At 43.0% G+C, this 137,749-nt stretch overlaps 5 protein-coding genes across 5 annotated transcripts; 3 read left to right on the forward strand and 2 right to left on the reverse strand.

Moving 5' to 3' along the window:
• Nucleotides 1–22,498: 22,498 nt before the first annotated feature.
• On the reverse strand, nt 22,499–91,338 carry LOC306752994 (cilia- and flagella-associated protein 47-like; the record flags this gene model as incomplete). Its single annotated transcript, XM_079236826.1, is given in 67 exon segments — nt 22,499–22,660; nt 22,844–23,009; nt 23,890–24,051; nt 28,861–29,023; nt 30,080–30,264; nt 31,021–31,156; nt 33,418–33,501; nt 33,598–33,754; nt 35,205–35,309; nt 35,741–35,852; nt 36,267–36,374; nt 36,726–36,901; nt 38,137–38,234; nt 38,403–38,456; nt 39,122–39,233; nt 39,591–39,764; nt 52,846–52,989; nt 54,594–54,659; nt 54,782–54,909; nt 55,659–55,800; nt 55,895–56,121; nt 57,374–57,475; nt 60,195–60,335; nt 60,460–60,521; nt 63,188–63,274; nt 63,517–63,605; nt 63,830–63,980; nt 65,105–65,217; nt 65,687–65,821; nt 69,823–69,939; nt 70,356–70,453; nt 70,897–71,083; nt 71,443–71,538; nt 71,746–71,830; nt 72,626–72,763; nt 73,663–73,734; nt 73,844–74,053; nt 74,151–74,313; nt 75,419–75,519; nt 75,771–75,889; nt 76,495–76,612; nt 77,175–77,406; nt 78,600–78,813; nt 78,937–79,022; nt 79,221–79,419; nt 80,098–80,175; nt 80,287–80,475; nt 82,583–82,660; nt 83,021–83,152; nt 83,272–83,394; nt 84,269–84,399; nt 84,477–84,721; nt 84,814–85,030; nt 85,241–85,328; nt 85,432–85,642; nt 85,754–85,906; nt 86,096–86,324; nt 86,809–87,016; nt 87,102–87,331; nt 87,536–87,642; nt 87,872–88,041; nt 88,174–88,314; nt 88,786–88,870; nt 89,025–89,163; nt 90,177–90,292; nt 90,437–90,594; nt 91,195–91,338. Coding segments are annotated over 67 exon segments (9,348 nt in total).
• An 836-nt stretch (nt 91,339–92,174) lies between these two features.
• On the reverse strand, nt 92,175–96,368 carry nufip1 (nuclear FMR1 interacting protein 1; the record flags this gene model as incomplete). Its single annotated transcript, XM_079236827.1, has 10 exons — nt 92,175–92,630; nt 92,744–92,994; nt 93,901–94,035; nt 94,211–94,383; nt 94,516–94,608; nt 94,730–94,806; nt 94,888–94,950; nt 95,042–95,146; nt 95,242–95,315; nt 96,137–96,368. The coding sequence occupies 10 exons, from the start codon at nt 96,366–96,368 to the stop codon at nt 92,178–92,180; spliced, it is 1,656 nt and encodes a 551-aa protein (XP_079092953.1). The 3' UTR covers nt 92,175–92,177.
• A 692-nt stretch (nt 96,369–97,060) lies between these two features.
• nop58 (NOP58 ribonucleoprotein homolog (yeast)) lies at nt 97,061–101,673 on the forward strand. Its single transcript, XM_079236583.1, has 15 exons — nt 97,061–97,193; nt 97,697–97,773; nt 97,875–97,927; nt 98,389–98,513; nt 98,594–98,730; nt 98,923–98,987; nt 99,140–99,274; nt 99,544–99,689; nt 99,886–100,012; nt 100,196–100,359; nt 100,456–100,590; nt 100,889–100,950; nt 101,038–101,183; nt 101,276–101,379; nt 101,469–101,673. The coding sequence occupies exons 1-15, from the start codon at nt 97,149–97,151 to the stop codon at nt 101,517–101,519; spliced, it is 1,572 nt and encodes a 523-aa protein (XP_079092709.1). The 5' UTR covers nt 97,061–97,148; the 3' UTR covers nt 101,520–101,673.
• A 6,284-nt stretch (nt 101,674–107,957) lies between these two features.
• wdr12 (WD repeat domain 12) lies at nt 107,958–114,024 on the forward strand. Its single transcript, XM_079236560.1, has 13 exons — nt 107,958–108,015; nt 108,386–108,480; nt 108,815–108,909; nt 109,049–109,155; nt 110,709–110,824; nt 110,920–111,074; nt 111,162–111,207; nt 111,300–111,385; nt 111,504–111,644; nt 111,748–111,853; nt 111,954–112,086; nt 113,579–113,651; nt 113,753–114,024. Exons 1-13 carry the CDS (start codon nt 107,975–107,977, stop codon nt 113,828–113,830), a joined length of 1,272 nt encoding a protein of 423 aa, XP_079092686.1. The 5' UTR covers nt 107,958–107,974; the 3' UTR covers nt 113,831–114,024.
• A 1,963-nt stretch (nt 114,025–115,987) lies between these two features.
• ical1 (islet cell autoantigen 1-like) lies at nt 115,988–125,755 on the forward strand (the record flags this gene model as incomplete). The annotated part of the gene is made up of 13 exons (XM_079236828.1): nt 115,988–115,995; nt 116,080–116,254; nt 119,589–119,661; nt 120,773–120,896; nt 121,009–121,207; nt 121,303–121,428; nt 121,508–121,606; nt 121,685–121,770; nt 122,274–122,326; nt 124,273–124,455; nt 125,008–125,304; nt 125,388–125,483; nt 125,640–125,755. The coding sequence occupies 13 exons, from the start codon at nt 115,988–115,990 to the stop codon at nt 125,753–125,755; spliced, it is 1,635 nt and encodes a 544-aa protein (XP_079092954.1).
• Nucleotides 125,756–137,749: the final 11,994 nt, after the last annotated feature.

Below are 137,749 nucleotides of genomic sequence, written 5' to 3' on the forward strand. Positions count from 1 at the left end.
AAACTGACCAACCTGCAAGCAAACTCGAACTTTATGTCAGTTCAATCAGCTATATTTTAAATCTCATCTCCCTACGCTAACACCTATTCTACAAGCAGTGTACGTCTACGACAGTGTTATTCAACCTTTTTTGAGCCGTGGCACATTTTTTACATTAAAAAAATCCTGCAGCACACCAATAACCAAAAAAGTTACAAAATATCACATTTTGTCTCTTAATTTGTTGATACTTACCTGCTTGGATGAACACAGAGCTGATATCCTGGCAGGAACTGAAGGAAGGCACACACACGAAGCTCTTCTTCAACTGAGTCTCTCTCTGTTTTTAGTTTTTATAGCAGCATGCTTGAAAAGCTCATCTCACACAGATATGTTTGCTAGAATGGGGAACTCCTTGGCAACAGTCAACCAAAAACTGTCCAAAGGTGGATCGGCAAAATTTAGCTTTAAACCACGGACTTGTCTCAGTTCAGTTATAGTTCCTCCTGCTCGTGCAAAGTCACGTTTCCCAAAGCTGTTGCCGAGCTACATGGGTCCCTAACCCAGTCAAGGCATTCACTGGAGGTTGAGGGGAAATAAAATGACAACTTCTCCTCAAGAGTTATTAAGTGTCTACCTATCATCTCACACAGTGCAGCAGTGTTGACATCTCCTTGCCATTTCTGGGTGAGGGGGAACATGTCAAGATTGGCACTTTAAACATGTTGCTGTCAGAAGTTCACTTTCAAACGAAATCCATTTATTTTGTCTGTGCTTGTGCAGGATTTCATTTCGGCCTTGCATTTGTGTGTTCAGTTCATTCAGGTGCTGAAATATATCCGCCATGTATGCCAGCCTTGCACACCACTCATCACTTGTGAGCAGCTTTGCATCATCGCACCTCAGCAGTCAAAAACTCTAGTAGTTCCTCCCACAGCTCAGACACATGGGCCGGCACTTTGCCGTGAGACAACCATCGGACGCAGTAGGGCTTTATGCTCCGCTCCCATTTCCTCACATAAAGATGCAAATATGCGGCTTTTCACAGGTCTTGTCTTTACAAAGTTAACCATGCGCACGACATCAGTCAACACAGGAGCTAGGTCTGCTGGTAAACTCTTGCCGACGAGCGTAATGTAAAGTATTCTTAGAACCTTGGGTGCTCATGGCAGAGAAAAATACAGAAATCAAAGAGTTATAATAAACGCTTTTATTAAAGTTAAAATGGTGATACAGTGTACATATACTCAGCTGAGGGTCTCTGAGCTTCCGCTCCACAGACCGTTACTGTCTCGCTTCAGCTCAAAGACCTTGAACAGGAATCTAGAATCTGGTTTTAACATCCCAGCATTTTGGGCTCATTCGCCTCATTGGTTCAAATCTACGGCATGCGATTGGCTAAAAGTCCCACAGGGATGGAGTCTCTCTTTGGCGCAGGCTTTGAAAATGGCTCCATAACATTCATGTTTTCCGGTACCTGAAGTCCTCACTCCGCCCTCCTGTGTTTACTAACACAATATTTTACCTGGGGGAATTGTTATTCAGTTCTATCTGTTACAGCTGATGAAAATCTTCTTACAGTTTACAGTCATCCTTCCACAGAAACTCTTCACCTCTGCTGGCTGAAATGCAAATTGAATCACCCTCCTGTTCCTTATCTCGTGTCATAAACCACAGGACGAACCACAGGTCCATTCTCTTTGTTCCTTAAGACCAAATGCTCCTTTGTAAAAAAAACAACCACGGTCTGTGTGTAAATTACCTTTGCACTCTCCAGTACAGAGTCCATGTGACCCTCAGCAATACTATGTCATTTATCTTGTTTCAAATCTATTCTAAAATCCTTTCACATCTGAATCATTATACAGTAATAAAAACATAGCGACCCTCATATGCATACAATTACACACCCTTCATAATAATATCCTTCTTATGCATTGTAATGTACACAATAAACAATTTATTTTTACACTGTGCAAGTCTGAATTTGACAAACTAAGTTATTAAAACTCTTCAGTAACAACAACATATGGGTGTCTCTCTTTCACTCTGCTAACAAAGCCTTTGATGCGCTTAACCATGGCTGCTGCTCCATCAGTGCAAGTTACCCGTTTCTCAGTTTGTGTGTGCAGGCGAACAAAATAGTCCCTGTTCTTGTTGTTCAGTAACGGATGTTTCATCTCGAGATGACGCTTCAAGTTAATTTTAATCAAAAGTGCAGCACTTCCATCTCTAACATTTCCAGGTTCTATGATAGTAAATTGAATATCTCTCCAGTGGCCGATAGAGGTCGTGGTGGATGGACGGGTTAAACAAACACAGGACTTTGACTTAGCAGACTGCTGTTCCTGCTGTTAATGTTTGTAACGTACATAACGTACGTAATGTAACTTTACAAACTTTCTTATTTTAAATGTATTCTTTGGAGCATTGTCGGCAAGCCAAATCTTGCAAATTACTCTATATACTTGAGTTCAGAAAGAAAAAAAATTCAAGATTTTTAATTCATTATGAGATTAAACATTAAGGAGTTGCAGTTGAGAGTGAGAAGCAAAGAACAGAAGAAGGAGGTAGATGAAGGAATATTATTGTTTCTTCTGCATACTAATGACAGGGGGGGCAGCAGAGGTGAGCAGGTTTAGGGAGGAAGAGAACGTCCATATGTTTATCAAACCAGAGAGAGAGAGAGAGAGAGAAAAAGAGAGAGAGAGAAAAAGAGAGAGAGAGAGAGATGGCAGGAATAGATGGCCTTGTTTACTCTCCATCAGGACAACAATGAGCGATGATGAAGAGGAGACGGAAGGAGGCGGGGGAGGAATACAGGGGAGCAGAGGGGAAGGGCAACAGATAGAGGTGAGAGAGGTGAAGACAGAGGGTCTTAATGAATAGACTTACTGTTCATCAGTTATTCAGTTTAATAAGAAACAAACCTTGAGACGCACTGCCTCTCACACAAAAACACCATCTTCATTCCCCTAAACACTTGTTTTGATCCAATAAATGTAAGTTAAATTGGTGCTGAATAATGAAGGAATATGCTGATTTTGTTGCTCGACCAGTAATGATATATATTTTGTTGATCGTGTTACAGCAATGTTTCTTGACATCAGATTAGAGTGAAATTGAATCCAAAGCAAGAATCAGTTAAAAAGCTAAGCATGTGAGGGGATTCTGTTACTTTGTCAGTAAAGTAAAAGCTACCAAGGACATTTTTGATGTCCTTTATTGATCTTCAGTGGAAGAATAACGAAGGTGCTCGACAAACTGCATCTATGTGTCACGGCCAGGCCGTGCCCCCTGCCTACACTGTGTGTGGGAGGGGCGTGGTCTTCTGATTACGAACTCACCTCACCTGCTCAAGCAACCAAGCTGCCTTCAATCCATCAATCACCCTGCAGTATAACTACGCCGGTTCTTCATCCACTCATCGCCAGATCGTTGTCCGACTAACCTGGTAGAGACTGCGCCTGGCTGAGATTCAAAGTGATTGTGTTTGCCTCGCCTCTGACCCTGTCTTTTTGTTCACACTCTCCTGTCCTCCCGGTTCACCGCCTGCTGTTCCCCGTTTGGATTCACCCCACCTGGATTTTCCCGTCACGCCCTTGACTGCCCCTCCATACCTATTCCCCTGACAATAAACACATTCTCCCTTCCACTCTCTGGTCCGCGTTTGGGTCCTCCATCATACACCGCAACACTATGTTCCTTAAGAGCTGACGGATGCAGTCTGTGCTCAGCGGGGACGTACATGCAGCGTGGGCTTCTGAGGATTGGAGCTGGATGAAAAACTCCAGGGACAGTCAGAGATGTTCGCTGGCGTTCTCACTCTGATCCTCACCTTAAATGTGTCCTCAAGATACAGAAAAGCTTTAGGCTTTTAAGGCTTTTTTTAGGCTATAGGCTAACTTCCAATTGTGCATTCGTCTCTATTCTATGTGTAACGGACCCCCGTATATGAAATGGCATGAAACTTACTGCTGGTGAAATGAGTCCTTTATTTTCTTCCTTTGGCTCAAAATACATCCATTAAACTTGTAAACTATCACCACCGTAAGCGCTTTAGCCTTATACGGGTCTATTAAACTATTACACTTTTTAAATGTATAACTGCGCATCGTCTGTAACAAGATCCGTAGCCCTACTGTCAAGCTCACATTCAAACATAAAACAAATCTGCAATTCTTTTTAACTTTTCAAAATAAAAGTCTGATTTATCTATTAGAGAGAAAGTAGCATAAAGCCTCTATAAATTCTTCAAATAATACAATATCATCTAGGCAAACGTCAAGAACCAATAAGGCAAAACAAAACAGGCAACATAAGAGTTGCAAGGAAAAGATAGACTCGATTTTTCAGACCAAAAATAATGGATTATCAGTTAATATTGTAGAACACAACAATGTTAAAAATAGTCATAGCTACTGCAAGAGCTTTAAAACCTCAGTACCCTTCTGGCCAGGTTTGGATCAGGAGCCTAACTGCTATCCGATCAATAAAGCAGGACATTTTAGCTGTAAAATCTCAACATCTCACTCAGTGTGGGCTTGGCTGTAAGATCAGAGAGCAAAGGTACAGCTTTACATAAAATTCAAAAGCATGTGATAAATGTGTTTTTCGTTATGAAATAAATGTTCAAATTTTGAACACCAAACAGCAGCGTGCCTCGACATTCAAATAAAGTTATGTTCAGTGTGAGCCATCGCTGTTTCAAATGGTTTGATATATTATTAAATCTCCCAAGTATTTTTTATTATCCTTTGGGGAAATTCTTCTCTGCTTTTGACCCATCCTTGGTTGGGGGGCAGCGGTCTGCCCTGTGGGGCACCCAGGGAGCAGCTAGGGGTTGGGTGTCTTGCGCAGGGACACTTTGACATGTGAACTATAGGGGTGGGGGGACTGGGGATTGAACCAGCTACCTTGAGATTGAGGGACAACCACTCATCCCCCTGAGCTACAGCAGAATCAAGTGAAACTTGAATTTCTCTTGATAGTGGTTAGTCTGGTGCTGGTGAAGCACTTCACTTGTCTGTCGTCTTCAGGAAAGTCTGTGAACACACAAGGGTAGAAGAGGCAGAAGGTCTGTTAACAAAGAGGCCCCGGGGGGCGGAAAACTACAAATTTTAAAACTGAAAATAATCTGGATGTTTGGAGTTAGAAAGAAGCGAGACTTCTGTGACCTGCTACCCATCTCTCAAGGCTTTTTTATCTGCTACTAGCATCCCTGTCGCTGGCGGTCCAGTAGCATTGTGGGTAGGCAACCAGGTCTAAGGAAACGGAATGCTTGGCGTAAAATATATATATGTATATGAGTTTACATTTTAAAAAACTGTATTTTTAAATGAAACATCAAAAAGTTGTCAGTCCATTACCTATTTAACTATTTTCCGATACCACCTATCATTCTGTACACCTCCAATTTCATTTGACGGGTGCACCGTGAAATCAAGGCAAGATGGGAAAAAAGGCCAATTATTGTCTGCCTTCTTTATTAAAACCACATTTGTTTGTTTGGCTGCACTGTAACTGACAAAGCAGTGTTTTCCGCCCCGAGAATTATGGGGCCTGTAGTGTTAAACCGCTTTATTAAAAAAAATCCTCACCTGTCAATGAAGTGAATGTGATCTCCACATGGGAGATCATTCCAGTGGAAGAGGCCGCCGTTGGCGACGCCGCGACAGGGACTGGTGTTTTGCCAAAAGGACTTTGTCTCCCAGTAGCTGTAGTCCACAGAAGCCCCGGACATCCAGAACCATGTGCCAGCCATCAGTTGGCTAAAGAGGATGCCTTGATATTTGAACGTTTTAAGAGCTATTCAACTGTGGTTTTGGAAAATTAAAACAAATTTTGTTCATCCGTCCCAAACTAAATGATTTGATTGCACTTTTTTCGTTATCAAAGGGCAGTGTCCCAGTGTGGATGCGTATCAGTGTGTGATTACAGAGGCAAGGATCAGCTCGGTAAATCATCCCTTGATCAATAAAGGTGGGAAAAAACCACACCACACCATTAACTGTGCGGCCCAGCCCAGTGCCGTCAAATACATCTTCAGGGCTCTCAAGTGTCACGCATTGAGCGTGACTGTCACGCATTTCGGTCTTAAGTCACGCCCTCCGCCACACATCGTATTTCTCACGGTGAAAAAAAACTCTAGGCTATTTAATGTGCCGCAGCGCACAAACATGACCTGGTCGTGCTGCCCTCACCATGGAGGAACCAAGCACGTCTCCCCCGAATCCACTGGAGTTCTGCCGCGGTGCCACTCATCAGCCAATCAAAAAAAAGAAATGGGCTACACGAATAGCCAATCAGAAAAACGTAACTGTTGTATCGGGGTGAAATGTAATCCAGCAACCAATGAAAATAAAGCTAATAATAATATGGGGGGGGGAGGGGAGCTGGTCTGTGGGCATACGGCATGGGCGGAGGCGCGGCCGGGGGGGGAGGGGAGGAGGATATGTCACTCTTACCTGTCTTAAAAACTTGAGAGCCCTGCATCTTACAATGATTTTAGAGGAACGCAGTGGTGGACACCTCCATGATCTAGTTAAAAAGGGAACAGACAGAGGTGCTGTTGTTGGTGCAGCTGTCGCAAAGGCAACCGGATCGCTTTCCGTTTTTCTCAGAGCCGAGCAACTACCAGCAACACCGATTTTCACAGTTACTTTGGTTGTTCCACCGTCTGCCACTTCCACTATTCCACTTAGCTGCAAGGGCTCATAGAGCCCTGCTGGCAAGCACACTTTATGTTCTCCTGCGGGAATAATCATAATAATCATAGTCCCACAAAAACTTTGGCGAGTATCTCCTCCCGCAGCATTGCTAGCAAATGCGTCAAAATACATGAGAACTTGTGGCCCCGATCGGGAATCGTGTGCGATGACTTTTCTAAGAGATTTGATCAACGGTTTCCCGAAAAGCGCGAAAAACGGCGAGAAATTGTCCCATTCACTTGAATGGGGTTTCGGCATGAAGAGAGGAAAAAACACTCTTCTTTGTGCCCATAGTGACCCGCCATAATTTAACGTATTGAAATGATTTGAAGTTTAAAACGCTAAAACGTTGACAAATGCCCAATTAGGCCTTTTTTGACGTATTTTGTCTTTAGTTCCACAATTTCCACTCTTATATACACCATTGCTGGATAAAAACGTAGGAAATATTGGGCTTGTGGTACACATGCATCGTGGAATCCAACAAACATATATGTTTTTGTCAGCAACGTCACAATTTTCTCTCATGCCACAAACGTGAGCACTTTATAAACTGAAGTTACGCTCTCATTTCTAAATCCTTACAAATATTTAAGTAGACGGAAACGTTCTCAGAAGTCTTGTGCTTCTCGTGATTACGTTATTTTCATGATGGGATCCACGGTAGTCTGTTAAAAACAATAGTTTGAAAGGTTGTTTTTTCATTAAATCCACCCCTCAGTGACACAGTAACACAGGTGTTTCAAGTTAGCCAATCAGGGCTGTCACCACGACAACCGGTGACGCAGACACACACGCACGTAGGCACACAGGAGGAGCAAACTGACAGTTGGTCCCTCAATAACACATCTTACTACTGGTAATGTCAGCATATATATGTATATAATGTACCTCAATAACACATCTTACTAGTGGTAATGTCGAGGTTTATATTTATATTGCGACGTCTTACGGCAGTAGTAGCCACATCATCGAAATTTCTTGCGAAATTTTCTAGTTACTCCATATTGTGCAATCAACATTTGCTAAAAAACAACAAAACTGACAGAAAATAGTTGACCAAAATCTGATGGCGCTACTAAACCAAGAGAGGAGGACCCAAGAGAGTGCCGTGTCATACTCATATATGGTGCAGTGTGGACACTTAACACGTTAGATATCAATCAATTTTGAATCAACACACAACAGCACTCTGTGCAGTAGCGGAGGCGGGGCTACCGCATGCATTATTTCAATCTGGTAATAGAGAAAAACTCAAAATTTTGGCCAGATTTTGAGTTTGTATGTCATCATTCTGACAAGAAAAATGATGTGATGTGAATTGAATTGAATTGTAACATCAACTGAGTTGTAAAGGAGATTTTTTGACTTTTGTAAAGTATAAAAGAACAAACAAAAAAAATCCACATCCACCATGGACTACTGTACCTGCGCAGTCCCAACCAAACGTGTTTGGTGAGGGGGAAGGAGGTGGCTCTCAGCATCTCTTCCACCTCCCTCTGCTCCTCCTCACTGCGTATGCTGAGCAGGTCCCAGTAGAAGTCCCTGCAATAGAGCAGGGCCCAGCTTCTTTTCCACCACGACTACGCTCCAGCCCATCACCACGACGGAGGGCGTACCGGTGGTGATGGGCGTAACGGTAGTGATGGGCGTATCGGTGGTGATGGGCGTACCGGTGGTGATGGGCGTACCGGTGGTGATGGGCGTACCGGTAGTGATGGGCGTACCGGTGGTGATGGGCGTACTGGGCGGTGGTGATGGAATTGCCACTTCTGTAAAATGGAAGCGAGAGCACATCTGGTTTGGAGATGCTGCGGTGCAGACAGACAGGATATTTTGTTGTAATTAAGTACCAGACATTTTTTTAATCTGTTTTATCTGTGCAAGATTAAAACAATTCTGTATTAGGGTTTAAAATCACTCTGCTCTCTTGAGAAATCGAAAAATAAATTTTTGAATAAAACATCATGCTTTGATGGACTTACCTCCGTACACCTCCAACTCACAGAATGTCAATATACCACTCCCAAGATACACATTGACAAACTGGCCATTCATCCCTCCACAGTCGAAGGTGCGGGTCACACTGATGGACGTGATAACAGCACAGCTGAAAAAATTGACAAGAGACAGAAATTAAATGATAATTCTGGTTTATAGCAATGCGTTTGGTACATAAAGTGCAAAACGTTTTGATGTGGCAGTCAGACGATTGTTTGTAGAACAAACCAAAAGATTGTTCAGCCCACTTTTCAGAGGTCAAATTGAAAAGGGAGTACATTTTGATCCCCTCTGGCAAGCTCAGTGATGCATCTTCGCCACAGACTGACGCTCAAACCGCACCAATCAAACTCACTTAACAGGATCTCTAATGATTGATTAAGTGGTGGAAAAGAAATTAAATACATAAATAAATAAATGAATAAAAACAACACTGTTTTCTTCCTGTTGACTCCTCTTTGAGCCCACTTGAATACAAATTATGTCAATAAAATATTCACCACAGACTCCTCCTCCCGAAATGCAATCTATTGTGTACAGGGGCACGATTTGTCTGTTTTTACGGGACGACATTACGTCAAAAACAAAAGTTAAGTTAAAGCAACAAAAATACTTAGTTAGGTTTCAGAAAAACATCATGGTTGGCATTATTAGATTGGCTTCTGTCGGTGTACAGAAACCCACTCACTGTGTTAACCACACTCTCAACCTTGTTCTTGCATATGGCATTAACATAGAACATTTAATAGTCTTTCCACAGAACCCGCTTTTATCAGACCATTGCCTTATAACTTTTGAGTTCATACTACTGGAGTGTACGCAGTTTCTACACCAGACAGTGATGTAGCTCAATTTAAAGAAGCGCTTCTATCTGCATTTAATTAAATATCATGTCTCAATACAACAGAGGACTCAATACAACTATGCTAACTTTAGTCCATCCCAGATTAATCATCTTGTCGATAGTGCTACAGGCTCACTGAGAATGACACTAGACTCTATAGACCTGACCTGGGCATCTTACGGCCCACAGGCTCTCCCAGTCTGGCCCGCGTGAGGTGAATCAAAAATGAAAAATAAATAAATAAGATGCACGCCATAAATGCAATACAACGGCACTGCTTTTACTTTGAAGGCGATTCATGTATGTGCACTCTTACGCAGCCTTCGCAGTGTTGCGAACTTGATGAAGCACGTATTGTTATGTAGTTTCTGTGCTCAGCAGCAATGTGCTGTAACTCCGTTACGTTATTCATTCTGGCCACATGACATCTATTGCTTCTGTCCATCCGGGGAGAGGGATCCTCCTCTGTTGCTCTCCCTCAGGTTTCTTCCCCTTTTTCCCTGTGAAAGGGTTTTTACTATCTTTATTGGGGGAGTTTTTCCTGATCCGATGTGAGGTCCGGGGACAGGGATGTCATGTGTACAGATTGTAAAGCCCTCCGAGGCAAACTTGTATTTGTGATGTTGGGCTATATAAAATAAACTGAATTGAATTGAATTGAAGTCAGTATCACTTCTGGATTTTTATTCTTCTCTCAAAGAGGAGAACTTTTCTCACATGAGGAGGCCTGCTCAGAAGATGTTAGTTCTCTTTGGATCTACCTACACATTCTCAGTGATGAAGTTCAACAGATCCAGATCCTCTCTCACTGATACCTGTCAGCTGTCCTTCACATCTCCACCTCATTCAACCAGACTTCGTGCACTTGTTCAAGCCCAACACAGACTGGACTTTTCTCACTGAGTAAGAAAAGCTGAACTGAACTGGAAAACATCAAAATCACTTATTGCTTTTGTATAAAGTTAATCAATTGCTGGTCTTTAACATACATATGTAAGGTACGGTTTAAAGGTATCTTAAAAAAACAAACATTCACAACATTAATATTGAGTTAATTGAATTAAGTTCAGCCTATTGGTTCGGCCCTCATGTGTCAATTTCTCATGTGGCCCCTTGAATTTATTGCCCACCCCTGCTATAGCCCCTCTAAAAAAGAAGGTAATAAAACAAAGGAAGTTCGCTCCATGGTATAACCCTCAGACCCACAAATTAAAGTAAACATCACAGAAGCTCACATCAGGGTCCCAGAGTCTGGAGGAAGAGAGGAGAGACAAACAATCCATGTTGCTGTAAAGTTTCCACAGTCAGTGATGGTTTGGGGTGCCATGTCATCTGCTGGTGTTGGTCCACTGTGTTTTCTGAGGTCCAAGGTCAACGCAGCCGTATACCAGGAAGTTTTAGAGCACTTCATGCTTCCTGCTGCTGACCAACTTTATGGAGATGCAGATTTCATTTTCCAACAGGACTTGGCACCTGCACACAGTGCCAAAAGCAACCAGTAGCTGGTTGCTTTTGGCCCAACCTGGTTGCTTTGCCAGACCCAACAATACAGAAGAGCTAAAGGCCACTATAAGAGCAACCTGGGCTCTCATAACACCTGACCAGTGCCACAGACTGATCAACTCCATGCCACGCCGCATTGCTGCAGTAATTCAGGCAAAAGGAGCCCCAACTAAGTATTGAGTGCTGTACATGCTCATACGTTTCATGTTCATACTTTTCAGTTAGCCAAGATTTCTAAAAATCCTTTCTTTGTATTGGTCTTAAGTAATATTCTAATTTTCTGAGATACTGAATTTGGGATTTTCCTTAGTTGTCAGTTATAATCATCAAAAGTAAAAGAAATAAACATTTGAAATATATCAGTCTGTGTGTAATGAATGAATATAATAGACAAGTTTCACTTTTTGAATGGAATTAGTGAAATAAATCAACTTTTTGATGATATTCTAATTTTATGACCAGCACCTGTATGTACTATGACAAATACTTGAATCTAATCTAATCAAATGTCGTATGTGTACAGATTGTAAAGCCCTCTAAAGGCACATTTGTGATTTTGGGCTATACAAAATAAATGTAATTGAATTCAGTGTAATTATCTACCACGAATAAGGCCCATGATAGACTTTCCATAGGCATTGTTTTCGTGCTGAGCAACGCGAAAAAATCCCAGACAATTTGTGTCCATGTACACAAACCCAATAAGATTGCGTTTTGTGACTATTTCACGAAGGTGAGGAGTGTTTGGCCGGCTGCTGTCCTCTCGAGACTTGGGGGAAATAAAAAGTGTCACATATACTTCTAAAAGTAGCTGATGTCGCTTAGCATCTATCACAATCTTATCTTCTATAATGCCATGAAAAATAGTTGAACTCCTTGGACTGAGGAAGCTATATAAAATATTAACTGAAATTAAGATTATAAATGTATTATTTTCTGCAATATTATTTTCTAAATGCATGCACATAACAACATAACAATTCCAGGATTACCGTGGGTTGTTGTTGCCGTTGTTCTCGGGGGAATTCCCAATGAGGATCACGGCATTATTGATCCTCTAGGGTTCTTCAAACCTGTTGGTGATCGCAACAGATGTGATATTGTACGTGGCCGCAGGATTAGCCTCCACCACTTCTCCTTGTGTCTGGCCTGTATCGGTGCAATATCCATCGTCGTAGTATTGCTCTCTATCCCCACCGATTGCGTTCGAAGCAGCAGTAAGGAAATCAGCAGTTGATGATTGAGATGCCGTTCCATTGGGCGCCACATTCGTCGAAGAGGTAACTTGGTTATGACAAAAAATAAAGTCAAACTTGATTAGTCTAACCTTCAATCTCCAACTTTTGTTATTTTCATTTGATCTTACATTTCATTACAACTCCTTCAATGCAAATGTGATTTGCTCCCATACTTTGGATCCGGTTTCAACTACCTAATCGAAATAGTCCCCTAAAAGCATTAGCAACAAATAGATGTTAGCCCTTCCTTCTGGAATTACACCATGAAGGACTACTTTTGGACCTTTTATAATATCATCATGGATGCTTTCTTTAGGGTATCAAACACAAACCCGACACCACAGATGGTTTGTGACACAGAACCATCTCAGAAGCTGTTTGGAAAAGGGCAGGCACTTTCAAAAAGATACTTGGCAGGTGATTGAATGAACCATCTGTCAATCAAACTCCTGCCAAAGAGAGTCGGGAGAAGATTGAAAAGATCTGTTTTATGGAGAAAAGTCTTCAGTTCTTCGTTCTTTGCTCTTCTTTCACTGAAGAAATATTCTTCAGTTTCATCTGTGCTAACCTGTTCAGGAGCCGCCTTTGTTGTTTTGAACCAACAGTCGCCGATCCGTGTGACGTCTTTTGGTAAAGGCATGATCAGCCCTACTCTGCTTCAGGTTGGCTTATTCTGATCATTTTACCCTTATGCTTACCAATCTCACTCAAACCTAAATCTAACCAATCCAGTCAACAAAGACCAAGAGTACTAGACAATCAGAGGCAGAGTATTGCGGGTCGTGACTTCGCCATTCTAGGAAAACTAATTTGGCCGCCCGTTGCTGCTAGTAGCTCCTCCCGGCTGATTGGCCTAAATGACCAAATGTATTATTTGATGAGACAGATTTTTGGTTCTCGCATGATCTCATGATATTGTAAGAATCCAGCAAGGTAAATCAAACACGTCCTTCCAGAAATGTCTTATCTTTGGACACGGCCAACTAGAAGTGGGTAATTTGTCCACATTTTCTGCAGAACTTATCCGAGATGGTCGGTCCCCACTTTGCTGTTATCCGTGGAGTCTGGAAGTATATTGTTATTAGTTTCCATTTGAATTCCCTATGAGTTTTTTAACTGTTATTAGTGAGGTAGTTAGTTTGGGTCAGATATATAATTGTAATAATAACCTTATTTACTCTTCTAGCCCTTTAACTGTCGCCAGACTCTTCTCTATGGTCACTCTCGCAAAAAGTGCATTAATTAATTTAAAAACAATTTTGTCCTTCTAGCAACAATATCACGGTTACTCAGGATAATCCAAATGTACCAAAGCAGGCAAAATATGGTGAGATATGCAGTTCCAACAAAACCCCAACAAAGAGAGCGATTGCGACTGCATAATTACACATCATTGCAATTTTATAGTCAAGTTTTGTGGGAAATGTTTTTAAAAGCTTTTAAAACACTAAAGCAACGATACATTTATAACTTAAATTAATTATCTGGATCTTACCTGTGAAGCCAGTGAGGAGCCACAACTGGAAGAAAACACCTTTAAAATGAAAATGATTACTCAAACAGAAACATTTAAACAGTGTTTTCACGTTATCCTACTATACTTTTTTTTTTAATACCTTATTGAAAACATCTGTGGGCGCACTGACAATACTTTAGTTGACTATATGTCTTTTCCAATAAATAAAACATATATGTAAAGCAATATATATAATTGACTATATAGTCAACTATATATATTGTTTTCCTCTTTTTTTAATTTAGTTCATTCAAGGTTTTAGATTTGGCTCAGGTCCAAAACCGCTGCCATGGTGCCGTGGACAGAAACTATGCAGATTCCTGTAGAGTTCGGTGTGATCCTTTCGGCCCGGTCACAACTCTAATAAATTAGGAGCTTTTGATGCACTCTTCAAGGACAGACAGAAGCACAGCACAGATGGAAAATGCAAAGATGAGTTACATTACAAACTCTCACATATGTATTCTGTAATGACATGATAAGAGGACGGATTGACCCGCCTTTCATGGGAATAAACAATGGCAATGTCAGCTGAACGAGAGTAACTTTATAACAATATCAGCTCTTGCCCACACAGTAGTTTCCTTAATTATACATTTTCTTATAAGTAATAGTATTGCTTTTCTATACTAATATAAAGTACACTTCTGAGACAGACTGTAGATTATTTAAAGAATTGCTGAAACACACTCAAACAATATCAAACTGTAACTCAAGTAAATTATAATTGCATGAATAAAACAGAATAAAGGGTGACATTATAAGGACAGATGCTTTCTGCCTCAAATCAAAACCCTGAGTATTAGCAGACACCAAATCTGACCCAACGCCAGGTTCTATAATAGGCCCATTACCTTTCAATGTCTAAAATCGATGACAAACCTTTAGCTTGATATGAAGTTCATTTACAAATGTTTGCAGACTAAGTGACTGATGATGTGCGTTAATGGTATGAGGAAACGGTTAGTGGCTGTGTTGGAACAACGGGTACACGGTCATCACACATAATACAGATGTTGTTAAAATGTCAATGCTGATTATTGTGAATTCACACATGAATAAAAACAGAATGCTTAACATTTTTAGGAAAACTGTTGGATAAACAGCTTGAATACTAAACAAATTAAACTATTCACACAGGTAATTGCAACAAGTAAATAACAGGACTATAGATATAGCTTTAAAACAATTCAAAGATAAAACTCACAGTAAACATCTTTGCAGGTCATCTTCCATATCTTTCCAACACCAGAAACCTCAATTGTAATCTTTCCCAGGTCTTGCCATTTAGTGGCACATGTGGCAGGTGAAGTAGGTAAATGATGTAGATCACCTGCTAAGGCAAATGGAATGAGCTCATTTACTAGTCAAAAAGGTCCCAGACATAAAGGCATCATTGTCTCTCTAGAGGACTGAAGGTCAAATAGACTATAAAGTAGTGGAGTCGAAGTATAAAGTAAAGGATACACCCAAGTACCTTAATATTGCACTTAATTACAGTACTTGAGTAAACGTACATAGTAGCATTCTTACTGACCTGTTTGTGTTTATTAAAGTTCCACTCTATGTTCCTTTTAATTACATATGCTTTGCAATTAGATGAGAGAGCAGCACTCTGTTGTTTTTAAGCTGGTGAGCATCAGTAATGAATCCAGAGACTCGTCGAAAGAGAAATGGCTCTCTGAGGCTCCTTAACAGAAGGAATCGCTGAAAGTATTCACCACTTAGTTAAGTTATGATGGAGGAGTGCACAGTATACGAGTCTGGACACAGAACGGGCAACACTTTATTTGCCCCAGACTTGCAGAAAAAACATTGTTGTAACAGCAAAACTATCTTCAGAATTCAGAGCATATCTATAACATCCATCGAGCTCGCAAAATGGTGACGGCTGAGCCGGCAGCTAACGGTGCTTGATCTGGTTTGACTTGTCTTCATGTGTAAGATGTCCAAATGTAGAAAAGATATGACACGACCATAAAGATACGACGCACAAGGCAACCTTTGTGAAGAATAGATTTATTAAAATAATATTCAGTAAAGTCTGGTCCAGTGATAAAATGAAAAAAAAATGACAAATTGAGCGCTGTTTAAAAGTCTTCTTTTAACATAATATTCAAGAAAAGGGCAAAGTAACAGGTAACATTTTAAAGGGACTCAAAACAGTAAATCAGCAGTTATAAGCATGTAGTTCATTCTTATTTAATCAAATGAAAATGTTTCCCTTAATTGAGTGTTATTAAATGTGTTCATTTGGACCAAAAGATTTCTTTATGAGGAACTTCTAAATATCTTTTTTTGTGGAAAATTCGCTCTGAGCTTATTTTTCAGTCACTACTTATTCGCAAAAAACAGCACAAAGAGTCTGTTTTTAAAGTTTATTGTCTTGTCATTTTTAGGTGGGCTCCCAGAGACCAGGGGGTCCTCAGCAGCGGCTTACATTGCTTAATGGTAAGGGCCGTCTCTGTTTCTGCCTCCGCAGCCCACGAAGTAATAAACCAGAAATGTTCTATTTGCATATTCCCCTGCTGTGTGAATGTATACTTCCTTAATATGTGTACTGCAGGACGCAAACAGTGTTGAACTATTGCTTACTAAAAGACTTTGTAAATAACTCATAATGTTTGGTGTGTGTCTTTACACAAAAGGAAATTACTTTGCCTCCCTCATGACTGAGTACTGTTCCTCACTCCCCCGTGAGGATGAGATAATTAAAATCACGTCTCGAATCAAGACAAAATCCTTTGCAAAGTTTTTCATTTTCCGTCTGCTGTTTGTGTGATGGGTTATTATTATGTATGCCATGGTTCATTAGCATATTTCATATTATATATTCTGCTGACGAGCCATTTCAGCTCTCTGTCTGTCTCCATCGTTGTCGACGACGACGCTCGCTGAGAATCCGTACCGGTGAACGGCAAGCCGGTGTGTTCACCGGCGCGCGCTCTCGCGAAGAAGTTATCCTCAGCTGGCAATAAGCAGACACCCATCAGTCAGTGTGAGGGCTTCAAAGAGCGCAATGACACGTTCAAATGAAAGCAAACATCTGTCAAGTCATCAGAGCTGCTTTCCAAATGTGTCACACTCGACCAAACCAAACAAACACGGGCAAGTGCTGCTTTGTCAAACACTTGGATGCAGGATGAAAACTCTTCCGACTGTCAGCAGCATGAAATATGTACCAATGTCTCTCAAACACACACACACACACACACACACACACACACACACACACACACACACACACACACACACACACACACACACACACACACACAGGCCTGATGATTCTTTTCTGTGTCAGAGCAGAGTTTTCAGGCTGTAAAAAAAACAGGGGGAGAAGATGAAAGCGGGGTTGAGCAGCTTGTTCTTTCTCCCCGTCTCTTCTGTCATGTTCACCAGAGGGAGTTTTGATAGGTGTGCACACACGCACAAACGCATGCACCCCCGCTCAGAGGCATCGACACACACATTCGCAGCAATAATTAGATTTCACTTCAAAGAGCCACGCGGTTGTTTTCGGTGATTGGCTACTCAAACTAGCAAGGTGAGGGACTGTGGGCGCTCCAGACCTTCATCTGTTGTTCTAATACTGCGGGTTGGGCTGTGTGTGTGTGTGTGTGTGTGTGTGTGTGTGTGTGTGTGTGTGTGTGTGTGTGTGTGTGTGTGTGCACGTTTGTATGTAGATATTTGACGAACAATAAAGTGCCAAGTAATTTACTCCTCGGGCAGAGATATATATGTCGCGTTGACATCAAATGAAATGTGCAAGTGAAAACAGGAAGTGGGAGGACATCCGAGTCAGGACTGATGGTGTGGCTCTCTTTGCTTTAGTGATGCTGATATTTAACTGATTTATTTATCACAACAAATGCTGCAAGTGTTACGTCACTTACAAAGTTATTTTAACCCAAACAACAATCTTTTCCCGAACCTAACTGAGTAGTTTTGTTGCCAACCTAACTCAGTATTTCACGATATTTATCCTTACCCTAATTTAGAAATGTTGTTATCTTAACCTAACTAACTAACTATTTCAAGATATTTATCTAAACCTAACCTAAGTAGTTCAGTGGCCTAAACCTAACTGAGTTGTTTCCTGTGAAGACGTAAGTTTATTTTTAAAAGACCTATGCATGTAATGAGCGGATATTGAAACTTTAGTTATCATTTTCCCTGTAAAATATCATACGAACTGTTGAATGAAGATACTTTGTGTAAGTGTAAAATGCTTTATCGTGGCCAGTGTCAGAAAAGACTTAATATTGTGCCGATTGTATATTTAGAAAAAACTAATAGCAATAAAGCAAAGTTATAATATTTACAAACACACACACACACGCACGCACGCACGCACACACACACGCACACACGCACACATCTCCCTTCTACTGGCAGGCGTTCAAATCATTTGTGTGCATTTCAGGGAGAAACAGCCCCTGCTTAATTACTGCCATGCTAATTGAATCTCAGTGTGAGTGATGTATGGGGATAGGACTCTGTGACAGAATGAAAATGAAATAGTATTAAGCAGCCAAGTAGATAATCCATTTAGGAATGTCTGGGAAACGAGAAGGATTAGTTAATGCAGCGCCATATGGCTCACTTGTCACAAGACATCAAAGTTGTTTGAAATCTAAAATGTCTCTTTACCAGAATTCTTAAAGAGACAGTAAAATATTAAATCATAAATACATATATTTCTCATCTGTAGAATTATTTAACAATCTAGAGTTGCAGAGTGTTGGAGATGTCGGTCGTAGAGGTGCCTGCATTGTGCCGGGACTAAACGGTACTCGGCTTGTCAAAGCGCCAATAAAAACGCATTTGGAAACTCAACAGCAATGTATCTTTCCATAAATCATCCTCAAGACAATCCACAAAATAGTGAGCAGTTTCATGAAACATCTCTACGGCTGATTTCTCCAAAACATTGGCAACTCAACTAAAACTATTTGGATTGATGAAAAGGCACTATGTTGTTTTGATTGGGGGGTGAACCGTCCCTTTAAGTCTAACGGCACACCAGAACATATTGTCACGATTATTCATTGTTTTCTGGGACAAAATATTTTGCATTGCACTTTCTATGCACGCCACTGCTTCTGCTAACGTAGAAATATTTGCATCAAAATAAGACTTTCAAGTAAAGTTAATTTTCGTTTTACCTGTCTGATCTCTGTTGTGATGGGCAAACAGGTAACATACACCAGAGGATCTCAAATTTGTTTCGGGGACAGGGGACGTCCTCATATATGTCCTTTGGAACAATTTGACCCGGCATGTTAAAAACTATACACGACAAATGCATTTAAAAGATATTAGACTTGCATTAATCGGCATCGGCTTTAAATTAATAAGGCCGACACAAAATATGTGGACCATTTTATGCATTTTCAGATTATATCAACTATCGTTGCCGCTCTAATGAGTAATTGGCTGCAGGGTGCCATCTAGATGCTGCTTGGGTACTGCCAAATAGGTACAAAAATGGTGAAACAACATATAGGGGAAATTTACAAAGCAAATGATTTGTATATTTAAAAGTGATCAAGAAAACGTCACATTAGAAAGGCATGATTAAAATGACCAGTTACGTTCATGCCACCACGACAACCCGGACAAATTAGCCAATGAAACGAAAGTCTGCGTGTTGAGACCGACTGTGGCCCTTCAGCTTCCTAGAAGGAAGTGAAGTCAGACGCCGACTGTCTGGCACACGGGTTAGCGGACACGTTTGCTGAGTTTGGCATGTCGCCACTTGTCCGGCTTCAGTGTGATCTCTTTGTTACTGAATGCAACAAAGCAGAATCCTCCGCCAATTACCGTTGACTTGGCTCATCTGTTGCCGGGGGCAACGCAGCCCGCAGAGGAAGACGAGGGGAGGGAGCTTGTTTCCGCATGTAACCTCTGGACAGGAATCCACAAACAGCCTCTCTCCCACAGGCGATATGCAAAACACATGCGGGGAGTGCCAACGTAACACCAGCCTGTTACTGTCCACTTTATCTGCTCTCATCGCTCCTTCCATCATCTCTCACTCCAACCATGTCCTCGGCCTTCCCTCCCTTGTATCTTTCATTCCTTTCTCTCTCTCTTCGTCTTCTATCTTTTGCCTCCTTCCTTCTTTTCTTTCATCGTGTCTCCCTCTCTCAGAGAATTCCGCCCCCTCTCTCTCTCCCCCTCCATTCTCGCCCCAGCAGGCTGCAGATGGTGCTTAATGGACACATAACTGAGCATAACTGCCTCGTGAATAATTCCACAGGTGCAAGGTGAGCCATAGGACAAAGAGTAAGCACACACACGCAAACTACAGGAAGTAACCCCACAACATATCAACCAAACTTTAAGGGTTCTTTGTGCAAACGAATCCCCGTCACGATTAATCCTTGCTTCATAAACAAATCCTTTAAAAAGGGTATTCATTTAATTGTAATACATTTAATTGAACAATTAAACAAGTTACTAAAATGAAATATAACATGTATGGTCTTAAAACCTTTAGAAGTATAGTTAACGTGGCTTTTTAGATACTGATCATCAGAAAATGATCCTTTATGTCACAGTGAAAAAGATCCCTACAAAGTCATCTAAATGAATGTTGATGGCAAAACCGTATATCAAATGTTGAAACAAAGGTTATTAGAAATAAAGCTGGAAAATTCATCAAATCAGATTCTTTGAACACCGTGTGGAGAGCGACGCATCAGCTTTCTGTATTTGCAACAGGAACACTTTGGGAATGAACACAAAGTTACGGCAGCAGTCATGGAGGAAGCCCTCGGCTGGCTGGAAGCGATGCCCGAGGATGATCTCTTCAAGCCGATGCCCTCTTTTTTCCTGAGTGTTGTCATGCGATGGAGGACAAACAGGACATGAGAGAACTGAATATGAGAATATGATTCTGAAGCTTCCATACAAGCTGAGAGAAAGATCTCTGAGCGACTGGAAAGACTCAATCGCAGGGCACAGTCCGTTTATGCTTTCATCCATCGAGCGTCAAGTAACAGAACAGTAAGAAAAAATGTGTGAACAGAATGAAATCACTTGAATCATTTGAAGCCAAAAGTGAACCCCCTACATTTGAACAACCAAGAAGGTTTAACCATGTTCGAAGAAGAAGAGGAACTTTCTGAAGGAGGAAACAGAATCTGTTTTGGCTGCCTTCATGTTGGGCTCATGAGCCAAGCAGTTCCTGGTCATTTCACTACTTTTCAAGAGCTAAACGGTTCCTTCTGCCTATTGCTGTCTGCGTTGCTGTAGCGATCCAAAGACCTGTGATGTGTGAAGAAGCGGCCTGACCGTGTGAACCGCAGGTTTTGTCTCACTTCGATGACATTCAGTGCTGCGATGTGCAAAGCGAAGCCTAACTTTACTTTAACGTTATCAGACAAAGATAAATGCTTTCCCCTTGTCTTAAATGGATACTAGAGTGACAGTCTTTCCTTATTTTATGAATGAAGCGGTACAACAGATGAAGCACTAAAAGCCCCACCCTGAAAGTTATTGTACTTTTAGAGTACTCCCGATCAAGGCCCCTTTAAAGGCATAAAAATGTCCCAGATTGAATTTAAAACCGTTGAAACGCAATTCCTCAAAAGCTTCCTAGACCCAGGAGAAAGGTTCTGCGGTCGAAAAGGAGCTTATGAGACTTATGTGACACCAGGTGCACTGCAGCAGTAATGTTTAAGTATGAATGCAAATAAGTATTTTACATTTCATATTGGTGATCAATTTCGATCAGTTTCTTTTTAACCTTTTTCTGCTATTCAATGTCAGAGCCACATTAAAATCTACTTTGATTTCCAGAACAACAAAACATGGAATCCTCCAAAGAGGGTGGATGCTCTTTTTATGGACACGGTATATATAATATAAATATTGAGGAAATTGAACTGAAATCTGAAATACCCACTGAGATTAAAAAAGGCTGAATATGCAGCTACACATATTTATAAAGAGAGCCTAAAAGCTATAGAGGATGCTTTGCATGGAAACAGGCCCACACACTGGACAACGTCTCAAGGCTCATGTGGTTTGATTTATTAAATGAAAGATAGGGAGATTGTCAGTTGCAGCGTATTTCAAGGTTGTCCTGGTTAATGTCAAATAATGTGGGGCGGCGATGTCTGTCTAAGAGAGGATCTTAGGGGAAGAGACGAATAAAACTACGATGACACCATGAGCAATTTAAAGAATTTATTTATTTCGTCATGCATCTGCTACCTGCTGAATGTGTCCAACTTCTGACACATTGGTTCTTTTTCATGAAGTGCACCGATGAGGTGAACGGCCATTACCCCTTGTTTTACTTATTCAATAAAGGATTTTTTTGCCATCTGTAGTGTAAATGTCAACTACAGTGCATGCAATGTAATGCGTTACAGCATGTATGATGATGACTTTGGAGAGCATTCTTAAAACAAAGCATTGCTTCAAGGTGAATTACAATAAGAGATACGTTAACAGCGATGAACACCGATTTCAAAGGAAGTCAAAAGGACTAATCATTCATTTAAAGAGAAAATCCTTCACTCCACAAGGTAGACAAAAAACTAACACGACTAATGAGCCCATCACCACCATGAGGCAATGTGCCTGTCCGAATAACAGTTAATTTCGGAAACAGAAAGGTAATAAAAGCAAAAAAAATGTCAAAAAGGAAATTAGACCAAAAAAAACGAGTGTATGAGAGTGAGGATGTCCCCTATCTGCGGACCTTGAGCGGGGACGAGTTAGCCAGGGCGGGGAGCTGGAGGTTGCGAGCCACAAAGTTCCGCGGGCGTTCATCGGCGGATGTCGTGCAGGTGGGTGGGGTCTCAAGAGGGGTTTTCCCTCTCACCTCGTAGGTCCATTGCATGTCTGCTGCCTGCAATAAGTGAGCTGTCAATCAAGAAAGCCTGGAAAAATGTTGAGCGCTTCCCTCATCTGGGAGAGGAAATCCTATTCTCACTTTCTGGCTTAGAGTGAACACTTTTAATATTATTTTTATGGAAACTACAGATAGACAGAAAAGTCAATGAGATTATGAGACTATAAATCATTGAAATACCTGGATGGTTAGTCTTGCTCTGCGCTCGCTGTGTGCGGTGGGTGTGAAGGACACAGTGATGAGGGCTCCGGTAGAACCGGCAGGAGGTAACATCCCCGAGGCTGGAGTCACCGTGAAATCCCCGCTGCTGCCTAGCAGGAAGGCTGCTGTGAATGGCTCGGCCCTCCTGGAATGGGAACATAAAACTACTTTTCACCACAAGTACCTACTTTCCCAGGGGACAAAGGATCCTTAACTATTTACAACCCTCCAGCGGGATTGAAAAGCATGCAATATTTAAACAATGGCCAAAACTACACCGTTTCTCATAGCCAGAAGCTGTAAAAAAAAGTCCAATTTTTCGTGAACACACCAGAAAAAGCAACCAAAACAAAGCTTAAAATTGTGATATTTCATCGAAAACCTTTTATTTGACATCCAAATATAACGTTTACTCTAAACAGATCCTGCAAACATTAAATTCTGCGCTCCTAAGTGCAACTAGAAAGCCATGATTGCCTGAGACCAACAGTCACATGACAAAAAATCGATGAAACTGATTCGACTGAGCTGCAGAACATTGAGGAGAGGACAGGAGACACTTGGGAAAATGTTGGATACAGTGATTCCATTCTTTTCATGGTATGGTAACTAAGTTACACTGCACAAAATAAATGTTTTAGTTTTCGCTACATCTAGCCTTGACTGTGTTGTTTCCATCGAGGTGAGGACGTATATTGCAGTGGAAATCAAGGCCACAGAGAGTCAAATGTGACACGAGCAAAAAAACAGCCTGACACTTAAGGGGTTCAGAGAGTTAAAGGATCTTGGATACTTCACATTTTGACCAGAGGAAGGAGGTGCTACATTTAGTTCCTAGTCCAAACAACTTTTAGTTCCTAGTTTAGACCCTTTGGTTCAAAAGGTTTGACCAAAAAGGCTTCAGTATCCACACATATTATTAGAGAGGTAGCCAATTATAGTTTGTAAACAGTTAAAAGGACAATATAAGCATACAAATAACATTATAAAAATAAGAAACATAAATCAGAAATGAGTAAACACACCTGGTGGTGCTGGTCAGACGGAAGCCAACAGCTGAAGTCTTGCCCAACTCAGTGGCTTCAGTGAGGATGACATCATCCGTTTGAGGCTTTGTGGAGATGAGAGTGATGGGAAACTCCCAGAGCCCCCCAGACACACACCGCACAGCTAGGACCGCTGAGCACCTGGATAGACACACACACACACACACACACACACACACACACACACACACACATTTTGAATAACTCACTCACGTACACGCCCTTTTGCACATGTTTACATACTATTTTAAATATTACCCCTAAATTAGACTGCATTTTGATATGTTTTACTACATCATCATCTAAACTAGAATGACTATGTTTGGTTTCATTTTATCCATGTCTGTCCCAAATGTCAGCACCTCATAATTTTGTCCTCTAAGACATTTGTGTGAAGTTGTCATAATATGCATTTCAATTCTTCAGACACACACGGCAATGCACAGTCACAGTGAGCTTTGACCTCCAAAATATATTGGTTCAACCATGGCGCAGAGGCACAACATAAACATACTACTCTCAACCGAGAGAAGCAACACTCATGAGCTACTTCCATTTCCAGCGCCGCAGCTAACGAGTGAGCCATCTCGCATCTTTCAAACAGTCAGAACCAGTTAATTTTACTGATCACCTTCATCCAGAGAAGAGGAACTAATCAGTAAAATGATTCGCATTCGGCTTTAACTGGAACACACATCTCAATACAGTTTGCCCTGCATGGCACACAGTTGGTCTGCTTTCCACTCATCGGTTCACCTCAAATCATTCCTCCACTTTAATTCATCTCTGATAGTAACCTGAGCATTCCCATGTCTCTAAAGAAACACGATTTACTAAAAAACGGTCTTTAATATTCCTGCTTCCAGCGCCTGCTACTTGGTCTCATCGTTTCGCCGCCCATGGCGGAGAAATAACATGAAGATAATGGAAGAGCTCATTAGCGACAGCCACCGCCCCCCCGTAATTTCCTCATGGAGAACTCATTAGCTCTCACAGATATTGATTCTACCGGGGCACGCCTCATTAATGGACTCCGCCGATGAAGACGAGAGCTGATAAATGAATGCACTCTTCGCTCAGCAGGGTGTCACTTGCAAGGTAGAGGACAACAGAAATAAATACACGGTGACTGAACAGTGAGATCATGCTGCATAATTCCATCACATACAAGTTAGAACAGAGATTAGTAACTCCAGTGTTTATTTCAAGCAAGAGAGGTGGATGGAATAATGGATGGAAACAATGCAGGATTTTAAAAACTTTAAGGAAGGGAATAGATTTAACACTTTTGTTGGACCTCAAAGATACCATGGGTCACACTGAACGTAAACACAGAAAACCTCCACATGGCACCTTTAAGCTGCATTGGAACCGTGCCAACAGAAGTTGCAATAGCAAGAGAGCAACACACCAGTATTAATTTTCGTGTATCGATACAATATCGCCACGCAAAATATCGCGATACTATGCTGTATTGATTTTTTCCCCCACCCCTTGTAAATACCAACAAAAGATAGGATTAATGGAATGCCGCACTGACTCAGCAGATAAACATGAGGACAAGTGGGTGCGCTCTCTCACCCACTCGGTGTTACACAAATAAACTTGTCTTGCCATTCATGGTTTATCTTTCAACTGTAAAATACACATCTTGATCTAATTTCTTAAATAACCTACGATCAGAGGTGTCACAAGTATTCACATTTATTACTCAAGTAGAAGTATAGATACTAGGGTTTAAAAATACTTCTTTAAAAGTTGAAGTATCAACTCAAGCTTTTTACTGAAGTAAAAGTGTAAAAGTACTGGTTTAAAAACTACTTAGAATGTTTTTTTTTTCCATTAAGGACAAACTCTTAAGCTGCGTCTCAGGGGCCTATAGCGCACTACCCCACCTCCCCCCAAAAAATCATTTTTATAAAGGCCATAATGACTATAATGTTTTAAAATGTTATGTTGAAAAATGTGGGATGCACTAGGCTACCCGTTTCAGCTGCATATATGGCCATTTAAAATGATCACATTTTATTACAATGCAAATACATTAAAGTACCATATGTGTACTACTGAGCATTAACATGTGTTTCATGGAGCGGAAGTATTGTAATAGTGCAAAATAGGCGGCGACTCTGACACAAACACTTAAAGCTGTGGTTCTCAAACTTTTTCTGTAAATAACATAATTGTGTGACTCATCTGTGCTTTTATAAATAACAGAATAAAGACAATTGCAATCAGTTTCAAGTAAATCAGATTGCCCCATCAGACAATGTTTTGTGTAAGTTCTATCTGTGCAAAAAATAACTCATATTTAGTTACTACTAAATAGCTCATTGTGGAAAACAATAAGTTTTTAATTTTTTTTGCCAAACAAAACAGAATGAGTGCAGATATGTGAGCCATCACGTTGTATCAGTATTAGTGGCTGCAGTGACCTGCTTTTCTCGACACATATGTTATAAACGGGGTTGTAGATTTGATACGGCCTCTCTCAATTCATGCTCAATATTGAGCTTAGATCTGTTTTCTTATTTTGAGAAACGCAACAGCAAGAAAAGACGAGCTCACAGAGCTCACGGCGTCGCGTCAAATCGCGCATGCGCAAGCGTAACCTGTTAACGGCGTACCGTAACCATTTACCCGAAAGTACAGGCATTTGTCCATGTATTTATTAATGACTTAGTTTTATATCCGTGTACTTTGTACTTTTACAATATGTGAAGCCAGCAGCTCATTGTTGGTAGAAGACACGAGCACTTTGGCTCGTTTCACCTGGAGCAGGAGAGCTGCTCCGGGTTCAGAGAGCTGCTCCGGTGCGAGAAGAACTCCGCTGATCCTCACATGAGAGCTGCTGTTGCATCTTCACCCTGGGAGCGTTTAAAACGCAGATATAGCGGTCTACTTTTCACACGACATATTTTTCGACGCTCTATGTCCGCTGGTGTGTGCTCAGCGCTCACCTGTGTGCGCGCGCACGTATCTGTGGGCAACGGGGCGGAGAGGTTTTTGTGTGTGTGTGTTTTTGAACGATGACAACCCGGAGTGAAAACAAACCAAAATGAAATAGTAACGAGACTATTTTTAAAATGTAGGGAGTAGAAAGTACAGATATTTGCGTGAAAATGTAAGGAGTAGAAGTAAAAAGTTGTTTGAAAAATAAATACTCCAGTAAAGTATAGATACCCAAAATTTCTACTTAAGTAAGGTAACGAAGTATTTGTACTTCGTTACTTGACACCTCTGCCTACGATCTATGGCCGCCCACAGTTAAGTGCAACAGTTCGCTGAATAGGACATTTTTAGGCGACCAAAAGGTTACAATGAACTTACATGACCTGAAAACACACTGTGAAAAAAGTGTTCGAAGACAGAAACACTGACAACTCCCAGACCAGACATCCCCGTGGTAACAACATGTCAATCAAAATGTAGCCCCGCCCTAAAGCATACGACCATAATTTACTAAATGAACATCATGCTGTATTGAAGACTTGAAACTAGAGATTGAGACATAAACTCATGTTTACAATGTGAGAAGTAGGTCATTTTCTCAGAGACTTCTTTTTGTCTGTTGGTAACAAAGCAATGAAGAGAGACAGGAAGAAATGAGTGTTTGTATATTATTGGGTTTTCATTTCCAAAACAATGTGGCTGAGAGCAAATTCATTCAAAGGGAAACTGATTTTCTACCGGCAGCACGTGAAGATGAAATGAGCACTTTTTGTCGGCGGGCGAGCGGAGGAGCTCCAGGCGCCGTTTCATCTGCTGTGACACGGAGCCGATTGAAAATCGCTGAAGTTTCCCTTTCATCTCCCCCTCGTCCTCCTCCAGATCTGACAACAGGTAAGGGAGCTCCGGAGAGCGCTGAACTCTAAGGTGACAGATTTGATCTAAATCATACTTGTAAGTGTGCACCTATTCAGTTTCACTGGGAAACTCATCACAGCTAAAGCTAAAGACGCTCTAACTTCCGTTTCTTTGAGTCAAAAGAAAACCCAAATGATTTCTTAAAAAGCCATGTGTGGTTTGATTAGAAACGCTGCTGTTCAAAATCTAAAAAAGTATCAAATGTGCTTTTAGGTCACATTAAAGTTAACGAATTGTGTTTTCCACCAAACATGGCAAGTACCGTTTTAGCAGAGGCAGCTGGCCTACAGCTGTGCTCGACCTATGAGAGAGTACAGCGACCGTTAGCTACACACTTTAGGATTCAGCACATGTTGGAATAAATAAATGCAAATGCCACGCCCAACAGAGAGAAAGAGAGAAGGAGATGGGCGAACAAGTGAGGTAGAGGAAGAGGAGACTGTACTTTAGGGGGAGAAAGACAAATGAATGCAGTGTTTACTCGCAACGCTGCACAGAAAGAGAGACCCCAGTCATGTGTGTGTGTGCTTTCCTTTCTGTTGTGTATCTGTGTGTGTGCGAGCACTCTGTCTACTTGTTTTGTTTTTCAGACTTATTATTAGCATCCTTTTGTTTATCCTTTCTCATAAAGTAGATGTGCATATTTGTTTCTCTGAGTGTGTACAACGTTGTGTTATTCCTCTTGTGTGTGTGTGTGCTTCATAACTTTCAAGGTGTTTGTGTGCCTCTGTCGGAGTCTGCATAACACTCTCACAGTGTGCGAGTGTGTGTTGAGTTCTCCCTGGTAATGAGTGTTTGTGCATTTCTCTCTGGACTTCAGGTGTGTGTCTGAGATTTGTGTCTCTCAAAACATGCCCTGTTTTTTTCCAAGTGCATTTGTGTGTACAAGGATTTCTCTTGAGTGTGTGAGGTGTTCGTTTGCTTCAGCCGGTGGAGTGGTTTAACAAGGACAAACAGAAAAGCAACTGAACCTCTCCGTCAAAAAACAGTCCTACTCGTGCATTCCATTTCGCTGCATACTTGCCAACTGGTGTCACGTTTCCTTTGAACAAGTTTGTGTGTGTGTGTGCAGGATCACTGTACCTGCATGGCCTGAGAGGGGCGTAGACCAGATGAAGGGTGAGCGTTACGATGCCGGTCTCCGGGTCCCTGCTCACAGCCTTGGCCGAAGCGGACAGGCGGTCCTCCACCTCTGTGAGCTCTATATCGCTGTCTGAACGGACCGCGCACAGGAAGTCTGAGGATACTGAGGATTGTTTTTTTTTTAGTCTTAAAATAGGAAACTCCAATGTGCTGTTACTGATCCAAAATGTCAGATTGGAATGTGACATGACAGTGACTTGAATAAATTCAGTTGTTTAAAGGAGATTTTCACAGCAATATGAAATAGATACCAGAGATAGAGTTATGACCTGTTTAACTTCCTTCCACTAGCTCTAAGAAGTAATATATAATGTATACTACTAAGGCCCAATTTTTTTTAAATCAAAGCAAATATTGAGAAAAAAAATACAATTATGTATTTCCTTGTGTGTGCACATAACCACTATAAGAGTACAATACAAATGTAAAAGGCTGACATTTCGATCTTTTTACAATCTAAGACAGTTAAAGATATTTTTAGTTTGCAGCCTTGCTGTCAATTAAAGTTCTTTGAAAGAAAAGCGGAATCAGCAGGTCAGGAAAAAAAAATCGTTAATCGGAATCGACCACGGTAATTGCCATCGGCGCATCATTACTGCAGAAGCATGAAATTTAGCTGAACAACGCACTTTAACTCGATAAACACAATACAAGTCTAGCTGGTCAACACAAACTCGCTTCAACGCCATGCAGTCTGTTGGATAAAAAAAACCTGCAATTCAGTGTTTTCTCACACACCCGATTGCTGCCTGCTGTCTCGACGTTTTACTATTTAAAAACATGTACTTTGTTTCCGATTTCGATTAGCAACGTGATTAACAATCAATCGCCTGCTGAGCTGAATCAGACAGATCCTGACGCACCTCATCTTGTTATCAATGTAGCTACTGAATGACAATTAAAACAACCTCCTTCATCATTAAACGAGGACACGTGATGCACATTTAAATTTTGGGGAGAAGGGAGCACTGGTATTAGATCGGTACTGGGTATCGCCAGACGCCTGAGTTGTCGTATCAGAGCTACAACTACACTTTCTACCCCTGTAATTCCCAACTACTAAACTACAACGTTTAATTAAAGGTTTTAATCCGCATGAATTTGTTCTGATATTGCAAGACCACTTGGGAGTAAAAAAAAATCACAAACTGGCACAGACCTTCCTGTCCTGTCCAGTCTTTGTTCCCCGACACGCCCCCAGTGAGCAGGACATCCACCTTCCTTTCCAGCTGGCAGCCCGCTTCACAAAGGACGGCGCCAAGTGGAGGGTTCTCAACAGGCGACTCCATGGGAATCCCACGAATGGGGTAAATCCAACAGATGGTCGACAGTTCCTGCTCTGACCTGAAATATTAGTTATTCTACACAGTATTTACACAGTATTTGGGATCAGCGATGACCATCACGGGATTCGAAAACATGCCAGGCATCGAACCACAAAACGCGGAAACATCTCAAAGCTACCTCAAATGCTGTGGGCACTGCTTATATTACAAAAAACGCTTTAAGCTATTTTTGTGCTACTTTTGGTCAACATGCGTCGGCATGATGTCCAAGTGGTCGTTACAAATTTGGTGCCATTTGGCCAAAAGATGGCGCTGTAGCAGCAAAGCAAAGTCTCTGTGTTTGCGTGCTTTATAACCGTACTGAAAACTTTCTGTGAGAAGTAAAATTATTGACAGCTGTGAGTACTAGCAATAGCCATTTTCGTGGTTTGCGTTCAAAATTGTGATTTTGGGAGAGTTGTTTTGGAGGGAGGCCTGAAGGATCTGGGCTGTCAGTGTCACCGACTGGGCGAATTTCTTGGAAATGGAGGGATGGAACATTTTACTGCTCCCACTGTGCTGGTATTCCCTTACAGTACAAATGCCATGAATGGAAGAGAAAATCTTTCATGAGCTCAAACACTGCACTGGGCACTTTCAACTGCTCCCTGTTTTGTTGTAAGGCTGATTTAACACTTCTTCATTTTGTTTACTTTTTGTTGACAGGCTGTGCAGAAATGCCTGGGTGTAGGAACAGCAGATGCTAATGAGCTTTACTGAGACCCGGCATGGACTCAAGACAGAGCTTCTCATATAGACAATGAGACAGACACACCTGAAGGTGCTGCTGTTGTTGCCTGCGCTGCTGCTGGGCTTCATAGTGATGCAGAGCCAGGCCTGTTGGAGCTCCATAGACTTGGGCGCAAACACCACAGGCACATCAAAACTGGCCCCTTCGCAGATCTGTATACCTGCAGCCAAGATGGAGGACAGACATCGACACTTTTTCAAAGTTTTTGCAGCTGGCATACAAAGCTCCAGACTTTCAACTGTCTTTGTTATAGTCATCTATAGTGGTTACCTGCACACACAAAAAAGGCACACAATTGTTTTACTTGGTATTAGTAGATTCAATTATGAATTATGCTAATGATTAGATTAGTGCTAGAAAATGTAACAGCTCATAATTCCCTCTTTGTATTTATGTGTAAACATCTTCTTCAAACAACTCTATTCAAGTTTCTTGCCAAAAACGACATTTTACAAGATCACATTTGAACACATCATGCACATCCCGCGGACTACGGTCCGCTACACCACCAACTACATATGTTGACATCTGCGAAACCAGTGAGGCTGATTTCAAACTATGAAAAACTAACTTTTTCCTGAAACGTCGTCTAAGGTGGATTTATTTCCGAGCTGATAAAAACTAGTGACTATGAAGTCAGTTAGTGAAGCCTTAGATAAAATAACATTTAGTACAGGTTCTTTTGAATTTGAAGACACACTGAACACTAGCCAAAAATATTTCTGTTTTACAAACACAGCCAAATCATAACTTTTAGAGGTTTGACATGGAAATATCCAAAACAGCTGCCTGTGAGAATGAGCCAAAACCATAAAAAGTTGGAGCCAGAAAACAAAGCTGAAAGATAAAAGCTGAAGGGAACTTCTGGATAAATTGACTTGCATTTATACAGTATACTGCATGCATTTATATATTGCATGCATTTATAGCAGCGCTGTACATAACATCCACATTAAAACACTGATGGCAGAGGCTGCCATGCAAGGTGCCACAAGCCCATCGGGATCTAAACTAATTTACATTCATGCACACTCACACACCAATGGCACAACCTTCAGGATTAATTAGGGGTTCAGTATCTTGCCTGAGGGCACTTCAACATGTGGACTAGAGGAGCGAGGGATCGAATCGCTGATCTTCCGACTTGAGGGCGACCGTTCTACCTACGAACTTTACATTACACGTAGCCATTAATCTATCGTCTAGAATAAAATATTTATGAGAGAAGCTTTGAAGGTCCTTTTGATTGGAATTCAGAGCATATCTATTGCCTCCACATGGCTTTCAACATGGAGATGGCTGAGCACCTCTTCTGAGCGAGGATCTCTCCGTATGTGACGCTGCGGTCAAGGTGCTTGCCATCACCATCTCCGCTGCTTCATGCTGATGAGCCATGGCACTGAGCGGTCCAAATAGCCCATTGGGAGATATAGGATTATTTAGCGGCTCCCATCGCATCTGAGGGGAAAGCTGCAGAGCCAGATGTTATGCTGCGTCATCGGCACACAAGAGAAGTGAGCGGTCAGTGAGGTGAGCACACACCTGGTCCGGGGAGATGCGGGTGTGAGTTAGCGCCGGTCGAGGAAAGTGGCCTATGCGAGCGGGATGGTTACCGGGCTTTGTGTCAATGATAAGAACCCGCTTTCTGTGTCCCTGTGGACTCTAGTAAAGAGCCAGTAGCAAGATAGCAGCACTTTTTACCAGGGGCTGCCCCTGTGAAGGGCCGGAGCTGTGGGAAGCAAGACAATAGCCCTTTTTATGATCTCCGTCCAGTGCTCCCAACGGGCAGGCAGGAGAGCCAGGAAGAGAAACCACTATTGAGGGAGCCGAGCCAGCAAATTTGGAGTTTGTCACAGCGATCCTTATCCGGGATGTCTGGGAAGTCAAAGTTGGAGATGACCAGCTCATCCGTTGGCAGGGTGACCTGCAGTTTGATTACGGCATGTTTCATCACGATACGTATTTAGCTAACGTGATAGCAAGCTGACCTAGCTTTCCATTAAAAAACTGGTTGGAGGGAAATTAAGACGCTGTCGACATCTTAACGCTGATTGGCCAAAACTCGACACGTCATATCAAAGATGTTTTATTGCGAAGATCGCAACATCAGCTTTTCTCCGTGTCTCACTCCAATCTCAGAAACGCTGGCCGGCCAGTTGACCCCCCAAAAAACAAAAACTCTTCGATTCACGTGGATGGCATATTTTGATTTAAAAACGGCGAATTTCGCTGAAAAGTGACAAGTTTGCAGGTATGTAAATGAATGTTCTGAATCCCGTATACAGAACCTTTAAAGTTCAGTTTTGCTTTCATTTTGCTTCAAATAAATATTTTCAAGCATAGTGTGCTTTAGTATGTGTGGAAAACAGCTTTATTGAACATTTGATCATATCGTGGTGGAAGTCCTATCAGCTAACACACCTTCAGTGTGGCTCAGAGGGATAGAGAAGATCTCCTTGCCCGTAGTGACTTGATGGGAGTTGGGGGCCCGACTCGGGTCCTCATCTGAGAAGAAATACACACAGCAACATGAACATGTCAGAGTGTGTCACATGCAAAAGTGACAGTGTCTGTTAGAGAAAGACACGGAGAGCCTGTGACCTGCAAGGGTGATATTGAGCATGGCTGGGAGCTCGCCGGTGTTTGTGAAGGGAACGGTGATGAAGGCGTTAGAGCCAATCGGGGATGAGATGCTCAGAGGCTCCTCGCTCTCTGGAATGAGGCCGCGCCCACTCAACAACACACACCAGTCCTGCAACTGAAGTAAGACAGAGACAGATTAACACATACACACTAGTGGCCAGGGGGAGAGAAATAAAGTAAATGAGAAGCATGAATGGAATATGGAGGAGGGAAGACAAAGAAAACGTGTGGTGAAAAGATAAGATAAAACCCTCAATTGTATGCCTCCGCCAACCAGCCAAGTTGCTGTTTGCAGCCATGTCTGTCAAAAATGTCATCCCTTCATCATTTTATCCTATTAGACATTTGTGTGTCATGGTCACAGTGACTTTGACCAGTGAGTTCTAATCAGGTCATTCTTGAGTCCACATGAGTCCACATGTTTGAGTCAATTTTAAGGAAATTCCCTCAAGGTGTTCCTGCAATATCGCGTTCAGGAGAATGGACAGGACGTACATGACCTTAACCTCTGACCACCAAAATCAAATTGGAACGAATTTCTTTCAGGCTTTCTGGTACAGGTATACACGTGGACAGACTAAAGAAAATACACACCCGCGGCTATTCCCTGTGCAGAGACATACAAATATAATAACATATAATATATTATAATTAATATACACCACAGTAAGTGTTAATTGTGTAATTTTAAAAGAAGAAAAAAACTGGTTCAGGTCAGACTTTAAAGGTTCCAAAATGTGATATTCAGATCATTAATGTAGCATAAAACAACTATTTGCTATGTAAAGATAGCGTGGAGTAATGTCGATCCCAGCAGAGGTCACTCTCCCTGTGTGTGTGTGTGTGTGTGTGTGTGTGTGTGTGTGTGTGTGTGTGTTTGTGTTTGTGTGTGTGTGTGTGTAATCCGAGCGTCTCTGTGTTTTGCATAGTTGACCCGTCCCCCCCTCCCCCCCCACAACAGGTAAACACTGTTAGCTCTGTCAGCACTGTGGACGTTGTTAGCACTGCTTTTTCCAGCAACGTCGCGCTGCTAGCCGCCGGCTCAGCTGTTGCCATGTTGAGAGCCTCGTGGAGGCATTCCTCAATCATTGATATGCTCTGAATTTCAGATTTAGCACCACAGTAGCCAGTATTGCCAGTCCAATGGCATTTAGTTCTCATTTATCCAAAATAGTTGTTATGGTTAAGGTCGCTGTGACTGTAGAGCCTACTCTGTCTGAGCAGAAGTTTGATGTTTCCACAGAGGGTCTATTCATTTAACCTTGTCATTGTTTATATTGTTTGCGTCACCCAGAGCTAGTGAACAGCGTCCTGTGCCTAAATTAAAATGTACAGTGGGCCAATGAAAAGCTTTATGAGGTTCTGTGAATTTTCCAAGCTTAGTGTGGATGATTTGGAGCAATGAGGCAGTAAATGAAATAGGAGCACCTGCTTAAACTAATTTCAGAGGAAAAATAAGTGAATTATCCCTGTATCTGTGTGTGTCCCTGTTTCTTGTGTGTGCAGACAGGGGACTGTGATTTATGTAATCCATTTTCTCTCTGTTTGTGTGTGTTTGTATACACCTGAGGGCACGTGAAAGTGATCTTTGCCGAGTGCCTCCCCTCTCCGACGGATGAAGGTCTAAAATGAACACCAAGCTGGGTGCAGGAGTGGGGCTCCACAATAAGCTGGAACACACACACACACACACACACACACACACACACACACACACACACACACACACGAAAAGCTTTCATGGGGACCGTAAGGAAGGATGAAAACAAGCATGTTCAAATTCTTATAAATCACACTGCTAAGCAACCCACAGCTTTCCATCCAGATGTACAGTACGTATTTTCATTCCAACTGACAACAGTGACTTTTGTTTGTTTGAAGATATATGTAAGAAGACAGCAAACTGTGTTATCAGGTGTCTTAGTATACGGTTAATTTTTTTGAGAGATGAAATCCAAAATGAATACAATCAAACGTCCATTGAACTACAAACAACATCAAAGATAACAGTAAATACATTTCCCCAGGGGCAGGAAATGAAGCTTTATGCTGAATAATGGAATGGAATACTGAACTGATAAAAGTAAATGTGCATACTAACAGTATTTCCTGATTCCATGTCCAGCGTGTAGTGTCTGAGGTTACTGTTGGCTACAATCAACTCCAGAGTCTCAGCTGTTGGGTTAACAAGGGGAATGGTCTGGCTGGTCGATCTGACACAAACACAAACGCACATACACCGCTTTGTTCAGCAAGGTCAAAGATACACAATACAATCCCACAGGTAGAATAAATTAAGAAGCTGTAGTAGAACGTTTCAAACATATAGGAACATCCAAATATCAAAGGTCTGGCAGAATGAAAGTATAATGTTGTAGTGTGAATTTCTGGCATCCTCTAAAATGTATGTGAAACAGTTATTGATCCTAATCCTCTGATGGCAATATTCAGTTAGATTGCTGCGACCTGCGAGGTGGCCACATCTTGTGGCTTAGATGTGGCCACCTCCGATTCCCCGACAGAGAGGTGACATTCCAAGTCGCGAGAGCTAATCTGCAATGCCACGTGCATGCAGATTAGCACGCTCGCCGGTAACCCTGCAATTGATATATCGTGGGTGCACCTACTTGCCCATCTGACAGCAGGCCTGTGGTAGCACAATGACAGGAGGCGGAAGAGCATAAAGCTCCAGCTGATACCAGAACTCCCCCACCAGCTCTGACTGGAACACCACACTGGCAGAAAATACACACCAAATTTATGCAAATACTATGTATGTACAACAGACTATATTGGTCAAATAGACAAATACATTGCTGGGTATACTCTATTACAAAGCTCACAATGAGGTTGGTAGAATATTGTATGTAACAATAAATGGTCATAGTTGCAAAATAGTCTCTGATTCAGGGGAAATATGTCTTTTTAGATCGATCACACAAAATACAAAATTCGTTAGAGAAACTCTTACTTAACCTCCCCCTCTAAAAGAAGCTAGGTAAGAGGTTAGGTTTTCTAAAGGAGGCTAGGAAAGAGGTTGAGTTTTCTAAAGGAGGCGAGGTAAGCTACAGTGCGTTGAGTCTTACCTGCCTGTGCTCTTCCCTACTCTGCAAGGGGAGAACGTAGCTTTGTAAGTGAGCGTCTCCCATGGGGGAATTGAAACCCTGGTGGCCCCTCTCAGCTCGTCTCCTTCCAGGTACACATCCAGCATCAGCAGCTCTCCTTGTGGGTTTTTGACAGCGATCTCTATGGCAACTGAGCTCTGGGAACACAGCATTTCAAAGATGAAACCTGTTTTTTTTTTTGTTCTGATGGTCTTTTGAACCAAGTATAGAAGGAAGATTACATGTTTTAGTAACAGTGGCCAGCAGCAGAAACCCTACTTTAGGGCCTGCATGCAAACAATTTCATAATATGTAGAAAGGTGACCTCAGTAGAGTGAGGATCTCTGCGGGGTGTGCCTGCAACAAACACTGCCGTGTTGTGTTATTAAATTAACACAACCCACAATTGGCTAACTCCGCTGTCGAGACACTGATGGTAGTAAAGGCCTCGTAAAAAAAGTGGCGATGTATGCAGGCAATTGAAAAAAGTCATACAATCTTGCCAAAAACAAAATGAAACTCACCAAACTACTTGTGTAGCGTGTGCTTGTAGCTCCGTTAGCTTTTAGCCAGGTACACCGAAACTACAAAAGTGAGGAAGCTGTTTTATATACCGTGCCTCTGGCCGCAGAGCAGCGGCTGAGGGTTGGGGATGCACTAAGCTGTGTTATCACAGGGACTGGTTGAGAGCAGTGAATGAGCAGTCAGCCGGCACTTAATGGCAGTATAAAACAGGCATTAAAGATTTTTGTTGATGTTTTTAGAAAGTGTGAGTCACCACAACCACGAGAGAACGTTGAGCAGAATGCTCCTGAATTATATTTTCTCTCTTCACTTTCTTTTAATATAACTCAAACTGTACACAGTCGATGATCCACCAGAGCCTGGTTCGGCCCGGGGCATTGGTGGAGGCATTGTGGGTGAAAATTAGGTGTGTGCATGTTCACGAGTATCCCATAGTGCAGTGATTTTCAACCACTGTACCACACCAGTGTGCCATGAGAGATTGTCGGGTGTGCCGTGGGAAAATGTCCAATTTCACTTAATTGGTCCAAAAAAATATAATTTAGTTATGATTAGTATAATTTTCCATTGTTAAGCGTCTAAGCCTGCAATATAGTGGCTGGTAGAGGGATTTCCTATAGAACAGGTCTACACCTTGTTCTGTTATTAAACAAACTAAACAGCCGTATGTTATTGAAGTTAATATTCCACATTCAGCAGCAGAAAACCCTAAAATGAGATGAACTATGGCTGCTCTTATTAACACCTTTAGTCTTAGAAAATACTCCCCTGGACGGAAAAATGTGGCTCATTTTCCAGCCGTGAAGATCATTTGCAGCAGGATTCGTGAACATGCACTTGAGAGTGCAACTGTGTTTGCAGAACTTACCTGAGCAGTGCACTGTACATCTATGACCTTGGTGGGCGCCGCTGGCTCACAAATTATCTCTAGCGAGAAATGTACCTCGTAACAGACGAGTACATGTCCTGGATGAGACACACGCGTAGGAATCCGTTATGAATGCAAAAAAACTTGTGTTCACACACCTAACATTCTAAACAAGTCTAGGTTAAAAAAAAAAAAAACTTTTAAGTTAAGTGTTTCTGAGTTCCAAATGGTTTTTGCCCAGTACATGTTACAAACAATAAGCTTACCTTTGTGCTTGTCTGCATCCTGCATGTCAACAATTTCTAGAAATGATACACATCCTGCAAGAAAAGTTTTTTATTGTTTGTTTAACATTTGTTATCGTTAATTTTTTATATAGGTTTGATACAATTAATTAATCCATCATAATGAGCATTTTGTAAACTAAAAGTTTCTATCTAACCCTGCTCAAAGGCATATATAATTTGATAAACAATGTTTATCAACATTTTAGGGCAGCTGCCTTCCATGTTACATACTAACAAACCGTACAACCACAAACATGCCACGGGAGGTGTAGGGGGGGTAGAGAGAAGAATTCACCTAGGGCTGGGCGGTATGGCCAAAAATTCATATCACAGTATTTTGTAAGATTCTGGCAGTTTCACGGTATATCACGGTATTTATTTTTCCCGAGTAAACACATTGAATCATTGACGGCGCCGGTCAACTAGACAGCGGTGCCATCAGGGAGCCGTGCATAGCCGTGTCAACAGCAGTCAGCAACATTCATTTTTCACAGCTTAATGCTGAGAGTGCAGTGGAGCTACTTCCGTGTCAGGGTTCAAACTTTATTCGTCACTGCCGAACTGCATGCTGGGTAAGGCTCGCACACCAAAAAACAGGAAGAGACAGACCGGATGTCTAAGCACCGGTATGACGGTATATGAAAAATTCATACCGTATGGAAATCTGAAACCACTATACCGCACAGCCCTAAATTCACCTCTTTGTTTTCCTCGTTTCCATGGTGACACAGCCAGGGTGTATGGAGCGCTGTGACCAGGGTTGATCTCCAGGGAGGGGGTGCCACTTACAACAGATAGGTCTGTCACCACCTGCGTGTGTGTGCATATGCATGAACACAACACAAGACAGAGAAGCACAACAGACTTTTCATCTTTCACCATTATCATGTAAAATTTGTGTGCAATACTTTGTTTTATAAAATAACAGCAAAACTAGTGGCATTCCAATTCAGCTTTACAGAGTAGCTAGAGTACAATAGTTTTAGTTGTCGATTTTGACCAATTCTAAAATATCCACTGCAGTTTCATAAGGTCCATGGTGACATCTTAAATAGCTTATTACATTTAACCAACAGCTCAAAACCCAGAGATATTGTGTTTGCATAAGAGTAAACCCTGTCAGCAAGTCACAGTATGTGTGGAAGTTATTTGCATGTTTGCATTTACCTTGAGAGTGAGTTTTTTCTGGCTGTAGTTGGGGACAGCGATCTGTGTGTGTGTTGTTTGACCTACAGAGCACTGTGAAACTACATGGTCCACTGGCAGGGGGGGCTCTCCCACTCCTTTGAGGGTAAACACGTGCTCAGTCCTGTCGCAGTCATTATGTAAGGACAGCTTGCCCTGTGGGGGTAGGGATAAAGTCCAGGCAGTCAAACTTGTGTTCAGTGGGAAGTGTGCATACATAGGAACAATGGTAAGCTGACTCTTCTCACATTGACACATGAACTCCAGACACCGGGACAAGTAACTCTAGGACAAAAATGTTTCTTAATAAAGTCTTGAATGTATTAGACAGCATTGGAGTGTCACGATGGTATTCCCTTAGATACATATACATCATGTTCTTCATTGTAAAAATTTGGGTGGCTTCAAATTCTCCTCCTCCGTCCACTACATTATGAAGAAATACACACAAATAGGGTACTATATAGGGTAATAGGGTACATATCTGTACTTGGAAAAGTTATTGCATTGGCCGGGAATCGAACCCGGGCCTCCCGCGTGGCAGGCGAGAATTCTACCACTGAACCACCAATGCATTTGTATGGGTGGAGAAAGGGGCGTGGCCTAACTAGATCACCAGAAGACCACTCCATAAAAGATGGCTGATGACACCACAGAGTCAAAGAAGGTCTTCAGGAGCTCCCTGCACTCCAAAAGGCCTCAGTCTCCTCAGCAGAAAGAAGTCCAGTCCAGTTTATTGTGCAAGTGAACACCCAGATACTTGTAAGATTTTAAAATGTCAATGTCTATACATGCTCACTGACATACTGCTCAGGACAATACATTGCATATCAGGATGTGAGTCTCCCACTGCAGCAGCACATGGTAAGAGACCTGGGTTTCAGAATCAGAACCAGAACCGTTTATTGCCACTTATGTTTTCACGTACAAAGACAGTCAGTCAGTAGGGGACCCGGGCTCTGTTAATGAGGCCGACTGCTGACGGGAAGAAACTGTGCGTGTGGCGTGAGGTCTTGGTCTTGATGGACCACAGCCTGGGAGGTCGGAGAGGAGTCAGCTACAATCTTTCTTGCCCGCTTAAGGGTCCTGAGAGTCCTGGAGGGACGGCAGATTGCAGCCAATCCCCCTCTTGGCAGAGCGAATGCTGCAGCCTGCCCTTGTCCTTAGCAGTTTATATACAAGATAAATATAATAGAACAGGGGTGTCAAACATACGGCCCGCGGACCGGATCCAGGGGGTCCAGCTCGGCCTGCCGGATAACTGCTAAAAATAAAAAAAAAATATATATATTTTTGGTCTTTGTGTTTCTAGTTCATTGTAGTGTTGAGGATTGGGTTATGTAAAGTATGAGTTCTTCTCTTTTCTTTTCTAAGTTCTTTTAATTTTCTCTTTATGCATTATAACTCAATTGCTTTGAGTGAAATACTTTTTATCACGATGCATAATAACTAAATTGTTTTGAGTGAAATAGTATTTTATCTCGCTGCATTATAACTAAATTGCTTTGAGTGAAATAGTATTTTATCACGCTGCATTATAAATTGTTTTGAGTTAAATAGTTTTTATCACGATGCATTATAACTAAATTGTTTTGAGTGAAATAGTATTTTATCACACTGCATTATAACTAAATTGTTTTGAGTTAAATAGTATTTTATCAAGCTGCACTGTAAATTGTTTTAAGTGAAATGATCTTCTATCATGATGCATTATAACTAATTGTTTTGATTGAAATTGTATTTTTTTCATGCTGCATTATGCTAATTGTTTTGAGTGAAATGCTGAGTGCTTAAAAACGTAGTACATTCCTGTTATTTTTATGACATTTTTATGACATTTATATATGGTCATAGTAGATAGTATCCTGTTGTAGACGGAAGACGGGTCTAAATATGGTCCTGTTGTTTATCAGTTGACCTTGAGTAGCTTTTGCAGCTGCAACCACAGAAACACGATATTGAGCATGTGACCAAGGTCAAAGCAGCTTGTAATAACATGCACATGTTACTCCCACTATGTTTTGACAGAGATCTTCCCACACACTTGCCTATATTTACTGTGATAACTGCACACTTATTCAGTTCCTTTTGGGCTCTGTCCCTGAGATGGAACCATTCGGTTTGAGAAATCAAATCGAGACTTTCTTACACTTGTAATTACTGGTAACTGTTTTTAAGCGCTGCGGGGAATTCCTCCCAAGATAAAAAAGAAACAGGTGATGAATTACAATGTGACTTTTGCTCTTGTAGCTTTTTAAAACATATGATACTGGTGAACTGACTCTGAATTTTCGCAACGCCACTTCGCCTATATCGCACCGCAGGTGAAAAATTCGCTCTGTGTGGTTAATTCGTTTTTTCGCAACCATCGCTGGGGAAAGGGGGCGGGGCTTATCTCTGTGTCTTGAAAACATTTACTATTTCCTTCATCCACCAGGTAAATAACCACTAGTTCTGCTTTATACTTGTTAAGGAAGTCCCACACACGTCGGAACATCAACCACCCCCATGTCTGGGTTCATAACATTATCCGTAGTCGCACACAGCTCCGACTCCTCCAGGACGAGTGTCTGAATGAAGCCGCTTCCAGCACTCCTTCAGCGGACCAGCAGTTTCATTCAGTAACCACAGGACGGCGGTGATGCCGGGCGGAGCTTCTATCTCCGTGTTTGTGGAAGCATTTACTATTTCCGCCATTCAGCATTGAAATAACCTCTAGTTCTGCTTTATACTTGTTGAGGAAGTCCCACACACGTTGGAACATCAACCGCCCCGTGTCTGGGTTCATAATATCCGTAGTCACACACAGCTCCGACTCCTCCAGGACGAGTGTCTGAATGAAGCCGCTTCCAGCGCTCCTTCAGCGGGCCAGCAAAAAAAAAAAAAAAAAAAAGCGAAAAAGCGGCGTTGCGACTCCGTTTCGCTTCTATCGCGACGCCCGGCGAAAAATTTGCTTTTTCGCAACCTAACGCGGCTGTGCATTGACTTAACATGTAATCTGGACGCGCAAATATTTCGCAACTGTTTTGGTGTGAACACGGCATAAGAGCTGTGGAGAATTTCTCCAAGACAAAAAATAACCAGTTATCGTACTGTGCGTATAATAACTCTTATTGAAATAAAATGTATACTCTCAAATATTTATTGGTTCATCATCCAAAAACCTTCACCAATAGTTTAAACATAGATAAATATTGTCGTTATGTATGTGTAATTATGCTGTGATTTTACTGGTCTGGCCCACTTGAGATCAAAATGGGCAGTATGTGGCCCCTTAACTAAAATGAGTTTGACACCCCTGTAATAGAACAATAGAAAAGTGTTTGCATTGGCCGGGAATCGAACCCGGGCCTCCCGCGTGGCAGGCGAGAATTCTACCACTGAACCACCAATGCATTTGTATTGGTGGAGAAAGGGGGCGTGGCCTAACGAAAACGCATGACTGCATATTTTCCCACACCAACAACACAGCAGCCCATATTTTGAGAAGGCAAGATCAGAGTCGTTTCATCCATCCATCCATTTTCATACGCTTATCCAGGGTCGGGTTCAGGTGGCAGCACCTGCAACATTTGGTCATTCTGGGAGATATAATCCCTCCATCTTTTTTCTTTTTTTTCTTTCCTCTTCTTTTCTTTCTTCTTGCTGCACCAGAAGACCCCTCCATAAAAGATGGCATGACTCTCACAGTGCTTCCAGCCTTTTCCAGGTGAGAAAGGCATCCTTGTAGCAGGAAGATGACGGCGTCATCCACCCCGTTGCCAGATTGGTAGGCGAACTGAAGCGGGTCCAGAGATGAGCTCACCAAGGGGCTGAGGGGGTCCACCGCGGAAGTTTACTCGCGTGAGTGAAACGAGGGTGTTCACACCAAACGCGAAAAATCGCGGCGCGAAGGGGGCGTGGCTTAGCTCTGTTGCTTGCCTCTGTGAGAGACAAGCGACGAAGCTTTCATTTCCGCTATCGACCATGGAATAAATAACCACTAGTTCTGCTTTATACTTGTTGTGGAAGTCCCAAACATGTCGGAACATGAAACGCCCTCGTGTTCGGGTTCATAACATCATCCGTAGCCGCACACAGCTTGGTGAATTTCACCGACTCCTCCAGGAACTGCGTCTCGCGTATCTCCGTAAAACGATACCGATTATGCCATCCACAATGGAAATAACCACCAGTTCTGCTTCATACTTTTTGTGTAAACTCCACATATGTCGGAACATCAAACTCCATGGTGTCTGGGTTCATAATATTATCCGTAGTCCCACAACAGCGTCTCAATGAAGCCGCTACCAGCGCTGGTTCAGGCGGAGCAGCAGCAGTTTCATTCAGAAACGGAGAGACGGCGGTGGTGACGGGCGGAGCTTCTCAGCGCTGATTCTCAACGCTGATTGGCTGCCGCAACTTTGCGTCACGCGATTTCTCCGACAGAGTTGGGAGAATTCAACTCACGCGAATTCGCGCCGCGTCCTTCGCTTTGTTCGCCCCAGGTCAAACGTTCTGTTCGCGCCGCCTCAAACGCGTCTATCTCGCTGCGGCGCGAATAAATCGGCAATTCGCGTCGCAGCGCGTCTGTGGATTGACTTTACATGGAATCTGGTCGCGCCGCAAATTCGCGCCGCGTCCGGTGTGAACACAGCATTAAGGCCACCGTCACTCACTTTTGCTAGTTGTAGGTTTCATTCTTGGGGCAACATATCACGTAACCTCTTGAGGCTGAGACGCACAGTCAGAGTATGCGGTCATTTTTCAAAGTAAAGCATCTTTCCGACCTTGATAATCAATGAAAAATATATATATATATTCTTTCTGTGCGGCACAGTATCAAGGGACCCACGGACAAGTATATGTATATAATGAAACGGGGGAAAAGTTATTGCATTGGCCGGGAATCGAACCCGGGCCTCCCGCGTGGCAGGCGAGAATTCTACCACTGAACCACCAATGCATTTGCATGGGTGGAGAAAGGGGCGTGGCCTAACGAGACCACTGGACATTTCCTCATTTCCTCTCTCCTCACATGATTTCATTGCATGACTCCAAGAATGAAACACAAAAGGGAAGGAAATGTGGATGCAAGGGATTTGTGATGTACCCACAGAGTAAAGTTCGTGCATGGAAAAAGAAGAAAGCCATGACATACTGCTGCAAGTTCAGGACAATACATTGCATATCAGGACGTGAGTCTCCCACTGCAGCAGCACATGGCAAGAGACCTGGGTTTCAGAATCAGAACCAGAACCGTTTATTGCCACGTATGTTTTCATGTACAAAGACAGTCAGTCAGTCAGACCCGGGCTCTGTTAATGAGGCCGACTGCTGACGGGAAGAAACTGTTCGTGTGGCGTGAGGTCTTGGTCCTGATGGACCACAGCCTGGGAGGTCTGAGAGGAGTCAGCTACAATCTTTCTTGCCCGCTTAAGGGTCCTGGGAGTCCTGGAGGGACGGCCGATTGCAGCCAATCCCCCTCTTGGCAGAGCGAATGCTGCAGTCTGCCCTTGTCCTTGGCAGTTTATATACAAGATAAACATAAAAGAACAGGGGTCTCAAATATACGGACCGCGGACCGGATCCAGGGGGACTAGCTCGGCCTGCCGGATAACTTAAAAATAAAAAATATATATATATTTTTGGTCTTTATGTTTCTAGTTGATTGTAGAAGGGCCTTAAAATATGGTTTATCATCCAAAAACCTTCACCAATGGTTTAAACATAGATAAATATTGTCGTTATGTATGTGTAATTATGCTGTGATTTTACTGGTCTGGCCCACTTGAGATCAAAATGGGCAGTATGTGGCCCCTTAACTAAAATGAGTTTGACACCCCTGTAATAGAACAATAGAAAAGTGTTTGCATTGGCCGGGAATCGAACCCGGGCCTCCCGCGTGGCAGGCGAGAATTCTACCACTGAACCACCAATGCATTGGTATGGGTAGAGAAAGGGGGCGTGGCCTAACGAAAGCACATGACTGCTTATTTTCCCACACCAACAACACACCAGCCCATATTGTGAGAAGGCAAGATCAGCGTTGTTTCATCCATCCATGAATTTAATTTTCATAGGCATATCCAGGGTCGGGTTGCGGTGGCAGCAACCGCAACATTTTCCAGCTTATTCTGGGGGATCCCGAGGCATTCCCAGTCCATCTGGGAGATATAATCCCTCCATCTTTTTTCATTTTTTTTTCTTTCCTCTACCAACTGATCTGGTAAGCGTATTACGTCACTTCCGGTTTCACCGTGTGTGTATGTGTTAGCCGACAACGTATTTGTCTCAGCTCCAGCTAAACCGAGCTAATTGTGTGACATTCTCTAGTACAAGCGCCTGATCACCTGCTGTACATCTTTCACATCTAAACACTCGACTCTCTTCTTCTTTTAGCGACTCAACGCTTAAATCTAACTGTCCTATTTTTCACTTTGTTTGTTCTGCTAAGCGTCCACCGTCTCCTGGATCACCGACTACCTCACAGGCAGACCACAGTTTGTCAGACTGGGCCATGTGCTGTCTGAAACGGTGGTCAGTGATACTGGAACAGTTCCCTGTGGGGCTCTATCTCCCCTCCTGTTCACCTTGTACATCACTGTCTTCCAGTACAACACAGGGTCAGGCCATCTGCACAGGTTCTCTGATGACTTTGCGGTCGGGTGGATTAGAGCTGGACGGGAGGAGGAGAACAGGGCAGTAGTGGATGACTTTGTGGAGTGGGCTGGTAAAAATCACCTGCTGCTGAACGTGGCCAAGGCCAGAGAGATGAGAAAAGTTATTGCATTGGCCGGGAATCGAACCCGGGCCTCCCGCGTGGCAGGCGAGAATTCTACCACTGAACCACCAATGCATTTGTATAAGCCAGTAAGGGGGCACGACTTAAGAAGGCGCCATGATTCACACGTAATAGCACAAAGCTTGAAACCAATCACCTGCCTAAGGCAAAAAACATAGATTCCTTTCTCCCCCCCGCGGACGCCAGCCACACACACACACACACACACACACACACACACACACACACACACACACACACACACACACACACACACACACACATCCACACATCTCAGCAGCAGCACTGTGTGTGCGGACGCCACACACACACACACATCTCAGCAGCGCACGCACGCACATCTCAGCAGCGCGCACGCACGCACGCACGCACGCACGCACACACGCACACCTCCACCCTACCCCAGCAGCAGCAGCAGCGCTGTGTGTGCGGACACCACGCGAGCAGCAGCAGAGTGGCACATTCAATATGTTCTACATGTGAAAGACGTAGGAAGGTCTTCATTCATCACTGTAATGCCGTGTTCACACCAAAACAGTTGTGAAATAATCGCGCGTCCAGATTACATGTTAAGTCAAGGCACAGCTGCGTTAGGTTGCGAAAAAGCGGATTTTTTGCCGGGCGTCGCGATAGAGGCGAAACGGCGTTGCGAATATTCGCAACTCCGCCTTTTCGCCGGCGTTCAAATATTTCAACTCCAGCGAATAATTCGCATGACGCGGAGTTGCGAAAGCCAATCAGCGTTGAGAAGCTCCGCCCGGCATCACCGCCGTTACTGAATGAAACTGCTGGCCCGCTGAAGGAGCGCTGGAAACGGCTTCACTCAGACACTCGTCCTGGAGGAGTCGGAGCTGTGTGTGACTACGGATAATGTTATGAACCCAGACACGGGGCGGTTGATGTTCCGACGTGTGTGGGACTTCCTCAACAAGTATAAAGCAGAACTAGAGGTTATTTCAATGCTGAATGGCGGAAATAGTAAATGCTTTCACAAACACGGAGATAGAAGCTCCGCCCGGCATCACCGCCGTCCTGCCGTTACTGAATGAAACTGCTGGTCCGCTGAAGGAGCGCTGGAAGCGGCTTCATTCAGACACTCGTCCTGGAGGAGTCGGAGCTGTGTGCGACTACGGATAATGTTATGAACCCAGACATGGGGGCGGTTGATGTTCCGACGTGTGTGGGACTTTCTCAACAAGTATAAAGCAGAACTAGTGGTTATTTACCTGGTGGATGAAGGAAATAGTAAATGTTTTCAAGACACAGAGATAAGCCCCGCCCCCTTTCCTCAGCGATGGTTGCGAAAAAACGGATTAACCACATAGAGCAAATTTTTCACCTGCGGCGCGATATAGGCGAAGTAGCGTAACTGTTTTGGTGTGAGCACGGCATAAGGCAGGGGTGTCCACAATTGACGTTGTGTAGTTGTGTCTCAAAGAGACGAAGCATCGCACAGAATGCTTTTCTTGTGTGCGTAAAGGGTTTGATTCCTGGCTAACCTTGAAATGCCATACTCTGAGAACAGGACAGGAGAACAGATTTTGTTCAATCACTTCGGTGCTCCGAATAGACATAAATATAAAACAATTGTGTGCGTCTGTACATTTGGGAGCGGGAGAAAAGTTATTGCATTGGCCGGGAATCGAACCCGGGCCTCCCGCGTGGCAGGCGAGAATTCTACCACTGAACCACCAATGCATTTGTATGGGGCAGTAGTAGCACAATGCTGGAAACCAATCACCAGTCTAAAGCCTAGTTTATGGTACGCCGTCGACGTGACGCCGTCGTTGAGCATTCAAAGTTCTCCGTCGAGGGACTGCGTTGCTCTGCAATTAACCGCCATGCCGTCAGGGGGGTGTGCCTGTGTGGTTTCAGGGGTTATAGCCGAATTCCGGTCACAAACAATGGCGACCAAGTTGGAGCGGCTGGAGCTCATCAATATTGAAGCGCAAATGCTTATATTGCAAATGTTGAAGCGCAGGCGACAGAAAAGATGATGAGTAAGATTGACTAGAAATGCGAAGTCTGCCAACCATAGAAGGTCACTGAGCTCATGAAGAGGTCGGTCCTTCTCTTTCAAAAACTGGTCAATTTCTGATCTCAGGGAATAAATCTGCTGCAACACGGAGACGCGACTGAGGCAGCGCACCTCCGAGTGAGGTATTCAGCTTCAACATCAGATAGGAAAGCTTGAACTTCTGTGGTGGATCTGACACAGCTTCAGACATGTCCTTCCCCGTTGTTGTGCACTTGAGATTTCTCAGATCCAGGAACTCCTCCGTAATGCAAAAGTTATCGTCAACTCCCCGCAAAATAAATAACAGCTGAGTGGCATTTGTGCTCTCATCACACGTAATGGAGTAAAAATCAAAAACACAAGCTTTATCTGACACCTGATGCTTTAAGTTAGCTGACAAGTCTTCGTGTTTCTGGACTCACGTTGTTGAATTGCAGCATCTTTTCCGGGCACATTACTCCTGTGACTTTAGTGAGGCTCTGTGTTATGAAGTCTCCGTCTGAGAAGTTTTCCCGTGTCGCGTTGTGAGCTAAGCGACCTCGTAGCTACTCGTGTGGCATTTTCTCATGTTTTGTTCAGACTGCAAAAATACGATTGTTGAGCTCGCAGGCTATTTGCTTGACTTTCTCTCCATTATACTTTTAGAACTTGCTGCGGACCACTAAAAAAAAATGGTCCGCGGGCCATAATTTGGACACCCTGTAAAGAATCAACTACAATTCTAATTTTGCCACCGCAATCAGGTGCAGTTTTGGGCACGGGCGAATATCATCTGGGCCGCGAAGCGGTTTTCCATTATCTATCATATCACTGTGTGGGAAATTGGCGCCCCCTGCAGCTGCAAGCGCACCACCGCGGAAGTTTACTCGCGCGAGTAGAAAGAGGGTGTTCACAACAAACGCGAATTCGCAGCGCGACCAAAGGGGCGTGGCTTAGCTCTGTTGCTTGCCTCTGTGAGAGACAAGCGACGAAGCTTTCATTTCCGCTATCGACCATGGAATAAATAACCACTAGTTCTGCTTTATACTTGTTGTGGAAGTCCCAAACATGTCGGAACATGAAACGCCCTCGTATTTGGGTTCATAACATCATCCGTAGCCGCACACAGCTCGGTGAATGTCACCGACTCCTCCAGGAACTGCGTCTCGCGTATCTCCGTAAAACGATACAGATTATGCCATCAACCATGGAAATAACCACAAGTTCTGCTTCATACTTTTTGTGTAAACTCCACATATGTCGGAACATCAAACTCCATAGTGTCTGGGTTCATACTATTATCCGTAGTCCCACAAAAGCGTCTCAATGAAGCCGCTGTCAGCGCTGATTCAGGCGGAGCAGCAGCAGTTTCATTCAAAAACGGGGAGACGGCGGTGGTGACGGGTAGAGCTTCTCAACGCTGATTCTCAACGCTGATTGGCTGCCGCAACTTTGCGTCACGCGATTTCTCCGCCAGAGTTGGGAGAATTCAACTCACACGAATTCGCGCCGCGTCCTTCGCTTTGTTCGCCCCAGGTCAAACGTTCTGTTCGCGCCGCCTCCAACGCGTCTATCTCGCCGCAAATTCGCGCCGCAACGCGTCTGTGGATTGACTTAACCCTTCGAGGTCTTCGAGCGCGAGCACGCGCTATACGATACTGCTGTTTTGAAAATATTCACTCAGTCACGATAATTCTGCACAGAAATATGGTTCCACGTCTCCAAGATTTAGTTAAACTTCAGCTTCCTCTGCCTTTTGTCTGCGAGATCATATGAGATTCACACAGCAAGATATAGCATTCTACACACCCAGACGTGTCATATGATGCGTACACAGCTTCACCGGGAGAAAGAGAAAAAGAGCAGGCAGGCTGAGCGAACCTATACTGGAGAACGGCGCAGCTTCAACCATAAATAGAGCCTGAAGGAGTCGATCCCTGAGATGAACAGGACAATGCCACGCAAAGGGATCCATTGGAAGATGGGTAAGTGCATTTACTGAACTTTGCAATAGCATATTTACATTAGTAATGGGACCTGTAGCCAGATAGAGCTGCTGCTAACACGAAGCTAGCGGGTCGCAAGCTAACGATCGCTAACGGGGTTATATATGTCTACAGGCTGACTATAAGACTGAACGGTGGGTGCTCAAATATTGTCACGATCCCCGTTAACTTTCTTTCAGTGAACGTAGTACGCTTAGTTGTGTTATATCTCTGTTAATCGTTACTGCCGTAGTGTTTACGTAGCTGCTGCTCACACGGAGCTACCGAGCGAGCTAACGATCGCTAATGTGGTTATATATGGCTACAGGTTGGATCAAAAAACTGAACAGTGGGTGTTCAAATATTGTCACGACCCCTGTTAACTTTCGTTCAGTGAACGTAGTACGCTTAGTAGTGTTATAGCTCTGTTAATCGTTACTGCCGTAGTGTTTACGTAGCTGCTGCTCACACGGAGCTACCGAGCGAGCTAACGATCGCTAATGTGGTTATATATGGCTACAGGTTGGATAAAAAACTGAACGATGGGTGTTCAAATATTGTCACGATCCCCGTTAACTTTCGTTCAGTGAACGTAGTACGCTTAGTAGTGTGGGATCTCTGTTATGTGTTTGTGAGACTGAAATGACCATGTTGTTAGGTTAGCTGCGCGCTAACCAGAAGTAGCGGTGCAGTAGCTAAATGGGTCTGAGACTGAACGGGGCATAATCAAATATTGTCACTATCCTGTTACTTTCTTTCAGTGAACTTATACTAACTATTAGTAATGTATTTTACAGAGAGGATTTGCAGCTGCCAGGGTCCAGAGGACAACATGCAGCATCGCTTTTTTCTCTGCCAATCATCACTGCAGGCCACAACGCCAGCCACAGCTCATCACCTCACCATATAATAATAAATTTGATTTCAGACATTTATTTACATGTTTCTACCATTTTTGTATTCATATATTTCACTGCTTTTGTGAACCTAAGACCTTTGGTAAACTAATTTCAAGCACCAAAACAGTTCGACCTCCTGAGTAAAGCTATGTTTTCACAAGAGATATGAAGACTTTCCAAAATCTAGATTACATTTTTCAGCTTTAGAGTAATATTTCTCTTTACACTTTTGCCTTATGACAATGGTGCCTCATTATATAGAGAGCTGAGATTGTTCTGCAATTTTAGATGTAAAACACATGGGTATCTATCATATGCAAGTGACTTTAAAAAGTGAATTTAAGAAATTATGTAAAATCAAGAAAATGACCCCCGACTCCAGAGGGTTAACATGTAAACTGGTCGCGCCGCAAATTCACGTTGCGTCCGGTGTGAACACGGCATAAGAAGGTGCCGTCTAAAGATCATGTGTGAGGGGGGGGCGCATCTGGCGGACCAGCCTTCACGGTGTGCGAAAAATATGACGTAATACGACCGGCATAAAGACAATTATAAAGTGCATAAAGATACAACTCTTACGCTGCAATAGTGGAGCCCTGAGCTTGTTTCTCTGCTACGAGCCGGTCCGTCTCGGGGTGACGGGAAAAAAAGACCGAGCCCCGACGTCTGTTGTTTATGTCCAGTCTACTGACTCTACTCTGTAACTTAAACCATTATGTGCACTCTGTAACTTCATTAAAGCCCGCTTCACAAAGACAGGATGTTGGAATGGAGGCAGGGTTTCAGATCTCAGTAACTCTGCCTTGATTTTAATCCAGAACACTGAGTTGTAACGGACTTTTAAGTTTCACTTTTGGGGTAACGTGTCAAGAGGTTATGTTTGAGGCTACGCACAGACTGATGTATCCGGTCTTTTTTCAAAATAAAACATTTTTCCGACTTTTTTTTTTTTTAATGAATTCTTTCTCTGCGGCCTAGTACCAAGGGACCCATGGACCGGGTTGGGGACCGCTGCTCTAATGCAATTAGTGGGCTTAAGTCAGTAGATTTCATATGATGACATTATTGATGATTTTGCATCAAGGTAGGCCAGAAAGGTTAAGTTTTAGTTTTGGTTTGTGTTTTCTGATCTTAGTGCAATAGTGTAATAATTAGATTTTCTTTAGTGTGTTTTTACATGTGTGTTTACTTATTCTATATTGTATTTGTATATTATTCTTAATATTTTATATTATTGTATCTCTGCTATTGTTCATTTTTTTCTATATCTGAGTGTATATATATTTGGCACTTTTATACAGAATTGTGTGCATTGATTCTCTTAAGTGTGTTTTTCAAATATTCTATTGAAGAATTTGTGCAATTGAGAAATGTAAGTTTATAAGTTTATAATAAAAGGGGGGTTCGGAAGGGGTCTCACCCGGGGCGTAATTACATGTAGAACCGCCACTGACCACAATGTATAATGGTCTATCAAAGTGTAAATAAAGCCAGGAAGTTAAATAGCAAGAATGTGCCAAAGAAAACAAGCAAGAGGAACACACACACAAAAGAATAAAAAAAATGTAATTACCATGACAATGCGTTGCGCAGAAGGCTGAAAGGTGAGTGGGTAGTGGGCTCTTGTCCCAGCCGGCACATCCAAAGACCCTGGGCCGGAGAATTCTTCACCATACACCTCAGCTTGTATTTTCCAGTCTTGGTGGGTCTCATTGTGCTGCGTGAGACACATAGCCATGTGCATTTGACTTCATTCACGATTATTAAACATTTGGCAATATGTTGAGAGCAATTTTATATCATCTACTTTTCTATTCAACTCTGGCTTATATCCGTTGCTTATCTCAGTGAAAAGAGCTATCATTTCCGCCATCGACCATGGAAGAAATAATCACTATTTCTGCTTTATACTTGTTGTGGAAATCCCAAAAACGTCGGACCATCAAACATAACACCATTCGTAACCGCACACAGCTCGGTGAATTTCACCAGCTCCTCCAGGAACTGCGTCTGGATAACTGCCGCTTCCAGCCCTACTTCAGGCTGAACATTAGCCAGTTTGATAACCTATTGGATCGGAGCAAGGATCTCTTGGTTGGACACCAACTACAGGCTTTCAATCTCACAGCCTGTCCATCTGTCTCCGGTGAGTGGCAGTTTCATAAAATATCAGGGTATTCTCCATTTTGGCTGATGCAACAGCGGCAGGGCGGTATTGATGGGCGGAAAATCTCAACGAAAATGTTTCACCAGCGTTGGAAAATTTGCTTTTTCGCAACCATTTGCTTCTGTGCATTGACTTTGCATGTAATCTACTTGCACGTCAAATTCACAACGCTTTTGGTGTGAACAAATGATGTGATGTGATCAAACTCCATGTTGTCTGGGTTCATAATATTATCCGTAGGTCATTCATGAAGTGGGGTTTTAGGCTTGTAGCTGGTAATCTGTCTGAGCCCTCTCCAAACAGAAGCAGAGTCACTTGCTGAGAGCTGTTGATGCAGTTTCTCAGAGTACAGTCGTTTAGCATCTCTCACCGCCTTGCTAAACCTGTATTTTGACTTTGTGTACAAATCCTTGTCCTGTGTACAAATCCATGTCCCCTCTCCGAAATGCCTGATCCTTTTGCAGCCTTAGCTTTCTGAGTTCCGCTGTGAACCAGGGTTTGTCGTTGATGTAACTCACCCTGGAGCTGGATGGAACACAGCTGTCCTCAAAGCAGCTGATGTAGGAAGTTACAGCCTCTGTGAACTCATCCAGACTGTTAGTAGCAGACCTGAAGACATCCCAGTCTACAGTCCAGGGCATTTAATTAACGGTCTATATTTATGGAGTTCATGGCTGAGGTTTCCTTTTTTTAAAGTCCCCAAGGACAATAACTAAAGAGTCCGGGTAGGTCCGCTCCACACACCGTAACTGTTCTGCGAGTGTCCACTGTGCCTCTTGCACGCTGCCCTGCTGCGGCATGTAAACACCGGCCAGGATGAATGAAGCGAACTCACGTGAATGTGGATTTTCTAACCTCAAACTTTTAATGTTTTACTGTCCGTAATGTGATATAATTTGTCAAAGATGCAGTTCAAACATGCTTTTTGGTTGCTGTCAATTGAGAATGACCACTCTTCCAAGAAAGCAGTTTATAATTTCAGAAGTATCATCTAAAATGAGTCATAATTAATTAAATGCTTCTAGGAAAGTTATTAATAAGCAGCACGCACGCACGCACACACGCACACACGCACACGCACACACGCACACACACACACACACACACACACACACACACACACACACACTAATTCATTCTCTCCTGCTCCTCACCAGTGGTATGTCTTGCGTGACTGAACGGTGAGCAGGCGAACTGAAGTCCAAGTGGACGGATTCTCCCTGCCGTCACAAAAGACATTCATAACATTAACCATAAACCACATGAACCAACAAGTAATCCAGGGTTTAATTAATGTACCTTTTACAGGTTTACTAAACTCTAATACCAGCTGGTAATCTACCTGTGAAGTGACCAGCGCTTTTAGCACATAGACTCTGGTGTCACACAAGGACCTCAGGACCACCTGACATGTGAATTCCCCCACGGCGTCTGCCTGGAACCGTACTGGGATGTCCACACAGCCACAATCTGTTGGACGGAAGAGGAGACTCAGGGACAGGAGGAAGTGGCCGATCAAAGGACGAGTGTTGACTGTTATATAAACAAATTACATGTGGAAATGCACCGATTGCAATGTTCTTGGCTGATTCCAATTTCAGATTTTCTGCTGATTCTGCAAAACATGCATTTAAGTAGCACAACTGTCAGGAGAACAGAGACAAGAACTGAGTGTTGCAGCGCTCACTGTGTGTTTTTTAGAGCGAGTGGGAGCGAGAGTGACAGTGCACTTTCCACCTTCTCTTCTCTTAAGCATGCAATGTTTCTGTAAGTTATTAATAACTTGCTCAGGGCGCTGCTTCGTCGCTTTTTGACCTGCCTGCCCGCAGGAACCCTTAATATTTGAAGTAGCCTAAGCTTACCTGAAACCCGGCCCATGCGTCATAACTCCGACTAAATGTGTGTGTGATGTTGACTGGTAAAACCATGAATTTTACCAAAGTGTAAATTTGACATGCAAATTGCCATGACCGATTAGCTGACAACCGGATCATCATTATCATCAAGATATTTACTACTTTAAGGTTTAAGTAATGTTATAAACATTTTACGATATGTTACGATAAACAGAACAACAGACTGAGTTTGCAAACAAGATTAAGTGCACAGGAGATTTTTTTAAGCTCCTATTCATCCTTTGCATCGCTCAATTATTATCAATTCCATCATCACAACTACTTCCACATCATACTACATAATTAGTTTTTATGTGTGTGTACCTGCAGGATTCCCCCATGGTATGTTGGCGTCTTCCTTTATAGGTATTGTAACATTGTTGGGTAAAGCAAAGTATTGTGGCAAAGAAACCTCCACGCTGTATTCTAATCCTTTACTGTGGTGTACATCTCTTAACAGTTGGGCCTAACAAGAGAAAAGAGGAGGGAGAGCTCGTAAAACAATAAAAAAAAAAAAGAGAAAACGTTTCACAATCCTGCCTGAGTGAGAATGTGTGTACCTGATGTTTGACGAGCTTGCGTGCAGCCGCGGCTGCCCTCACGGTGATGCTGTGCAAAGTGTGCGTCAGCATGCGCCTCCTGTGTTCATCGGCGTTCATGCTGTGCTGACCCCTGAAGGCCAAAGCTTGCTCCCAGGCCATATTGATCAGTGGCACGCGCACCATCTCTTCACACACCTGCCCCACCTTGCATTGTAGGCTTAGTACTGTCACACACACAGCTGGGTCTATTGGTGGAGAGAAACATCAGTGAAGTAAAATACCTGCAAACTCATAAGGGGTGAAAAAGGTGACAGCGGGGGGGCGTGTCTGCGTCGAGTCAGTGGCCGTCTCAACTCAAGTGCCGAACAGCGGCAAGCGAGTCGAGAAGCTGACAAGCTAAGTGGGTGGAGCCACACAGTTTTATGATCATTAAATCAGTTTTATGATCATAGTAGGGAGGAGCTGTGTTTTTTTCTTCTTTTGTCAATACCTAAGTGTACAAATAGATAGGTAGATATATAATGTCTTTTTGTAGACTTAATACTGTTCTGTGTCCTGCTTATTCGCGCAGGATCGATTTCTACCGGCGGAATGAGTCTTATCTATAAATTATTTACGTCGGTAGGTTTTAAAATTCAGATTGTGACATCATTATAAAGATAACCCACAGTATAATTATGCTTTCTCTTCATTACATGTTGGAAAAAGCGTTTCCTCTCGCCAGCTCTCTCTGATTTTAATTATTAAGTTATTGAGGGAAACAAAAGATAAAATCTTTTAAAAAAAATGAAGAAAGTTGTTTGTGCTCCTTTTGTTGTTCAGACCTACAATGAACATATTTTAATCAGATGGTGATTCAGAAAACAAATCTAATATATAACTTTAGTTTAATCTCTGATTGTCTTCATTCTGGTATGAAACTCTAGCGATCAGTCCGCTCAGCTGCAGTGTCCAATCAAATAACTGATGAACAGTGAGGGGGCGTGTCGAGCGCTAAAACACTTCCTGGAAGCTCACTCTCGTGCCTCCTCGCTCCTCAGAGCAGAATAAGAGCTTTGGGACGGCCGTCAATATGGCGACGCAGAACAACTTTCGGTTCAATCGAGGAAACGACAATTAAGAGACTTGGGTTGCACCCTCTGTTGAGCTGAGATCTGTATTTTGTTTTGAGCTACTCCGGGTGCTACTCAAAGGAGAGCGAGTGTTGCAGTCTTCACCCTTGGAGCGTTTCAAAAACGCTCTGCTTTTCACGCGACATACTTTTCGATTCTCTCTGTCCGCTGCACACGTGTCTGTGCGCATCGGTAGCGAAAGCAGAGAAGAGTTGTAAATGTAGAGACAGAAATGACATGCCGTCGTGTAGATAAGATCAATAAGGCCGTTTTGTTTGTTTAATAAAAGAACAAGGTTCTTTAAGAAAGGGAACCTTAAATTACTGATTGTGCTCTGATGTCCTAAAATACTTTAAGAGTAAAATTTGGGGGACAGGTTTCCTACCAGAGTTGCAGGGGATGGAGATGATGTTGGAACTGGGCCTGGCAGTGAAAGGGGAAGGAAGAGGCAACTCTGCTGTGGCCTTCACCATATAGACCATATCTCCTACCTATAGGGACATATAGGGAGACAAAATGAAAAATATAGGCATATACAGTTGTGTGAAAAAGTGCATGCCCCCTTCCTGATTTCTTATCTTCTTGCATGTTTGTCACACTTAAATGTTTCAGATCATCAAACAAATGTAAATATTAGACAAAGATAACACAAGTAAACACAAAATGCAGTTTTTAAATGAAGGTTTTTATTATTAAGGGGGGAAAAGAATCCAAACCTACATGGCTCTGTGTGAAAAAGTGATTGCCCCCTAAACCTAATAACTGGTTGGGCCACCCTTAGCAGCAACAACTGCAATCAAGCGATAACTGGCAATGAGTCTTTTACAGCGCTGGAGAGGAATTTTGGCCCACTCATCTTTACAGAATTGTTGTAATTCAGTCACATTGGAGGGTTTTCGAGCATGAACCGCCTTTTTAAGGTCATGCCACAGCATCTCAATCGGATTCAGGTCGGGACTTTGACTAGGCCACTCCAAAGTCTTCATTTGGTTTCTCTTAAGCCATTCAGAGGTGGACTTACTGGTGTGTTTTGGATCATTGTCCTGCTGCAGAACCCAAGTGCGCTTCAGCTTGAGGTCACGAACAGATGGCCAGACATTCTCCTTCAGGATTTTTTGGTAGACAGCAGAATTCATGGTTCCATTTACCACAGCAAGTCTTCCAGGTCGTGAAGCAGCAAAACAGCCCCAGACCGTCACACTACCACCACCATATTTTACTGTTGGTATGATGTTCCTTTTCTGAAATGCCGTGTTACTTTGATGCCGGATGTAATGGGACATACACCTTCCATAAAGTTCGACTTTTGTCTCGTCAGTCCACAGAGTATTTTCCCAAAGGTCTTGGGGATCATCAAGATGAACAAAACTGAGACGAGCCTTTATCTTCTTTTTGCTCAGCAGTGGTTTTCGTCTTGGAACTCTGCCATGCAGGCCATTTTTGCCCAGTCTCTTTCTTATGGTGGAGTCATGAACACTGACCTTAATTGAGGCCTGCAGTTCTTTGAATGTTGTTCTGGGGTCTTTTGTGACCTCTTGGATGAGTCGTCGCTGCACTCTTGGGGTGAATTTGGTCGGCTGGCAACTCCAGGGAAGGTTCGCGATTTCTGGATAATGGCTCTCACTGTGGTTCGCTGGAGTTTAGAAATGGCTTTGTAACCTTTTCCAGACTGATAGATCTCAATTACTTTGATAAACCACAGTTAATGGGCCATGTAGGTTTGGATTATTTTTTTCTCCTTAATAATAAAAACCTTCATTTAAAAACTGCATTTTGTGTTTACTTGTGTTATCTTTGTCTAATATTTAAATTTGTTTAAAGATCTGAAACAAACATGCAAAAAGATAAGAAATCAGGAACGGGGCCTACACTTTTTTTTTTTTTTTAAATACAAATAAATACGAATTTAACAAGTATTTGGACATAAAAAGAAAGAAGAAAAAGACAAATATAAAAAAAAAGTATCCTTTTACTTGGTTATTGTCATCTATACTAACTTACTCGTGCCAATTTTGACAGAAATGTTGTTCACAACGTAACATAAGCGGCGACTCGAAAGCATTAATGCAAACCTTCCAATCTTTTTTTTTTACGAATATCATATAAAGATAACATGTATTCCTTACTTGCATGCAACTGCATGAGGCATTCAACTTGCCCGCACACTTTAGCGTCACTTACACCGGGCAGGAAGAAACCGAAACTGCTGAATCACATGGCTAGCTATCAATTAACTCCCTTTTAGTTGCATTTTTTAGCAAACCAAAGAACGGCAACTATATTCTGCTAATAATACACGAAAAAGTGATCCAACAGCATACTCACAGACGGTGTCCGAATAGTAATATCCTCCGAAGCAACAGCTAAGACGATTAATTGCAGCAGTTGAAGCAGTCGCACTGCCTCGCCCCGTGAACTCTGAGTGACACTCCCTTCTGAAACACTACTGCTGTTGAATGACCAGCCGAGGACGCTGCAGCACACACAATGCTACTGAATACCTTACTAGTATGATCGTCTTACCAATAAGGATTTTTGGTCTTGTGCGTGTGTACAAAAGTAGCAACCGTTTTTTTTGTATTGGCTCAACGCATTTCCCATTGCTGGACTCTACTGTAACGTCTTGTAGACCAATTGGATTGCACTGACATACAAACAATTAGCATGATTTCTTGCAACTATATATAGGAGTACATTTTCTAAGGAAGCCCTGAGAGGCAAGGGATGAAACAAAACCAGGTCATACGTTTTTAAGTCTATTCTAAATAGTCCTGCAAAAGAAAGGAGAAAAAAAAGGTTTTTCCAGGATAACCCCACAATTTTCTTTTTCATCTGTGAAACACGTGGGAAAACTTTTTTTTTTTAAAGTCTTTAGAAAAGTACATATGTTGTGTGTTGGCTGAAAATATGAATGCTTTTAATCCTTTTTGAAACATGGGGTTGTGGTGTACTTGGGGCCAAACACAAGTAATGAAAGTTATAAGTCAATTATAAGAAAATAACTCTATAACTCTATAAATATATATATATATATATATATATAAATATATATATATATATATATATATATACACATATACATATACATATATATATATATATATATATATATATATATATATATATATATATATATATATATATATATATATAGAGTTATAGAGTATATATATATATAGAGTTTTTTTTTTTTTTTGAGGGAACACGGACCTGCGGGCAAACTAGCAGCACAGAGCAGTACTTGGTGCCGGGGCAGAAGGGCAGGTAGTGGATGCTCAGAGTGTCTTCTTGGCCTGACTTCAGACAAACACTCCTCACTGCACTCAGGAAATCGGTGTCTTCACCATCTGGGCACACACGGACACACTTATTAAGGACATTAACCTCGCGGACGTGAACACAGGTAGTATACTCACACAACCGCAATCAGGGTGGCACAGAGCGTGCGGCGTGTTTATTTGTGTTACTTACTGACATCTGAGCAACTCCCTTCCAGCTCCTCCCCGCAGCTCTTGTCTGAAGTCATTTTCATACTGAAAGAGGGAGGTGGAGGGAAGGAACAAAAATCATGATCATTCATAATGTATGAACTTCAGACAACTCAACCTGATGCAGCTGCACTATGGATGACCCTGGTCCTACACCAAATCCTCATAGTCAACTGCATGATGAGGAGGAACCGGAACGTTTGGCTTTGAAGAGGTCTGCGGTGGGGAGAGATGCATACTAACCAGCTATTCTTCATGACAAACCAGTGCTCTCTGAGGAGCAGCCTCATACGTTACCTCTCTTTACGTTTGATCTGATTATGTGTAGCTCGCTGGGAAAGTTCGAGTAAGACGGAGCACGCTACCGTGTTTATGTCCATAAAAGTTAACTTATGTTCTACCAGTGATTTTTTTCACAGTGGGAGATGAGACATCATTGTGCGTGTTCTCTTGCATTTGGACAATTCTGTACAGTCTACTATTCTTGTTTTTAATGATAAATGCATTTAAAAAAAAATAGCAATTTATCCATATTCATCTCAAACAAACAGAAAAAGGTGAATTCCAAAAATCGACAGTGGAAATACAGGATACAAGCAGCAGTCATTAGCTTAGTTTATTGCCAGGAATGTTTGCACAAACGAGGAATTTAGTTAGGCGGAAGATGTTTTGAGGTGGGACAGGACCAGGCGCTCAAAGGACTTCATGACCACAGAGGTCAGGGCGACGGGCCTGTAGTTTGAGTCCTGTAATCCTGGGTTTCATGGAGACGGGGATGATGGTGGAGGCCTTGAAGCAGGCTGGTACGTGGCATGTCTCCAGGGAGGTGTTGAAGATCCCTGTGAACACCGGGGACAGCTGATCAGCACAGTGCTTCAGGGTGGAGGGGGAGACTGAGTCCGGGCCCGCTGCTTTGCGGGGGTTTTGTTTTTTAAACAGTCTGTTGACGTCCCTCTCCAGAATAGTGAGGGTCGTCACTGGGGAGGGCGGTGGTAGAGAGGCGTGAGCCCCTGATGGACTGGGGGAGGGTGGGCTGATGGTTTATGGCTGGCTGATGGGCCTGTGGGGGATGGCGTCAGGACTGCTCCATTGTCTATCAAAGCGACAGTAGAACTTGTTCAACTCGTCTGCCAGACGGAGGTCGTTCATGGCGTGGGGGGTTTTCGGCTTGTAGCTGGTAATCTGCCTGAGCCCTCTCCAGACAGAAGCAGAGTTACTTGCTGATAGCTGTTGTTGCAATTTCTCAGAGTACAGTCGTTTAGCATCTCTCACCGCCTTGCTAAACCTGTATTTTGACAAGTCCTTGTCCCCACTCCTGAATGCCTGGTCCTTTTGCAGCCGTAGCTTCTTGAGTTCCGCTGTGAACCAGGGTTTGTCATTGTTATAACTCACCCTGGAGCTGGTTGGAACACAGCTGTCCTCACAGAAGCTGATGTATGAAGTTACAGCCTCTGTGTACTCATCCAGACTGTTAGTAGCAGTCCTGAATACATCCCAGTTGGTACAATCCAGGCACGCCCGGAGATCCTCCAGAGCCTCACTGGTCCACTTCTTGAATTTCCTCACCACAGGTTTGCAGAGCTTTAGTTTCTGCCTGTATGAGGGAATCAGGTGAACCATGGCGTGGTCAGAGTTTCCCAGAGCAGCGCGTGAAACGGCGTGATAAGCCCCACTGATTGTGGTGTAGCAGTGGTCCAGAATGCTCTTCTCTCTAGTAGGGCATTTAATAAACTGTCTGTATTTAGGGAGTTCATGGCTCAGTTTACCTTTGTTAAAGTCCCCAAGGACAATAACTAAGGAGTCCGGGTAGGTCCGCTCCACACACCGTATCTGCTCGGCGAGTGTCCGCTGTGCGTCCTGCGCGTTGGCCTGCAGCGACGTGTAAACACCGACCAGGATGAATGAAGCGAACTCACGGGGGGAGTAGAAGGGTTTGAGGTGGATGATGAGAGATTCCAGGTCCGGCGAACAGTACTATAGAATCATTGTTACGTCGGTGCACCAGCCGTTGTTGAAGTAGAAACAGATTCCTTCGTCTTGCCGGAGAGCTCCGTGTCGCGGCCCGCTTTGAACAGCTGGAAGCCAGCCAGCTGGAGCGCGGAGTCCGGTATCGATCCACTGAGCCAGGTCTCCGTGAAGCATAGAACGGAGGAGGAAGAAAAGTCTCTGTCTCTGTCTCTCCCTACAAAAAGCTGGAGTTCGTCCAGTTTGTTGCACAGTGAGCGGACGTTGGAGAGAAATATTCCCGGCAGCGCTGTATGACATCCTCGTTTACGGAGACGGACGAGGGCGCCGGCACGTTTCCCTCCCCTGCGGCGTCTCACTGCGTGAGCCAAGGTGAGCACACCTTTCACAAGAATGTCCAGTGTGGCTGCCACAGTTTAAAAAGTTGGAAATAAGTCAGCTAGAGTTAATCCCCTGATGTTAATGAGTTCATCTCTGGTGAAAGAGATCCGGGAATCGCAGCCGAAAACAGTATGTAACACAAAAACAACAAAAAACAGAGAGCACTGACCCACCGAGGCAGCCATCTTCGGCGCCATGTCTTATCTCGACTCTCTACTCTACTCTCAAGATGAAATTCTTGCCAGATCTTTCACATTGCACCTTTGACGCACATGAAAACGGACTAGATGTTCTCTATCTCGTAACCGTGTGTGCACCAAACAGTATGTGTCAAGGGTTGTGTGCTTGTGTATTAGTGCTGTTACTTGGCTTTGGAGGAAGTTTGTTGAACGAGACCGTCCCCTTTCTTTTGGGACTCCAGTGGGTTGAACGGAGACTCCACCAGCACAACCCTACACACACATGCAGCAGAGAAGGTTGAGTTAAGCAATACGACACAGAAGAACAAGAGGTACAATTTGAGTAAACAAGAGTACATTTGATTTACCTCCATTGTACTACATATCACGGACAGTTAATATATCTAAAACCTGGGCAAATGTCACCAAAACAATCTACCAGTTTTTTGGGGGGGATTATTTGGGTGCAAACTCTGTACGTGCATGGACACATGAACATGGACACAGACTCCTACCTGAACTTGGCTTCTGTGTTGAAGGGGTTAGTTATGGGCACTTGGATCACTTTCGGCTGGTAGCATGGAGACTTGCACTTGACAGCGTTCTGAGGAGAGAAAGCGACAAGGACTTTTATCTACGTAGTCGAAGCCTCTATAACTGCCAGCCTTCAGTAACACCTTGTATTGAAACTACCAATTTGTGTGATGTGTGTTTGACGCAGCATGCTAGTGATTCAATCAGACATACGGGACGATTAGCAAGCTATCAGCCGGTGAGGCTTTAAAAGCCAACGATGTCGGTCCGACCCCTTTAATGTATTACACTCACCGTGGGTGTGATGTGACTGACGCAGGTCTTCAGCGTGAAGGCGAGAGTAGTGCCGCACAGGCCGAAGGGCCAGCTGGGGGTGAGCAGGAGGGCCACCTCCACGGGCTGCATGATGGAGCAGCGGAACTGGACAGTCAGTTCGGCGCTCGCCCTGTGAAAGCCACCATAGCTGATAACAGATGATCTCATCCATTTCTGTTCAACTGGAACCAGAATTCCTTCGTACAACCCTCCCATTTTCAAGTTATGGCAGTAATGAATCAGCAGAATTGTATTACTTCTGCATAGGATTCAAAATGGGACATCGGCTATTTTTAATGGAAGAGCCTCACTTAGATAAAAAACTGGTATATTTTAATGAGCTACAGTCTCGAGGCGAAATCAATGTTACTTCACTTGGACAAGATGAAGAGGGGTTTTTCCCTTTGAAGGGCACAGGTCTGCCCAAGACGAGTTATTCTGGAACTTATACAGCACTTCTTCGCTAACGACAGAAAGCTTTCGTTAAGAATGTCTTGTTGATGCACACTACAAAGGCATGCACCAATGTTTCATAATTACAAAGTTCATTGCACAAGACTCTTTTTTTTAAATAAGGGTGTTCATGCTTAACCTGGAAAAATATTCCTGACATAAAATCACAATTTCTTAGATTAAATTGGACATAATGCAGCCAAGGCAAGCCGATGTCAGTCAGAATCCCATTCCAGTTATGTGCATAATGCAATACTAGTAAAAGTAAGATGCTTATTTGGCCTTCAGTAAGTCTTGGCAGGATTGGTTCCATTATCACCATAAAAGAGGGGGCATACTGTACAGACATGTCTATCATTCTTGAATCCACAACCGTGTCTATTAATGTACTTTGTCCCTCCTTTTGCTATTCTTTATTCCCTTTCATTTCTATTTTGGGATATTCATATTAGTTTTGGAACTAAAGTTTTCACATTGCTTTGGGGGTGAAGCAGAATGGAGTCAGTGAGTGAGCTACACTTTGAGTCCCACTTTGCGAAATTAAAATAAAATTTTAAAAATCACATTGACATATTTATAGCCCTGCAGTGTTTAAGTGACAATAAATAAGTGAGATATGATGAAAAGAAGGATGTGATTTCTGACACCAATGCATTTGGCGCTAAAATGGAAATAGTGTCTTTACACACTCTGACAAAGATACTGTCCAAAAAAAACCTTGTTTCTTGCAGGTTTTGTAGAAATTTATAATGCAAAAAGGGTATCGTGATTTGCATTTTCAAGGTAAAAAAAAAAACCTACTTCGGAGGAATAGTGACAGTCGATCCACCGGGGAAGGAGAAGAGATGGGCCCCCTCTCCTAAAAGAAGAACCTGGTATTTGATTGGCTTAGAGGACGTGCTCTTCAGACGCACCTGCAGCACAAAGACACACATGGAAACAGTGTATAGTGTAATATCAAGTGTTTGTACATATTCTACATGTCTGCTGCATCATTTCAGTCACATTTCAAGATGAGACACAGAAAACAATACAACAATGAAATCCATCTTCTTTGGCGCAGACGAACTGGAAACTATTTTTGTCATGCTTGTAATGTGGCTTAACCTGACAAGGTGGATCTTTACCCAAATGTATATTTGTCAGTGTTTGTAATCCTGTTAGTGTGTGTCAGGGTTTTTCTATAATCCTATTAATATGTGTGTGTATCACTATCTGTCCTGGAGCTTATTATCCAAGGCATTTGCAGTCTAGCATTTATTTGATTTAGAAGGCATATCCTAACGTATTTCGGTGTCTTCTAAGATCAAAGTCGCTGCTGTGTGTGTGTGTGTGTGTGTGTGTGTGTGTGTGTGTGTGTGTGTGTGCGCGTGCGCGTGTTACCTGTTTGCTGAACGTGCTGTGCAGACTTCCTGAGAGAGTGACCGTGCGCAGTGGCAGGTACTGCGGCAGCCGCTCATACAGGTGAACGCACAGAATTACCATCTGCACTGGATTGGGGTCCGACAAGTCTGTGGGCTGAACATAGCACACACACTCAGAACACAGGGACACACAAAGGAAGTGCTGCCTAATCTCTGACATCATCATATATTAGACATCTCCATTAATGCTAAATAGGTCATTAATTAAGGAAAGTAATGCAGTAATTAGCTAATATCTTTCTTGAAAGTTAAAGCTTGTACTAAATATATCTTAAAGGGCTTTGATTCTGTAAGTTTGGCCCATACATAATAGCTGGTGATTTTAATTGCACGTTAGACTCTTCAAGAGACAGGTTGACGGGTTTAGATGATACTCACAATAAGTCGAGAAAGACGATACACCATTTTATGAAGGAATTAAACCTGTTGAATATCTGGAGACATAGTAAACCAAATGCAGTACAGTATTCCTGCTATTCTAGCACTTATAAAACTCACTCACACAGACTACTTTTTAGTTTCAGCACTACTTGCCTCCAAAATTGACGAATGTCATTATAGTAGTATAGTCCTTTCTGACCACGAAGCTGTATCCTTGACCTATGAAGATACTAAATTAATGAGTGATCCTCCAAGATGGCGTTTCCAACCGGGATGGCTTACGGATCCCACACTCATAGATTTCTTAGATAAACAAATATACCTGTATTTTGAATGTAACAAGTCTCAGACCTCTGCTAGCACAAGATGGGAAGCTTTCAAGGCCTTTATTAGGGGCCAGATAATTTCTTTCACCAGCTCAAAGAAAAAGGCTACACGACTTGAAATGGAGACATTAGATGAGGAAATTAAGAAACTGGAAACAGAAATCTACCATAACAGACAAATATCTACAGATGTACATTCCAAACTGCTACTGCTTAGATCTCAGTACAATGAATTGGCAGCTAACAAAGCAGCTGCTGATCTAATGAGACTCAAACAGTCCTACTATGATCAGGGGGAAAAGCCCAGAAAACTTCTAGCATGGCGTATTAAACAACAACAAACAGAAAGATCTATTAATTGTATTGAAGACCCAAGTGGTAGAACTATAGTGGACCCGACAGAGATTAATGAGACTTTCAGAGTCTTCTATGAGAAATTATAAAGCTCTGAGTGTTCTCCTAATCTGGACACGCAGATACAATTCCTAGACAACCTTGATATTCCCAAAATTTCTGAAGAGGAAAGCAGAGCATTAGATCAAAATATAACTGTATTGGAAATTGCAGAAGCGATTGGCTGTATGAAGGCTGGTAAATCGGCAGGCCCGGATGGCATCCCTATAGACATCTATACAAAATTTCAAACCAAATTAATATCACCCCCTTTTGGAGATGTTTGCTTTTTATCCTTGCGATAGAATTTGCTATAGCGGTGAGGTCACATAGCGATATTTATGGAATTCGAGAGGGTCATTTAGAACATAGGATAGCGCTCTTCACCGATGATGTAATATTAATGATTAAAAATCTACATAGGTCTATCCCAATGGTCCTAAGTCTAACATTTGGAAGAATATCCGGTTACGAAGTTAATTATTCAAAATCATCTATAATGCTACTTAATGAAACGGAGAGGAAAAACAGTCCTGTATATGCTTCTACTTTCAAATCAGACAATTTTACATATTTGGGAATACAAATTGTCCCTGAGGTGAATAAGATTGCTCAGATAAACTATGACCCAATTTTGGAAGCTAGTATTTCTTTGATAGAGCGTTGGACATCCTTACCTATCTCAATGATTGGCAGGATTAATATCCTAAAAATGAATATACTCCCCAAATTTCTTTATTTGTTCCAGAATATCCCTCTACCCCCTCCCTCATCCTTGTTCACAAGAATCAAGAAACTGTTTACCAACTTTATTTGGCAAAATAAACGTCCCAGATTACGTCTATCTTTACTTTATTTACCATATGATCGAGGAGGCCTTAAATGCCCAAATATCCAATGGTATTACTGGGCAGCTCAATTGCGGTCGATCATGTTTTACTTTTCTTCCGGAATTCCCCCTGCTTGGATTAATTTAGAATCCTGCTCTGTTAAACCAAGTTTACCATTGCACTTGTACTCAGCAGGCCGTAAATATCTGAAGAAAAATACAGACAACCCTATTATATTGAACATGATTGATGTTTGGTTTGACCCTTGCAAATATTTGAATATAAATTTGTCCCATTCACGCTTCAGTCCTATTTGGGGTAATGCCAACTTTGAACCAGGGCTAAAGGATAGAGGATTTAAAGTATGGGCTGAAAAGGGGTTAAGGAAAGTGCTAGACATGTACAGGGAGAAGGATAAAGTATTTATGTCTTTTGCGGAAATATCTACCAAATATGACATTCCAAATAATCATTTTTTCAGATATCCTCATCTTAGGAGTTTTATATCTTCATCTCAAAACCATTCATTAGTTATACAGACCATTTCTGCATTAGAAGTAGCAGTCACTAGACACTGCTATGATAAAGGTTTAATTTCAACTCTGTATGACTTGTTTGTGTCTGGATCTATTGAATCATCAGAATCAAAACTGAGATTATGGAAGGAAGATATAGAGGAGGAAAAATCTTTAGAAGAATGGCGGCATGTAAAGAGGCACAGAGGCAGACAGTCAGCAGTAACCTAAAACTTCTACAGTATAAATGGCTGATGTGTACATATATAACCCCCGTGAAATTGCATACATTTAATGATAATATTCCTGACACCTGTATTAAGTGTGATGAGGCAAGGGGGACACTGTTTCACTGTATATGGGAAAGTAAAAACCTTCTGGCAAGATATTGTTAATATGATTGATCAAATTTTATCAAAGAAATTACCATTGACTCCCAAGCTTTTTATTTTTGGTGTATATCCTATCATACCACTTCTACAAAGCAAAGAGCTCAGATTCATAGATATGTGTATATTACAAGCTAACCGTATAATTGCCCTTAACTGGAGAAGTGTTGATGGCCCAAGAATTGGTATGTGGGTTAAAGAAATGGCCTCAAACATGTCAATGGAAAAGATGGTGTATATTATTAGACATAAACAAAATGTTTTTGATAATATCTGGGGACCTTTTAAGTATTTCTTAAGGCATAATACAAATGTTGGTGACTTGCTTCAGCAAGAACAAGCTCAAGGGGAGTAGGACAACTGTCTGATTATGTACATTGACTAGTAGGAAAAACAACAACAAAAAACATTATTCAGTTTGTAAAGTATATTTTTATGTTTCTTTTTATTATTTGTTTTTAATTTAACTATTATTTAGTTACTTTATTATTATGGGAGGGGGAAAGGGTGAAAATGTCTGCTGTGTATTGTTTTGTTGATATTCAATTTGATGTGAGTTGCAGACTGAAAATCAATAAATACATTGTTTAAAAATAAATAAATAAATAAAAGGATGGAAACTAAAAAGACCAAAAAAAAATAAAAAATACTAATTTCTCTGGTTCTGCTGCAATCGATCATGTTTTTTTTACCCGTCTACCGTGAGTCTGACAAAGTCACTATTTTTTTCAAAGAACTCAAAAATTAAAATAAAACTAAAATCTTTAAATCATTAAAGAAGGTGCAGATAACAGATAAAACATTGTGTTTCAGTCTGGCTGATTGATTGTAACAGGGGTTACAGGAAACTGAGGTCCTTTTTCTGAAAATAAGCCTGGTTCACTGTAAGGGGCCGTCCACACAGGACGCGACTTTTAAAAGTACAGTCGCCTCTAAAATGCATTGGCAAAAGCCTGTGGAGCGGTACTGCGTGCAGAAACCGGGCGATACACACTGACATTGATGAGCTGTGCGTTTCTGCGCAAGGCGGTTAAAAGTTGAGAATATTTCAACTTTTAGGTGCGCCGAAAAAAAAAACGCTAGAAAAACACGACGCACGGCATTTAAAAGGCGCCTGAAAGACGCGCCGTACCATAGGAAAACAATGGTTTTGGTAGCAAGGCGTTTTTGAGAGTCACTTCTGGTGTTAACGGCCCCTAAGCCTGGTTTACTGTAAGCCTGGTTTAACTGGTGACCTTGCCGTCAGAAACATCTGGTATACCTGTATGTCTAGGTTGAGACAAAGTGCAGTTAAGGCCTGGGCCACTATAATGTTGTTGTGGAGAATCTGTTCCAGGCTGCCGGTTGTGGAGTACATCCTCCGGAAGTGGCTGCAGATCTAAATAGGAACACGTTAGTTTAGCGGGAAAGAAACGTTATCTTTAACTCCATGTTTTATTTGAATCTCAGCTTTCTCTGCCACTTGCTTGCCTGTTACATATTGCTTAGTAGCAATACATGCTCTGTAAATCAGATATATAAATCACAAGTTTGCGGGGGGGGTGGCAGACCACACACACACACACACACACACACACACACACACACACACACACACACACACACACACACACACACACACACACACACACACACAGGTGCTTAGCATGATAAGAGGTGCCCCTAATCGTATTCAGGATTAATTGCGTCCTCATCACATCAATCATGGCGCCACTTAAAGACGTTAAACACTATCGCTCATTGACTAACACACTGAGGAGGGTCTGCACACAATGAACAGACACATGCACTGACCAGGTAAGGACAGTAGGCAGCAAGCAGAGCAGCGAGCACCAGTCCATCTGTCAAGTCCAGGTCGAAATTCACTATCCAGCGTGCTGATGGGACACCGCCTGTAAAACATGATCATGCAGAAATGACCTGTTAATCAGTGACTCATGACAAGGCGTTAAACGGTACTGACACGAATCTTGCTTCAAGCCTTACAGCACGATGTTGCACTTGTTTCAACCGGTGACACATTTCTTAATACTGAGTTTACTTGCAAGCCTTCAGCCAGTTAGCACAATTGTAGAATTATTTATTATAGAAACTATTTGTAGAACCGATTGAAACATATCCAACAACTCTAAAATATTGGTATTATATAATATCGGTATTATAACTCCAAAAGACAAAATCTATTGGGAAAACAACAGATGGAATCATTTTCAAAATAACATAATAAAAACATGATTTTAATCAAACAAAATGTTGTGCTTCAATTTGTATTTATTGGCACCATTAAAAAAAAGAAAACTTTGAAACTTTAAAAAGAGGTTGTTGTGTGTCCTACCTGTTCCCCACACAGTCCTCCTCATGCTCTGGTAATGCACGTTGAGCCATAAGAGCAACCGGAGCTCGCAGGATGAATAAACGTTACTGGCCCGTGGCTGTGAGCCGACAGGGAGGACTCTATCCACGTCGTCGCTCAGAGTTGCGTTGTTCAAACTGCTCTCCGACACGCGGCGTAACACCAGCACCTGAGCAAACACAGATCCATCTTTAATACGCACATGAATCAGGATGGGACTGACATTCTTCAGCACTACTGTACTTCAGTCAACCTTTGATTTAACATTTATTTGACCTCCATTAATCAGTCAATCAATAATTATTATTATTATTTCTGACAACCTCTGCATGGAAGAGAGAGACAGATATAAATAGAGAAAAAGCTTAAGAAAAGAAAAGGACAAAAAACGTGTTGTAAAGAAAGACTGAACTACGGAACACTTCCGCAAGATCACTTAAAATAAAAAAGGGATTTACAAGAATACATATAATCTGACAAGATGGAGAGTGGACGAAGTCAGACCGAGACTGCCAGAAAGTTTTTCACCTTATAGATTTGCAGAAGGACGTCAGTCCAGGATCGCTTGCTCAGAGACTCATAGTCAACACTGCTGTAGTCCAGACCATGTTCTTCCTCTTTTGACTGAGAGAAACACACATGTGTATGTATATGGCACAATACGCTCTAAATATGTTGTGTGAGTAAAAGAGAGAGACCATGAGTGATGAGTTTTTTTTATTATTAAAGCAATTGTTTTCCTTTTCCAAAAATAGATATAGAGGACTTGCAGTTTCCTTTCCATGGTGTAGGTCTCGGACCAAATGGATGTGTGTGAATGTGTATTCGTACCTGCAGGAGGAAGCTCCAGTGTTTGAACTCCTGCACGTCCAGCAAGTACTCTGGTCGGATGTGACAAAGGCAGGCTCCCTGCACCCTGAACACAGAATCACTATGAAACAGAGACAGACCCCAAAAGTTGCCAAAATGTCCCTTAAACCCCTATTCGTAGTTGTGGCCTATGTATGTTGTTTGTGGCACGCATGACATTTATGTAAAGTTTGACTTTGTACTGCTGACGGCATTCAAGTCACGTTTGTCATGCTGGAAGAGTTACAGAAATGTTTCTCGGTTTGGCCTTCTGAGATTGCTATTGTGACTTTAGACTTAAAAGTGCCTCAAACACAATACCAACATGAACATCTTCCATCGCATGTAAACACATACACATCTTGATCAATGGATTTCCATGACTTTTCCATGACTTTAAACCAAATTTCCATGACCAAACATTTTGTGAAATCTCGGTGTAAACATGAAAAAGTGAGAAAATGTTGTATTTAAACTAACAATGAGAATTCCAAAGCATACAGTAAACCTTAAATGACACAAATGAATGAGAGACAATAGTTTGATTAAAAGAATAAACATTTATATAGATGCCTGTATGTATACCTGCTTGTATTCTGAGCGTCTTTCTTTTAAAAGCATATTAATTATTTCAAACTCAGCGTAAATTAACGACATGAACCCATTAATATAACAAATGTCCATGACTTTTCCTAAACCTTTGGGATTTTATTTTTTTCCAAGGACTTTTCCGGGCCTGGAAAAATATTTTATGTCTTCCAGGTTTTCCATGACCGTAAGAACCCTGTGTTAGTAACTAACTGCATATCTGAAAGCAGCCTTAATGTGAGCAGCATTGTAGCGTGGTATTTACAAGACTTACCTGAGAAAAGTCAGCATGGCTTGATGCTGCTGCAGCAGCTGATTGGTGCGCTGGCCTATATCAGTGGAAAACGTCTGACTCCGAGGAATACCAGGAATCTGTTTGCCAGTCAGGTGGTGAAGCATGTCCACTACAGACCTGGACACAACGATACAATAATTATGTCCCTGGCCATCTAGAAGTCGACCGAAGGTGGATTGTTAAAGGGAGTTTCCTCCCTGTCCGCCTGTCTCGTAGATATCGTGGACATAGAGTGTTGAGTTATACATGTGAGAAATCTCTGCGATCTAGCCACCAAAATCAGTTCCATTTCACAGACTATTCAACAGTTGTTTAGACTACAAGCAGTTCATCACATCAAAGACATTTTCTTCAAAACTGGCACACATTTTTTGTATGGAGCCTCTATGAAGGGTAGGAAATTTACATATTTTTTTAGGGGGGGGGGGGGGGGGGGTTTGTCCCCACTGTCTGAAATCCAGGGGCATTTAAAAAAGATGGGGGCATTTTTGAAACTTGTGAAATAACATTTAACCTTTGTTCAAAATAATACATATACTTATTTAGGCTCAGTGTTTCCCCTACCATTATATTACATTTTTTCTATAGCATTTCTATAAGGTTCCCTTTCCCAAAAAACCCTGTTCTGTTATTAAACAAACTAAACGGCCTTATGTTATTGATCTTATCTACACAACGGCATGTCATGTCTGTCTCTCTATGGTCGCATGTTTACAACTCTTCACTGCTCTCGGTATCGCGCACGGCGGAGTTCCGCCCCGATGCGCACAGACACGTGTGCGCGCAAAGGTGAGCGCTGAGCACACACACCAGCGGACAGAGTCGAAAAATATGTGGCGTGGAAAGCAGAGCGTCTTTGAAACGCTCCCAGGGTGAAGACTGCAGCACTCGCTCTCCAGCGAGGAGCACCGGAGTAGCTCTCCTGCTCCGGGTTCAATAGAAACGAGCCAAAGTGCTTGTGTCTTGTTACTCTTCAGCATGAGGATGATTCATTGGAGACGGCTTCATATACACACCTGGAGTCTTTATTTTGAATGACTTGATAAGTCCGTGCACTGGAAGGATTTGTTTGAATTTTTGACACAACTCTGAAGGGAGAGAGGAGGCATATTTACAGTATGACAGAAGAAATCCCTAAACGTATAAGTCATCTTACATCAACCAAATGTGGCTCCTGAACTCAACTGCTGGGTATACCTTCTGAGCGTGTGCGGCACAGAGATGGGGTGTAGTCCACTCGGCCACCCAAAGAGGCTAAACCACCTCTCCACGGCTGTTAACACTTTCTGGTAATATAGTCCTTCCTCTGAGTTGGCTATGGGGAATTCTGGGGCTTCGCCTTTGGTCGGGGTGTCTCTGTTAGGAGAGAAGTCCGTATTCCTGCCGGCCTGACCGCTTACGCTGTCACTGTCTGGAAAGGATTCTGACGAGGGCAGAAAAAGAAAGAAAAAAAACACTCTCCTACTCAGACGTACGCAAAAACTAAATGCATTCAAACAATTACAAATAAAAATAGAGTTCCAAAGTACATTTCGTTTTCGGACCTGATGCCGAGTTCTTGGTTGTTGCGCCGTTGCGATCAAACAATGAGGAGGAGGATGAAGTCGGACCAGAGGCAGGACTTGGTGTGTGATGGCGCTGCAGGATGGCCTCAACAGCTGTGGCCCCTAAACGGCAGTGACATGTGAAGCAATCAAATGCAAGGAGAGAAATGTTGAATAATCATAGATGTTAACTTGAGAAATACGTTACCATAAGAGCAGCAGAAATTACTTTTAGAAACATGTATTCAAATCCGTTTTAAGTAACTACTGCTCATAGAAACACGTTTCATGTTGATAACTCAAATACATTGGGGGAGGGGGACAAAAGGTAGACATGGTGCTGCTGTCTTCTTGCCAGCTGCTGTCTAAACAAAGCACTCTGGGATGTTTTTGCTTTCAGAGGTGTTTGTTCATCGCAGTTGTGCTGCTGTGATAAACCATTTTCAATTTGCAATACAGAGCCCAGCATTGTTGTGTCTCTGTCCAAAATACTTCCCTTTTAACACTTAAGGAGGATTGTGGATTGTCTGGGGGAAATGCGTGCTTGTTGCGCATTTGCGGATCAATGCATTTTGTAATCAATCGCGTCGACGAATGGTGCGAGCCCTCGTGGCGTTTGTACCTGCAGAAGCCCTGCCCGCTGCCTGCATTTACTCTTTTATTTTTATTTTGCTGTGTTCAGGAGATTTCTGGGCGTCTGTTAAAACGGAGCGACCAGGTGCCAAATCTTGAGCGCGCATCCAAGAGGAAGCTACAAAAATGTTTGACACAGCGCCAAAAATAAGCAAATATAGCAATGGAAACGCCAAGCGAACAAAGCTTGTTCCAAAAACGAGAGGGAATCAAGTTTTGGCAAACTCTTAATGTTGTGTTTACGAACCGCTACTGACAAATCTCCCTCAAAGAAAGGTGCAACTCTTAAAATCTTTTGCCTTTTATAAGATTGCAGATGCTTATTATTTCAGCTTAGCCCCGTGGCACTTTCTTGACACTCTCTTCCTCAACCACTTCCCTCCTCCTCTCTGCTTCACTTGAGGATGATCGCACACATCGGGCGCACAATACTTAGACAGGAAGTGCAGCGGCTGAGATGTGCTGATCTGGGAAGTGGATCTGACCAAACTGCTGCTTTTCAGGAGAATGGATGTGTAATATGACGCCGCCAGTCTGTGTGGCTTTACATAGAAAACAGGTACACTGTGTCATGGATGTGTGTTTGTGCCAGTACCAGTCTTGAGAACTATCTGTTGCTCGGAGCGGTGCAGGGCCATGTAGGGCCAGACTGTCAACACGCAGTTGTCAGCGATAGCACACAACTTAACCATAAACCTGGCAGCAGAGACAAAGAGAAAAAAGTCAAGTTAGTAGATTGATTTAACATTAAATGTGTGGGTTTAAAGGATATTGTAATGTTGATATTCTCTGATTGTGTTATTGTCAACAGAAGGAGAAGAATTAAGACAATAATTAGAACTGTTTTGAGGATGGTTTGTGAGCAGGATGAAGGAAGAGAGTGGGCAAAAAGACTAGGAGACAAGAAAAATAAATGTTTGGGATCAAGTTTGACAATAACCACTGACTTGTTGTGGAGGTGGTCGGTGATGGTGATGGTTGTGCAGAGGGACAGAGGGACAGTGGAGCAGAAGGACACGCTGCAGGCTAGAGAAGCCTCCTGGTTCTGAATGCCTACCGGATGTCTCTATGGTTGCAGATAAAGTGGGATGAATTCCACAGATCTTGATAGTATTTCTGTTCAAGTGCAAGCAGGCGCAAAATTGGGTTTCGCTCAAGCTGTTGCAAGATCTTCAAAAGCTGACTGGGGAGACATCAGCCCAGACTGTGATTGGAATTTATATAGACATGACGGCACCTGTGTGGATATACTGCAAACATCCGAATTAAATTAAACAGGAGTGTGGGGGATAAAAAAAGAAATACAGCTGAGATAGAGGCATAAAAATGTGGATTTGTATCAATATGCTGTTAAGAAAGCAACTCTGTGAGTGAAATCAATTACATTTAGAGTGGTACGTTAATTTGCCCTGTGATTCACGATTGAATACCTTTAAAGGATGAATTGCATTCACTGGTATAAGTTGTAGAGGTGTGACTTTTAACGAGGAAACATCTCAGATACCCGAAATCTCCATTCAAACAAAAACATTTAAAATTCTTGTGGACAGCATTTATACCATGTGAGATAAAACTCTGAAGAAAGTAACAAGAACAACATCCGTTTTGGGTCAGATGGTCCTCAGTGACTTTTTCATTCGAGTAAACTGCTAAGAGCATAAAGGTCTGTACCTGATCCTGGTTTGGGGCAGGGATGTTGTTACCCTCTGGGAAGATGATGGAAACAGGCCATATCTTTGCCTCATCCTCCAGTTCCACCTCGTCCACTTCAGCTGATACCGTGGTTCCACTGCAAAGATGGATAGAGGAAGGACATCTCCAATAAATACAACATTCAAATGTCTGCGCCTATGCAATAAGCAACCGTCTCAATATTGCTTGTGGGTACAGAATAGTCTTCTTTTTTTAATTTTGTTTATAATATAGCGTGTAAACGGTGCCCTAGATATGTTTATTTGAGGAGCTGCACAATGTTCCTCAGTTCAGTCTCAGTCAGAAAGTGCCAGGACTGTAAACGTGCAACCAGAAATCTGACCAGCAAAGAAACCCGAGGGGAATGTGATGAGCGAGTTATGTAAGCAAAATCCAAAATGAGCGCAGTGGCAGCGTTTCCTCTGAGTTCGTTCACTTCCAATGGCTCAAACACAGCTGGCAGATTGCCACAAGCTAAACGAAATGTAAATACGATAGAAATCCATCAATGTTACGGCTCCGCTCACCCAGAAAGATGTGACGACTATAACTGTGATCGCAAAGCAGCTGTCCATGTGCCATGATCCAAATTACATAACTATTACTGGAACAATTTTTGGCCTGGGTTGAGGTGTGTGCGTGTGCGTGTATAAACAAACTGAGGATATCCAATAGCCAGCAGGGTGAGTGTGGCAGATGCTATGCCTTCCAAGGGTACTGGCGTGAGGAGGATTTGAGCGGGGTGGATGGCGATATAGGGATGCTGGATGGTAATGGTGATGGACAGCTCTCTGTAAGGTACATGTCCTTCATGTCCTTCATGTCCCTCCTCTCCTCCCGTCCCCTGTCCTTCCTCGTCTCCCAGGAAAAGACGGAGGGATCGTTTGGTCACTCTGCCAGAGCCTAGGAGAATACAAATGTACACACAAGTCGGTAAGTGCAGACTAGAGGTGAATTTATAATCGGTGAATAGTTTGGGAGCCCACATAACCCTTATGAATGGTGTGCGCCTCCACAAAAACACCACCACACCTCGGGGCTGCCACAGTGTGTTTTCCAACAAATTTCAAATGACAAAAGAGGTTTTTGATAATGGAAACAACAATAAGCAATTTCATAATGTTCAGTACTACAAAGCGAACAAAACCATCTCCCGTGCAGCCCCCCTTCTCAGCGTCATGGTATCCAATAGGATGACATTTGGCATTCTTTCAAGCGAGAAGGAAGTCTTATGTTGAATGAGGCTTCAAATAGAATAGTCTGGCTATACTCTGGGTTTAGGTTGAAAAAGTAAAACACTACTTTTCAAACTACTGGCCTGTTTCTGGAGAAACAGACAGGAGTATCAGCACGGAAGCAAAGCAATGTACTGCTGAGGACGGGGCAATGCCAAAACGTCATTTAGACACCTTGTGTTTGGAATATTGCCACTGTTTTATCTTGCCGTCAAACAGCCCTTTCTGTCGTTACTAGTCTACCGCTGTTTAAGCAGTCAGTTTATGTGTGTTATTGTGTGACTTTTGATGAATCTGAGCCCACATTTAAAAATATGAGATGTCCGACGGAAAGGTAAAGTGGTGAAAATATTTGAAATATAGCATGCACTTAAACTGATATAGATGTGTCTGAAATATGCTTTGCTGCTGCCCCCGTCCAAAGCAACACATTGCTTTGCTCATGTGCCGGTACTCCTGTCTGTTACTACATACTGGAGGCATGTCAAACACAATTTACTACGGATAAATACCTCACACACTTTAAACCCTCTGAACCATCCCTTTAAGAGGGTGGGTCCCAGGGTGAAACAAAATTCCTTGTGTGAGGTCCTTCACGAAATACTAGTCGAGTCCCCAAGAAGTCTTATTTTAATTTAGACTTAGTTATGTTATAATACATCTTAGTTTTGCTGCTTAGTTATGTTATAATATATCTTATTTTTACTCTTTAGTTATGTTATAATACATCTTAGTTTTGCTCCTTAGTTATGTTATAATATATCTTAGTTTTGCATTTTGAGGGCTGTACACTCCATAGTTTCTGTGTGTGTGTGTGTGTGTGTATGTGTTTTTTAAATAATTTCTCACCCATTGCAATATCTTCAGTGCTGATGCTGACCGTCAGGTAGATGGACTGGCCGGGCTGCAGACTGCCTGATGATGGGGACACCACACATAGCGCCCCCTCTCTTATGTACTCGGTTACTGCGTTTCCTTCACAGTCAAACCACCAGTTTACATGTTTCCTGGCGCCCTGACGCCAAAACACACTCTCCTCACACACCGCCTTCAGCTCCACTGTCTGTGGATGGAGAGGGGAGTGAGAGACAGAATGGGACCAAAAGAACCGGCAGTGGTTTTCGACATTCTATGGCAAGAAGTAAAAATGCAGTCCAGTGAGAAAGTTGAGGGAAAGCATTGATACCTTGGTGTAAACATCAGATTGTGGTGACTGCGGTTCCACATGGAACTCTAGGCTAGAGGGGGACATTTCCAGCGGGGCGCACAGCACTACAAAGATTATAGAAACAGCGAAGGGAAAGAAAAACATTTAATTGAGCTGCGTTACATTAAATCTACATACACACAATGAAGCAATATATCATCATCATCATGATTTCAGTTTGATTCCAGCAAAAAACATTCAGTACTTAAAATATCGATATCACTCACTAACGCACAAACACACAAACTAATTTACGACCGCACCTGTGGCCTGTATGCGCTGAGGCCATGTTGTCGCCATGGCAACAGACCGGGGAAGAGATTTGACGACATGCTTCCTGCTGCCGGCAGACAGCGGGGAGGAGGTGGAGCAGGAGGACGGAGTGGAGAGAGGAGACGGGGAAGCAGTGGGCCATCTCGCTCCGTTGACCTTCAGTGGCAGCTCAAAGTCATAGCTGGCTGCCTGCAGGAAGACATTTCCTTGACAGGTCATCTCCACTTCTTTCATCTATTCAACATTTTAAAGCTTTAAGCTGAGAGGGAGTAAGAGCTGTTTTGACCGTTTGCTAAGCCCTGCCCAGTTTAGTTACTGTTGCTATGCCTGTTGAGCTTTTGTGCATGTTTCCCCACACCATTTCAAATCTGCAATCAAAAAGGAGACAAACTATTTATTTCAAGCTACATCCACAATTAAGGTACATGTTAAGTTCGCCATCAACATGTACTAATAAACACATACTTTACATGGCTGAATATAAACGGAAAAGCAGTGCATTTGGGGTTTTTGAAGTGTAAACTTCTCTGAATCCAATAAAGAGTCTTTACTTAGAGCCTTGGAGGTAACTCTCGGTAACTGCTGTAGTATACGCTAACGTTTGATGATAAACACACTACCGACTCCTTTCACTGTTGCTTCTGAGATTTTCTTTTTGACTAGGCTGAAGCAAACATATAAAAAGAGACTATATTGAGTCAGCACTTGGAGAAGTCCAAACCTCGACTGTTAATGGATGCTAAGCTACGATGGGTGAGAGGGGTGTAAAGAGCAGTCAATTTGTGTATGAAAGATGTGTGTTTGGGCTGCTTACCGTCAATCTTCATAAAATGTTATCTACTGGAAGATGCCTGGTCTAGATCTCACCTGTATGGGGGAGAAGACGAGGGAACAGTCCACAGTCTGGTTGCCTCTGACTTCCACAACACTCGCGCCGGGCTCCTTCTCTGCTTTTGAAACATGGACAGAAACAATCACACGATCATAAGCACGCACAGACACAAGACAATCCTTACTCGTTTCTTCTCAGGACTATTACCCACCTATCACCATACAGCCCAACTGTGAGCTCTGCTGCATTGCATGTGAATACGGCCGGGCCGAGGGCTGAGGGGTGTGCAAAGAGAAGTCTGTGTATTCTGCCAGGCTGAAGGTCACCCGGGCTGCGGCTGGCGAGCGGTTTGTTATAGCGAACGGTATCGCTCGCCGAGAGCCAGCATGGACCCCGTGAAACTGGAAACGGTCCTGGAAAGTAGATGAGAGAGAAATAGTCATCTGGAAGGTATTATAAGGACAGGGATGAATGAAATCAATAAATCCCATTCAAGTTGTCTTGCAAAGACATTTCTTTTATCCAATTATTTGACCATTTCAGAGGAGTAGACAACAAAAACGTGGCTGAAAAGTGTCACCATTCCTTTAATTGAGTTTGAATTTTCAGGGAGCAATTTCAGAATTGTGCCCTCTCAAGGAAACTCTGTTCCATCACATCAACAATGAAAATGAACGAGTCATTTTGCTTTCAATGACAAAAGCATTACATCTTTCACTTAATTTCTTTCAAAGGTGCAACCCCTGCTGTTTACAGAGGCACACATACATCTTCAACACAAAGTCTGATGTCTTTGCTTCCTTCTTACATCATTACTTTGCCCCTGTTCTTTTACTTTTCCACGTCGATGAGGTGTTATTGCCTATGTGGAGATTAGTAATTACAAAAACCATGGAAATGATCCAGGAGTCCATCTCAGACTCGAGCGCCCCAGGATCCATCACCACAAATTAAAAACTGTAATATGTGCTTGAATGTGGTCGTGGGATATGACAAGTAATAGAGCTTTTTTTAAATAAAGCCCAACATCAGGACATTGATGCATTACACTCCAACATTAATAAAGGATTATAATGACATCGATATATCTAACAAGGCTACAGGAGGTGTAAATGGGCGGTATATTTGCATAATAATCATTTTTATGTATCAGTAATAAAGCCATTCATTTTAGTCAATGGCACCCTTGAAGAATACATTACTTTCGGTTATTGTAAAATATTTTATGCTTCTCCGTTCCTTTTTATTATATTTTTCTGTAGCATATGTTGCATGTATGTCTGTCAATTCATAAAGAAATGTATGTTTGTGCAGTTTAATGTGAATGGTGTGAAATACGAACAAAAAGTTGCTCCCAAAAAGAGAATGATTTCATAATAGCCACAGTTAAGTATCAGGTTAAACATCCCAGACAAAATTACAAATATATATTCTGCATGTTCCTTTAAAGCAAAATAGGGCAACTGACAGAGTGAAAGGGCCCAAAAGTGACTATAAAAAAAAAAAATCACATATTAAATACTGCACCAGTCGCAAAAAACCCGGTAGAAATCACGACACAGGAGTTTACACAGAAGACGCAACCGACAACAAGGCTTCAAAAAAAGAGCATTGAAATAAATATCTCTATGGCACCCCCAACCACATCAACAGTTTAAGTTGTGACCTATATGAAGATGGTATTACAGCTAAGTGCATGCGGTCTGCAAGGTCAGTGCACAAAGACACACGACGTGGTTCAAAGTGCACAAATCAAGGATTCCTGAGCTATGAAACAAATGCTAGGGTGAGGTGTTTTGCAGCACAGTATGTGTGTTGGTCCTTCACCTATATAAGAAATGCACAATTTTCCACCTACACACAGCTCCGCTTTTATAGGAGAGCTTTAAAGTTTTCGACATGCGTCTCTATCGACATGCACTGAATTTTACAGACATTGTTGATACCACATGTAAGAAAGCATGTCTATGTCTTACTAAAATTACAGTCATTTGCAAACAAAGAAAAGTGTGTGTTTTGCATCTCTGATGCAGTGAGCCGGCTGTGGGAAATAAAAGCTAGTTGGCTGGGTTTGTTCGAGCAGCTGGGGAAATTGTAGATCGCTAACAAAAAATGTTTGATGCTCTGTGTTATGATACTGCTGCATCAGTGTTTCTACCAACTCTGAATTTGAGTTAATGCCTTTTGGGGCGACGCTGTAGGACACATCTGGTAAATAAAAATAACTGCCTTCGTGTCATAAAGAAAAGGACAGAATAAAAGCCCCAAAAACTGAATAACATCAAACTCTCATTTAACATCAACAAAACAGAGCTCATGGTCACATGTGCGAGACCAGATGAGCCTTCTTCCATCTGAAAAGAAGCTCCAGACTTCATAACCCCCAAGCAAAGATGCTCAATGAAGCCCTGTACTGAACTGTATTTTTTCCAACGAAACTCCTGAATCCACCTCTTATTGCTTAATTATATTATTGTTATTTTTTTTTTTTCATGTTTACACACACACACACCAGCTTACCACACTGATGTCTACATTTGGAGGCTCCACTGATCCGCCCACTCTGAGCTCCATGGACTTCATGTTCTTTAGAGCTATCTGTAAAACAAACAAACAAACAAACAAACACACACACACACACACACGGAATCAGAACCATTTATTTGCCAGGTTTGTTACACATACAAGGAATTTGACAGGTGACGCATACATTAGACAAACAACAACAATCAACACAGAAACATATTATGTTTACAATAGAATATAAAATAAAATGCACAGAAAAACAGATTCTGACAAAAAAACAGTACTGTACAGTTCTTTAAACAAGTGTACTGTAGATGTATGTTAAAGTGTAATGTTAAAGTGACATGTGTATTTAAATATACACACACAGGCAAATCGTTGTAATAAGAAAATGACTAGGCCTCTCTCCCTGTCTTTCTACCTCTCACCCACCTCCACTCTGGTGTCAAACTTGATGACAGAGTCGGGGCTGAAGTGGAGCTGGAGAGCGGCCTGCCCCCCTGTCGGCACCACGCCCTCAGGTGGACTCACCACCAAGCCTGGAAGAGGATACACATCTAGCACCTGAAACAACAACAACAAACAGAGACAAGAGAGCAAAGACAGAGGGAGGCAGATTGGCTATTATTTGTTTTTTTGGCTAAGTGCATATGCAAAAACAAGTATTGTTTATGTGGAGGCACCTGATAGTAGGCGTGGTTCTTTCCAGTGTTGTGTAAAACTGCAGTTCTGACAGAGGGCATGTTGAGAGGCACTGATCCGAACGTGACCTTTGTCTCTGCCAGCTGGACGCTGGTGGAGCCGACCTGAGAGGACAGAGGGAAATGGAAAATGCATCATTTCTGCAGTTGTAATTGACATGTAGTTCACCCACTCTCTCTTAACCGGCCTTGTCTAATTCTACCCCAGTCAGTGATTTTCTGCGTTTTACTGAATTGCTCGACAGTTGCCAGAGCGCACGCATTCGTGGCATTTGTACGAGTCGCTGCAGAGAGCAACGATGATAACAGTACAGGGGGAGTTTTTCAATCATCGCTGACGTTTTAGATTGTTGAAAGCGTTTCGGTATTAAACCAAATTACAGTTGTCTTGAGCCATCTCAAGGTGACATCACATTACATTACATATGTTGAAGAACTGGATTTTCTACAATGTTGCAGGAATGAAAAGTAAAATGCATCAATCTGGTGTACGTTTAGAGAAAATTAAGAGGCTGTAATAAAACAAGTTTGTGCCCTTTTACAAATGTAACTTTTAACATGGAATATTTCACATGATTTCTCTCTATCTTTCCATATCATGCATGCCTGCATCCTTTCTGTCTCTCCTGGTGTGATCCATGACATGTTTCTTATGGCAAATGTATCTCCTCAATAAACATTGAGCTAAACAAACAGTTACATCAATACATTTAAAACATACTTTTTGACACTTAAAACAGCAATTATGTATTTGTTTGTCAAAAACGTTATGAAAATGTGAGTCAGCAAATTTAACCAAACCGTAACCTGAAATTACTTGACTTGTCTCGATGTGGAATAGAGGCAAAGAGTAATAGTAGTTGTTGAAAACATAGCGGACATGCAGTGTTGTTTCGACCTAAATCTCCCCCATAGCACTCAACTGGTCAAGTCAAAAGGTTGTTAAGACAAAGTCATCTTTCCTATTTTAGGGCCTGACCTTAGCAACACAGTGCAGGCGTTGTGTGTTGCCCTCATGGACACAGAGGTCAAAGTCTCCTTCAGATGGAGAGCTGAAGGAGGGATGCCACACTACCTCACAGTCCAATTCCCTGTATGGCTCCACAGAACCTGGCAAAGGAGCGGGCACATTTGATGTATTAGCCATAATTCAAATAGACACTAAAATCGAGCTGCAGCCTGAGCACCTGTAGCTGGTCGAATGGAGAAAAGGATGCCGCTCTCTGTGACTAACGGCCTCCATGTGAATTCTGCGGTGCGGTTACGCTGGTTCCGAAGGGTAACGGAGCTCCTGTATCCTGATTGGGCGAGCCACGTGTGGGTGGGGCGGAGCACCAACAGGTCGGTGGACAGCTCCAGGGCCAAGGAGACGACCTGGGCCTGGACCAGAATCTGACCAGGGTGTTGCTGGTTCACAGAGAAGGATACAGGTCTGGGGGAAAGAGGTGTGTTTGTATTGCACTATAACTGCAATAAATGAGTCACATGGAATGAAAGTGTGTGCGCGCTGCTTCCTTCACCAACCTGTAGAAGTGACCCAGCTTGCTGCTCTGAAATGTCAGCGGCAGGGTGTTGAGGGAGTGGGGTGGCAGGACGTGCGAGAGGGGTGAGGAGCCCTGTAGCTCCGGGCAGTCCACCTCCAGCTGCACCCAGACGAACACCGACAGATGATTGACCAGCTCTAGCGTCTGAATACACACTGAGTGCACACACACCTCGGCAAAATCCACCGACAATGGACCTGATGAGGAAATAGTGTCATTTTCTTGACCCTTTTCAACATTAAAACTATTTTTCTTCATTAATAACTTGTAAATGATTTGATAGGATGTCTATCAAGTATAACACATAGCAAACACACACACACTACTACTTAATATACAGACTGTACACACACTATTATTAGAATAGAAACCGACTGACTGCAGCCCTTCTGAACTGAATATCTAACCTATGACGACGTGGTAGAGCTCCTGAGCTGTCAGGGTCCTGTTGCAGTCTGCCACCTCCTGGCTGGTGGAGGGAACTGCATTCATTACCTGCAGAGAACGCAAGAGATTGAGACGGCTAAAGAAAGATAACTTTCCCCTGAATTTTGCATTTAAATTTCAGTCAGTATTAAATAGTTAACCTCTTGACCACATTTGATCTGACCTGACTGTTAACCTGCCGGTTGATGGATGTCATGTCTTTGGGGCAGCTACGTCTGGCTGCTGGAGAAGCGGGGCTGTAATTTGGCTTGGTCTCTGAGATATTAATGCTCTCCAGGTCACTGATGCGGAGCGAAGGTGGAACGAGCCCATGAGAAGAAACCATCCCGATATCCACGTTGTCCTCCACGTCGACCTGCTGTCTAAAAACCAATAAAAAAGATCCAACGGCACCATTCACTGTCCAACTATATTAAGGAAAGCTTGAGATTGGCCTTCAGGTCAGCAATCAGAGAATCCACCAGACAGCCTACCTCTCGTTGGTCTTCTGCAGCCGAATTCTTCTGAGCTGTTCAAAGAAATCTGCGTAAATCTGTCGATGCCTCTGCCTCTGCTCCTCCTCTTCCTCAGTGAAAGCATAGCTGGTGTCCACATAGTGATAGCGGTGTACACCGGTGAAGATGGTCCTGAACAAGATAAAGGGAGGAACTGTGGAATCTTTAAACTGGAGTAATTTTAACAACAATAACTTTAAAATATTTGTAGCATTTAGCGCATGTAAAATCTAGTATCAAATCTTTTGGGGAAATGTTAAGGTTGCTTTCTTTGATTGTTTCAAACCCATGTTGGTTGACGATATAGAGCGAGTGCGCTACCTGTACTGTCTGTGTGCGGAGGCCGGCCTGATGCTCGTGGCGCGGTCATTAGGAAAAGCCAGGAACTCCGCCCCGTCAGTTTTCAGACTCCTCTGCCTGCGATGTTTGTGGAGTCGTGTTTGGTTGGCGCTGAGGACAGCGACGGGCAACATCACGCGGCAGCGAGACAGATCACTGGACCGAACGTGAGGCAGGGATCCGGTTGGGTTGGTCACCGCTGGAGTGATGCCTGTGATGCAGACAATTAGAGCAGGACAGATATGCGTGTCAAGATTATCTAAAGTCTGATGATGCTTTTTATAGACATATTTTTCTCAGTTACAAAATCCCACGAGAAGATAAAAAACAACAATTAATGTATCTACGAATAAATATTGTGTGTGTAACCAAAGTTTGATAGATCTTCTTCCTCTGTTCCATAACGCAAAAGCTATTAAAAACACGGCAATGAGCCACACATTATGAATACACACACATTGTAGTATATTTGGCTCGGTCCCACACACACATCCTGCTGCCACAAATACTCACTAGAGCACCAAATGTAGATTAATCCACAGCTGAAAACAGTTCCACACACAGTCACAATGTTCTCCTGTTTGAGCTCAAAACTAGAGTGGTTGGCTCTTTTAGGACATTTCTGAGCAAAGTATTCAGAGACAGACACATTATTGGTTTCGATCTTTTTGTGGGATTTATACTTCAATATTCACCAGGGTTCAGTTTAGGCACGGGGTGTGTGGTCTCACTACGGCACACAGCAGACAGGTTAAGAGTGATGGTGTGGAAGCAGAGAAGCTCCAGTCCAGTAACATCTTCAGTGGGGTTGCGATCCCTCTGAACAGCATGACCTAAGACATCTAGTTTCTGACACACTTGGAAGCTCCCTTGCTGCCGCGCAGTGAACGTCAAAACTACATCCTGAGGAATGCAACAGAGAAAAAAAGTTCCCACATATGCTCCTCTGCTTAGATTTCGGAATAAATTAATCAATCGCCATCCTTACCTGGCATTGCCCAGGGGCAATTGTGCCAGTGGAGGGATTGGTGGTGAAATGTGCCAATTTGCGAAAGCGGAAATTGACAGGAAGTTGAGGGCAGAGGTTCTGCAGTACACACAGCAGGTCCACGCGTTGACCTGTCACACAGGTGAGGAAATCAAATTTCCGAGAGGGACTAGGCACCAGAGACACAGGCAGTCCAGAGCCTGTCACTGCCAGCTCCACACTGCTGTTACCTAAAGAAGAAAGAAAAACATCAGTCACATATTGTACTTATTTATAATTAATATCAGCTATCTTTAATCATCAGGTAATTCATCAATGAATTAAGTTACTTGACCTAACTGTCTGGCTGAAAACAGTACTCTGAGCACTTGTGATGGGTCGTATTGGACTATAATATGCAATGCGATATGAGAGTGTGTGTTTGTCTTGAGTACCATTATGCTGAGTGAAGCCATATCTGCTTCCCACCGACTCAAACAGCAGGTAAAGACAGTAGTCCTGCCGTCTGGCTGAGTGGTCACGCTTCCCCTCATCACTTGTACTGAGAAAGAATCGGGAGACCGGTGTTCAATTCCATGACGGGAAGTAAATTATTTTCTCTCCCATTCATCAACAATCATTTTACATTCACTACTTACCCACTCTCTTGTTTTGACAATTCAACACTTAAAAGGACATTTTACTGTATAGCTATTTTATTAAGGTCATTGTCACACTCTCTCACATTAAATTCACAAACATATCTTTTGGGGTTTTCAAGCACAATTTACCTTTTGCTCATGGGGCTGAAGCACACAGCCACATTGGTTTTGTCATACGGTCCAAGTTTACCCTGTTTGGGGACGCACACCAAGACCTGAGAGACGTTGTGGTGCACTGGGCTGCACCTCTCCATTCCCTCCAGCAGGGCGCCATCTGTGCTCTTCTGAAGATCTACACCCTACACAGCAATCACAGTCCAAGCCTTTGTTATTCTCAGTTCATTACAACTGCCCTCCAACCTATCTTGCTACCTTGCTTCAACCCCACAACGTCTGTAGCTACACATACTTTCCCTGAGGGCATCACTCACCGCCTCAGTCCCAGCAGCAGTATCCTGGAGAAGGCCAACCCAGTCACATGCCTGGGGTGCATTGTTTCTCAGAACCACGTTCTCCACGCGGGACGTCCCGAAATATACAGGTCCAAACCACAGACAGGACAGTGGAGCCCCCTGTGAAAGTTTTTTTTGGGGGGCAATCAAGCCAGAGTTGTAACATTTATGCACCGACAAATAGCCTAAACTGTAATGTGAACTCACTTGGTTACCTCCCATGTTACGCTACACACAACCCAACCTTACATAATGGTATACGCAGGGTGGAAGCCGACTAGCAGTTGAATAAAATCATGTTAATTCTGTACTTTGAAGAAGACTAAACCCAAAACACTCAGTTGCCATATTTCCCAGCTCAGCTGCCAGTCAGACCATAGAGACTAATCTCTGCTGGCGCGTGCCGTGCACTAGAATACTGATGTATTCTAGTGCACAGCACGCGCCATCAATACTGTATCATAGAAAGTGGAACGTTTGAATTTCTGACAGCATTGATAATCACAAAGTCTGGATTTCTAAATACCATGGTATACAGTATACCATCCAAGCTTCAGTAATATATGCATTCCACTTGGACCACTGAATTACCTGCAGGTCCAAAACCTCAAGACTCTGGTCCACCACCTCAGCCTTTATACTGAGAACTACAGCAGAGCGATTCTGGAGTTTCAACCTGGGACAAAAAGAATAGGGTTCAGGTAGAGCAACAAAACATTTTATACTTTTGTAAAATTCTAAAATATGTGACTGAGCATTAAGTGTCTGATCCCTTCAATACATGCTGTGTTGACAGTTATCTTGGACTATTGTTGTAAAGTCTTTCTTACAGAGCCTTCTCATTAATCTTCCTGGGTCTGTCTGTGCGCAGTTCCACTTTCAGCCACTGGGCAGCGCCAGCTGCTACGACTCCACTGCAGGGTGAGATTGTAACTGAGGGGTCTCCATTGTACTGCACCTGGAACACACCTTAAATGCATACACACACTAATACATGAGTATTAACATTAGTGAATTTAGTAAACAGTCCCTACTGCGGAATAAGATCCTCATTGTCTTAATATATGACGAAATCGAGGACAGATATCTTCACTTGAGATAGTTCATGGGTTAACAGAGCACACATACTTACACATATTTTATCACTGGCAAGGTATTAAGTATAAAAAAGCTCAGCGCATTTAAGATAATTTAAATACCAGTTAACATTAACAACACATGAGTTGTAACGCAGTAATAACAATCTGCCCAACGGAGGATTAACCTGTGCAGGAATAATTCACACTTTACTTCATCTGTTCTACTATAAAAGAAACACTGGTTGAGTTTAACAGAGGAGTAACATTCTCTTTTTAATAGAATGAAATGTTGTGTAAAAAGGTTTCATGATTTATTTCTCATGCAGTCCATAATGATGTATTCATAAGGGAACAGAAGTATATATATTACTGCATCACTATCAATATTATGTTTTCATAATATTAAATATTAGTGTCGCAGTCTCAGTTCAGTAGCTTCATCAGAGCATACGTATATAGTCTAGTGTTGTTTCTTGTTTTCTTGAATCTGCTGTAAGAGCCACTGACTGATATAGAACCTGTTCTAATTCAAAAGAAAGAAGAACAAAAACATATAATAATAACTTCTTTGGGCATATTTCAGCATTGTAACATATAATTGTTTATTATCTGAGTGTTCTAAAGTTTCCTCATTTGTGTGTCCCACAACTTTCTCTCAAATTTCTTGATTTGAAAGATTTCAACCACTTTAATATCCATAAATTAAGTCATTATTCTGACTAAGTCAAAAGGAGGTAACTGCAGTGTCGGGCATTTAAAAAGCTTTCTGGTGATAGGTGTCATGTACAGGAGCTACTTGAATTTGAGGAGTCATGGAGTCTTTGTTTGAGTAAATTAATATGTCATCACATGAACAATTTAGGAATCAGTATCTCCAGGCCAAGAGAGACCGGCTCAATTTACCTGGTGCTGATCCCTGATTGGTTACATGGTGATGTTTGCTGATCACCTGACTGCTCGCTGCAATGCACCCAAAGTCTAGTACTGAGTCCATTAGGAAAGAACAAGCCCTGGGGAACCTAGAGGAACATGTAGGTTATAATATAATATATAAAGTCAGAGTGTTGTGGTGATGTCTGCATGGACATTAAATGCCATAGGCAGTTTGTCTGGTACTTAATATATGTAAGTATATGCTTATAACATATGTGTAGCCTGCTCACCCCAGCAGAGGTATTGTGATGGTCTCTGCATCATCTATATGAATCACAAGGCAGTCTCTGACCTCCTCCTCTTCCTCTGGAGAAAACTCTAGCAAGCCGCTTAAAGCAAGACCAGAAGCCACCACCTTGGCTGTGCTGGATGCTGTTAACTTGAACACCTTGCACGGCAAAAGAAGTAGAAGAAGAAGAAAAGGCATCAATCACATGTTTAGAAAGAACAGTATATTTAGATTCAAATAGCAGATATTAGAGATTTAGAGATATACATGTGCATCTCCATTTAGAAAGTGTTAATACTGTATAGTCGGGAGGCAGTGAGAGAATTGAGGGACAACTTTAGAAACTTTTAAAAAGGAGGAAAAGGAGTACTATGCTGGTAAAATACCTACTAAACAAATATTTGCAACCAATTTTACAATCTAGCTAGGATATAAAATAGTAGGATGCTAGGATGATAAATACCTTGACTAATGATTAATAGATAGATAGTTGGATTGGTTGATATTATAGGATGTGGTCGTTTTGTATCAAACCAACAATGTCCATTTTTAAAGTAAACTAATTAAAGCTCGTTAGCTCAGAGCGCTAACTAGCTACCGTTAGCTTCATTTATCGCACGAGGCTTTAGCGAGCAATTAAGCTAGCGTTGACGCCAAATCCCCATTTAGCTAACATGGCGTCATTTGTATTCTTTAATTTTGTATGGCTTGTTAGTTGATACAAAACTAAATAAATAAACACCTCATACGTTCCTTTACCTTTAACGCAGGTTTTCCCATCTTTATTTTCTTCGACGTTTTCCCAACGTTCGTTACCGTGACCGTCCTCCTGTAGACCTGCCCGACTGTCACGTCGTTGAACTCGACAACCGGTGGGTCAACACGAACACAACTTTCCGCCATTATAGGACTTTCTAATTGCTACCGACTTACAGACGCCACACATGTATCGTTCTTCTCATTAACGCAACTTGAATGGCAAGTTGTTGTCCAATGTCACCTGCTGACTGACTCGCATACCGATAGTCAACTGTACTGTTGCTACCCGAACGTCAAGTGGTTTCCAGGCGACGGAGGGGCGCTCGTTTTATAACCTTGCGCAGTCCATGTGGACGGTGCTGCTTTTGACAATGCTGCCAGTAAACCTTTATATATAGAACCAAAGCGTCGTGTTTATATCGGAGGGATGTATTGTTATTACACCATAAGTGCCAATACAGTTTCCTTATTCAAAAAGTTTCCTAAAAATAATTAATTTCAGTTTCTATCTTTCCATTGGTGTGGCGTTAATCATTTGCGAAATGGATAGTTTAATAAACCTAAAATCTAATCTTTCTGGCCTTTACTCAACACATGTTTATGTTGTGATATTTGTTACTGCAAATATGATATAATAAAGAGCATCACACACATAATTAACATGATTTCCTTTCGGTTTCTAACTCAAACTACATCATAAACATAGCCAGAAATAAAACTTAAACAGAATAAAACAAACATTTGTACAACTGATATGATCAATAGTTTATACGATTTATTGCATAACAAAAACATATTTATTCATTATAAAGCATGTTACAAAAATATAACTGGATATTGTTAGTCAAACTAACATATCAAAAATAATAGTCCTTGAAAAATAACTTTAAAGTATTACCATCAATCTTTGAAAGACAGATGTCTCACTTTCATGCTTCAGAACAAAATAATGAATATGATAATCAATCCAGTTCAGTGATTTGCTAGGACATAACAGCACCAGGGCTCTCCCATATTTCATCATCATAAGTGTTAGAAGTAGATCTGATTTCATCTGTGCCCGTTGAATAGAGCCTGTGGTCAGTGGTCTCTTCAGCATTTTGGATAAAATGTCCTGTAACCGACTCCCCACTGGCTGCTGAGTCCACAGGAGGATCCTGAGAAGGTTCTGAGCGTGTACGCAAATACTGGTCCACTACAACAGCATTACTTGTTTCTAACTCCTCCTGATTATTAACTTCTGCCAGACTTCTCTGGGCACCAACCAGAGGGGTAAACCTCCCTGCCTCTCCGGCTGAGATCGCTGGTGGGACTTTATCCTTCACCCCCCTCTGGTCTTCAGGTCTGCTCTCCAGGCCAAAGAAGTCGCTACGGACAACGTAGCGCACACACTGCAGTAGGACATTCCTCTCGTGGCGGATATCTGGGGCCAGCAACTAAACAGAGTGAAAGAAAATAGAGATGCTGCATTACCTAGATCATCTACATTTAAATAATATTTTATTATCTCAATTTAAAATCCTGCGATTATATGCTTGTATAATAATACCATCTCGAGTAGAGTGGGCCGACGCGTCTGCGGTGTATCTTGGTATCCTCCTCTACCGCCCCTTCCTCCTCTGCATCCTCGTCCTCTTCCCCCTCTTCCTCTTCCGCCGTTAGGAGTGTGAAGGGCCTCTGTAACCTGTGAAGAGGTTTCCGGGCCCCTAGACGGTCCTCTGTCCTGAGGCTTTCGCGGTATTGCATTTAGGAGAGCCTGGTTTTCTTGCACAAGGTCTTTGGCTCTCTGAATAGGGATGGCTGAAACACAAGAAAAAAGAATCTTTTTTCTTTTCTTTCCTTTTACATGTATATCTCCCAATTTGTATTTTGTCTATCAATGTGTAACAGAATCAAAACAACCTATCTATGATAGTCTTTTTTGGGGTCGAATGCAATTACTTTATTCATTATCTAGAGTTCAGATGAATAGTTATGACCAAAGATGTGTCACTCTAGTTATTTATATGGAGGTCGAATAAGTGTAATTTCCCCATTTACAAACATTTCCAGACTTGGGAGTTATCGACTTGTAATCTCCATACTTTATACGATTTTCCAGACGCATAAGGATTAAATCATAGCATTAAGGAACGCCTTAATGCTATGATTTAATTAAAAACACAACACAAAGTCACCTCTCCACTTAAAAAGATTAAAAACTTATATGCCACTCTTCTTTTAGTGCGGTATGCCTATTCTTCCTGGCACATGCCAGCACTACAGGAAAGGTATAAGTACATTACATTTCATTTATTTAGCGGTTGCTTTTATTTAAGTGCATCAACTTCATCAAATATGGTGCTCAACTTTAAGTGCTTCATTCAGAGAACAGAGTTCTGCAGGAATGAGTCCTAAAAGCTTTTGCAACCCTTGCTCCCTCTTCTATGAAATAAGGTATGTTGTTAACACAAGCAACGATCTGTTCTACGACATGAAATAGTCAAAATTAATAGTAAATGCACCATTAATGATTTTTGAAGCTTTTATGTGTGGCTGTCATGTGACCATGGTGAAGGTCGTTTATACCCCAAGAGTCGCTTTTTCCTTCAGCCGATTGCCATCAAGCTTAAAAAAAAAATTAAAAAAAAATCATAAAAGTGGTGTTTGTTTGTAAAGATTATGTTGCTGTACAAAAAGTAGTCTTGAGCACGGCGGCAAACTCACCATCTGGTTCCTCATCACTTTCACTCATGGAGCCATAGTTGGCCACTAGGGAGCCCAGAGCTGAGCTCATCCGTTTGGGAGCCACAACCAGGAAACCAGGTCTGGACTCAGGGGCTGGCTCCTCTCGGTCAGAATCTTGAAGCACATGAGAAACACATGAATTACCATTACAGTTGTGCCTTCTTCCACTATATAAACCATATTAAACGAACCAAGACGTGACAATAAACGCGCACGGACATTTTTTAGGGGACAGTTTACAGTCTTGGTTGAATACCGGGATCCTGTGCATGTCAGATGAGTCACTCACCATGATCGCTGCTGGCCAGCGCTCCCAGTGGATCAAAGTCCCTGCGGGGCTGGGTGAGGGGCGGAGGTCTCTCTGCGGCACTGCTGGATGGGTCAGGGACCTGAGGGTGACGTCCACGGGACCCTCTGTTTCCCCAGCCACGGCCTCGACCCCGCCCTCTGCCTCTCATCCGCCTGCAAGTAAAATATTCGCTCTGAGTGAGTCTTGATATACTCTTGTTTCTGTTAGCAATAAAAGGAAGGAAAGAAGGAAAGAAAGAAAGAAAGAAAGAAAGAAAGAAAGATCACACGCATTTGTAGATTTACCCAAACTGAGCTGTCTCCAGAACGGCACCTGTCTCCTCCCGCACCTCCATCACTTTCTTCTTCTTGTCCATATTCTGAAGTGTTGGATAGTTTCTGGAAAGTCAAATTGTTATTACATTTTTCATTACATCTATGTACAAACACAACATAGAAAATGTTGATCGTCTCATGATAGAATGCCATTAATAGTTCAAAGATAAATTAGAATACTGACTTGCGCCTCTCCTCTCTCCATTTCGTAATCTCGTCCGGTGTGTCCAGCTTGATCCTCTTCGCGCCCGGTGCATGGTTCTGCAGTCGGGACATTAAAAAGACTGATATTAACTAAAAGGGAAAAGAGTTTTCAGACACACAGCGAGTTGTTTCACTTACGTTTTTCCAGTGGATGCTGACTAGTTTTTCATGAGCCATGAAGGTGCAGTCGGGCACAGAACACTACAAAAGAGATTTGACTTCCATAAATGAAAAAAATAACAATAAGCAATCTAGACTTTTATTCTAGACTTTAAAGGAAATATTAAATTACCGTGACATGTTGAGAAACATGCTCATCGTACTTCTCCTGGTGTTTGAAGCCGCGGTCACATGTGTCGCAGAAATGGGAATACTCTGGTTCTTTCTTGTTTTTCTGCTGTGGATTACAGACAGATCAGCTGTGGCTGTAGAGCGTACTGCTGTTGTTTCATAAACAATGATGAAAGTGGTAGTGTTTCAACAGATAAGTACCTTTTTCCCTTGATTGTTGGGGGCTCCATAACTCTGTCTCCCACCGCGTTGCCATTCACGACCAAAGTTTTGACCTGAAGACGGCATAGCACAAACAAACACACATCATCAGGTTGACTGTGGCTCAGTGGTGAGCAGGGTCGTCCTTCAATCAGAGGATCGGCGGTTCGATCCCCGGCTCCGCTAACCCATGTTGATGTGTCCTTGAGCAAGACACTTAACCCTAAAATGCTCCTGTAGCTGCGCCTACGGTGTATGAATGGATGATTATCCTGATGTGGCACCCTGCATGGTAGCTGGGTGAATGATGTCATGTAGTGTTAAAGCACTTTGAGTGGTCGGAAAAGCGCTACACAAGTACGGGTCCATTTACCATATCTCTTCATTCTTAATAATAATGTGACAATATTTTCTTTGGGACTATTAAAAAGGAGCACTTTGCCAATTTTACAATTCAAGCTTGGTTCACCCGTCAATGATAAACTGTGTCTTCTGAAGGCAGCTTGTCAAGTGAGAAACAACCTTGATGATGTCATTGGGGTAATTTCAGTTTAGGCTGAGAATACTGCACGTTTTTGACACCAATACTAATACTTTCCCCCACAGTGTTTTAAAAGATTGGATGTCTAAAAAAAAAAAAAAACATTACTAATATGGTCATGATGGCAGATGCATTAACTCCTCATAGTCAAATTACTTCAGGAACCCATGCAGCCTGTATGAGTAACAGAGACATCAATCAAACTACAGTATGATATCCCTGACACTAAGGATGGTTGTGATTTTGAAAATCCAAGTAAAATTTGGTAAAATGTGATATTTTTTAGCTGTTTTCTATATGATTATGACAATACTTAATGATTATTTTCGTAATCTATATGTATAGACTACTCACCGTGTGGACGTCTCTGTCCATAGCTCCCACGGCCTGAGGGGAAACCACACTCCGCCTGGCCGCCGTGGAGCCGTCCCGCCTGGCCCCTCTGGTCTCGGCCGGGCTCGGACGTCTCTCCCCAGATCCACATGCTGGGCTGGAAGCCGCTCGCGTGCGGCTGCTGGAAATTTTGGAAGGAATTTGGAGGCGGACAGCCGAAGTCCGGCGCAGGATAGTGTCCATGTTCATTCATACTTCGCACCCGAGTTCTTTCTTCGCGTCGACAGTGAAAGTGTATTTGAAGTAAATGTTGGTTTCTCGCCACGCAGCTCTCACATGTGCATGTTTTGCCTCGAGTTTACGCACACGTTCGTCACTTCCGGGAGAGCAGGAAGTGCAACAAACATATCACATATCACAAGCTAAATAAAGTTTTTTTTTAAAGCTGGATATGCCACGCTCCACTGCAATGATGTTTGTGTTTTATGTTTTACTAAAAAAGTATTATTTCCTCATGCAAAAATGTCTCGCGAGAATTGACACGAACGTCATATTTTCGGTTGCCAGGTTGTGGAGAAAACTCGTGTGGAATTTATTTTACATTATTTTACATAATTGTACATAAAGTAGCCGCACGCCCGATATGTTTTGAAAAATGCCTCCAGTTATTGTCATAAATTAGGTTGTACCTCGTTTTACAGTAGCCAACTCACTGCGTTAACTATTCAATGAAACATGAATATCTGTAGTGTTGAATTGCTAATGACGTATAAAGTTGATATTTTTCATATAGATGAAAATCAATGTTCCATACAGGGTAGTTTTTTAAATCAAACATAACATCACAAATAATTTCTGATATCGGGGAATATCGAGGCAGCGGACCTGGCAACCCAGTAGTTTCCTGGTGCTCGCCTCTCGCCGCGTGCGCCTCACACAGAGTGAGAGCAGCAGCGTGGAGAGTGGAAAAGCCAGAAGGCTCGCGACTTAGAGATCGCACACTTTCTGCTGAAGGAACTGAGCTGCCGGCAACATGCTCGTGTTGTTCGAGACCGCCGCTGGATATGCGATATTCAAGGTGTGTATCCGTCCTCTGTGTCGTGTCACAGAAACAATAATTCATTTTGTACTCATTAGCTGCACGCGTTAGCTTAGGTTAGCCTCGTGGCTAGCTGCCCACGTGCACGTCGCTTCATTCGTATGTAACGTTAGCGATAGCGACTATAATTAAATAATAATGTTTTTTTACTTGTGTTCAGGCACGTGCACGGGCTAATTTAGCGTTTTGTATGTAACGAGACGAATGCTTTGCTAACGTTTGAGCTAATGCAGCATGATAGAGTAGAGGCCCTGTAACCACGTGTGCATGTTGAGGCCAAGTTAACTTACGGGAAGGGACTCCTCTCAAAGCACAACGGTCACATCCATCTTGCAACTTTAGTGAAACCCGTGATATGATCAATACCACCATTTGAGGAGAATGTAACTTTATAGCCATACATTTAGACATTTCCATACTAGTGTTACCCCGCCAGTTTTTTTTAATGCATGGCAACTAACAGAGTTTCTGTTATATTTCAGGTCCTTGATGAATCCAAGCTGCAGCAAGTGGACAGCCTGTATAAGGAGTTTGAAACTCCTGAAAAGGCAAACAAAATGTAAGTAAAGAAGTTCCCATGAAATCACCCGGATGTCCTCATGTGATACTGTAGCTCATATAAAACATGTTTGGACACTTTCTTCTTTCTGCCCCTGCTAGTGTGAAGCTGAAGCACTTTGAAAAGTTTCAGGACACCACAGAGGCCTTGGCAGGTAACGAGAATTGTCTTTGCGTTTATGTGCATGAGATATTCCTCTGAGACCACGTAATTTAATGGCAGCACTTAGTCTAGATGGCGAAGATGAAACATTTAACCTTACAAAACGGAGCAATTGTTTCTCTAATTGGGCAAAGTTGCATGCCCAAACTAAAAAAGGAGTATATCGGCAACCACAATGTCTATTTTAATAATATTTGTATGAAAATAAACACTTGTAAGATATTGTTCAGATGTGTTATTACCACTGTATATGTTGCTGTTTAAGAGTAAAGCTGGCAAACGGTACAAATTCTAGAATTTGGAATCCTAGGGTCCCCTTATTAGGGCCCATGTGGTTTTAAAGAAGGATTGGATCAGATGTTAACTATAATTCTGTGAGCCTATTTGACTGTTTTGTGGTTTCATGCACTTGTTTGTGTATTCAACATGGTGTTCCCAACCTCTGCCACATAGCTGCCACTGCCCTTACCGAGGGAAAAATTGGCAAGAGTTTGAAGAAACTGCTAAAGAAGGTTGTGGCCACAGAGGCTCACAAGCAGCTGGCTGTCAGCGATGCAAAACTCGGCGGGGTCATCAAAGTAAGTGACTCGATTGCTACGCATGTCAGCCCACGCGTTAAATTCAAGAGTTCTGGCTCCTAACCGGCTCTGGTTTTCAGGAAAAGCTGGAACTGAGCTGTGTCCACAACTCTGCCGTAGCAGAGCTGATGAGGTGCATCAGGAGTCAGATGGAGAGCCTCATCACTGGCCTTCCCCCCAAGGAGATCAGCGCCATGTCTCTCGGATTAGCTCACAGGTACGTAACGCGCAGACCCGTCGACTCATAAACGTGGTGCTGCTTATGATTACCCTTGCTGTCTGAAACCTCCCATGTGGATTATACTCAGCATTCGTCACTACCACTGAGGCAGAAATCTCCGTAAACGCAGGAATACGAAATGCTGTGTGAAATAACTCATTAATAACTCATCTTTTCTGTGTTCTCCAGTTTATCCCGCTACAAGCTGAAGTTCAGTCCAGACAAAGTGGACACTATGATTGTGCAGGCCATCTGTAAGTAACAATATAGAACTAATTACCCCTTTGCATTCTCACATTTTCTTTTGCTTATTTTCGCAATTAATAGACTGAAGAAAAAAAACAGAAGTACGGTCACAAGCAGCTTTAGTGATAGTCGGATTGTATTTGCGCCATTGCCTCTTCAGGTCTTTTGGATGACCTGGATAAGGAGCTCAACAACTACGTGATGCGCTGCAGAGAGTGGTACGGCTGGCACTTTCCTGAGCTGGGAAAGGTAGTCACTGACAACATGGTCTACTGCAAAGCTGTCCGCAAAATAGGTAAAAATAATATTTGCATTTGCACGTAACTATTTAAAGAGGTATGTCGGTGATTTTAGTTTTGCACTACTGCAAAGTTAGAAGGCTTTCAAGAGATTATAATTGTTCTGTTTGGTGCACCAGAGGCTCGAGTGCAAACAGCAGAAATGCTGGAGTGTGTAACAGTTTAGTTCAGCGGTACTCCTCAGGAGCTCATTTCCACAATGGTTACTAGATCAGCTGTAAGACGCATAACCAACAATTCCTGAGTAACCAAATGTGTCTCCTAGGCGACCGCACAAACGTGGCCGGCTCCGATCTGTCTGACATCCTCCCCGAGGAAATCGAGGCTGAGGTCAAACTAGCCGCCGAGATCTCCATGGGAACAGAAGTGTCAGAGCAGGACATCGGCAACATCAGGCACCTGTGTGATCAGGTTTGTCTCTTTCTTACCGGTCAACATCGGAGAGCTCAAGTGACTGTTGTGATGATGACGACATGTCGTCTTTACCCTGAAACAACATGTGGGTTTTCAGTCACTACCTCATCTGAACGTCGCAGGTTACGGCACTGCTTTGACCCCGTTACCTACTGCCAGCTGTAATACAAGTCTTATCTTGTTTTTTCTGTAGGTGATTGACATCACAGAGTACCGGACTCAGTTGTACGAGTACCTGAAGAACCGAATGACGGCCATCGCCCCCAACCTGACCGTGATGGTGGGCGAGCTGGTCGGAGCCCGTCTCATCTCGCATGCAGGTGAGTCGTAGAGAGGTGACGTCGTGAAAACCAGCCAAGCGGTGATGATGACGACATGATGTCGATTTCCTGATAAAGACTGATGGTTTTAAGTCACTACCTCATCTGAGCTTGTGTCTTTGGGCCCAAGGAGCAGGTACCGGGGAGAGCAACGTGCTAACCTGTCTTTCCTGTTGCTGCAAGGTTCCCTTCTGAATCTGGCCAAGCATCCAGCCTCCACGGTACAGATCCTCGGAGCAGAGAAAGCTCTGTTCAGGGCCCTGAAGACTCGCAAAGACACACCCAAGTACGGTCTTATCTACCATGCCTCCCTCGTGGGCCAGACCAGTGCCAAGAATAAGGGCAAGGTAAGAGCAGAAGGAAGTGTGGCTGGACTATGTGATGACCGTCAGTCCGGTAGTTAGACATAAACATGACCGCTGTTTTTTGTTGTATCTTTCCAGATTTCCAGAATGCTGGCAGCTAAAGCAGCCCTGGCTATTCGCTACGACGCTCTGGGAGAGGACACCAATGCCGAAATGGGAGTGGAGAACCGAGCCAAACTGGAGGTCAGGCTGCGCCACCTGGAGGAGAAAGGAGTAAGTACAACTGCAAGAGAAAGATTTTTTTTTTGTCAAATTTATCGCTCAAATGTACAAAGCCGGTCAGAGTTAAACGTTTTGTCTTGAGATCTTACATAAGTTGCTAAAAGATACACAAATTAGACTTATTTGCTTATGTGCACAATATCAAATTATTTCATCACAATGTGACTATTAAAAGATGATAAATTGTCAAATAAAAGCCCTAAGTGCTGGTTAATTTGGTTTCTGTATCTGCTCTGGGCTTTCTCCATGCTGGTCATCTTATCTTGTCTCTATTTATTTTTCTTCTCAGATCCGAAGAATCAGTGGAACGGGCAAAGCAATGGCAATGGCAGACAAATACCAGCACAAGAGGTTAATACTCCTGAACAGCCCTTTCTCAACAATTATATATTCCCACATATAAATATGAAAGATGTTGACCCTCTCGTTTCTCCACAGTGAAGTGAGAGTTTACGATCCATCCGGCGATTCTACTATTCCCTCTACCTCAAAGAAGAGGAAGTTTGAGGAGGTAGAAGAGGCTGAGGAGCCTGCAACACCGATTGTCAAATCCAAAAAGGCCAAAAAGCAAGCAGTGAAAGAAGGTGGGTAGAATGGAAACAAATGCCACCTTGTGGTGAAGTGCCCACAATGAAGATTATGATGCTCAATATCCTTTTTTCTGCATGTTCTGTAGAAGAAGAAGCACCAGAGGAGACTCCTAAGAAAAAGAAGAAGAAAAAGAAGGACAAGGAGGAGGAACCCGAAGAAGCAAAAGAGGAAGAGGTCGCAGTTACAGAGGTATAGGGATCTGATCTAAAGACTTTTCATACGAGAGTACCACGGTTTGTTTTTGTGCTCATTTCTGTTCTCTCTCTCTCTCTCTCCAGTCAACAAAGAAGAAGAAGAAGAAAAAGAAGACCAAGGAGGGAGATGAGTGAAATAGTGGAGAGTGTATATATTTTCTGTTTTAGTTTTTACGTCATTTTAGTTTTGTGTCATACATTTATATCTAATAAGGGCAAAGCTGTATTGAGTGCCTGTTTCTGAACATCAGGAGAAAAAAGTGCACATTAAAGAACATTCAACCTACGATCTCCTTTGACTGAATATGGTGTGATTTAAAACTATTGGATTTCCAGTTATTCCAGTGAAAATGTAAATATTTATATATATATTTTCCCCCAATGCTCTAGCCTAGTTTGGCTGTTTTTTTGTTTGTTTTTAATTGTAAACCGATCTACATCAGACGCATATTAAATTCATCAGCATTCCCCCATTCTACTGTGACAAAGCCTTTTATTGTCCAAGACTGAAGTCTGCCTGGTGAAATAAACACTTTTGTTATGGTTGGGTTGTATACACTACAGAGGTATCGATATACACAGAAATTACTTCAATGCAAGACTGACTACAGTGGGTGGTCATTTTAGTTCCTATCCTCCTTTTCCATCGCATGTAGTTGCTTTACTTGGAGCAAGACTTAAGACAAAAAACTAGAATGTAAGGAGAGTTTTTAATTAACAAATAGAAACACATCTACATACTCCTAAATGGTCAATGTTAAGTGGAACATTTATACCACTTAGTGATAAATATAACATGTACTTTATTGTTTGAAAATAAATAGTTATCTGTCCCGTGAGGCCAGGATTTTATTGACAAAATGTATATATCAGGTAAACATTTGCTGCACATATAAAATATAAGCTTAATGGCCACTTACATTACAAAAAGAAAAACGGGAGTATTTTATATAACTAACTATAAACCTGAACCCTAACTAGGAAGAAAAAAAGAAAATATCATTTATAAATTCCCTTGGGGAAATTGGTCTGCATTTAACCCATCCTTGGTAATTAAGGAGCAGTGTGCTGCTGTGAAGGCTCTGGCTCCCATCTTTCATTTTAAGACTAGGAACCACAAGTAACCCTGCATTCAGTGAGCACAGCTAATATGGTACTATAAGCTCTCTAGTGGGGTAATATGGTACCATAAGATCTCTAGTGGGGTAATATGCTACTATACGCTCTCTAGTGGGGTAATATGCTACTATACGCTCTCTAGTGGGGTAATATGCTACTATACGCTCTCTAGTGGGGTAATATGCTACTATACGCTCTCTAGTGGGGTAATATGTTACTATAAGCTCTCTAGTGGGGTAATATGCGACTATAAGCTCTCTAGTTGTGTAATATGTTACTATAAGCTCTCTAGTTGGGTAATATGCTACTATAAGCTCTCTAGTGGGGTAATATGTTACTATAAGCTCTTTAGTGGGGCAATATGGTACTATATGCTCTAGTGGGGTAATATGTTACTATAAGCTCTAGTGGGGTAATATGTTACTATAAGCTCTAGTGGGGTAATATGTTACTATAAGCTCTTTAGTGGGGCAATATGGTACTATATGCTCTAGTGGGGTAACATGTTACTATAAGCTCTAGTGGGGTAATATGCTACTATAAGCTCTCTAGTGGTGTAATATGGTACTATAAGCTCTCTAGTGGGGTAATATGGTACTATAAGCTCTCTAGTGGGGTAATATGCTACTATAAGCTCTCTAGTGGGGTAATATGGTACTATAAGCTCTCTAGTGGGGTAATATGCTACTATAAGCTCTCTAGTGGGGTAATATGGGACTATAAGCTCTCTAGTGCGGTCCAAGGCAGTCCTTGAGATTTGTTTTATCTGGGAGGGTAAAGCACAAGTCTTGATCAAAGATAACTCCGATATTATTTACGGTCGTGCTAGATGCCAGGGCAATGCCATCTAGAGCAACTATATCATTAGATAATAGATTTGTTCCGTGTTCTAGACCTCGTAAAATTCAGTTTTCTCTAAGTTTTACATCAGAAAGTTCATCCAGGTTTGTATGTCTTTAAGACATGTTTGAAGTTTAGCGAACTAGTGGGTTTTGTCTGGCTTGATCGATAGATATAATTAGTGTACCATATGCAGTGTTTTCTGATAATGATGGAAGCTTATCAAAGTCAGCTTTATTTGTCCTCATGTGCAAACATGCAGAAGATTTGAAAAACTGTTTCTTTCCTGTTCAACATAAAGTGAATACAGATAAATAAAGTGCAAAATAGATTAAAAGAACTAATAATTTAAAATAAATAGGCTAGTCCTAAATTGTGAAAAGAGCAGAAAGGAGAGAGTTATATGGGAATATTGCACATTTTGAGAGGTGGAAGAAAGTTATGTGGGGATATTATATTGCATAGTTAGAATATTGCAACTTTATCAGAAGGTATATGACACATGATCTCACAGATAATAATATATCACATATTGCACATGATAAGTGAGGTAATGTTGGGTTATTGTTACACATATTTCAATAGTTTAGTTTTACCATCAGTCTGACTGTGGCAGGGAAGAAGCTGTAAAAGAAACGTGTTCTGTGAGTGATGATGCTGTCCGCTCTGCTGTGTCTCAGGTTGTACTGCAGTGTGTCTGAGCAGAGAGTGAGCTGGTGGAGTGAGTTTCTGATGATTCCTTCTGCTCAATCATGGTCACTTTGCGGGTGAGGCGGGTGTTATATATGTCCTGCAGGGAGGGGAGTGAGGCACCAATGATCCGTCCAGCTGCATTCACTATGCGCTGCAGGGCTTTCCTGTTATAGTCCGAGCAGCTTCCGCCCCACACAGTACTGCAGTTGGTCAGGATGCTCTCAATGGTGCCTCGTTCAAATGTGCACATGATGGGTGGGGTTCTTGCTTTCTTGAGTTTGCGGAGGAAGTAGAGGCACCTCTGGGCTTCCTTTGCCAGTGATGTTGTGTTGGCTGTCCACGAGAGGTCCTCACTGATGTCCAGCCCCAGGAATTTGATGCTGCTCACTCTCTATCTCAGCACCGTTGATGATCAGTGATGGGTGTTGAGTGTGGCCTCTCCGGAAGTCAACAACAACCTCCTTGGTCTTGCTGTTGTTTAGAAGGAGGTTGTTGTCTCCGCACCACGTGGTCAGAAGGCTGACCTCCTTTTTTTTCTTTTTTGAACTCACTTTTTATTTAGTTTTCAACATTACAACAACATATATTTTCAGACAGTCACATTCTTTGTCAATTGTTCAGTTGTATGTCTTGGTACACATGATATTCAGGTACAGTGTACAACACACAGAAACAACAACAGACATCAAATGATGCTTACTCCAAGACAAAAGAGGGGAAATAAGGATAATAATACTGAATAGATTGCATAAATAAATAAGTACAAATAATAATTTAAATAAAATAAATAATTTAAATAGGATGAAGAACCAATAATTGTTCACTCCCTAGTGTAGTATTGCATGTGCTATATATACTTTCCAGAGAGCTGACCTCCTTTCTATAGTGGGTCTCATCATCCTTGGTGATGAGACAGACCAGAGTTGTGTCGTCTGCAAACATGACCATGTGATTGGTGCTGTAGGTGGTTTTGCAGTTGTGAGTCAGCAAGGTGAAGAGCAGTGGACTGAGCACACAGCCCTGAGGGACCCCTGTACTCAGTGTGATGCTGCTCGAGCTGTTGTTGCCGACACGTACTGCTTGTGGCCTCTCACTGAGGAAGTCCAGCAGCCAGTTACACATCGAGGTGTTGAACCCCAGCTGGTCAAGTTTGCAAATGAGTTGTTGTGGGATTATGGTTTTGAATGCTGAACTAAAGTCTATGAACAGCATTCTCACATATAAGTCTTTTTTGTCCAGGTCGGTGAGGGCTGGGTGGAGAGCAGAGCAGATTGCGCCCTCCGTAGAATGTATTTGATGTGTGACATGACTAGCCGTTCAAAGCACTTCACGATTATCGGGGTCAGTGCCACTGGACGATAGTCATTAAAGCAGGACGGAGTGGATTTATTTGGCAGAGGTATGATGGTGGTGGCCTTGAAGCATGATGGAAGAACAGAGAAGAATTAAAGACATCCTTAAGCTCCTCTGCGCAGTCCTTCAACACACGACCAGGGATGTTGTCTGGACCTGTTGCCTTGCAGGTGTTGATAGTGGAGAGAGTCCTCTTCACGCTGAATGTTTGCACAAACGAGGAATTTAGTTAGGCGGAAGGTGCATACATTAGACATTAGACATTAGACGAGACAAACAACAATCAACGACAGCAACAGTGCAATGATGTCTAAATCAGATACGGATAAAGTGCTCAGAAAACAGATAACATTAATGTAAGTGTATGTTAAAGTGACGTGTGTGTTTAAGTTAAAGTTAAAGTTAAGTGTATGTGGCATGAGTGTTTAAATATGAATTATGCAGTGGAGTGACCGGTAGGAGGAGAGAAAGGAATAAAAATAAAAATAAAAATAAATGGTCCGAAAGAATGGTCCGAGAATAGTCCTGTAGTCAGTCAGTGGGGAACCCGGGCTCTATTGATGAGCCCGACTGCCGACGGGAAGAAACTGTTAGTGTGGCGTGAGGTCTTAGTCCTGATGGACCTCAACCTCCTGCCAGAGGGGAAAGACACAAACAGGTTGTGTCCAGGGTGAGAGGGGTCAGCTGCGATCTTTCTTGCCCGCTTCAGTGTCCTGGAAGTGGACAGGACCTGGAGGGATGGCAAATTGCAGCCAATCACCCTCTCTCGCAGAGCGGATGATGCGCTGCAGCCTGGCCTTGTCCTTGGCAGTGGCTGCAGCATGCCAGACAGTGATGGAGGAGCAGAGGATGGACTCAACGATGGCAGTGTAGAATTGCACCATCATTTTCTTTGGCAGGTTGAATTTCCTCAGCTGCCTCAGGAAGAACATCCTCTGCTGGGCCTTCTTTGTGATGGAGCTGATGTTCAGCTCCCACTTGAGGTCCTGGGAAATGATGGAGCCCAGGAAGCGGAAGGACTCCACAGCGTCGACGGGGAAGTCACACAGGATGAGAGGGGCAGGTGGGGCTGCAGGTCTGTGACACGGGTTTATTGTCCGTGATGGTCTGAATGCCCTGCCACAGGTTCTGTGTATCTCTGCTGTCTTTAAAGTGACAAGTTATCTTGTTTGTGTATTCCTGTTTTGCTTTCCTGATGCCGTGGGACAGGTTGGCTCTCGCTCTTCTCAGGCCAGTTCCATCCCCGGCTCTGAAGGCCTCGTTCCTGGCGCTCAGCAGCCGATGGACTTCTCCTGTCAGCCACGGCTTCTGGTTAGCCCGAGTGGTGATGGGTTACATCATTAATGCACTTACTAATGTAAGAAGTACCAGTGTCTGTGTACTCCTCAATGTCTGTGTGGTTATTGTATGTGGCTGCCTGCTTAAACATTCCCCAGTCTGTTGAGTCAAAGCAGTCTTGGAGAGCGGAGGAGGCCCCGTCTGGCCATACCTGGACCTGCTTCAGAGCCGGTCTGGAGACTTTCACTCTGGGTCTGTATGGGTATGAGTGGCATTAGCATGACGGTGATGTGGTCAGAGAGTCCTATGTGGGGTAGCGGTGAGGCCTTGTTCGCTCCTCTGTGAGTAGTGTAGACCAGATCCAAGTGTCCATGTTGTCCCCTCTTGTTGGGAAATCAACATGCTGATGTAGTTTTAGGAAAGACAGTCTTAAGGTTAGCAGGATTGAAATCTCCAGTGAGGATGGTGAAGCCGTCTGGGTGAAGTCGTCTGTTGTTCACTGATGGCCTGATACAGTTCACATAGTGCCGCATTTCTGTCACTGTTGTTGGGGGTGGGAGGTATAAAAACAGCGACAAGCAGAATCGCTGTAAATTTCCTTGGCAGATAAAAAAGGACGGCACCGTATATAAGGTGAATAGGATTGGTCCAAGCACAGAATCTTGTGGAACTCCTTGACTAACGTTGGTGTGCATGCAGGATTCATTGTTTAATGAATCCTTTATCAATCCCACAGTGGGGAAATTGGTCTCTGCATTTAACCCATTCTAAGTAATTAAGGAGCAGTTAGCTGCTGTGAAGTGCCTGGGGAGTAACAGGGGGTTCAGTGTCTTGCTTAAGGACACTTCAACATACACATACACAAACTAGGACTTAGTACATTTTAGGTACTGTTCAGTACTGTTTAGGTACTTCTTAATATAAAAATGATAAGAGCATACATAAATATATAATAGCAAAACACGCACAGGGTAATTGTTCTGCATCACAGCACAGTGAGTACTTTTACTTTTGATACATAAATTAGTGGCATTTTCTAAGCACGACATTTATGTATAATGTGGTATACATCCATGCAGTCTTGCTAGTTTTTTTTACATCCAAGGCATTACTGGAGGAGCGCAGATCCGGATCATCGATCGGCTCACTCATCGATCGATCCGCGCTCGACTGAAGCTCCTGGATTTCGTACCACATGGCAGGACTGCACGAGAGTCGCCAGTGTTATGAAGGAACAGATTCAATAGCTACCTAGCTCAGATATATATTGCCAGTGGTGCGTTGGAGAAATATACAATTTAACCAAAATGTCGCAGTTACAAGCGAGGTTCTTCACAGACGACAAAAGGTAAGTTCTCATTCCCTTTTTGACAAAACGTAAGGAGTAAGGAAAGGGAGACAGGAATGGCTAGCATGCGGGCTAACGAGCTGTGTGTCCCAGTAAACAGTACAACGTGACTGTGAGACACGACTGAGAAACACGAGCCTGCTTTTTACTCACGCACGTGGACTGTACGTTTAGAGACGTAACCTCTTTTCACGGTTAGCCTCTTAACCCCGTCGTTGCCGGTTTTTAGCTACTTGGTGTAGCTAGCTAATGCTAACAATGTGCTCCAGTAACTTATGTGTTAAACGAATCTATTAAATACCCAAATATATGCGTGTATTTGATGGGTGTGACCTCCGGTGTTAACCCGAAAACACGCCTCTCCTTCTAGGTACGTTGTAGACGATGTCCCGTTCTCCATCCCCGGTGCGTCTGAGGTGCAGGACCTCAGCAATGTCATCAACAAGCTGCTGGAGGCGAAAAATGGTAAGAAAAATACAAATTGTACTTGTGTGTTTTATTATTTCTGGCACCCAATTAAAGCTTGGCTGTCTTTTAGTTGGCCTAAAAGAAAATGTGATCTGAAGTTTGTATTGCTTCTGGGAAATCCATTTGATTTATTACAATTTAGATACATGCAATTAATATCAGATTCATCGCTCAACATGCTTGCCTGTGCCTAGTTTTCTAAGTCCTGATTATGCTATATATTCACAAAAGTCCCAGTACTTGTTCATTTAATTCAAGAATGAATTCTGTAGTATCTCCACTGTTTAATAATATCTATCATGTGTGTTTTCTTTGTTTTTTATTTCCGCAGCATCTCACAGCAAAGTGGAGTTCGACTTCCTGGTCAGGGGTCAGTTCCTGCGCATGTCGCTGTCCACTCACATGGACACAGAAGGCATATCAACGGTACGACCGGCCCTGTTATTAGACCTGAGTGGATACGCCATGTTTTCATAGTCTTCTTTGAATTATAAGGAAGTAGGGATCGGCTGTGAATGCATCCTTATGATATTTATGCGTCGGTGTGTCTTGCCTGTGTTTTCAGGAAGACGTGGTGGAGATAGAGTATGTAGAGCGGATCACGGCACCAGAGCCTGAGGAGTGCATGATGCACGATGACTGGATTAGCTCCGTGGATGCAGATGCTGAATGGTAAGATGTCAGACGCCCCACACTGTCAACGGGGAGGAGAAGTTCCCCATTTTTATTCTATTTTCTCATGTCGTTTTTCATCAGCATTACACTGGCAACACCAAATTGGTTTCCAACCATGACTGTTTAGTTTTCTAAAATAGTTATATAAGAACACGGTGCATATTTAACTCAAATGGAAGGAGTTTCTTTGTCCATATTTTACATCTTCTCGACAACTTAAGGGTAGGCTAAATAATAGAAATGCCTCACTTTGTATAATGCAATATAGTTTAAATTGGTAAATGCATTGAATAGAGTTTTTTTTTTTTTTTTCTCTTTTTCTGACCACCCAAAGCACTGCACACTATGTCAACAAACACCCGTTCACTCACTCACGCACACCCATTCATACTGATGGCTGAGGCTGACCTACAAGGTGCCACCTGCCCATCAGGATCCAAAGTAATTTATGCACACTCCCGCACACCGATAGTACTGCCTTTCTAGAGCAATTTGGGGTTCAGTATCTTCAACACTTCAACATGCCTACTGGAGGAGCCGGGGATCAAACCTCCAATTTCCCAATTACAACTTCCAAAAATAATCCTAGGAACTACAAGTGAGGCATATACGGAGTATCACATCCAACAGCTGAAAAACCCAACCTGTCCATGCTGAGTCATGTCCATAGTGGATACTAGGGGTGGGGGGAAAAAATCGATTCCGCATAGTATCGCGATAGTTTGCGCGTATAGTAGTATAGATAGTATAGTATACACGAAGATCTTTTTTTTATGTAATCAAATATGGGAGGCATAGGAGAAAGAAAGGAGAAATGCGCCGTCCGCGTGTTAATCAATTGTCTGGACTTCCTGTCCTCGTAGCGGCGCTGCTGCACAGCTGTTGCACAGCTGTTGCACGGCGCACAGAACAACATCCGCGACACGGCGCTGTTCAAAGACGTTAACTCAAGCATAAATCAAACTGGCTGGCGCTGGAAGCGGCCAGTGTTACGGATTAACAGGTGACCGTGTTAACTGGTGACTTCCGGCCGAAAGTCGCCAGTTAACACGGCCGCCTGTTAATCTGTAACAACGTCATCCCGACGCAGTTCCTGGAGAAGTAATATTATGAACCCAGACACGACGGCGTTTGATGCTCCGACCTCTTTGGGATTTCCACAACAAGTATAACGCAGAAATAGTAGTTATTTTCATGGTGGATGGCAGAAATGAAAACTCGGAGATAAAACCATAGAGATAAGCCCCGCCCCCTCTCTGGCGCGATACAATATGTTGACAAAGTTTTCCTTTGGGGACAATTTGCGGTGAAAAAAGGGAATAAAATAGCAATACTCAATATATCGCAGAATCGTGATAGTATCGAATCGGGACCCAAGTATCGTGATCGAATCGTGGGACCTCTGGTAATTCCCACCACTAGTGGATACTTTATAATACTTCACTGATATTTCTTTTACACATGATATATCTTCAAGTCCATGTCCCAAACAAGAGCCAACAATGTGATGTTTGTTTTGCTTATTCATATGTTGTTGTTTTTTGTTGCAGGATCCTGACAGGGTCATATGACAAGACAGCCAGGATCTGGTCTTTGGAGGGCAAGGCGGTGATGACGGTGGCCGGACACGCGGATGTGGTGAAAGACGTAGCCTGGGTCAAAAGAGGTGAGGGGCGAGGAGATAGAGGCGGACATTTCACTTCGTTTGTGCTCGACAGCCTTTCTTAAAAAAAAAAATCTTGTGTGGACGTTTCCGTGCAGACGGTCTGACCTCTCTGCTGCTGACGGCCTCTCTGGACCAGACCCTCCTGTTGTGGGAGTGGAACTCCGAGAGGAACAAGGTGAAAGCCAGACACTGCTGCCGGGGACACACGGGGAGCGTCGACACTGTTGCGACAGACCCCACCGGCTCAAAGGTAAAGAGGGATGGATAAGCGGGTACAGGCACAATAAGTAGGTTTCACAGTCTGTCAGTTAAAGCATTTGTGTTGCTCCCCATACAGTTCTGCAGCGGCTCATGGGACAAAATGTTGAAGATCTGGTCATCAGGTAGGTCACCAGAGAGACTGATTGCATGTTAAGCATTACGGAAGGAAAAAAAGCAACTCTCCCAACATGCTTCAACCTTTCCCCACCGTCAGTGCCCACGGACGAGGCAGACGAGGTCGAAGAACCCGCCGACAGGCCGAGGAAGAAACAGAAGACTCAACAGCTCGGCCTTACCAGGGTGAGTGGAGCGATATCCCTCTTCAGTACGGCTCACCTGGTGACGTAGCCATTGATGCATTAGTTGACAATTTGAACGTGACGGGATATCAACAAAAGGCTCACGTTTTGTCTCGCAGACCCCGCTGATGACGTTATCGGGACACAACGAGGCGGTCTCCTCTGTCCTGTGGTGCGACAGTGAGGAAGTTTGCAGTGCATCATGGGACCACACCATCCGCGTGTGGGACGTGGTGACGGGCGGAATGAAGACGACGCTGGTGAGATAACACACCGACGAGCTGACTGGTCAGAAACAGGCCGTATGGAAGACGTTATTTGTTTGCCATTTCCTGTGATGATACCGTTTTATCCTTTCTACAGACGGGAAACAAAGTATTTAACTGTATTTCCTACTCGCCGCTGTGTCGACGACTGGCCTCCGGCAGCACTGATCGACACATCAGACTGTGGGACCCTCGCACCAAAGGTACCGCTGTGCTCTCACTGCAACCGGCTGTTAAAAATACACAATCATTGGTGTTTCAGCAGCGTCGTCCTTCTTTAAAAACGCCTCTTCTCCCCTGCAGACGGGTCGCTGGTGCTGCTGTCGCTGACCTCCCACACCGGCTGGGTCACCGCTGTGAAGTGGGCGCCGTCACATGAGCACCAGCTGGTCTCCGGTTCCCTTGACAACCTGGTCAAACTGTGGGACACCAGAAGGTCTGTGAATGCTCCGTAGAATGGTTATTCCAATCAGAAGTCAGCAACTGATTTCCATTAGGACTTAAAGGGACAGTTTTTTTTTAACGCGTCCCCCAGTGGAAAGAAGCAGACAGGAGGCAAAGCAATGTACTGCTGTGGAATTTATTTTGGACACGTTAAAAAAACTAAACGATATCAGTTTGAGTGTACACTATGTTTAGATCTTTCACTCCTTTATCTTGCCGTCAGACAGTCCTTTCTAACGGGGAACTGAAGCCGTTAATCTGTGCTCTTTTCAAAGCAACAAGACTCCATTGACAAAACAGTGACTTTACCTCACAGAACACACGGGCTGCTATCACAATAACACAAACTAACCGATCGAGGCAGTGGAAGACTTGCAACTCTGGTGTTCTGCGAGGTAAAATTCTTGTTTTTGCCAATGGTGTCTGGTGACTTTGAAGAAAGCGATAATGGATGCAACGACTTCAATTCCCCCAATGGACAGGGCTGTCGGACGCCAAGGAAAAGCGGTATAAGTATTTGAAATATAGCGTACGCTTGAATTGGTATTGATTTGTATTTTTGCTGTCTTTATTACATTTTGCTGCTGCCCTCGTCCACAGCTTTGCTCCCGTGCTGGTTCTCTGTTTTCATTTACTGTAGGGGAATACACAACTTTGCTCATACTTTCCTTTGGGATATACTATCGGTGTTTTTTTTATTCAACAAATCAACATGGTGTTAGTCCATCTTTCAATACTTTCTCATGTATTTATACATGTCTGCATCTCCAAAACAATGCTGTTTATCTTTAGTTCAATGAAAAGCAGGTGCTTTGGAGGAATAGGGTTTTGCAGCCACATTTGTTCAATCAGGAGAGACTTGTTCCGAATTCACAATAATTTTATTCCGTTGGAATCACAATGAATAGTGCAACAATGAATAGTGCAAAGTCTTTAGCGTTCGGACTCTATACTGAACCAGGATAAACAAGGGGCAGGGATGCTGAGTTCTGACCCGGCCGGATCCCCCCTGGAGTTCGGACACTGGTGGTGGTGAAGAAGGGAGTTGCTGTCCTTAAGTGATGAGTGAGGAGTTGACTGCCTGCTGCCTGGAGGTGACTGGGGTGGAGGAGGGTCGCCTTCATTTCGACGCTGAAATGACAACTGACATCAGAGTAGAGCACACCTTTAAAGTTTGACAGCAACGATCTGATTGGCTAAGAGACACCGTGATGCCTTCGGTTGGTTCCCCCCCCCCAGGAGCTAATGAGAGCAATCCGTAACGTGTCGGTATGAAAGGTCGTTCAGGGCGTGTAGAGCAGGACATCCTGTCTGGAAGAAGCTTCCTGTCTTTCTCAGAATAAAATACAGTTTATAAAATGCCAGTTCAGCCTACACCCACCACATCTCAACAATCAAGTTTGTCTTTTGTTGCTACTGTACGTTGGTGTATGTTTGTCATTTCTGAGTGGATAAAGTTAACTTGTTGCTTTCGTCTCTCCCAGCTGTAAGGCTCCTTTGTATGACCTGGCAGCCCATGAGGACAAAGTGTTTTGTGTGGACTGGACAGAAAGCGGGGTGAGGCTGATTTCCACAAATCTAATCTCAAAATAAAGACTATTCCGTGGTTGAATACGTGAAGTGAAATCAATGTGTAACTTTCTGTTTCTTTTTTTCAGCTGATGTTGAGTGGCGGTGCAGATAACAAACTGTACACCTACAAATACTCGGCCAACCTGACAGACGCTGGGGTGTAGGCTGGATTCATCATAAAGAATGATGGACATTATCAGTGTTGTGACAGGCGACGAAAGCGGCAGCGCAAAATGTTTCTTGCTTTGTTCTTTATCGTTCTGGTTATTTTTAGCTCAAATTTTACACATATTTTCTTATGAATTATCTTTGTCTTCCTGTTACCCAAGAAAACTATAAATTTATTTTGTCTCTTCTATTCACGTGTCATTCATTAATGCTTGATGGTAGATTTGGGATATTTTTATGATGGAAGTAAAAGGCCGTTTTAGAATTGCAAGAAATGCAACAGTGATCAAAAAAAAATGACCAGAAAAGGTTCCACATATACAAACTATATTAAAGTATTGTGTTAATTTGTCATTGGTTGTTTCTTTACCTCCAGTGGAGCTTAATGGACTATTGATGATGGAATTGCGACGTCACCAAATATATTGGGACATTATTCCTGAAATATTGTTTCTTTATGTCTGCTATATTTAACTTTTTTCACGGTTACAGTAGTACATTATCATCATCCTTGTGCAAAAGAAACGTTTCCTCAGACTGGTTTGACCAGAGAAGAAATGTCACTCGGTTTGTTTTATCTACTACAATAAGGAAGTGAAGACCTGAGTCGGCTTTCAATGAAAAATCAACGAATATGGCTAGTGCTGCTTTTATTGATTTCATACACGTGCAACACCTCACTGGCATCACGGGCTAGACAATTGCAAAACATTTAACTTTAAGTACGATACATTTAAACTGGTTATCAGGTTTGTAGTCGAACTTTCGCAGTGTAAATGGCTTCTCTCTCGATAGACGATCTTCGGGTTTACCTGTCAAGCAGCGACCCCTGGTGTCCAGACGGCGCCAAAAGCCACTTTGCATATCCTGTTTCTCTGACTCAGTTGTGACGGCTATCGGCAGAATAGGTTAGCCCAGCCGCGGCGCGTGGATGCTCGGACTGCGGGACAGCACTAAAAGCGAGGTAAAGCTGTGTTCTCCTTCTTAAAATAACCCACCACACACGGGAAAGCTGCACTCGTGGAAGTGGGTCGTCGCTTAGTAACTGTTCTCAAGGCAACGTTCCTGCCACGACACTTGCGAGAAGCTAAACTGCTGCTAGCACACAAGCTCCAAGCTCAAGCTGGCGGTTATTTTCTCCACTACAGTTTCGTTTTTTTTCTCCAATTTGTATACCTTGTCAAGTTCATTGTTGACAGTATAGTTGGATTTCAGTATGGCGTTGCTTTTTATCCTTTTCTTTCCGTGTCGTCGAGGCAGGTTTCCTGTAACTGAACACCTGCTCACAGCCAGCTGGCTCCATTCTCTTCACTCCTTGAGGTCGCAGGTGTCTCATCTGTCCGCTCCGAGATATTATTACTGGAGTCTCTGTCCAGCCACAGATAACCGCGTATAACTCGATTATAATTCAGCTGTCGGCTCTGTGTTCATGCCTGCTGCTGTGCCCTGTATATATCGCAGCTGACAGCTATTTAATTGATTGTGTCCTGCATTTATATGAGACTGTTACACTCAGGATTCTTCTTCAAAATGGTTATTTCCAGGCCTGGAAAAGTCATTGAAATAAAACAAAATCCCCAAAGGTTTAGGAAAAGTCATGGAAATGTGTTATAGTCATGTGTTCATGTCATTCATTTACGCTGAGTTTGAATTAATGAATATGCTTTTAAAAGAAAGACGCTCAAAATATAAGCAGGCATCTATATAAATGTTTATTCTTTTAATCAAACTATCGTCTCTCATTCATTTGTGTCATTTAAGGTATACTGTATGCTTTGGAATTGTCATTGTTATTTTAAATACTACATTTTCTCACTTTTTCATGTTTACACTGAGATTTCACAAAATGTTTGGTCATGGAAATTTGGTTTAAAGTCATGGAAAAGTCATGGAAATCCATTGATCAAGATGTGTATGAACCCTGTACACAAGACATGCAGTCTTCAACCAAGTGTGAATGCCTGATTTGTCTTTCTGTGTGGATCAGGAACAAGGAAATCCAATATTTTACCTCCAGTCTTTTGACATCATTGTACATTCAACAATATGAATAAAATACATTCATGCTATATTTAGATTATAATGCTTTCATCCTTGTCCAAATGTCACCCCTGTATTTCTTCTGTTTTCAGAACAGAAAAAAATATCCAATGATGGACGGGTATGTGTGAAATTACTGTTAACTTGAGTAAATACCATTCGTATTATTACGTTGGCGCACAGCTGACTGAAGTCTGGGCTCCAGGTTTGCAGGGGACATGCTGAGCGGTGGCCGGGCCCTGCTTGGGGAGGACAGCTCGGTCATGGCTCGCATGCAGAAGAAGTTCTGGAAGACCAAGCAGGTCCTCATCAAAGCCACGGGCAAGAAGGAGGACGAGTACGTGGTGGCGTCAGATGCTGACCTGGACGCCAAGCTCGAGGTAGGAGACGACAGATGCAAAAACACAAGCTCCATTTCCATGTCTTATTCCACCAGTACTTAATGCTAAACCTATTACTACCTTGTACCTTTTACTATTTATTTATTGTTTTATGCTTAAGTCAGAGATGTTCTCCTGTAAAGGCTCACCACTGCGTATTTCATCATTTCCACGTGCTTTCTACCACTTGCAATTGCCACAGCAATGAACCGATAGCCAAACGCTCCACACGGATCAGTTTTTCCCCAGAACTTTTCTCGCATGACTTACTGTGGAGCTTGTAAAGGAAAACCACATCCCATCATGTAACTTAGTGCTTGCTCAATACACTTTGCGGGATATTGTCAGCCAGATTTAGAGTTAGCTGTGCACTTGATCCTAAATGACATCCTCCTAAAATCTAGATTTCAATGCAGTTTGGCAGCCAACTGAAATGTTAGTTTGATGGACTCGGAACTGGGAGTAAGACCGAGCCTTCGTGACCGACCAACTTCAGAAAGTCACTTCTCTCATTGGGAATGTCCTACATGCGGAGTTCCACAGGGAACCGTATCAGGGCCTCTAGTCTTCCGAGCCTTCCTGGCTTTTTTATTCTGAAAGGGACAGATTGTTGCACCGTCACAAAAACCTCTCCATTACTTGTAAGACCTGCATTCCAAGTCCTCCTTTAGTAGAGTACTCCTACTGCGGTAAAATATCCCCTGTGACTGATATAATATTATATTCAACATTGATTTTTGGTTAATACTGAAGCATCAATGTTTGTGCACCATTTTACTATTGTAGCTGTTCGTGGTGGAGCTAGTTTGAACTACTCTATATACAGTTTGCTCATTTGGTTCCCAACCTAGTCGGGTCCCTTCAAAAGGGTCGCAAGATCAATATCAAGGGTCGGGAGATGATTGAGTGGCCAAAAAAAGTTGAGAAAAACTGTTTTAATCATATTACACAATGTAGTGTTGAAGCTCATGTTTTTTTAATTTAAAATGTTAATCTGAAAAGTATCTAGTAACAGATAAAACCTACATGTAGTATTTATTGTGTGTCATTGAATGGGATTATGAATCTGCAGAATGAACTCTTTGGCTTTGTCTGAACGTCAGCATGTGTCAGCACAAGGTGTCTCTTATTGTTTGTAGGAATCGTTTCCTGCCGACTAATTAGAACACTTCTAATTAAATGTGAGACGTCTCGCACCACACCGCAGCTGTGAAAACCATGTCATCAGGGGACGGCTCGGTTCGCTCCTCTCGTTGCTACTCTGTTCATTTCCCACCGGTGCAACAAATGAGAGCGGACAGTTTGGATTCGCTGAAACCTGGTCGTCATTTAGCCGTGACAGGCGGCCTGACTGACTGGTCCTGTGAGGCGGGAGTTTCACCGAGCTGCTGGAGACGCACTGTGAGGCTTTTGTTTGCTTCAAAGCAAGATCAGGCCCGTCCGTGTCCCTGCTCTCATTGTCCCTCATCCATACCTAGTGAGATGGAGACAAAGACGGACAAAGTGGTTAAAAGACACACACGGACATTTACAGTCAATTTAGAGCAGGTATTTTAGGTCCGTTCTGTTGCTTTCCTCCAGCTCCTCCTTGAATTTGATCTTGCAGCTAACCTGTTTTTTTTAATCACATATAGTGCACGTTAAAATTTCAGAATCTCAGCTGCTTTGTGACCCGCAATGTTTTGAGTGTAACGGCAAATCCAATTTTGTCAATATTTGCTATATATTTCTTTGTCATTTTTCAACCATCAGCTCCATTTGAAATGTCATCCAGTTGAAAGTAAGTGTGTCCATATCGAATCTCCTCCTGTATCTCTCATCTGCGTCTTTTCGTTTGTCTGGGTGATGGAGGACACAGATTAGTCAATCAGAGAAACAGAGCTCGATGTGCGTCTCTGTGCCGTCTATAGCTGTGACTCGGACACGGCGCTGCCGTTAGATAAACATGATCCTGATGAATGTGTTCGTTCGTGTCAAGAACAAACGTTCAGAGAGGCGTGTTGTGAAGGAGCAGTGACCCGCACACAGCCAGAGATCTGACACGGAAAGACGTTTGGCTGAGGCAGACCGACTGAAGGTGGACTGTTTATTCTGCAGTTAATCAGTAACTACACAAGTCACCTCTTGCCTCTACTCTTGATACGTTTCACTGAAAAACTAAGTCAGGGCTCCACACTAACTGCGATTTCAGTTACCTTATATTTTGATTAATTAGATACCCACAATGTGATATAAAAGCTCTATTACAGTAAACAAACCCCCCCAAAAAATCTCAGTCAAACTAATTCTGCTTTGCCATTGTCTCTATTTTATGTATTTATTTGTTTAACCTTTAATTTATTAGGATATTGTCATTGAGATTCAAAATCTCTTTTTCATGGGACTATTGGCCCAAAAACAGCAGCGTAAAAGTTTCACATGTCAGCATAAATAACAAACTTTTAACAGCAAAACAGTTGAAAAAACAACATTAGGAATTTCACATTAATGAGAGAAGAAACTGACTTAAAACAAACGGCAAATTGAATTAATTTGGAATGTCTTTCAATACCAGATTAATCATTTATTGCCAATTCCCCCTTACTGCCGAGCACTGAAGGTCTGCATCTGTCTAATAAATGTCTCAGAGTGATGTCACTGTGGTCGGCGTCGGTAGAGCTGAAGACTTAGTTTGAAATCCAAAATGATTTGGAGGTTTGACACGGGTTACTAATAAACAGGCGCTTTCTAGTCGCGTCCCCGTAAGCCATGACAGTGCGTCAGCATGAACAATACCAGGACCCTGAAACTGAAGCAGCTAAATGGAATTCAGCCATCATATCATTTACACCTACGTTTTACCAGGAAAACGAGGAGAGACCGTACATCAGCTTTTTATCTGTTGATTTGACTGACCCCTCACCATATTGAGATGTCTTAGCGTGGCTGTTAATGCTCTCCACACACAACCCACACACACACACTGTGCAGTTTCGTCCCTAGGAGGCTCTAAAAGTCGAGGTGACCCATTCGTCCTCCGATCTTCCCTCTCTATCGGACAGCAGAACCGGAGTAACCTTGAAGCCTGCGTTGCTATGACTCTCGCTCATCGTTTTAGTCGTCGTTGTCTACCAGATGGGATGAGAGGCGGCCGACTGCCAGACAGAAAGCCAGAGAGAGAGAGAGAGAGAGAATCATGTTGGACAATAACTAAGGGTGAAGCATCACGCTGCAAGATGAAGTCAGGAAAGGCGAGCCGTGAAGTGGACATGTGGCAGACCATCTGAAAACCATGTGTTTGAATATGGAACTGGTCTGTGTGACGCATCCTAATCCGGCCTGTTTGTCTCTGCAGTTTTTCCGCTCGGTTCAGTTGACGTGCACAGAGCTGCTGAAGGTGATCGAGAAGTACCAGCACAGGATCACACGTGAGTCCTGGTCAAAGCTAGACCTATTGCATGACATCTCTTCACTGAATGACATGCAGTTGGTGTTTTATTTCAGACATAGTGTCAGATAAATCAAGGGACATTAAACAAACCATCGTTTCTGCAATAGAAGATGCAGTTTGATGTGTTTTTTGTGTTTTACGATTTGTTCTGCAGCTGTTTTGGGTCCTAGATTCATGATCTAGGTCCTGTTAATGTGTTTAATATAGTTACACATACAATGCTTTTAGGAAACGCGTATAAGTTAAAGTCAAGTTGAAATGGAAAATGCCTTTTGACTCTTTTAGATCACATTCCTGGCCATTGTAGTGCACCTATTAAAAACATTATGTGTATATTACATTGCGTCACTTAAAAAAAATCTAAATCCAATCATCGTTTCTTCCGGTCAAACTAAATATGACATGTGTTAGCGTAAGCTAGTACCAACCGATTTCAACCAATAATATCATGACACCCATCCATCAGTCAAGAGAGTTATGTATGTGGACCCATAGTCCTCTGTACATGCTACAATCTAAGACCGCCCACTGTTCAGCGGGTCAATCAAATGTGAAGAATTGTATTTAAATCCGCACACCACTCAAAGATTCCGCTTCACTGTGGAATAAAGAAGCTAAAGACGCTCTAACTTCTGTTTCACTGGGATTTTAAAGTGGTAGTTTGGATGTTTTGAAGTGGGGTCGTGTGAAATACTGAATACGACACTCCCCCAGTTTTGAGAAACAAACGGCGAACTGTCCCTTTTTTAAAAGTGTTTGTAATTGGGTTTTTGTAATCAGAACAGCTTTAGGTTGCTTTTGTCCTCCACTGCTCAAGATGTGATTCAAACAGAGATAGGAGTATCCTCGACACCAGAGTTATGGTATGAGGAAGTCAACGATAAAACTAATCCCTATTCTAAAAAGGTACTTCCTGTGCTTTAGGTCATCTTTGTTTTGTCTTTATTTATTTTTAAGATGTACTGGTTTCTTTGGGGATTTAGTAAGACCTCAGATTGCCACGTAAATGTTCCATATTGTCATTTAGTTTTCTTCTGCAAGCCCCCTTCTCCTTTGCGGATGACTTAACCTTTGAGCCATGTCTCCAGGCTTGTCTCAGGAGGAGAACGAGCTTGGCCTTTTCCTGCGCTTCCAGGCCGAACATGATCGCACAAAGGCTGGCAACATGATGGACGCCACCAGCAAGGCCCTCTGCACCTCCGCCAAGCAGAGGTCAGCCGACATATGTCATTATGTATTATATCATTCTAAACTACTGTAAAGTTTATTTTTGCCCCTGAGATATTTTGCAGAATTTCTGAAATTCTTTTCTTCCCCTCCAAAGGATGGCCTTCTGCCCGCCGCTGTACCGTTTACACCAGGAAGTGGAGACGTTCCGGCGGCGCGCCATCGCCGACACACTGCTGACAGTCAGCCGCATGGAGACGGCCCGCACCGAGTACAGGGGCGCTCTGCTGTGGATGAAAGACGTCTCCCTAGAGCTGGACCCAGACACCTACAAACAGCTGGAGAAGTTCCGCAAGGTGGGAGGACGCTCGTTTGTAGACGCTCTACTAGTTGTGCAAAGTACGCACGCGTGTTTTCCATCATCTTGTCTTTTTCGTCCCGCCGTCGTCAGGTCCAAACCCAGGTCCGAGGGACGAAGAGCCAGTTCGAGAAGCTGAAGAACGACGTGTGTCAGAAGGTCGACATGCTGGGAGCGAGCCGCTGCAACATGCTCTCCCACTCCCTCTGTACCTACCAGGTCTGTGTCTGTCAACTGGTTATTGTATCTTGGTCTGTCTACCTTTTACTCAACACGTGTCTTTGTCCTGTCGTGGCAGACCACCCTGCTGCAGTTCTGGGAGAAGACGGCCCACGCCATGTCAGGAATCCAGGAGGCCTTTCGAGGCCACGTCCCGTACCAGTTCACCACACTCAAGGTACCTCCGGTTCCAGAGACGCTGTCGAGCAGCAGCTGAAGTGTCTCTACATCACATTCGTCTTCTTCCCTCACACAGGACCTGCGAGACCCACTGGAGGAAATAACAGACGCGCAGAACCACGAGGAGAAGAAGGAGAGGCCTCGGCAGAGCAACACGGACAGGTGAGAGAACACACACACACACATGCTGAAAGTTGAAACCCAGTGCTAACACATTCATCTCTTCATGCTACTATCCTCTCCTGCCCCATCATCTCACACACACACACACACACACACACACACACACACACACACACACACACACACACACACACACACACACACACACACACACTCTGATGCCAGGCATTTTTTTCCTTTTCTATAATTTCCCCTCGCTGTCTGCTCTTTCCTTTTGTAATCTTACACACAATCACCTCAACTATGTCTTCATCGAACACAATGTCATGCCTATATTCACTCACACGTATATGTGGCAGCTTTGTATGTGTGATGATTGGAGTGATCGACGCGTAGTTGAGGGTTTTAGAAAAGGTGGACCTGCATTGAGACTTCAGCTCCAAATCTAATGGAGGTTACTGCATCGCTAAAAATAGCATCTCGCGTCTTGCCAGCTTGATAAGGCACTTTACATTTTTTTCTCTCCCTCCCTTCTTCCTCAGTCTGGTGTCCTTGGATGACGACAACAAGCCATCAGGAAGTGCCTCTGGCTCAGGTATGTGCTGCCCCCTGTAGGCTTAAACACAGATGTGAAAGTGTTGGTTTGGGAAGAAGGAGAGGTGGACAGAAAGACAGAATGGGTGCATTATGCTGAGAGAGAAGGGCTCTTATTATTGTGGTGGCAGTGATGAACTGGTGGCTCAATTTGTAATATGAAATGCTTGAAAGAACCTTTGGGAGTATTTTTGAATGCAACAGATGTAGAAAAACAAGAGAGCTTAGATGGAACTGTTGCAGACCAAACAATTAGTTTAATGACATCATTTTGGGCTACAAGAAAGTACATTCTTTAGTATTTTATGGGCCAAGTAATTCATCAATATTGTGTAATGAAAATAAGTTAGTTAAATTTAAAGTGGTCATAACTAACTAATTAATAATAATAATTATAGCTCTAATAAAAGAACAACAACAAAACTTTGCCAATCTGCATAATTGAACGGCATAATTTGAAGAGCATTTTAAAATGACCTATTAGGGCCATTGTAGGTAAAGAAATAATCATCATAATAATAATAATAATAATAATACGACGGAGCTGGAGGAGAGGGGTAACAGTGTGAGGGGAAAACTCACAAGAATAAAGGTTTACATTTACGGGGGAAAGAAACGTGGATACTCTCTGCGACTATAATGTCATATATGTAAAAGAAGACAGGGACCACATTGCTTCACTTTGTAAGGTTGAGCAACCTCATCGCCCCGCAGGCGTTAGTGAGGCGTGAACAGTGTGGAACATGAAGTTCCTGATGCACAAAAGTTATCACCTCATCCAAATCCGTTATGTTGTTTCTTCTGCATTGGGCCAATTCAATTTGTCTCCAAAGTCTGGATGCTTATGATAATATGGTGACAGTATTTCCTGAGTACTAAATCCAATTGTAAAGTATTATTTGATTAGGTCAGTGATTTTCCACCACTGTGCCGCGGCACACCAGTGTGCCGTGAGAGATTGTCAGGTGTGCCATGGGGAAATGTCCAATTTTACTTAATTGGTCCAAAAAAATATAATTTAGTTGCTGCAAATGATTTTCCATTGTTGAGCGTCTGAGCCTGCAATATAGTGGCTGGCAGAGTAATATAGAACAGGTCTACACCTTGTTCTGCTATTAAACAAACTAAACGGCCATATGTTATTGATCGTATCTACACAACAGCATGTCATTTCTGTCTCTACATGGTCGCGTCTCCAACTCTTCTCTGCTCTGCAGTGCACTGCAGTGACAAAGCCTGCACACTTTGTGGTTGTCATTAAAATAAATGAACACCATGTTTCCTTTAAGTCAGTATTCAAACTGGGGTGGTATTTATGGTGGGGCTCAAGAGGAAATGATGATTTTAAATGTTCATCGTACGCCGTTAACAGGTTACGCTTGTGCATGCGCGACTCGCCGATTCTTGGCATTTTGCCACAAGCAACTTTATGAGATCTCCGTGAGGTCGTCTTTCCTGCTGTTGCGTCTTTCAACATGGAGCATGAATTGAGAGCGGCCGTATCAAATATACAACCCCGTTTTAAAAAGATGTGGAGAGGAAAGCAGCTCAGATTACATTTCTTTTATTCAATTGTTGTTGTACCTACAATGCCTAATAGATGTTTGTTTTTTAAACTGAGTTTACTTTACAGCTTTTGGTGGAAAACACCAAAATCCAGTTTTCCGATTGTATTTTTTTTAATTTGCCATCAACGTCACACAAAAATGTAATTGTATGTATTTACATATAAATACAAAACAAGTATTAAAAGTAATATTGTATTACAAGAAGCTGCTTTTGAGCAGCCCTGGTGTTATTTGGGCTGGATATATCTGCGGTAGCTCTACAGTGATGATATTGTTAAACATTCTTTATAGCCAGCGTTTGTGTGAACAGTACAGATGTGTACATTGGGACTGACTTTGGGTCGGGTGCCTGTTGGCTTTGCGGCCCTTCTGATCTCAGTGCGCCAAAACACTAGCGCACCTGCTGTAGACGGGCACGGCCTCAGAGGACGGTCCGACGACGACTTGCTGCTCATGGCCTGTGATCTGCCGACCAACGTCCCTCTCCAGCCTCCTCCTCCTCAGGCTGGAGACTCCGATGAGCCCTTGGGCTTTGGAGGCCTGTTACAGCTGCCTGCCTCCGGTAAACCAACCTGCTTGCTCTGTTTTCTGCTGATTCTGACACAATTTCATCTCTCCTGGGATTTTCTTTTACAACCCTCCTTCTTTTTTTGCTCTTTGGATTTGGAGTCAGTCTGGCTGTCTGAACGCAAGACGCTTTGTTTCCTTCACTTTTCATTTAGGAAAACAGTCAAAGGTCTTCTTCACTTCTGAGACTCACTTCTCTGACATTCTGGGCTGACCATGAACTGATCATTTACAGTGACCTGAGGGAATACTTTGGCATTTTGGGAAATACCATGAATAACTCCCTCAGTCTGTACATTGGAAAAGGTGTGCTGTTGGATTCCTTGCTGGTCAAACATTTACCGTGATTTAAAATCAAGAGCAGTGATTCCCATGTCAAAAAATATTTAATTTCTGAGAAAGTTTCAACCCTCACTAGTAGGTTGTGGTCTTTTGTAGTATTTTCTGCCCTTGCTTTTCTTTTTCACGGTAACCCGAATCTCTGCTAAGAAACAACAGAATCCACTGAGGTGTATTTTCATCTGGTCTCATACTCCCTTCCCTCTAGGCGGGGGTCTGCTTTCAGGGCTGGGAACGGAGGAGGAGGATGGCGAGCCGGGCGACATGGCCTTCCTCAAAGACCTCCTCAGCCCGGGCCCGGGGTCCGGCGACGAGTTCAGCAGAGAGTGGCAGGACGCCTTTGGGCTGTTTGATGCTCCCAGCGCTCCTCCTACGGCGGCAGCAGCAGGCATGGCGGCGGCAGCGGGCATGCCAGCGGCGCGTCCGCCCTCCAGCCCGCCCAGCCCGCCCAGCCCCACGGGCTTCCTGCCCTCCCAGCTGCTGGACCATAGTCTGAGCTCCACAGGTCAGCCTGCACTCTGCTGGAAGGAGGGATCGATGCAGTACGCCGACCCATCGCTCTCATCGCCCTTTCTTTTTTTCTCCTAGGCTGGTCGACCCCGCCCATGTTCCAGGCTCCGCCCCTGCAGCCGCCACCCGAGCAGGGCCAATCAGCTCAGCCGGCCCCGAGCGCAGCAGCTAACGGTACTCTCTGCCTTAATCTGGGTTCTTGTCGGTGCTTTTGTTTTGTGTAACGAAGCAGACCGTACTCTTGTTAGTGATGCATATTCACAGACACAGCTCCAATCAATCTAATTACCATGAAAACAGTCGCTAACTTCAACTTTCTTTTGACGACAGCTGCTCCAGGTGGATCAAAAGACATGTCCGCCTGGTTCAACTTGTTCGCAGACCTGGACCCCCTCTCCAACCCCGATGCCATTGGACGCTCCCCGGACGAGCTCCTCAATGCCTAAAGCCGTGTGTGTTTGCGTGTGCATGTGTGTGATTTCTCTCACGGGATCTGGATGTCAGAAACACGAGTAAAAGAACACACATTAACATTAAGAAACACACACAGACATTGATGCACACACACATGTTACCAGGAGATATGTGTTCATATCCACACGTGCGAATACATATTGTGTGTTCCACTGCAAAGTGTTGTTTCACACTGGAAAAAGCAAAGCGCTCTTGCAGTTTTGTCAATGACTGTTAACACTCCATGTGGAGCTTCTGACTCTTAACAAACCGCATGCGGTTTGTTAACTTTTAGTTATCGCAGCAAGCGGAGAGAATGTTTGGGTTACAAGTTTATTTTGTGGGTTTTTTTCGGTTCCTGTTTGGGTGTGTGTTTGTTTGCCGTGTGCACACGTCACAGGGGACCCAGGATGTAAAAAAGAGTCTATTTACTGCTTACTGCTGTTTAAACATGGAAGCATGATTGTCACGTATGAATGAAGAGTCAGTATATATACATATATGCATATTTAATAGTACATTGTGTATGTATGAGATAAGGACGGACCCTGAGCCTGTCACTGAGCCTGCAGCAGGGACCGTACCACCAAGCAAGAGCAGTGGCTTATCCAGCTATCGTTGGATTTACAGGTATTGTTTGGATGTTTTGTTTTTGGATGTACTTATATACAGTAAGTGTGCTACTTATGGTTGATGTGTACGCTATATTTAGAATAGTTTTTAAATCTTTACCTAGCCGTTATCTATTTTCTCTTCAAAGTCACAAGACTCCATTGACACAAATGCAAATGTTATCTTGCGGAACACTGGAGATGATGCTGTTGGACTTCTGCCTCGATCGGTTTGTTAGTTTGGTTTTTGTGTGACTTCGGTGAATCTGAACTCACCCTTAAAAACGGCAAAGACACACAATGGCACACTAACTCTCCGATGGAGGCAGCGGTAGACCAACAACTTGTGTCCTGTGAGTTAAAATTACTTCCATTTCCCGTCGGAAAGGGCTGTCTGATGGGAAGATAAAGCGGGAGGATATTCTAGATATAGCGTACACTGAAACTTTTGATTTGTTTTTAGCTAAAATAGATGTTGGTGCTGCCCCATCCACAATGTATTACACTAACTATGTATAAGTACCTCAATCAAACCCACTTCCAAACTATCCCTTTAACTCCATACTTTTTTTCTGGTGTCACAATGCTGACCCTTTTAAATATTATTACCATGGAGTGGATCACCATGCTGGGCCTGTTGCTGACGTTCAGAGGAACGTGTTGAGTGAAGAAAAATCTTCCCGAGACAATTCTGACGCACACTAAAGTTCAGATTAAAGTCCTAAAGAACAGAAATGTTTGCAACAGTAGAATCCGTTTTCCCACCGTGATGATCGTGTCTTGTAATGAAGAACTTCTCCTCCTCTACACGTATGAGGTCATAGCTACAGTAACCCAGGGTCAGTGTTTGGCTCAGTGAAGCCAGTTGAATGCTTTGTGATACAGACCCTTCACAAACTAGATCCTGAAGGCTCCGCCGGTTTGATGAGCAATGTGACATTCATCTCCCTCAGGAGACGCTTCGTTGTCTGACTGACCGGTGAGCTGCCTGGTCTCTGGATCCGAATCATGGCGTCATTTTGACAGCCTGACCTGGAGTCAGATTACAGGCACAGTGGAAATGGACACTGTCCAAACTCCGTGGCTTTTGTGACCCCAACAGCCTCTTTGTTTATTCCGTCCACCTTTTATCCCAGATTCTACTTGCTCCGAATGAAGTGCGGGTCAAAAATAATACGCCTTTGAAATCAGTCACATCCGCCGTTCAGATTTTCCCAAACCAAGAAAAGAATGTGTGAAGGTTGAAACTTTTATTTTGCCGTTGTTTCCTTTTGAGGTGGGTGGGTTATTTAAGTCCTATCAATCTGCAAATAACGGCACCGACGCTGCATCGAACTGTATTTATTTTCTGACCGTATAACAGATTGTTTTTTTGAGAAACTTAAGTAACGCTAATATAACCAGTGAAATACTGTATTTTTTAACTGTGTTGTGTGTTTTCAGAATTCACAGATGGATTTTTGAAATCTATTGTTTTATGGGAAAAGAATCAACACTGGAGAACTGTTACCATGTGAATGGATTTCTGATTCACCGGATGTGGATTTAATTTGTATGTTTGAGGGAAATGCTACCTACACATTCTGAAGGTTTCCAAAGTGAACAGCTGCAAAATGAAGATTCAGTAGAGTTTCTAAAATCATTATTATGGAAAATATACCTAACTTGTAGAGATGTGAATATCATGTCCACATGCAGAGACCAAATCCTCAGTTTCAGTTGTGTCGTCTACATCTCACTCAAGGGAGTAAAGGTGATCAGAGTGCATCATGGGAGGAAAAATCAACTCTGAAAAACACTTTTTACACAAGCTGCGTATTAGTATCTGCTTTTCTGGGGGAAATAGACCCCTCCTACACAGAACCTGTCATTTCTTTATGTTTAATGTGACTCCGTGTCACAAGGGAGACGACTGTACTGTGTTTGTCGCGTCTTGTATTCTAACGTTTACTCTGATTTACACTTCAACAAAAGAATGTATTTCTCAAATCAATCACAAATGCTTCATTTAATTTAACTATGCCTTTTTATTTCACTTGAGGGGTTTAACAGATGAAAACTTGGCAGTTCTGTTTCCAATAAACTGGACAAGCAAAAGGAATCATTGTGTTGAGCTTTGTTCCAAAAATGCAGTTCATCCACTTAGAAAAAAGTTGAAATAAATCTGGAGTTCCACCTGTGTGAATCTGCTCTTTGAAACTACCTTTTTATTTTTGTAAACAGACGTCTTTAAAAAAAAAAAAAAAAACAGACGAATGGGGCTGCGTCACTATGGGTGAGATTGTTTTATCAGCAAGTGGATCTCTCTTTTTGGAACGGAACTCAATTTCTTTTTGAGAAACACCAAATCAGGTTACTGAATAAATAAACGACATCCACACTTCTCTCTACTCAGCTACAGGTTTACGTCACTCAGCATCCCGCCGTGTGAGGCTACATGACAGCAGCTGTTGGTTCCCTCCCTTGTAGTGTCAACTTGTTGGCGTTAGTACATCATCTTGTGTATGTGCGTGTGTGTGTCCGATTCACTACAACCTGAGATGAACGATGTAATCTATTCTCGGTTAAAATTCTCTGGAGACCCAAATTACACTCCCGATAAATAAATACATTATTATACACAATAATGAGACATGTAGTAATTCACAGTACTCAGCGGAGAGAAAGCAGGAGGGGGAGGAGGGTAATATGGTACAATTGTTGACTCATTCAGATACATATCTTTGTCAGTCGATAATACAAACAAAGTGTGCCTCGTTATTTACAGATCCAGTACATTCCTATCCCGCCATAGCGGGCGCAGTCCAGTAGTACATTTACAGGAGGGGCGGGGCCGGAGCATGGTCATGTGACTGCAGCTCGGATGTCAGTCACAATGTACGAATGTCACTTTTAGTTCAGTATTTAAAGTCAAAGATGTTTTGAATCTGCAAAAAAAAGTGTAATTAATGTGTTTCCATTATTGTACATTATTGGTTGATGGAAGAAGAGGATGCAACAACATGACTTCACACCTCAAATCAAAACAAGGAGCAGAAAGACGCTAAAAAGCTCCCTGGAGCTGAGAGAAGCTGCGGTGTATTAGGGGCCCCAAAACCAGGAGGGGGTGCCCACCCTGTGAGAATGAGGCCCCCCTCTGTCTGGACACATTTCACCATACTAGCCGAGCAAGACAGAAGAGAAAAATAAATAAAATCAGCATTACGTTAACCGCGAGGGAAAGAAAAGGAGAGCGAGCGCTGGAAATAAAGAGGAGGAACAGAAGGGGTGGAGTTGGTTGTGATGGACGTGGAGTAAAAAGGGGGCATTTTTTGAACGAAGGCTGGCGCTTAGGAAGAAGGGAACACGCTGCACACGTCATAGCCCTGGCCTGCGTTTCCCATAGATACAGACACCGGCCAGCAGGGGGTGAAACCAGTTAGCCACAGAGGCATCAGCTTGTACCAGTACTGATAGACTTACAAAACAGATGTCTGGATTCAGGTCACAGGTGGTCTAAATATGGATGTTTATGTGGACCACCTCACTTCCCCGCCTCTCTGTATGTATCTATGGCCGCCGCAGTGCCGATATCATGCGCGTCGTGAGAAACCGACGTGATCGGAGCGCTGCGGCGGTTTAGCGAAACTGAGCGGTATGAAATATTAGGCACATTTATTTCTACCAACTTCTCCTCGTTGCGACCGTTCAAGTTTTGCTACGATATATCTGGCAGCGCCAATAAATTAGCCTCCAAACTCTTGGTCGCCAAGGAAACCGGCTGCCCTTTTTTTTTTTCTTTGTTTCAAATAATGGAAGGCATATTTCATACATCAAGATAAATAACTACAGATAGAAAAAGAGATGTCCGTGGAAAGGCGCCATGGTATAATACGATGAAATCAAAGAGTCTGTCCCTTTTCTCCTCCCCTGAAAAACAGGAACATAACAGCACTGAAGGTAGAAGAAAGCGATGAGATGTTAGCCGCGAGCTGCAGGCCTCTCTCGTGGTCGTTTGAGGAGGAGAGGCCGGGGGAAGCGCTTCGTCAACAAGAGGACGACCTCAGAGAGCGTCGCTGGCATGCTGAAGGCATTTTTTTTAAATTTATTTTTAATTTTGGAGCAGAAGGGTTGTTTCCGAGTAAATGTTTTCTGATTTCGTAAAGTGGGCGGGGTTTCTTTCTTCCGGGTGGGGCGCGTTGACTTCAAAGCCCTCGTGGGCCGTCAGAAGCTCTCGGGCTCCTCCAGGAGGCAGGGCTGTGTGGACAGAGGCACGAGGGACGGGGAATGGCTCCGCAGGCCGACCGCGGAGCGGAAGCTCAGGTCCGCGGCGGGCAGCAAGGGCTTGAGGATGCTGACGAGGCAGAAGGCGGAGCCGCTGTTGGGGATGAAGTTGACCTTGTTGCGGTCGGGACACAGGAAGGGCGGGAGCTCCTGCAGGGGTTTGGGCCTGGAAGCACACATGCAGTGTCGTGGTTACATCACTTTCACAAGAAAACGGGTATTGGAGATATGTTTACATTGTTTGTTGGGGACTATTTCCAGCAGCGGAATGATCCACATTTGGTGCTCAAGTGAGTGTTTGGGTCTGCAGGATGGTGAACGTGGGATTGAGTAAATAAACTAGTGTGTGTGTGTGTGTGTGTTCATGGTTATGAAGTAACATGTGTTTAATGCAATGTAAATTAATTGTTGTTTTTGGTCCATTTCTAAGATTTGTCGACAATAAAATAAATGTAAAACACTATTTAAACACTTTCAAAGGCAGGTTCATTATTCATTTATTAAAAGCTAAATATTGTGTATATTCTAACACGTTTTGTCCACATGTTGTACTCACATGGTCTCCTCGGACACTTTGACCTTCTCGCAGCCCTCTGGAGGTTCCCTCTTGAACATGTAGCTGTTGTTGGGTCTGGGAGAGGCGGCGTACTTGGGCAGCGGGGAGCAGGGGCCCAGCTCTGAGGACAGGGTAGAGGGAGAGAGAGAGACTGGAGGTCAAGGGTTGCCGTGAGCAACTGACAGGGGCCGTGTACAATGTGGTGTGTGTGTGTCTGAGTCACCTTTGTCCTCATAGGGGCTGCCTCCACCCGTGTCATTGAGGACGGTGAGGTAGGAGGGAGAAATGGAGTCGGGCCGACTACTGCAGTTGCTATGGTTACCACCACTCAGGCCTCCCCCCGAGGGGGTCTGCGTGTCGATGCTGCGGGTGCTGCTGCTGCGCTGGGGGGGAACCGGTGGGGGCGCGCGGTGCCCATCTGGGACGTCTTGTGGCTGCACACACACACACACACACACACTAATGAGGTCACAATAACAACGCGGCACCGGGGGCTTAAACCCCGGACAGTGGTGGGAAATGATTTCAGCAAACAGCCCATCTTTAAACCCCAGAGAGCCCTCAGAACTCACCACGATGGTCTCGTCCTTCTCCGGCGTGTCTCGGATGATGATGCGTTCGATCTCCTGGTTGAGTCCCTCCACGCTGTTGCGGAAACGAGGGGCCGACGACTTGGAGATGGGGATGGGGATCAGGATGGTCTTGGCCATCGGCGACTGCAAAACACACAAAGACCCCGACAGTTAATATGGATTGCAGTACGACTGCAGGAAAAACATAAATACATTCTTCATATATCTGTCGTATTGCTCAGCACATATGACAAATAACAGCTCCACAACTGGAGTTTTTTGGGAAATACAGGCAGCTTAACTAATTAATCTTTTAACTATTAATTAAAACTGCTACTTGATATGTTTATGTGAAACATTTGATCACACACACACACACACACACACATTTAAATAATCAAACTCTTTGATTAATGCAATTGGCACAATTTATAAAGTGGAGTGAAGCGCTTCATCTTTTTATTTTTAAAGCTCCTGCTAGCTGGTGGCTCTTTGTATCAGTTAATGAGCTTTTGTCAAAGCTTTTGTGGGGAGAAAAAAAAAAAAGTTGCACGATAACTCCAGCCGGTCCTCCTCTCTCTTTGTCTCTTGAGGCCCAGAAAGCAGGACAGCTGCACTCCGGCAGACTCCACGGGGCGCAGGGCCGCTGTCACCGGCACAGCTACATGACAGGAGTGTGTGTGTGTGTCTTTTTAAGGGCAGTTAACAAAAAACATGTCACTTTTTCAAATCAACAGGAGACATGCGCCGGAGCCAAACAGGGGACTGAGGAAAAGTGTGACGTCCTCAGAACTCGTGGGACATGGATCCATGCGCTCTCCATTGATTACCTGCGACTGGATGATGGTGTGGCTGCCATTGAATGGGGACTTGCGGTCTTTATCCCGCCGATGGCGGCTGCTGCGTTTGCTGCGCTGGAGCTGCTGCCGCAATTTGGCAATCTGGAAACAGACGGACAGATCTGGTTAAGGGCGGCGCGTTTAGAAAAAGGCCTCTTCCGGTTCAACTTGTATGTTTGGGCCGTAGATTCAGGACTGACCTCCTTGAGCTGGTCAGTGCTCCCGCAGGAGGCCGAGCGTTTGTGAGAGCCCCTCCTCCTCTCATCTGCCCAGGCCCTGGGGGTCTGACACACACACACACACACACACACACACACACACACACACACACACACACACACACACACACACACACACACACACACACACACACACACACACACACACACACACACACACACACAGTAGGGTTAGAGCTAAATATCAAACATACAAGCACTAAACAGGAAAAACAGTAACCCAGACCTGGATTCAACGAGCCATCAATAATGCAAATGGAGTGTGTTTGGATGCCTGCATTGAAGACACGAGGCCAGTCATAACGTCTCAAAACTCATTAAATGCCATTTTTTAAATTGGGTTTAAAGTAACAAAACCAAATTGTATATATTATGAATGAAGTCTGGAGGGAAAGAATAGAATAGTTTCCATGAGGAACTGTTGACAGATTCTGCAGCTTCCGTTTGACCGAGTCGGTCTGCGAGGCAACGCGATGATGCAACCGTCTGCAATCCTTCTTCACCGCTTTGCATCCATCATACGTCTGGCAGACATCCATCTTGGCTCTACTTCAGGTTCAGTCCGTCCGTCAGATCATTGCTCCCGACTGAAATATCTTCGCAATTACTAGATGATTGTTACGGAATTTTGTGAAAACATTCTCCAGAAGATTAATCCTCAGACTTTATCTCGCGGCATCATCAGGGGAAGATGTGTCCAATATTTTGGTTTATGAACAGATACCTGCACTCATTTAGGGCTGATGCTAAGCATGTTAACACGCTAAACTAAGGTGAACATTATCAGAATCAGAATCAGCTTTAATGGCCATGTGTGTTTACACATAGATGGAATTTAACTCCGGTTTCACTTAGCTCTTCGTACTTATACACAATAATAAGATAAATATAAAAAAGACAAAACAATACATTAAAGACAACAGTAGTCAAAAAAGTGCAAATAGTGCAGATGGAGGTGTCTGATTAACTGTTCAGAGTGACGGCTAGTGGAAAGAAGCTAAACCTGCTAAACGTCAGCATGTTAGCATTGCAGCTGTGAGCATGTTAGCACACCAATGTAAGCATTCAGTTTAAAGCACCGTGTGCCTACTTAACAAATGCTATCATGCTAACAAGCTAAGACATACATGGTAAACAATAAATCTGCTCAGCATCCGTATGTTATCATTGCAGCATATTAGCGTGTTCATGTTAGCATTTAGTTTAAGGCACCCTGTGCTTAATCAGCAAATGCTAGCCTTTCCACATAGTGTATTGTAAACATGTAAAACAAAATGGCATATAAAACTCAGCCATTAACTTGAACGAACATTAACCCTGTTCACACTGTCTGACCAAAGAAATATGCCTCACTTTAAAATCCACAAACAACAGGACATTCAGGTCGGTCAAACAGCATAACACATTAAAAACAGGCTTTTGGAAACCCCACTAAACCAAATGGGGGCCGACTGCTAAGAACAAAACCAGCTTGTTATAGGAATCATTGTAGTGCTTTAAGAAAAATAAATGGCACTTTTTCCCATAAAATAGAAACAGAAAAGCACTTAACCCCAAAAATAGAAACAGAAAATCCACTTCATCTTTGCCTAAATAAACAGAAAGTGCACTATATCCTATGAAGTTTATCATTTTTCTCTATTCTTCAAAATAGCGATTGTATTGCATGAGTAAAAGTCTCTTGAATCTTTTATCCGACAGCCTGTTCCTCCTTGGGGTCAGAACAATACTGCCCAGGCTGAAAAGCCTTTCGACAGTGTTGTAACTTGTTATTACTTATTACATGATTTACTCTTATTGTGAAGAGCATGTAAACAGGAAGTGCTTTTACTTTGAAGGCAGAAAGTACAATGATACGTGCGGAAAATATATACATGTCGTACAAGAGCGCGTTCTCAATCGCTTTAACAGTTGTAATACTGCAGTGCACCCGTAAAGTGATTCCGTTCATACCTGTCTTGGTCCTCATTAGAAGCTCCACGTCATTACAGACAGGACCACTTGATGGTATTGGAGTGTTGTATTGCTTTGCAATATCCTTAATCCTAGGGAACGTGGAGAGAACCTCCCAGTTGAATCCGGGCACTCCGTCTCCGTCTCCTCCATTCTCCGCTTCCCTTCTACGCACCAGCAGCTACGTCACTCAAATCACTCAGATCGAGTTCTGTGATAGATTGTTCATGCAGGAAGTGTCATGTGACTCGTGCGCCACTAAAAGAGAACTTTTCGGACTGGTACAAATGTCTTGAGTAACGTAGGAACGCGCGTTACTGACGTCTAGTAAAGTAGTGTAGTTACCAATATTTTGAGTGTAATGCGTTACTTTACTTCGTTACCTATAAAAGTAATTACGTTTCTGTAATCCGTTACTTTGTAACTCGTTACCCCCAACACTGTCCACCACACACACACACACACACACACACACACACACACACACACACACACACACACACACACTCTAACAGCACTCACCTGCGTCGCCTTGTCCCTCATGTAGGGAGATTGCAGGTGCTGGCTGTCGTCCTGAGGCCAGGGACCTGTCAGGTGAGGGCCAGCGAGCGCACCCTGCGAGGGCCACAGCTGGACGCGGTGGCGGGAGACCGAGAGGAGAATGAGGAGTCCGGATGGAGGGGAGGCCCTCAGTAGGGGAGGCGGGGGGCGATGTGTGACGTTAAGGCCACGGGCGCCGTCTGAAAGAAAGAGGAAGAGAGAGCAAGTCAAGTCTACCGTGTCGATGTAAACAAGTTATTTGTCAACACGTCAACAAATCACCAACACACAGCTGGCCTGCAGGATTAGCTTGTGACCGTCTTGCGCTGTGTGTCTGCTAGGTTTGTGTGTGTGTGTGTTGCCAGATAGATGTTAATCCGTTCCGTGCTGGGCAGAGCACCCACCACCACCCCGAGTCTCACACAGCCCCCTTGTTAATGCCATTAAAACAGCTTAAAGCAGGGGGAGGCTCTGAGGTGCTGGCTTCTGGCCGACTGACCCGGATTCAGAGCTGCAGAAACATGTTTTTGCGTTGGGCCCACTGACACCCATGGGCCCTTGCGGGGTGTCAGCCCGCATCAACTCGAATAATCGATAATCTTGTTTTATTGCTAATGAGTTCAACTTGTGCAAAGGACAGAACATGTGTATTTCTTCTCTCAAATGTCACAAAGTGTCCCTTCAAGCTATCGGACACATGTGTGGACATCCCTGACGGAGTGGGAGGAGCGGTTCTTGTGGGTCAAAATGGGGAATTTGTGATACTGAATGATCTCAGTTAGTATACACTGTAAATATGTTTCCATAATCATCCCGAAAATATCTCTCAGTACAATTTAATGGACAATGAGGACTTGTCAGCATGGGATATTTAGCTAATATATTTTGCAGCATCGAGAACGCATTTATTTATTTTGCATGCATACAAACACACAGCAGCATCGACTGGCAGTGCTGGTCCAGGACGGGGTGGGGGGGACCAGCACACATCGCTGTTGCTAGGGAACGGGGCTGACAGATCTTCATTAACACTCAACCGCGCTTGTGCGTGCGTGTGTGCGTGTGTGCGTGCGCGCGCGCGCGCACACACACAAACAGGCGTTTGGGCATCAGGTCTCTAGCAAGATGCTCAGCCGTCTTTATGTTACTTGCTACTCTTCCTGCACTCTGCAGTGTACAATGTGATGCCGACAGCAGCATTGTGGTGGTGCGTTGCTTGGTAGTATTTTAGGTTTGTGGGTCCCTTTAAACCAGATAAGCTCATAACACGATTCAGACTTTATTGATCCGCCAAGAGCAAAAGTGGGATAGAAAGTACTAATAAGCACGGGATGTAAATCTATTTTCATAGTTGATTTTATCCAAAAACACAAATATTAAATGAACTACTATATACTATTCACAATACATCATAGTAGACTGAGAAAACCAGCAAATAGACTTTTTGTTGTTGTTGCTTTTAACAAATGACCTAAACAGTAGTTTAATTTTCTGCAGATTGGCTAATCCATCCATTGACACAGCTCTAGTTTAACACACCTGTGCATTTGAAATGTAATGGCATTTAAACTAATGGAACAAGAAGACTTCACAAGCACGCAAAATACAAATACATACACTTGTCTTGCAAATTGCTCGGTTTTATAGAGATAAACATTTTGAGGTTTAAGAATTATTTAAAAAAAATATATTTTTTTTAATATATACACATCACAATACTTTTACTTTGAAAGAATGCTCCCTGAATATCAAATCTCCACGCAATAGCATGCGCATTGTGTTTACTGGGAGACCCACACACATGATATCATCACCATCATCAAAACATGCAAAACCACATGAGAGCAGAGCATCGTCCATGTTGTGTTATGAGAGAGTGTATGTGTTAGAGAGAGAGAGAGAGAGAGAGGGGAGAAAAACGCTCACCTGCAGAAACGTGATCGAGCTGCGCCGCATGCAGAGGAGCATGGAGGTCCACGGCTCCCTTTGATATTCGCCGCCAGGAGACGTTAGAGACGCGGAGGGAACCGGAGGCGCGTGAGGAAAAGGCCTCTTCGATACAAACAAGCGGACATAGAAAAGACACGACCACGCCGTGCGCGTAGACGGTAGCGAGACGGGAGGTGTCAAAATGGGCGTTGCTGTGTTCGCAACCTGCCTCCTCGTCGTCGCGGATGGATGTTTTTCTCCCCGCGGCTGATGCGGCACGACGGCCGAAACGGTTCCTGGTCGAAGAAGAGATGAGTTAAAAAATAAATAAAGAAGAAGAAGAAGAGAGCAAGGTGCGCTGTGTCCCGAGGAATGTCGGGAAAACGACGGAAAAAAATAACAGAGGGACAGAAAATAGAGAAGGGGGATAGAGAAGAAGGTGATGCTGGCTAGCCTCGGTTGACACGACGGGAGAGGTACCAGTG

This window comes from Taurulus bubalis, assembly GCF_910589615.1.
Source record: "Taurulus bubalis genome assembly, chromosome: 21".
NCBI lineage: Eukaryota > Metazoa > Chordata > Actinopteri > Perciformes > Cottidae > Taurulus > Taurulus bubalis.

Excerpts from the sequence above, each read along its gene's own strand:
- wdr12 (XM_079236560.1), top strand. The coding sequence starts at position 107,975 with ATGTCGCAGTTACAAGCGAGGTTCTTCACAGACGACAAAAG. Across the intron at positions 111,208-111,299 it reads GTTGAAGATCTGGTCATCAG|TGCCCACGGACGAGGCAGAC; the intron begins GTAGGTCACCAG and ends CCCCACCGTCAG. Across the intron at positions 111,645-111,747 it reads GCGGAATGAAGACGACGCTG|ACGGGAAACAAAGTATTTAA; the intron begins GTGAGATAACAC and ends TCCTTTCTACAG.
- nop58 (XM_079236583.1), top strand. The coding sequence starts at position 97,149 with ATGCTCGTGTTGTTCGAGACCGCCGCTGGATATGCGATATTCAAG. Across the intron at positions 98,988-99,139 it reads TATGATTGTGCAGGCCATCT|GTCTTTTGGATGACCTGGAT; the intron begins GTAAGTAACAAT and ends TTGCCTCTTCAG. Across the intron at positions 99,275-99,543 it reads CAAAGCTGTCCGCAAAATAG|GCGACCGCACAAACGTGGCC; the intron begins GTAAAAATAATA and ends TGTGTCTCCTAG.